The following is a 111,831-nucleotide window of genomic DNA, read 5'->3' on the forward strand; positions in this document are numbered from 1 at the left end:
TTAATACTGTGAATAAAAGTCTTCAGCCATTTGTACTTGCATTTGCCTTCATTGCACATTTATACATCCCATCTATGATGTACATTGTTTTTAATTGTTTCACTTTCTTCTATTTGCACTTCTGGTTGGATACTATCTGCATGTCATTGTACTGTACTTGTTCAATGACTATAAAGGTGAATCTAATCAATATATTCCCTGTATACATGTATTCTCTCCAATGCCATTGGGGGTGGAGTCACTGGCTCACTCTTGTTCTCTGTTGTGGCCCTCATGCGATGGGAATGAACCCTGTGGGCGATACACTGTCCTCTTTCAGGTTGGTGTCCCCTTGGTTGATGCTTGGCAATGTGGATGGATTGACTTCATATCTGTTTGGCCCTGTCTGGGGCCTCCCTCAGATAATACATACCTACACGTAACCTACGATCGCAAGATGCAGGCCTTTTAATTGTACCTAGAATTTCTAAACAAAAAGCTGGCGGAAGGGCCTTTTCTCATAGAGCTCCACTCCTGTGGAATGATCTGCCAATTAAGGTTAGAAATGCAAACTCAGTGCAAACTTTCAAGTGTCTACTAAAAACTAATCTCTACAGCACGGTTTATAATTAGGTGTAGCCTGGCCCGGGGGCGTGAAGGTGACCGGTAGGCTTGATACTGTCCTCTCTTGCTGTCTTGCCAGGTGGGCTCTCGTCACCACTGGGATGCCCTCCCTCCAATGCCTTTCGGGGGAAGAGTCACTGGCTTGTTGTTGTCTCTCTGTTGCGCACTTGTGCAATTGGGCTGTACGCTGCTGGCAATACTTGGCCCTCATTCAGGGGGTTTGCGGTTAGTGGGTGTCCCTTTGGTTGATGCCTGGCAATGTGGGTGGATTGATTTCCTACCTGTTGGGCCCTGTCCTGGGCCTCCCCCTGGTAGGGCCACAGTGTCGCCGGACCCCCCTGTCTCAGTTCCAAGGTGTTACACTGCTATATTATTGTGCTGGGGGATATGAGGAATGCACTTCTAACTTTTCTCAGTCTCCTCCAGTTTTACATTTTAGGAGGAGATGAGGTCCTGGTCCACACCTGCGGAGTACCTGGTTTGGGGGGCCTGTTGCTGTCCCTGTCCTTGTCCATCTGGTCATACAGAGTCTATTTAAAATCAAATAGACTCTGGATTTAGCCCAGAGAAAAAAAAAATTATTCCAATTGGACTCTTAATATCTCACCCGGCACAGCCAGAAGAGGACTGGTCACCCCTCTGAGCCTGGGTCCTCTCTAGGTTTCTTCCTAAAATTCGGCCTTCTTAGGGAGTTTTTCCTAGCCACTGAAATCCAACACTACTGTTGTTTGCTCCTTGGGGTTTAAGGCCGGGTGTCTCTGTAAAGCACTTTGTGACAACTGCTGTTGTAAAAAGGGCTTTATAAATAAATTTGATTGATTTGATTGATAAAGCCACGGTGTCACTGGATCATTCCCCCCTCGATTGTCTTTGTCCATCTAGTCATGCTGCTGACCTGGATTGTTTTATAGAGTCTGGACACAGCCCAAATGCATTTATTATTTATTATAATCTGTACTCTTAAAATGTTCACCTGGCACAGCCAGAAGAGGACTGGCCACATCTCAGGTCCTTACTGGGGAGTTTTTCCAAGCCACTGTGCATCAACACTGTTGTTGCTTGCTCCTTGGGGTTTCAGGCTGGGTGTTTTGTAAAGCACTTTGTGACAACTGCTGATGTTAAAAGGTCTTTAATATACATTTTATTAGATTCATGAGTTCATCATATAAGGCTGAATTTTCACCTGATTAGATAATGTATATGTCCTCCATCCTATGAGGCTGAATGTTCGCCTGATTAGATAATGTACACTCACCTAAAGGATTATTAGGAACACCATACGCCTTCAGAACTGCCTTAATTCTACATGGCATTAATTCAACAAGGTGCTGAAAGCATTGTTTAGAAATGTTGGCCCATATTGATAGGATAGCATCTTGCAGTTGATGGGAGATTTGTGGGATGCACATCCAGGGCACGAAGCTCCCGTTCCACCACATCCCAAAGATGCTCAATTGGGTTGAGATCTGGTGACTGTGGGGGCCATTTCAGTACAGTGAACTCATTGTCATGTTCAAGAAACCAATTTGAAATGATTCGAGCTTTGTGACATGGTGCATTATCCTGCTGGAAGTAGCCATCAGAGGATGGGTACATGGTGGTCATAAAGGGATGGACATGGTCAGAAACAATGCTCAGGTAGGCCGCGGCATTTAAACGATGCCCAATTGGCACTAAGGGGCCTAAAGTGTGCCAAGAAAATATCCCCCACACCATTACACCACCACCACCAGCCTGCACAGTGGTAACAAGGCATGATGGATCCATGTTCTCATTATGTTTATGCCAAATTCTAACTCTACCATCTGAATGTCTCAACAGAAATCGAGACTCGTCAGACCAGGCAACATTCTTCCAGTCTTCAACTATCCAATTTTGGTGAGCTTGTGCAAATTGTAGCCTCTTTTTCCTATTTGTAGGTGAGTGGTACCCGGTGGGGTCTTCTGCTGTTGTAGCCCATCCACCTCAAGGTTGTGCGTGTTGTGGCTTCACAAATGCTTTGCTGCATACCTCGGTTGTAACGAGTGGTTATTTCAGTCAAAGTTGCTCTTCTATCAGCTTGAATCAGTCGGCCCATTCTCCTCTGACCTCTAGCATCAACAAGGCATTTTCGCCCACAGGACTGCCGCATACTGGATGTTTTTCCCTTTTCACACCCATTTCTAGGGTTTACAAAGAATGTTGTGCATGAAAATCCCAGTAACTGAGCAGATTGTGAAATACTCAGACCGGCCCGTCTGGCACAACAACCATGCAACAACCATGCCACGCTCAAAATTGCTTAAATCACCTTTCTTTCCCATTCTGACATTCAGTTTGGAGTTCAGGAGATTGTCTTGACCAGGACCACACCCCTAAATGCATTGAAGCAACTGCCATGTGATAGGTTGATTAGATAATTGCATTCATGAGAAATTGAACAGATGTTCCTAATAATCCTTTAGGTGAGTGTATATGTCCTCCATCCTGCCAGAAACTCAATAATTATTCCACAGGTAAAGAATATAAGCATTTTTTTTATTTAAAAAAAACAGCAACAATAAAACATTTGAAGTGCATTAAATACCTACATATTAACACTTGATCTGTATGTTGTATAAATGTCATGTGAGCTGTATTCAATATACTCAATGTAAATGTCTTTGCCAGGTACTGTGTTGATATGTACATGAGGTAGTCAGTCAGGTTCTGATCAGGTGTTGATATGTACATGAGGTAGTCAGTCGTGGTTCTGATCAGGTGTTGATATGTACATGAGGTAGTCAGTCAGGTTCTGATCAGGTGTTGATATGTACGTGAGGTAGTCAGTCCGGGTTCTGATCAGGTGTTGATATGTACGTGAGGTAGTCAGTCCGGGTTCTGATCAGGTGTTGATATGTACGTGAGGTAGTCAGTCCGGGTTCTGATCAGGTGTTGATATGTACATGAGGTAGTTTGGACGGTTCTGATCAGACCTATATCAGTCCACAACAATATTAGTTCTCTGAGTTCTCTACACAGCACAGCTTCCTGCTACACCCCCTGTCTTCTCTGTGGTCAGTCAGTCTTCTCTGTGGTCAGTCGGTCTTCTCTGTGGTGTCTGGTCCAGTTCCAGGGTGGGGGGAGTGAGGAGGGGAACAATAACTGGCTGATGTCACAAAGACACTCCTGTCCTTTCATTCTCTCCATTTTCCTGTTCTGTAACTCCTGGAAGAGAATATTGGTCAATCAGAAACATGGTAGCAGTGTGTTTTAGAGGGCAGTGATCCTCTGCAGCTTGAAACACTCACGCATCCTTAAACACACACCACAGCCTTCTCCCCATCGTTAGTAAGATTTATGTTTGAGGGAGCTCGTTATTTTCTACAGAACATTGGGAACACACTCCTCTGACCCTGATCACACAGACACCCCCACAGCAAATTTGATTCATGAGGGACCGTGCGCCCTTTGAACCCTGACCTCCCTTGACACGCTTACACAGATTCACACAGGAGGTGCAGGTGATTATACACGCGTGTGATGGTTGTTGTGTGTTACCTCAGGGAAATGGGACTCTGGAGTGCAGCGGCATACAGCGTCGGTGGGGGCAGTGATGTCGGTGGTATTTCCTCCTCATATTCAGGAAGTCTGGAGAAAAGAGAGAAAGATTTGAAGAGTTTGTTAATGGACCAATTTAATTTGGCAGTAAGGGTCAATCTGTAATGGTTTATAAACAGCGTAGGCCGAACTAACTGGTCTCTACTCAGCACAACAAGAACAGGAGCCAATTTCTCTCAGCGAAAGAAACGTGATGAAGGCAACTTGCTCACAGCCAGCTCTAGAGATATTGTCCAGGTTTTATGTTAAGTTTACCTTCCTGACTGCTATTTCAGTTCATCTTCATGGCTGCTTGTTTCAGTTTATCTTCCAGGCTGCTGTTTTTAACAGCTTGTTGGTATTTTTTAAGCTACTAACACCATAGCTAACCTGGTTGTAAACCTCACGGCTTTAGGCTAGAACAGTCCCAGAGGACCACCTGTATTCCAGTATATAGCTACAGTAGTGGATGCTATAAGCTCATTGGGTTGTGAAGATAACCAGCGCTTTCCTCTAATAAACTTCCCTTTTAATGATGACTTTAAACCTCGCGCTGCCATAAAGCACCGTTCCCACGAACGCAGGCCGGCAGGAAGAGATAAAACCTCCAGGATCACTTTATGACCAGGAGAACCCCCCCTCCCCGTGCGCGGACACACACACCCCTGACCCCTCTACCCTCCGGGCGCTCCATGTTAATCAGGCTCATGCATTACCATTCCGTTAAACACCTTGATTAACAATAGCGCAGCGCACGGGACCACAACCGCCCGGACAATAGACCGGTGGTCCTGCTGCTGGGCCCCGGTCTTTCTCATACACGCGCAGAGTGTCTGTGAAGTATGGGACTACGGTGTTCTGGTCAATGTTTGAACGACAGCATAACTCGACTCATTACTGCAATGACTGCGTGCACAAATCACCCGAGATCGTAAAAACCATCCGGTAGAACACGCGGCAGCGAAGTTTCCATCCTATTTCTACAGTCTGAAATTCTTGTTTTGCCTTATGCTTCGAATGGAAATGTAGCCAGACCACAATCGGATTTTGCCGAACTACAGTATTGATCCACACAAGTGGACAAAATCCACATGCTCTTAATCACGGATTCATATGCGGGCTAGCTAGCCCTCCCGCTACGTTAAGGCTGCCGGGCAGTTTACAATTAAAATCAGAACAAGGAGCTTACGTTATAACCGTATTTGTTCTGACAATGGAAATATGAATCAGTATATTTAATACATCTGAGATAGTTAGTCTGGATCAACAGCAATACGGTTAGAAGGCTATTACAGCTTTAGTTTAATACCAGAGCACAGTTTTGTAGTCACAGGGACGTTTGTTTCTGTAGCCTAGAAATCGCTGATTTAGTGTCGCCCTCCTTTCTAACTTTCTGGACTAGTGCCGTAAGATTTTTTTTCCCTGTCATGTCGTGTTGATTCAGTGTGTGTTCCTACCTGGTCGGGCAGCACTAACTGATCCCAGAGCAGCCACTAGCAGAAGCATCAGATACATCAGGCTCAAGATCCTCATGGCTGCAGTGTAAGGTCTGACTCTGGGTCTGCAGTCAGGAAGAGATGGGAGCTCCTCTCTCTACCCAGGAACCAGTCTCTCTGTCTGGGTAGGATGCTGTGGCGCAGGGTTTTCTTTCTGGATGCCTCACTTCAGTTAATGCTCAGACCAACCAGCATCCAGGTTTTCTCTCAGTCCGAAGGAGAGACAAACAAATAGTCCAGTCTTCTTTTCTCTCTGTTGTAGACAAACACTCTGCTGGTGGAATGTGTCCTTGGTCTGTGTGCCTCTCTGTTGTAAGTTATTGTCTCACTGACTGGAAGATTGAAGTCACAAAGCTGCCTCCACCCCTCTTCTCTCTTATACAGCCATCAACCCCCAACACACACATTACCGACCCAACCCCCAACACACACACACACAAACTACCGTTCTGCATGGCACATATTGACCCCACATGTAGAGGAAGGTGATGTTAACAGGATGCCGCTTCATGATACCTAAGTCCCATTCCATAGATACACTTCACAACACAGCATCTAGATAGAAGCAGATAGTATTCAGCTGGAGCTGTTTGTGTAGAAATGTGGATATGTTAATGTATAAGATACACTCTTGCTCATATTCCTTTACTCAATATACACACAACATAGCTTATTATACTGTGTTTATTTATTGTCTGATACTAGCAGTATCTTTACACCAAGTGGAAATGTGGATATGTTGGATATGTTAATGATCATGGCAAATTAAGTTTCTTCTGATGCTTTGGACGGGATCCCACCAGTCACATCTGCTCTGACTCTAACAATTTTATGTTTTGAATTTTTTTATTTTGCTGCCTTTTTATCCTTCTCTTAATTAATTATGTTTAATTGTTTTAAATAAAAGGACTTTATTAGCATTGGAATATCTTTTCTTTCTCTCACCCATCCCCCCACCTGCACCCCTCCCCCAGACAACTAATTGACAGGCGGACTGACTGACTGACAGATGGAAGCAAGGTGAAAATGTGCTGTTCTGTCCCTGAACAAGTTAGTTTACTCCAGTGACACCAGGACCTCATTGGGGACTCTCTTCATGCACCCTCCAATTCAGGACCTCATCAGGGACACTCTCCACACTCACTCCAATTCAGGACCTCATTGGGGACACTTTCCACGCTCCCTCCAATTCAGGAACTCATTGGGGACACTCTCCACACTCCCTCCAATTCAGAGTAGTTGGGTAAATTGCAGAATCCTAATTTCAATATCTTGTTTCCTGTTCATTCGCTTACTGACTGACATATGTAGGCTTTGTCAGAGGATCTCATAGGATCTATCTATCTTGCAACCCATCCAGCTGCTGAAGCCTTGGCACCTGGTATGAGCATGACCATTTAGTAGTAAGACCATGCAAGTAAGAAAGTTGTGGTCTGGTTTACTATATTTATCCTGTACATATCTTGTAACTAATAACATATTGACTAGCTATATGGCTGTTTAAGCCTGTAGCTGTATTTGCCTGGCTGGCTGAATAATTTGCTGTGTTGAAAGTGGATGGCCAGCTAGCCTTTAATTCTGTTTTAAAATATTTCTGGATATCTATCCTTTATCAGTGTTGATGGCTAGCTAGCATTTAGCTGCTTTGAATGTTTATATGGCTAGCTAGCATTTAGCTGTGTTGAATGTTTGGAGGGCTAGCTAGCATTTAACTGTGTTGAATGTTTGGATGGCTAGCTAGCATTTAGCTGTGTTGAATGTTTGGATGGCTAGCTAGCATTTAGCTGTGTTGAATGTTTGGATGGCTAGCTAGCATTTAGCTGTGTTGAATGTTTGGATGGCTAGCTAGCCTTCACCATCTTAATGCCTATGCAAAGTGAGAGCTCATTACCGTGTGTGCTAACGGCCAGTTTTGCAGTCTGGGGCAGTCTATTCAGATGCTATCTGTTCCATTACATGTGAATGAGGATTAGAGAAACCCCAGGACATTAATGGATCTCAGACACAAGATGGCTGACAAGACTTTGAACAAACACCAGGCCCTATCAGACCACCTACATCAGCAATACACCTCCCTTAACAATCAATACACCTTTCTACCTTTACAACTGAAACTGAAACATCAGTTGGATTTTGCATCATATAGCAGACTCTCTTACCCAGAGCCACTTACAGTAGTGAGTTAATTTGTTTTCATGCTTCATGCTGGTGACCTGTGGGTATCAATTCATGTTGATCCAACCTCAATGATCTACCAACTGAGCTACTCTGGATTTGGCAATAATTATACCAACTTGGGTTGTGGTTAGGGTCAGGGTTGGAGCTGTACCACTTAGAACAAGAGGCAAAAAACAGACAGATGCCTAATCATATTTAAAATTACTTAATGTCTTTCAAATGTGAGTGTGTAAAATGATTTTTATTTTTGGTTTATGTTTCCAAAGCCTATAAGTCAATAAAGCCCATTAGAATAGACTTCTGAAACAAAAAAATAACAGTTTGCACCTTTCCCTTAACAGATGAATGGCAGAATGACCTAACAGTGACTGACCCAAAAATGTCAGACTCACTTAGCATTGCTATTGAGAGAGGCTACCATAGGCAACCCTTTCTCTTGGGAGACCAGCTTTGTGCATGCACACTGCCCAAAAAGTAGGTGGAAATAGAGCTCCACTTTCTAATATCCTGCCCAATGAGTAAAGAGCAGCAATAGAGCACAAACCACATTGTATATATAACTGTTGAATGTAGCATGTTGTTTAAATGCTGCACACAGCTAAAATATAGCATCTACATTTTTATTCCATTATTCCTTTGCCTTTAAACATTTGTGTTAACGTTATTGTTTATTTCACTTTGTCTATTATGACTTAAATAAAATTTGCTTCTATTATTCTACTGGCAATTTAAACACATCATGCTCATTCAAATTTAAGAGAAAAAGAGAAGAGAGGAAATGAAAGTGAGTGCAAGAGAGAGAGAGAGAGAGAGAGACAGAGACAGAGAGATTACCAGTGAAGTTGTCATAGATACCAGGTGGTTTTGAATAACAAAGATTTCTCATTAACATATGCAAATAAGGAACATACAATTTTTAAAGTCACAAGCTGTCCTACAACATAGCCTCTGTGTGCGTGTTGTGTTTGTGTGTAGCAGTTCCATAAGGAATGTGTTGCATTCCATCAAACATTTTTGCAAACATCATAAAGTAATAAAAATAGCATCTCCATGGGCATAGTCAAAATGGCAGGGTATGAATAATAAAGACAAATGGCAAATAGGTCTAAGGTTGTCATGTTTTTTTGTTTTTTTTTGCTTATGGGACTCTCTTTGTAGGGTTGTGATGATTTTAAGATTATGTTTTTCAGGGTTGTTTGTTTATAGATGGTTAAGAAATGTCATGCTTTAAACAGAATAATGATGGTATTATGCTCTACATATTATAATTATTTTATACAGTATGCTGTAATATATTTAGTTTATCCTGTTGAGTACATGTATTATTTCAGAGTGGATCTCATATGCCTGTCTGCCATATTGAAAATAAGAAATTGGTTGATTGAAAAATGTTCAGCCAGATCCTAATTGTAATTTTGATTTGAATATTCCAGGTAATAGAATGGTCTTCTTACTTTGTCTCTCAGCTAGTTGGGTGGCTGCTGTGTCTGTGTCATTGTCTGTTTCTGTCTGTGTGTCTGTTGTGTGTCTTTTTTGGTGTTTTTGTGTGTGTCTGTTGTGTGTCTTTTTTGGTGTCTTTGTGTGTGTCTGTTGTGTGTATCTATTGTGGTGTCTTTTTGTGTGTCAGTTGTGTGTGTCTTTTGTTGTGTCTGTGTTTGACTGTTGTATATGTCTTTTATGGTGTCTTTCTGTGTGGTGTGTGTGTTTATGTGTGTCATTAATGTTTGCTGTCCCAAGGGATTAAATGTCTTACTGGGATTATGTTTTACAGGGATTTTATATGTTACTGGGATTATGTTTTACAGGGATTATATGTTTTACAGGGATTATATGTTTTACAGGGATTATATGTTTTACAGGGATTATATGTTTTACAGGGATTATGTTGCTTTCTCAAACATCCATCACCTGTGCAGGAAACACAGACAGGACAGATCTGTTAAACTTTTACTGTCTGTCAGCTAAATCCTGTTTGTGTGTATGTGTCTGTTGATTGTGGTCAGATGGCCCGGTCTGATTCCCTGTTGTTAGGCTCGGAGTTGGGCTGTTGTCATACCAGCGAGTAGGGTAGGCGTTAAGGGGTGTGATCAAGCTAATGATCCTTAAGACTCTTCATCTCCGATTGGGCAATACAGACAGAAGTAGACGCACATTCAATACACACCTACACGTGCACACACACAGAAATATACCAGTGTTACATAATTTAAACCTGAATCCTATTTAGGTTAATATTAACTCATATCAGACTCTTTGTCTGATTATATTATGATTGTTGTTATTATAATTATGTTTTATAATGGTCATTGTTAACTTTAGTCATTCTTAAAATATAAGTGAAAAAACTACTTAGACCACCTGGTGGCCGTTAACATTATTACACCACCTAGTGGCTTTCAACAGTGTTACACCACTACCTGGTGGCTGTTAACATTATTACACCACCTAGTGGCTTTCAACAGTGTTACACCACTACCTGGTGGCTGTTAACATTATTACACCACCTAGTGGCTTTCAACAGTGTTACACCACTACCTGGTGGCCGTTAACATTATTACACCACCTAGTGGCTTTCAACAGTGTTACACCACTACCTGGTGGCTGTTAACATTATTACACCACCTAGTGGCTTTCAACAGTGTTCCACCACTACCTGGTGGCTGTTAACATTATTACACCACCTAGTGGCTTTCAACAGTGTTCCACCACTACCTGGTGGCTGTTAACATTATTACACCACCTAGTGGCTTTCAACAGTGTTACACCACTACCTGGTGGCTGTTAACATTATTACACCACCTAGTGGCTTTCAACAGTGTTCCACCACTACCTGGTGGCCGTTAACATTATTACACCACCTAGTGGCTGTCAACAGTGTTACACCACTACCTGGTGGCTGTTAACATTATTACACCACCTAGTGGCTTTCAACAGTGTTACACCACTACCTGGTGGCTGTTAACATTATTACACCACCTAGTGGCTTTCAACAGTGTTACACCACTACCTGGTGGCTGTTAACATTATTACACCACCTAGTGGCTTTCAACAGTGTTACACCACTACCTGGTGGCCGTTAACATTATTACACCACCTAGTGGCTTTCAACAGTGTTACACCACTACCTGGTGGCTGTTAACATTATTACACCACCTAGTGGCTTTCAACAGTGTTACACCACTACCTGGTGGCTGTTAACATTATTACACCACCTAGTGGCTTTCAACAGTGTTACACCACTACCTGGTGGCTGTTAACATTATTACACCACCTAGTGGCTGTCAACAGTGTTACACCACTACCTGGTGGCCGTTAACATTATTACACCACCTAGTGGCTTTCAACAGTGTTACACCACTACCTGGTGGCTGTTAACATTATTACACCACCTAGTGGCTGTCAACAGTGTTACACCACTACCTGGTGGCTGTTAACATTATTACACCACCTAGTGGCTTTCAACAGTGTTACACCACTACCTGGTGGCTGTTAACATTATTACACCACCTAGTGGCTTTCAACAGTGTTACACCACTACCTGGTGGCTGTTAACATTATTACACCACCTAGTGGCTTTCAACAGTGTTACACCACTACCTGGTGGCTGTTAACATTATTACACCACCTAGTGGCTGTCAACAGTGTTCCACCACTACCTGGTGGCTGTTAACATTATTACACCACCTAGTGGCTTTCAACAGTGTTACACCACTACCTGGTGGCCGTTAACATTATTACACCACCTAGTGGCTTTCAACAGTGTTACACCACTACCTGGTGGCTGTTAACATTATTACACCACCTAGTGGCTTTCAACAGTGTTACACCACTACCTGGTGGCAGTTAACATTATTACACCACCTAGTGGCTTTCAACAGTGTTACACCACTACCTGGTGGCTGTTAACATTATTACACCACCTAGTGGCTTTCAACAGTGTTACACCACTACCTGGTGGCTGTTAACATTATTACACCACCTAGTGGCTTTCAACAGTGTTACACCACTACCTGGTGGCCGTTAACATTATTACACCACCTAGTGGCTGTCAACAGTGTTACATCACTACCTAGTGGCCATTAACCCTTAATAATGTACACTAAGTCAAAGAAGAACATAATAAAAAAGAACAGTTTATTAGACTTTATATATATATATATATATAATAGTAAATTAAAATGAATTGATCCAGTAGTGTTCTATGCAGGAATTCAGGTATGTGTTGTCACGCTGTCAGGGTTTCTTCTGAGAGGCTAGTTTTTCGATGACTCTATGTTTCCGTTCTGATCTCCATCCAACCTTCTTTTCTTTGCACACACCTTGCTCTGTTAAACAAAAAAACACATACAAGGTTTAATGTAAATAGTAAAGAGGAAATTACATAGTTTCTACAATGTGGAAAATAGTAAATAAAAATAAATATCCTTGAATGAGTAGCTGTGATTGACTGGTACTATATATACACTGAACAAAATTAGAAAAGCAACACCCCCATTTATCATGAGCTGAACTCAAAGATCTAAGACTTTGTCTCTCTATGTACACAAAAGACCAAATCCTCTAAAATATTGTTTACAAATCTGTCTAAATCTGTATTAGTGAGCACTTCTCCTTTGCCGAGATAATCCATCCACCTCACAGATGTGGCATATCAAGATGCTGTTTAGACAGCATGATTATTGCATAGGTCTGCCTTAGGCTGGCCACAATAAAAGGCCACTCTAAAATGTGCAGTTTCACAGAATTGGGGGGGGTCTGGGGGGGGTCCAGGGGGTCCAAAATATTGAGTACCGATCCTTGCAACATGGGGCCGTGCATTATCATGCTGCAACATGAGATGATGATCCTGGATGAATGGTACAACAATGGGCCTCAGGATCTTGTGCATTCAAAATGCCATCAATAAAATTGTCCATAACACATGCCTGCCCATACCATAACCCCACCGCCACCATGGGCCAATCGATCCACAATGTTGACATCAGAAAACCGCTCACCCACACAACGCTATACATGCTGTCTGCCATCTGCCCTGTACAGTGAAAACCGGGATTCATCCATGAAGAGAACACCTCTCCAAAGTGCCAGACACCATCGAATGTGAGCATTTGCCCACTCAAGTGCTGTTCTGTCCCTGAACAAGTTAGTTTACTCCAGTGACAAACTGCAGTCAGGTTGAGACCCCAATCAGGATGACAAGCATGCAGATGAGCTTCCCTGAGACGGTTTCTGACAGTTTGTGCAGAAATTCTTTGGTTCTGCAAACCAATTGTTGCAGCAGCTGTCCGGGTGGCTGGTCTCAGACGATCTTGGAGGTGAAGATGCTGGATGTGGAGGTCCTGGGCTGGTGTGGTTACATGTGTTCTGCGGTTGTGAGGCTGGTTGAATGTACTGCCAAATTCTCTGAAACACCTTTGGAGACGGCTAATGGTAGAGAAATGAACATTTAATTCATGGGCAATAGCTCTGGTGGACATTCCTGCAATCAGCATGCCAATTGCACGCTCCCTCAAAACTTTGTGCTGTGTGATGGAACTGCACATTTTAGAGTGGCCTTTTATTGTGGCCAGCCTAAGGCACACCTGTGCAATAATCATGCTGTCTAATCAGCATCTTGATATGCCACACCTGTGAGGTGGATGGATTATCTCGGCAAAGAAGTGCTCACTAACACATTTAGACAGATTTGTGAACAATATTTGAGAGAAATAGGCCTTTTGTGTACATAGTCTTAGATCTTTGAGTTCAGCTCATGAAAAATGGGGGCAAAAACAAAAGTGTTGCGTTTATAATTTTGTTCACTGTATATAGAGTATCTCACAAGAGTACACACTTCACATTTTTGCAAATATTTTATTATATTTTTCATGTGACAACACTGAAGAAATTACAGTTTGTTACAATGTAAAGTAGTGAGTGTACAGCTTGTATAACAGTGTTCATTTGCTGTCCCCTAAATGAAAAAGTAAAAGCAGACTAAGTAAAATGTTCCCTCCCCGGTGTCATGTGACTCGTTAGTGTTACAAGGTCTCAGGTGTGAATGGGGAGCAGGTGTGTTAAATTTGGTGTCATCGCTCTCACACTCCCTCATACTGGTCACTGGAAGTTCAACATGGCACCTCATGGCAAATAACTCTCTGAGGATCTGAAAAAAAGAATTTTTGCTCTACATAAAGATGGTCTAGGCTATAAGAAGATTACCATGCCCCTGAAACTGGGCTGCAGCACGGTGGCCAAGACCATATAACAGTTTAACAGGACAGGTTGCACTCAGAATAGGCCTCGCCATGGTCGACCAAAGAAGTTGAGTGCACATGCTCAGCGTCATATCCAGAGGTTGTCCTTGGGGAATAGACGTATGAGTGCTGCCAGCATTGCTGCAGAGGTTGAAGGGGTGGGGGGTCAGCCTGTCAGTGCTCAGACCATACGCTGCACACTGCATCAGATTGGTCTGCATGGCTGTCGTCCCAGAAGGAAGCCTCTTGTAAAGATGATGCACATGAAAGCCCACAAACAGTCAGCAGACTAAGGACATGGATTACTGGAACCATGTCCTGTGGTCTGATGAGACCAAGATAAACTTATTTGGTTCGGATGGTGTAAAACGTGTGTGGCGGCAACCAGGTGAGGAGTACCAAGACAAGTGTATCTTGCCTACAGTCAAGCATGGTGGTGGGAATGTCCAATTTGGACATTTTCACTTAGGGGTGTACTCACTTTTGTTGGCAGCGGTTTAGACATTAATGGCTGTGTGTTGTGTATTATGGAGAGCAAATGTACACTGTTATACTAGTTGTAGACTCACTACTTTACACTTTAGAAAAGTGTCATTTCTTCAGTGTTGTCACATGAAAAGATATAATCAAATATTCACAAAAATGTGAGGGATGTACTCACTTTTGTGAGATACTGTATATAAATGGAAAATCAAGATTTTTGTTGGTGTACTTGTGTATATGTGTGTACTTGGGTCTGGTTGAGTGCAGACTGAGGCAAGGCTAAAGAGAGAGAAGATGATGAAGGCGATGATGATGAAGGTCATCTCCAGACCAGAGAATGGTAGCTCCATCTACACACAGACACATATACACATCTGCGTTTCTATACTTGTGGGGACCGAAAAAAGTTCTCTATCCCCTTTACTTAACCTCAATAAAATAACATCCATGCTTAAGCTTATCCTAACCCTAATGCTTAAACGTAACCTTTACTGCATAAACACTAACCCTAACCCTAACCTTTACTGCATAAACACTAACCCTAACCTTTACTGCATAAACACTAACCCTAACCTTTACTGCATAAACACTAACCCTAACCTTTACTGCATAAACACTAACCCTAACCTTTACTGCATAAACACTAACCCTAACCTTTACTGCATAAACACTAACCCTAACCTTTACTGCATAAACACTAACCCTAACCTTTACTGCATAAACACTAACCCTAACCTTTACTGCATAAACACTAACCCTAACCTTTACTGCATAAACACTAACCCTAACCTTTACTGCATAAACACTAACCCTAACCATAACCTTTACTGCATAAACACTAACCCTAACCATAACCTTTACTGCATAAACACTAACCCTAACCCTAACCTTTACTGCATTAACCCTAACCTTTACTGCATAAACCCTAACCCTTTCAGACCCTATGTCTAATAACACAGTCAAAGTTTGCACTGGCCTAATGTTTCCATGATGACCCCTACAATATTATCCAGAAGAGGACTGGTCACCCCTCTGAGCCTGGGTCCTCTCTAGGTTTCTTCCTAAAATTCTACCTTCTTAGGGAGTTTTTCTTAGCCACTGAAATTCAACACTACTGTTGTTTGCTCTTTGGGGTTTAAGGTCGGGTGTCTCTGTAAGGCACTTTGTGACAACTGCTGTTGGAAAAAGGGCTTTATAAATACATTTGATTGATTGATTGATATCCAGGTTCTTATTACAGTTTTTACCAGTTACTTGAACACTACAGACCCATGCTTAGACTAGAATAACACAACTTGAAGCTTTTGTTACCATACCTCAAACACATGTACCCATACCTCAAACACATGTACCCATACCTCCAACACATGTACCCATACCTCCAACACATGTACCCATACCTCCAACACATGTACCCATACCTCAAACACATGTATCCATACCTCAAACACATGTACCCATACCTCAAACACATGTACCCATACCTTAAACACATGTACCCATACCTTAAACACATGTACCCATACCTCAAACACATGTACCCATACCTCAAACACATGTACCCATACCTTAAACACATGTACCCATACCTCAAACCCATGTACCCATACCTCAAACACATGTACCCATACCTTAAACACATGTACCCATACCTCAAACACATGTACCCATACCTCCAACACATGTACCCATACCTCCAACACATGTACCCATACCTCCAACACATGTACCCATACCTCAAACACATGTACCCATACCTTAAACACATGTACCCATACCTCAAACACATGTACCCATACCTCCAACACATGTACCCATACCTTAAACACATGTACCCATACCTCCAACACATGTACCCATACCTCCAACACATGTACCCATACCTCCAACACATGTACCCATACCTCCAACACATGTACCCATACCTTAAACACATGTACCCATACCTCCAACACATGTACCCATACCTCAAACACATGTACCCATACCTCCAACACATGTACCCATACCTCCAACACATGTACCCATACCTTAAACACATGTACCCATACCTCAAACACATGTACCCATACCTCAAACACATGTACCCATACCTCCAACACATGTACCCATACCTCCAACACATGTACCCATACCTCCAACACATGTACCCATACCTCCAACACATGTACCCATACCTCCAACACATGTACCCATACCTCCAACACATGTACCCATACCTCCAACACATGTACCCATACCTTAAACACATGTACCCATACCTCCAACACATGTACCCATACCTCCAACACATGTACCCATACCTCAAACACATGTACCCATACCTTAAACACATGTACCCATACCTCCAACACATGTACCCATACCTCCAACACATGTACCCATACCTTAAACACATGTACCCATACCTCCAACACATGTACCCATACCTCCAACACATGTACCCATACCTCCAACACATGTACCCATACCTCCAACACATGTACCCATACCTCAAACACATGTACCCATACCTCCAACACATGTACCCATACCTCAAACACATGTACCCATACCTCCAACACATGTACCCATACCTCCAACACATGTACCCATACCTTAAACACATGTACCCATACCTCAAACACATGTACCCATACCTCAAACACATGTACCCATACCTCCAACACATGTACCCATACCTCAAACACATGTACCCATACCTCCAACACATGTACCCATACCTCCAACACATGTACCCATACCTCCAACACATGTACCCATACCTCCAACACATGTACCCATACCTCCAACACATGTACCCATACCTCCAACACATGTACCCATACCTCCAACACATGTACCCATACCTCCAACACATGTACCCATACCTCCAACACATGTACCCATACCTCCAACACATGTACCCATACCTCCAACACATGTACCCATACCTCCAACACATGTACCCATACCTCCAACACATGTACCCATACCTTAAACACATGTACCCATACCTCAAACACATGTACCCATACCTCAAACACATGTACCCATACCTCCAACACATGTACCCATACCTCCAACACATGTACCCATACCTCCAACACATGTACCCATACCTCCAACACATGTACCCATACCTCCAACACATGTACCCATACCTCCAACACATGTACCCATACCTTAAAAGCGCTGATTTGCACTCTTGTTGCAATTCTGCAACACATTTACTCCTTTATGCAACACACTTGGTCCTGCATACTACCCTCTATTTCATACATAAGACACTTCGTTCAAAAATGAAGTCTCAGGGTGCCATTTGGAAAACAACATGTATCCAAAATACAAAACACATTGCGTAATTGCAACCACTCAAATATACACCTGAAGGCACTTACTTGCAAAACTAAACACCGATCAGCCAGTTACAAAAAGCCCTCAGTTTAGCCATTTCAAGAACTTTGCTAGCATGGATGGAGGTAGAGCAAGAGGCAGAGGCAGAGGAGGAGGACAAGGTCGAAGAGGCCATGCACAGACCCCTATTTCTGATGATATAAGAGCAACTTTGGTGGACCATGTGATCAACCATGGCCTGACTATGAGGGAAGCTGGGCAGAGAGTCCACCCACATCTAAGCCGCTTCACAGTGGCATCCATAATAAGGACATTCCGACTGGAAAACAGGTATGTCTTCACCTCTCTACCTTCTACTCTGCTCAGATGGTAGTACAGTACTATGTGTGATGGGTCAGGGTTCTGTATGTGTAGCACTGTAGTACAGTCCTGTGTGATGGGTCAGGGTTCTGTATGTGTAGCACTGTAGTACAGTACTATGTGTGATGGGGTCAGGGTTCTGTATGTGTAGCACTGTAGTACAGTCCTGTATGATGGGTCAGGGTTCTGTATGTGTAGCACTGTAGTACAGTACTATGTGTGATGGGGTCAGGGTTCTGTATGTGTAGCACTGTAGTACAGTCCTGTGTGATGGGGTCAGGGTTCTGTATGTGTAGCACTGTAGTACAGTCCTGTGTGATGGGTCAGGGTTCTGTATGTGTAGCACTGTAGTACAGTCCTGTATGATGGGGTCAGGGTTCTGTATGTGTAGCACTGTAGTACAGTACTATGTGTGATGGGGTCAGGGTTCTGTATGTGTAGCACTGTAGTACAGTACTATGTGTGATGGGGTCAGGGTTCTGTATGTGTAGCACTGTAGTACAGTACTATGTTTTAGTTTTTGTTAGAGACTCTTGGCCATGGATGGAGCTGCACAGCCTCATGGATTCATTCACATTGATGAAGCTGGATTCAACCTGAGCAAAACAAGACGACAGGGTCGTAGTGTAATTGGCCACAGGGCAAATGTGTACCGGGGCAGCGCGGGGGTAATATCACTGTGTGTACCGGGGCAGCGCGGGGGTAATATCACTGTGTGTACTGGGGCAGCGCGGGGGTAATATCACTGTGTGTACCGGGGCAGCGCGGGGGTAATATCACTGTGTGTACCGCCATAAGCCTTCGAGGGCTTCTGCATCATCATGCAAAACTAGGTCCATACAATAGCCAACATATACTCACATGTCTAGATGCTCTCCATAATATAGTATACTTGCCCCCTTACTTACCATTTTTAAACCCTATAGAGGAATTATTTTCGGCTTGGAGATGGCGTGTATATGACCGCCAACCACCAATGGAACAGGCCTGCAGCGACATTCAGGTGACAGCAATCCATGGATGGTTTCGACATGCAAGGGGATATTTTCCCCGGTGCCTAGCGGGAGGAGACATTGCTTGCCTGTGGCCAGACCCCAACAGATGGCGGGATCCATGAGCCCACATATGCACAATTACCATGATTTTCTGTGTTTACAGTATAGTGTTTTTTCTATTATCATTATAACTTTTTTTGCTTTATCTGAATTCATGTTACTGCAATGTACAGTGCTGCAATGTACAATATTGAGTAGGCCTATTTGCTTTTTTGGTTGTTTGAAAATGTGCCTCCTGAAAATATGCCTTCTGAATAAACACTGAAAATCAAAGACTGCAGTGTTTTATATAAAGTAGACTAGTATGTTCCCCCTGATCTGAATGTGTATGCATATGATCCAAGTATGTGTCATTTTGTCATCAGACTAAGGAATGTTAGGTTTTGATAGCAGAGTATAGGTTTTGATAGTAGAGTTTCAATTTGACACAGATGTGAATGGTATATTTCCCAGTGTTGTGTCATGTTTACTTGTGTGTAGGGTTTTGGCACAATGAGCGAAGTTTTGCTAAATGTGTTCAAGCAACGGGCAAAAACTGTAACACAAAGCAGGAACACTGATTCTGGTTGTTGCTCTTGTGGTTTTTAGGCTGGGTATCTCTATAAGCACTTTGACTACTGCCAATGTAAAATCCATCTGAGTGATCTAAACTGTCATGCTGTAATATCATTACCCGCCACAAGGAGGTGGCGATACTGCTGCTTGTTGCTTTTTGCCTCTGGCAGACAGACTATGAACTGATGGACGGAACGTAGATCTGTCATTTCATCAACAGGACGAGTGAGATAGTAAGCAGCATATTTAGCATATTGCCTTTTCTAACATCTCCTCAGATGGGTCATAGACTGGTCATGGATTTACTGCAAATGCAAACGACCCTCTTTGGAGGAGATGTTAGAAAAGGTGAAACTTAAAACCCTGGAAAGACATTCATCACATATAATGTATATGGTATGTACCAAAATCAATTGAGATTTCCCAATGTCTTTTTAATTTTTTGCCTTGACAGAATATCTATTTTTCACATAGATAATTGTTAATTTTTAAAGTAGCTCTCATGCTAACGCCCAAACATGTTGGAGGCACTGTACCATACTAAAGAATCACTGTAACAAACTAATCACATCACAGGGCAGCTTAACTCAACATCTGTGTGTTAGCAGTGTGTGTGTGTGTGTGTGTGTGTGTTGATAAGTGTGTGTTTGTGAGAGTGAGAGGATTGTAGTAACCCTACCTGTAGTCTAAAGTAGATCCATGCGAGTTTTAGTCAGAGATCTGTTGAAACATTTTATTGATAGCAGCTGTGTGTGCAAGCATTTGTGTGTGTGTGTGTGTGTGTGTGTGTTTGTGTGTGTGTGAGTGTGTGTGAAAGAAAGGCCACTCCTCAAGGTCTTATCCGGGAGGCATCCTGAGGCAAAGTACACAGACATCACCTCCCCCACACCACAGCTCCTCCTCTTCCCCATACAGCTCCCTGAGGTCCTGTGTTAAGGTTAGAGTTCAGTACACAGCCATTTAGTTTCATAAGACCTGGTATTATACAGCCATTTTGTTTCATAATACCTGGTATTTTACAGCCATTCAATTACACCTGACATTATACCGTCATTCAGTTACACCTGGTATTATACAGACATTTAGTTTCATAAGACCTGGTATTATACAGCCATTCAGTTACACCTGATAGTGTACAGCCATTTAGTTTCATAGGACCTGGCATTATACAGCCATTCAGTTACACTTGGTATTAAACAGCCATTCAGTTCAATCTAATAGCGTATCGTCATTCAGTTAAACCTGATAATATACAGCCATTCATTTAAACCCGATATTATGCACCCATTCAGTTAAACCTGATAGTGTACAGTCATTCAGTTAAACCTGATAGTGTACAGCCATTCAGTTAAGCCTGATAGTATACAACCATTCACCTAAACCTGATAATATACAGCCATTCATTTAAACCCGATATTATGCACCCATTCAGTTAAACCTGATAGTATACAGCCATTCAGTTACACCTGATATTATACAGCCATTTAATTAAACCTGACATTATACAGTCATTCAGTTAAACCTGATAGTGTACAGCCATTCAGTTAAGCCTGATAGTATACAACCATTCACTTAAACCTGATAATATACAGCCATTCAGTAAAACCTGATATTATACAGCCATACAGTTAAACCTGATAGTGTACAGCCAAGCAGTTAAACCTGATATTATACAGCCATTCAGTTAAACCTGATAATATACAGCCAAGCAGTTAAACCTGATAATATACAGCCATTCAGTTAAACCTGATAATATACAGCCATTCAGTTAAACCTGATAGTGTACAGTCATTCAGTTAAACCTGATAGTGTACAGCCATTCAGTTAAACCTGATAGTGTACAGCCATTCAGTTAAACCTGATAATATACAGCCATTCAGTTAAACCTGATATTATACAGCCATACAGTTAAACCTGATAGTGTACAGCCATTCAGTTAAACCTGATAGTGGACAGCCATTCAGTTAAACCTGATAGTGTACAGCCATTCAGTTAAACCTGATAGTGTACAGCCATTCAGTTAAACCTGATAGTGTACAGCCATTCAGTTAAACCTGATAATATACAGCCATTCAGTGAAACCTGATAGTGTACAGCCGTTCAGTTAAACCTGATAGTGTACAGCCGTTCAGTTAAACCTGATAGTGTACAGCCGTTCAGTTAAACCTGATAGTGTACAGCCATTCAGTTAGGGTTAGTGAGTAGAAAGAAATGAGAGAGGAGAAATAGAAGATAAAGTAGTGATTTAGAAGTAGATATGGTTAGGGGTTTGGGTTGTTTTAATGGTTATCCAGTGTGTGTCTCAGGTACATACAGTATCTCACAGAAGTGAGTACACGCCTCACATTTTTGTAAATATTTGATTATACCTGTTCATGTGACAACACTGAAGACACTTTGCTACAATGTAAAGTAGTGAGTCTACAGCTTGTATAACAGTGTAAATTGGCTGTCCCCTCAAAATAACACAACACACAGCCATTAATGTGTTTGGGGTCGTTATCATATTGGAATACTGCCCTGCGGCCCAGTCTCCGAAGGGAGGAGATCATGCTCTGCTTCAATATGTCACAGTACATGTTGGCATTCATGGTTCCCTCAATGAACTGTAGCTCCCCAGTGCCGGCAGCACTCATGCAGCCCCAGACCATGACACTCCCACCACCATGCTTGACTGTAGGCAAGACACACTTGTCTTTGTACTCCTCACCTGGTTGCCGCCACACACGCTAGACACCATCTGAACAAAATAAGTTAATCTAAGTCTCATCAGACCACAGGACATGGTTCCAGTAATCCATGTCCTTAGTCTGCTTGTCTTCAGCAAACTGTTTGTGGGCTTTCTTGTTCATCATCTTTAGAAGAGGCTTCCTTCTGGAATGACAGCAATGTCTGCAATTTGATGCAGTGTGTGGCGTATGGTCTGAGCACTGACAAGCTGACCCCCCAACCCTTCAACCTCTGCAGCAATGCTGGCAGCACTCATATGACTATTTCCCAAAGACAACCTCTGGATATGACGCTGAGCATGTGCACTCAACGTCTTTGGTCGACCATGGCGAGGCCTGTTATGAGTGGAACCTATCCTGTTAAACCGCTCTATGGGCTTGGCCAACGTGCTGCAGCTCAGTTTCAGGGTCTTGGCAATCTTCTTACAGCCTAGGCCATCTTTATGTAGAGCAACAATTTTTATTTTCAGATTCTCAGAGAATTCTTTGCCATGAGGTGCCATTTTGAACTTCCAGTATCCAGTATGAGGGAGTGTGAGAGTGATGACACCAAATTTAATAAACCTGCTCCCCATTCACACCTGAGACACCGGGGAGGGAAAATGGCTAATTGAGCCCAGTTTGGACATTTACACATAGGGGTGTACTCACTTTTGATGCCAGCGGTTTAGACATTAATGGCTGTGTGTTAAGTTATTTTGAGGGGACAGCAAATCTACACAGTTATACAAGCTGTACACTCACTACTTTACACTGTAGTAAAGTGTCATTTCTTCAGTGTTGTCACTCACAAATATTGACAAAAATGTGAGGGGTGTACTCACTTTTGTGAGATGCTGTATGTGTCTTAGCCTGTGTGTGTTTTTACGTGTGTAAGCTGATTATGAGTAGAGAGGCTTATTTGAGCGTTAAGCTCGATCAGCCATATGCTGAATGATGCCCTGGCTCCTCCCCCAAGCCATAATAATACTCACCTGAATGCTGCAGGTAGCGTCACGGCTGACCTCTTACACATCCATCTGTCTTCCACTCATCTACCTCAGGTAGCATCACAGCTGACCTCTTACACATCCATCTGTCTTCCACTCATCCACCTCCTTCTTTCTCTCACTCCCTCCTCCCTCACACACTTCAGTGGGGTGTTGTTGAGTCCAGCGTTGGCCTGATAATCTGACACCCTGCTGTTTCTAGAGCCTTCTGTCCATTTCCATGGTGACCTGATCAAACTAGCACATGGTTGGTAGAAGACAGATGGAATGTGTAAATAATCTGGGAACGCTCTCAGGATAATATCAACAGGGAAAGCCATCAGGATAATATCAACAGGAAACAGCTTGAGGATAATATCAACAGGGAACGCCGTAAGGATAATATTAACAGGAAACACCTTGAGGATAAAATCAACAGGGAACACTGTCAAGATAATATAATCTGGGAACACCGTGAGGATAATATAATCTGGGAACACCGTGAGGATAATATAATCGGGGAACACCGTGAGGATAATATAATCGGGGAACACCGTGAGGATAATATAATCTGGGAACACTGTAAGGATAATATAATCTGGAAATGCCTGTGCATCAGATTTCAGTGGTCCCGGCCCAGGAGTCTGCGGGAGATGGACGCAGCATTGCTCGCACCAAAGACAAGACCGAGGTTAGGTCTTAATGATACCTTCTTTACACAAGACCTGTCTCAATCAACTGGGCATTGTTTCAGTCTTTCAGTGTTTAACAAAATGTTGATCTTTCACCAGTCTGAGGAAAGGGAGGAATAGAGTGGAGAAAAGATGGGGAGGGAGGAGAAGAGAGAAGAAGGGGGAGGGAGGAGAAGAGATTGGGAAGAAGGAGTATGGAGGAGAGAGGACAGGGAGAGGACGGGGAGAGGACGGGGAGAGGACGGGGAGAGGAGACGAAGTTTCAAGGGTGTTTTTACGGTTTATCTAAGCCCAGGATGAGTTAGACTGTCTGCCTGTCTGTCTCGCTGTCTGTCTCTCTGTCTGTCTGTCTGATACACATTGGTAAGATGTCCTTACTGGTCCCTGTCTGTCTGCCAGCCTGTCTTTCTGAGATATCATTTTTAGTCCCTGTCTGTCTGTCTGCATGTCTCTCTGAAATATAATTGCTGGTCCCTATTTGCTTGTCTGTCTGCCTGTCTGTCTGAGATATCATTGCTGTTCCCTGTCTCTCTGTCTGACTGTCTGTCTGTCTGAAATATCATTGCTGGTCCCTGTTTGTCTGTCTGAGATATCGTCTGTCTGTCTGTCTGCCTGACAGTCTGTCTGAGATTTCATTGCTGGTCCCTGTCTGTCGTTCTGTCTGTCTGAGATATCATTGCTGTTCCCTGTCTCTCTGTCTGTCTGTCTCTCTGTCTGTCTGAAATATTGTTGCTGGTCCCTGTTTGCCAGTCTGTCTGAGATATCGTCTGTCTGTCTGTCTATCTGTCTATCTGCCTGACAGTCTGTCTGAGATATAATTTCTGGTCCCCGTCTGTCTGTCTGTCTGAGATATCATTGCTGATCCCTGTCTGTCTGTCTGTCTGTCTGTCTGAGATATCATTGCTGTTCCCTGTCTCTCTGTCTGTCTGTCTCTCTGTCTGTCTGAAATATTGTTGCTGGTCCCTGTCTGTCAGTCTGTCTGAGATATCGTCTGTCTGTCTGTCTGTCTGCCTGACAGTCTGTCTGAGATATCATTTCTGGTCCCCGTCTGTCTGTCTGTCTGTCTGAGATATCATTTCTGGTCCCTGTCGGTCTGTCTGTCTGAGATATTGTCTGTCTGTCTGTCTGACAGTCTGTCTGATATATCGTTGCTGGTCCGTGTCTGTCTGTCTGTCTGAAAATCTGACTGAGATATCGTGGCTGGTCCCTGTCTGTCTGATGGGACTAAGATGAGACCATGGATTACTGTATGTTTCTCACAACAGCAGCCACAGCCATTACACACTGACAAATTGCTGAGTTGAAATATCAAGCTACATTCTGGGATTATTTTTTGCAGCCTTGTTTTGGTAAACAGGTTTGAAATGGGGTAGGAAGAGAAATACAATTTCAAACAGGGAATTTAAGACTGACATTCATGGAATATTGCAGATTTATATTGGATAATCTACCCGTACACTTCTGGGCCTCCTGTCACCCCCTGACCTGGTTAAGACTCCTGTCACCATCTGACCTGGTTAAGACTCCTGTCACCATCTGACCTGGTTAAGACTCCTGTCAGCATCTGACCTGGTTAAGACTCCTGTCACCATCTGACCTGGTTAATACTCCTGTCACCATCTGACCTGATTAAGACTCCTGTCACCCTCTGACCTGGTTAAGACTCCTGTCACCATCTGACCTGGTTAAGACTCCTGTCACCATCTGACCTGGTTAAGACTCCTGTCACCATCTGACCTGGTTAAGACTCCTGTCACCATCTGACGTGGTTAAGACTCCTGTCACCCTCTGACCTGGTTAAGACTCCTGTCACCCTCTGACCTGGTTAAGACTCCTGTCACCATCTGACCTGGTTAAGACTCCTGTCACCATCTGACCTGGTTAAGATTCCTGTCACCATCTGACCTGGTTAAGACTCCTGTCACCATCTGACCCTGTTAAGACTTGATCACAAAAAAACCTGTGCTTTACACCTAAACAGTAGGACTAGTACAACATAAAAAATGACCATGTAGCAGAGATCATGACTCTCAATGTCTTGTTATTGAGGACAAAGTGCTTGTTGTCAAGTTTGCCAAAACACTTTTCCCCCCACCCCCCGACCCCCTTCTCTCCACAGAGTAATAAAGGACAGGCAGGAATTCGATCCAGAAACATCTCAAAGGTATTATTTAATTGGTTTTTAACTGAAAAAACAGCCACTGTTTCTGATTCAAGTCACGCTCAGGTGGAACTGTGTGCTGTAATTGTTTTTTTTGAAGTGAAGTTGTGAGCTGTGATTGGTTGTTGAAGTGAAGTTGTGTGCTGTGATTGGTTGTTGAAGTGAAGTTGTGTGCTGTGATTGGTTGTTGAAATGAAGTTGTGTGCTGTGACTGGTTGTTGCAGGCTAGTTTTTCTACAACAGGGTTGGCTCCTAGCAGCGTTTCCAAGATAACCTCCAACCCTCCCTCCTCTCAGGGCATCAGGTGAGACTGTTACCTGGAGTAATATTACACAGAGAAACTGTTACCTGGAATAATATTACCCAGAGATACTGTTACCTGGAATAGTATTACCCAGAGATACTTTTACCTGGAGTAATATCACACAGAGAAACTGTTACCTGGAATAATATTACCCAGAGATACTGTTACCTGGAATAGTATTACCCAGAGATACTGTTACCTGGAATAGTATTACCCAGAGATACTGTTACCTTGGATACAATACTCAGAGATATTGTTACCCTGGATACATTACAGGGGATCTGTAGGTGAGACTGTTTCATGGAATAGTGTTACTTACAGATAGTGTTACATGGAATAGTGTTACATGGAATAGTGTTACTAACAGATAGTGTTACAGGGAATAGTGTTACTAACAGATAGTGTTACATGGAATAGTGTTACTAACAGATAGTGTTACATGGAATACTGTGACTTTGGATCTATTATCCAGAGATATTTGTTTTCATCATCTGTCTGCGTCTGTCACACTGTATTTTCACACATTTCTTGTATGCATGCCTGTCTGGCTGCCTGTCTGGCTGTACAGCCCAGTACCTCTGTGTCGTGTTAAGGAGGGTTGTGACACAGTGATGGCTGTCTGCAGTGCAGCATTAGGCTCCTCCAAAAAAAAGAAAAAACAGAAGAGGAAGAGAGACTCCGCCCCCGAGGGTCCAGCACAGGAGGACCCAATCCAACACAGCGACCACAGCAGTGATCATGTCAGGGGAAAAGGGGAGACAAAGGAGAGGAAGAGGGAGAGGAGGAGGGAACACCCTCGACACCGTAGCTCCGCCCACCCAGAGTCTGATTCCTCGTCGTCTGATGGGGAGGCGTGGAGGGAGGCTAGGAGCTGGAGCAGAGAGAAGGCCAAGAGAGGGCGTCGACGCAGTGCAAGTCACCGAGACAAGGAGGCCTGGGGGAGGCAGGACGGAGGAAGAGGAGGAGGAAGAGGAGGAGGAAGGGACAAGATTGAGCTGCAGTCTGTAGGTTCTGGTGATGGGAAGGAGAACCAAGAAAAAGTGGTGTCACTGGAGAATGGCTCTGGAGTGAAGAACAGGTGGTCAGAAAGGGGAGGAGCAAGGAAGGAGAGGAGGAGCTCCCCGCATCAGCAGGGCACAGGCTCAAAGTCCTGTAGCCCTGCTGGCAGCACATCGTTGGCTGAGGAAGCAGAGAGGGAGGGGCAAATCACTAAGCGTTACCAGGAGAGAGGAACTGGGGGCGGAGACATGTCTGCTCCATCACCACGGAGATATGGGGGCTGCAATGCACCAGATGTCTGTTCAGATGATGAGTTGGAGGTCTGCAGGTAGGAGGCATGTGTGTCTGTGTGTGTGTTTACCTCTCTCTGTGTGTGTGTGTGTGTGTGTGTGTTTCTTCCTCCCTCTGTGTGTGTGTCTTCCTCTCTCTGACAGATACACTTTGATATCTGTGTGTACTCATCTGTGTATGTGTGTGTCTTCCTCTCTGTGTGTGTATTCCTGTGTGTGTGTGTGTGTGTGTGTGTTTAGGATCTGCCACTGTGAAGGTGATGAAGGGTGTCCACTGATAACTCCCTGTCACTGTACAGGCAGCCTGGGGTTCGTCCACCAGGGCTGTCTGAACCAGTGGATCAAGTCCTCTGACACACGATGCTGTGAACTCTGTCAATACGACTTTGTTATGGAGACACATCTTAAACCACTACGCAAGGTACACACACACACACACATACATACTCCCACAAACACACATACACAAACACAGATGTATATATACTCACACACAAACACTCACACACACAATCTTTCTCCCACACTCATAACACCCCCTCCCATTCCAGTGGGAGAAGCTTCAGATGTCCACCAATGAGAGAAGGAAGATCTTGTGTTCAGTGATGTTCCACCTGGTGTCCATTGGCTGTGTTCTCTGGTCCCTCTACGTTCTGATCAACAGAACCCTCCATGAGATCAACCTGGGACGCAACACTGGTCAGGAATACCCTGAACCCAATCCCTGGGTTCTAGTCAATGCTTTAAAATAAGCATTTTAGCATAATTAGTAGCAAAAGTAAATTTGAAGTCATCAAATTGATTTTAGTTGCAGTATATAGATATCTCACAAAATTGTAGATAGTTATTATATTGCTAAATATTAGCCTATATTTCGTCACATTTCCAAGCCCCAATACTGCAATTTGTATTATATGGTAATCAGCCCCTGTTAAAAGTAATTGGCCAGTTTCCAGTCATTAAAATGGCTGTGGTATCTATAGAATGACTGTGGTGTCTATAGAATGACTGTGGTGTCTATAGAATGTCTGTGGTGTCTATAGAATGCTAGTGACCATGGAAACAACATGAATGAGTGGTGAATGTGTAATAAATGAATAACCTTAAAAATCTGTCTATAAACCTAACCTTAACCTGAAGGCTATAAATCCAAACCTAAAGTCTGTACACATTGGAAGGGTTCCTCTTCAGTCTTTCCAGAGCATTTGGACAGCCCTTTCTGATTCAAACTGTAGGTTTTCAAAGGGATTTAAGTCCAAAGACGTTCTGTATTTATTTATTGCTGTATTCTCTTATTTCGGTATTTCCATATTATTTTATTTATTTATTTCCATATTCTTTTATTTCTGTATTAATTTAATTCTGTATTTATTTATTTCCATATTCTTTTATTTCTGTATTTATTTATTTCTGTATTTATACATTTCCATATTTATTTATTTCTGTATTCCCCTGACTAACAGTCAGGCGTCGCACTCAAACCCAGAGCAGACAATACAAAATTAAAAGAATATGGAAATAAATGATTACAGAAATAAATATACAGTGGGGAGAACAAGCATTTGATACACTGCCGATTTTGCAGGTTTTCCCACTTACAAAGCATGTAGAAGTCTGTCATTTTTATCATATCTACTCTTCAACTGTGAGTGACGGAATCTAAAACAAAAATCCAGAAAATCACTTTGTATGATTTTTAAGTAAATAATTTGCATTTTATTGCATGACATAAGTATTTGATAAATCAGAAAAGCAGAACTTAATATTTGGTACATAAACCTTTGTTTGCAATTACAGATATCATACGTTTCCTGTAGTTCTTGACCTGGTTTGCACACACTGCAGCAGGGATTTTGGCCCACTCCTCCATACAGACCTTCTCCAGATCCTTCAGGTTTCGGGGCTTTCGCTGGGCAATATGGACTTTCAGCTCCCTCCAAAGATTTTCTTTTGGGTTCAGGTCTGGAGACTGGCTAGATCCCTCCAGGACCTTGAGATGCTTCTTACGGAGCCACTCCATAGTTGCCCTGTCTGTGTGTTTCGGGTCGTTGTCATGCTGAAAGACCCAGCCACGACCCATCTTCAATGCTCTTACTGAGGGAAGGAGGTTGTTGGCCAAGATCTCGCGATACATGGCCCCATCCATCCTCCCTCAATACGGTGCAGTCGTCCTGTCCCCTTTGCAGAAAAGCATCCCCAAAGAATGATATTTCCACCTCCATGCTTCACGGTTGGGATGGTGTTCTTGGGGTTGTACTCATCCTTCTTCTTCCTCCAAACACGGTGAGTGGAGTTTAGACCAAAAAGCGCTATTTTTGTCTCATCAGACCACATGACCTTCTCCCATTCCTCCTCTGGATCATCCAGATGGTCATTGGCAAACCTCAGACGGGCCTGGACATACGCTGGCTTGATCAGGGGGACCTTGTGTGCGCTGCAGGATTTTAATCCATGACGGCGTAGTGTGTTACTAATGGTTTTCTTTGAGACTGTGATCCCAGCTCTCTTCAGGTCATTGACCAGGTCCTGCCGTGTAGTTCTGGGCTGATCCCTCACCTTCCTCATGATCATTGATGCCCCACGAGGTGAGATCTTGCATGGAGCCCCAGACCGAGGGTGATTGACCATCATCTTGAACTTCTTCCATTTTCTAATAATTGCGCCAACAGTTGTTGCCTTCTCACAAAGCTGCTTGCCTATTGTCCTGTAGCCCATCCCAGCCTTGTGCAGGTCTACAGTTTTATCCCTGATGTCCTTACACAGCTCTCTGGTCTTGGCCATTGTGGAGAAGTTGGAGTCTGTTTGATTGAGTGTGTGGACAGGTGTCTTTTATACAGGTAACGAGTTATAACAGGTGCAGTTAATACAGGTAATGAGTGGAGAACAGGAGGGCTTCTTAAAGAAAAACTAAGAGGTCTGTGAGAGCTTGAATTCTTACTGGTTGGTAGGTGATCAAATACTTATGTCATGCAATAAAATGCAATGGGATTTTCTGGATTTTCTCTCACATTTGAAGTGTACTTATGATAGAAATTACAGACCTCTACATTCATAAGTAGGAAAACCTGCAAAATGGCAAGTGTATCAAATACTTGTTCTCCTCACTACATACAGAAATATGAGACTATGGAAATAAATATAAAAATAAATAAATACAGAAATGAATGATCAAGGAATTAAATAAATAGGGAAATAATATTAATACATTAATAATTATATTTTTCTGTATAAATATATTTATTTATATATTTATAGATTGATTAATTTCAAATTTTGGCAGGTTTGGTCCTCCATAGTCTAGGGGGTAGGGGAATATATAGATCTGTACAATCAGGGTGTATATATAGATAATATATATGCAGCCTGATTTTACAGATGATATTGTATTACATTACTAATTAACTGAGGTGATTTTGTTTTTTCAGATGACATGTGGAGAATATCAGTTGTTAAGTACTACACTGCTGAGGGTAAGCAGAATTCTGCTACATTTCATTTTAAATTTAAGTTATTTAGCCATAAAGGATTCCTGGCCTGTCTACAGAGGATACATAGCCTATCCACAGAGGATACATAGCCTATCCACAGAAGGTACTTAGCCTATCCACAGAGGATACATAGCCTATCCACAGAGGGTACTTAGCCTATCCACAGAGGATACATAGCCTATCCACAGAGGATACATAGCCAATCCACAGAGGATACATAGCCTATCCACAGAGGGTACTTAGCCTATCCACAGAGGATACATAGCCTATCCACAGAGGATACATAGCCTATCCACAGAGGGTACTTAGCCTATCCACAGAGGATACATAGCCTATCCACAGAGGATACATAGCCAATCCACAGAGGATACATAGCCTATCCACAGAGGGTAGATTGCTAATCCACAGAGGATACATAGCCTATGTACAGAGAATACATAGCCTATCCATAGAGGATACATAGCCTATCCATAGAGCCTATCCATAAAGGATATTTATTGTATCCACAGAGGTGACTGAAGTTAAAATCCAGACACTGAGATGGCCATAGTAGAGTGTAAATGATATGGTCAAACAACCATTCCAATGTGTGCTTGAAGTCAATGACTTGGTCTGTCAGCAGCGGCAACCAGCTTCATCAAAGGTGTCAGTCATTCTGGAGAATTTGGAAAGTATTCAGACCCTTTGGTTATTATGGGGTGTTGAGTTCACATTGATAAGGAAATCTATTTCATCCATTTTATAAAGATGTAAATCTAAGGGGTCAGAATACCTTCCGGATGTACTGTATGTGTATGTGTGTGTGAGTCAGTGTTTATGTGTAGTAATAATATGTAATATATGTGTTAATATGTGTATGTGTGTGTGAGTCAGTGTTTATGTGTAGTAATAATATGTAATATATGTGTTAATATGTGTATGTGTGTGTGAGTCAGTGTTTATGTGTAGTAATAATATGTAATATATGTGTTAATATGTGTATGTGTGTGTGAGTCAGCGTTTATGTGTAGTAATAATATGTAATATATGTGTTAATATGTGTATGTGTGTGTGTGTCAGCGTTTATGTGTAGTAATAATATATAATATATGTGTTAATATGTGTATGTGTGTGTGAGTCAGTGTTTATGTGTAGTAATAATATGTAATATATGTGTTAATATGTGTATGTGTGTGTGAGTCAGCGTTTATGTGTAGTAATAATATGTAATATATGTGTTAATATGTGTATGTGTGTGTGAGTCAGCGTTTATGTGTAGTAATAATATGTAATATATGTGTTAATATGAGTATGTGTGTGTGAGTCAGCGTTTATGTGTAGTAATAATATGTAATATATGTGTTAATATGTGTATGTGTGTGTGAGTCAGTGTTTATGTGTAGTAATAATATATAATATATGTGTTAATATGTGTATGTGTGTGTGAGTCAGTGTTTATGTGTAGTAATAATATGTAATATATGTGTTAATATGTGTATGTGTGTGTGAGTCAGCGTTTATGTGTAGTAATAATATGTAATATATGTGTTAATATGTGTATGTGTGTGTGAGTCAGCGTTTATGTGTAGTAATAATATATAATATATGTGTTAATATGTGTATGTGTGTGTGAGTCAGTGTTTATGTGTAGTAATAATATGTAATATATGTGTCAATATGTGTATGTGTGTGTGAGTCAGCGTTTATGTGTAGTAATAATATGTAATATATGTGTTAATATGTGTATGTGTGTGTGAGTCAGTGTTTATGTGTAGTAATAATATGTAATATATGTGTTAATATGTGTATGTGTGTGTGAGTCAGCGTTTATGTGTAGAAATAATATGTAATATATGTGTTAATATGTGTATGTGTGTGTGAGTCAGCGTTTATGTGTAGTAATAATATATAATATATGTGTTAATATGTGTATGTGTGTGTGAGTCAGTGTTTATGTGTAGTAATAATATATAATATATGTGTTAATATGTGTATGTGTGTGTGAGTCAGCGTTTATGTGTAGTAATAATATGTAATATATGTGTTAATATGTGTATGTGTGTGTGAGTCAGCGTTTATGTGTAGTAATAATATGTAATATATGTGTTAATATGTGTATGTGTGTGTGAGTCAGCGTTTATGTGTAGTAATAATATATAATATATGTGTTAATATGTGTATGTGTGTGTGAGTCAGTGTTTATGTGTAGTAATAATATGTAATATATGTGTCAATATGTGTATGTGTGTGTGAGTCAGCGTTTATGTGTAGTAATAATATGTAATATATGTGTTAATATGTGTATGTGTGTGTGAGTCAGTGTTTATGTGTAGTAATAATATGTAATATATGTGTTAATATGTGTATGTGTGTGTGAGTCAGCGTTTATGTGTAGAAATAATATGTAATATATGTGTTAATATGTGTATGTGTGTGTGAGTCAGCGTTTATGTGTAGTAATAATATATAATATATGTGTTAATATGTGTATGTGTGTGTGAGTCAGTGTTTATGTGTAGTAATAATATATAATATATGTGTTAATATGTGTATGTGTGTGTGAGTCAGCGTTTATGTGTAGTAATAATATGTAATATATGTGTTAATATGTGTATGTGTGTGTGAGTCAGCGTTTATGTGTAGTAATAATATGTAATATATGTGTTAATATGTGTATGTGTGTGTGAGTCAGCGTTTATGTGTAGTAATAATATGTAATATATGTGTTAATATGTGTATGTGTGTGTGAGTCAGCGTTTATGTGTAGTAATAATATGTAATATATGTGTTAATATGTGTATGTGTGTGTGAGTCAGTGTTTATGTGTAGTAATAATATGTAATATGTGTTTGTGTGTGTGAGTCAGTGTTTATGTGTAGTAATAATATGTAATATATGTGTTAATATGTGTATGTGTGTGTGAGTCAGCGTTTATGTGTAGTAATAATATGTAATATATGTGTTAATATGTGTATGTGTGTGTGAGTCAGCGTTTATGTGTAGTAATAATATGTAATACATGTGTTAATATGTGTGTGTGTGTGTCCTTCTGTTTCTGCAGGTGTGCTGGAATGGCCGTTCTGGATGAAGTTGGTTGTCGTGGCGATTGGCGTGACTGGCGGGCTGGTATTCATGTACATCCAGTGTAAGGTGTACTGGTCGTTATGGAAACGCCTCAAAGCCTTCAACCGCGTGATCACCGTGCAGAACTGCCCTGAGAAGTCACCACCCACCAATGCTGCGCTGGCCAATGGGAAGCACCCTGAGACTGTGGAGGTCCCCATAGGCCCCGCCCCTGAAGTCATTCAGACGGATTCTGATCCTGCAGAGGAAAACCCTGTCTGACACACACACGCTAATACACACACTGCACACACACCATACACACTCACACACACACACACACATGCTAATACACACACTGCACACACACCATACACCCTCACACACACACACAAACACACACACGCTAATACACACACTGCACACACACCATACACACTCACACACACACACACACATGCTAATACACACACTGCACACACACCATACACACACACACATGCTAATACACACACTGCACACACACACACATGCTAATACACACACTGCACACACACCATACACACTCACACACACGTACACACACACACTAATACACATACTGCACACACACCATACACCCTCACACACATGTACACACACACGCTAATACACATACTAATACACACACTGCACACACACCATACACACACACACACACATGCTAATACACACACTGCACACACACCATGCACACATGCTAATACACACACTGCACACACACCATACACACTCACACACACGTACACACACACACTAATACACATACTGCACACACACCATACACCCTCACACACATGTACACACACACGCTAATACACATACTAATACACACACTGCACACACACCATACACACACACACACACACACACATGCTAATACACACACTGCACACACACCATGCACACATGCTAATACACACACTGCACACACACCATACACACACACACACACATGCTGATACACATACTGCACACACACACATGCTAATACACACACTGACAAGATGACACGCCATACACAAAGTTGATAACCAATGGAGAGGGGGTAAATACCAGTTGGATGTTTTTGAACTGTTTTCAAAAGGCTGAGTGGCAAACAGCTAACATACTATCTCAATAAACTTAAACACAACTATCATATTGGTAAACCAAGAATATATTTTAAAATGTTTTGTAGTTTCCCCTGAAAAGTATGTCAAACGCTCCTTAACAACTGTGGTAAGTTAAGAGGTCAGGGGTTAAGAGGTGAAGGATTAGAGGTCAGCATCATTATGCTAGTCTTTGACTAGCTCTTCCCCACATCCTATCAGGGCCAAACATACCAGAGTTAGAATGTCATGTATCCAATCAGAGCAATCGGCTTTTGAGAAAGCTATAGCATATATCTCAGTATTAAATATGAACAACCAGTACCAGGTGTGCTAAAATTACAGCATATATCTCAGTATTAAATATGAACAACCAGTACCAGGTGTGCTAAAATTACAGCATATATCTCAGTATTAAATATGAACAACCAGTACCAGGTGTGCTAAAATTACAACATATATCTCAGAATTAAATATGAACAACCAGTACCAGGTGTGCTAAAATTACAGCATATATCTCAGTATTAAATATGAACAACCAGTACCAGGTGTGCTAAAATTACAGCATACATCTCAGTATTAAATATGAACAACCAGTACCAGGTGTGCTAAAGCAGATCTGGAACCAAACCCTGCAGCCCAAGCAGCACTTGGTATCCTCAACCTGTAGATCAGGTATTACTGCACTCATTTATTATTTATTTATGTAACATTTACTTCAGGTTTATGTATTGTTCTTATGTTATTATTTACAACACAGTTTTCAAAACAGTTGGGACACTTCATAAAACGCAAATAAAAAAAGAATGTGATGATGTGCAAATCATTTATATTTAATTGAAAATAGTACACAGACAACATATCAAATGTTAAAACTGAGAAATGTTATTGTTTTTGTATTTGCCCATTTTGAATTTGATGCAAACACATATAATAAAATGTTGGGACAGGGGCATGTTTACCACTGTGTTGCATCACCTCTTCTTTTAACAATACTCTGTAAGCATCTGAGAACTGAGGACACCAATTGCAGTAGTTTTAAAAGTGAAAATTCCAATTCTTGCTTGATACAGGATTTCAGCTGTTTAACAGTCCGGGGTCTCCTTTGTCATATTCTGCATTTCATAATGCGCCAAATGTTTACAATGGATGACAGGTCTGGACTGCAGGCGGGCCAGTTTAGCACCCAGACTCTTACTATGGAGCCATGCTGTTGTGATACGTGCAGAATCTGGCTTGGCATTGTCTTGCTGAAATAAGCAAGGCCTTCCCTGAAAAAGACATCTGGATGGCAGCATGTGTTTCTCCTAAACCTGCATATATGGTTCAGCATTAATGGTGCCTTCACAGATGTGCAAGTCACTGGCTTTTGAACTGTGCGCTGATAAGAAGCCAGATGGTCTCTTTCCTCTTTAGTCCAGAGGACGGGGTGTCCATGATTCCCAAAAATAATTTCACATATTGATTTGACCACAGGACAGTTTTCCATTTCGCCTCAGTCCATCTTAAATCAGTTTGGGCCAAGAGAAGGTGGCAGTGTTTCTGGATCTTGTTTATACATGGTTTCTTCTTTGTATTGTAGAGTTTTAACTTGTATTTGTGGATGCAGTGATGTACAGTGGTTTTCAGAAGTGTTCCTGAGCCCATGCAGTGATGCCCACTACAGAATCGTGTCTGTTTTTAATGCAGTGATTTCCACTACAGAATCCTGTCTGTTTTTAATGCAGTGATTCCCACTACAGAATCCTGTCTGTTTTTAATGCAGTGATTCCCACTACAGAATCGTGTCTGTTTATAATGCAGTGATTCCCACTACAGAATCGTGTCTGTTTATAATGCAGTGATTCCCACTACAGAATCCTGTCTGTTTTTAATGCAGTGATTCCCACTACAGAATCGTGTCTGTTTTTAATGCAGTGATTCCCACTACAGAATCCTGTCTGTTTTTAATGCAGTGATTCCCACTACAGAATCCTGTCTGTTTTTAATGCAGTGATTCCCACTACAGAATCGTGTCTGTTTTTAATGCAGTGATTCCCACTACAGAATCCTGTCTGTTTATAATGCAGTGATTCCCACTACAGAATCGTGTCTGTTTTTAATGCAGTGATTCCCACTACAGAATCGTGTCTGTTTATAATGCAGTGATTCCCACTACAGAATCGTGTCTGTTTATAATGCAGTGATTCCCACTACAGAATCCTGTCTGTTTTTAATGCAGTGATTCCCACTACAGAATCGTGTCTGTTTTTAATGCAGTGATTCCCACTACAGAATCGTGTCTGTTTTTAATGCAGTGATTCCCACTACAGAATCGTGTCTGTTTATAATGCAGTGATTCCCACTACAGAATCGTGTCTGTTTTTAATGCAGTGATTCCCACTACAGAATCGTGTCTGTTTATAATGCAGTGATTCCCACTACAGAATCGTGTCTGTTTTTAATGCAGTGATTCCCACTACAGAATCGTGTCTGTTTTTAATGCAGTGTTGCCTGAGGGCTTGATGATCACGGCCATCCAATATTGGTTTTCGGCCTTGTCCCTTGCGTACCGAGATTTCTTTGAATCTATTAATGATGTTATGTACCACAGATGATGAGGTCCTCAAACTCTTTGCAATTTTATGTTGAGAAAGATCATTCTTAAATTATTTGCATGTGCAGTCTTTCACAGAGTGGTGAACCCCTCCTGATCCTCACTTCTGGCACACCCATCCTCTCTGGAATGATCTTTTAATACCCAATCATGTTACTGACCTGTTGCCAATTGACCTAATTGGTTGTGTGATATTCCAACAGATGTAGGTTTTTAGCATTACACAACATTTCCAGTCCTTTGTGGCCCCTCTCCTGACTTTTTGAAATGTGTTGCTAGCAACAAATTCAAAGTGTGCATATATTTTTCAAGAAACAATAAAATGTCTCAGTTTCAACATTTGATTTGTACATCATTGCATTCTGTTTATATGGAACGGGGTTGAAGAATGCATCAGTTGGTTGTTGTGTAATTGACTGTAACCTGGTGTTCGGGTTGCCGTCAGTGATGTGGTCAGCTGATGGGTAAAGATATGCCAGGTCTGATAAGCTTAGTGATCCAATTAATGTATTTAAATGATTACATCACAGTTCTAGGCAGTTGTCCTATTCTATTAGTAACTTGTAGTTTTGTGAAACGCTAACAAAAGCGTTTCACAAAACTACAAGACCCATAATGCCCTGGTTGAAATCTGAACTCCCTTTCTGATTGGGTTAAAACTTGTAATTACTGAATTATGCAACCTGTAAATATATATGCATGTATATTATCTTGTGGCTACGGCATCAGACACACAACTCTTTTTTTAGATATCATAGCAACATCACCCCATAAAGCAGATCTGGCTGGTTTAAAAATCAGTTGCTTTTCTTTTGAAGCAAGAAAATGTCTTTATTCTTATATTTGATGATGTTGATACCTGGTAAATTCATGTCCCTATGTCCTCATTGAAGAGCTGGGCTCTCTGCACCATGTGGTGCTGAGGTTCATTACTCCAAATCTCCCCCACCACTTGTACCCGTTATATGACGCTGGGCTGGCCTCCACCTCTACAGAGATGAAGTAACTGGTACATTTACATCAATAGCCAAACTAAGGCAGCTCCCATTTCACCAACATTCATACATGTTCTGCAGATTAATGATACAGTAGGAGAACAAGTATTTGATACACTGCCGATTTTGCAGGTTTTCCTACTTACAAAGTATGTGGAGTTCTGTAATTTTTACACTTCAACTGAGATAGAATGAATCTTAAACAATAATCCTGAAAATCACATTGTATGATTTTTAAATAATTAATTTGCATTTTATTGCATGACATAAGTATTTGATTACATACCAACCAGTAAGAATTCCAGTTCTCACAGACCTGTTAGTTTTTACTTTAAGAAGCCCTCCTGTTCTCCACTCATTACCTGTATTAACTGCACCTGTTATAACTCGTTACCTGTATAAAAGACACCTGTCCACACACTCAATCAAACAGACTCCAACTTCTCCACAATGGCCAAGACCAGAGAGCTGTGTCAGGACATCAGGGATAAAATTGTAGACCTGCACAAGGCTGGGATGGGCTACAGGACAATAGGCAAGCAGCTTGGTGAGAAGGCAACAACTGTTGGCGCAATTATTAGAAAATGGAAGAAATTCAAGATGACAATCAATCTCCCTGGGTCTGGGGCTCCATGCAACATCTCACCTTGTGGGGCATCAATGATCATGAGGAAGGTGAGGGATCAGCCCAGAACTACATGGCAGGACCTGGTCAATGCCCTGAAGAGAGCTGGGACCACAGTCTCAAAGAAAACCATTAGTAACACACTATGCCGTCATGGATTAAAATCCTGCAGCACACGCAATGTCCCCCTGCTCAAGCCAGCGTATGTCCAGGCCCGTCTGAAGTTTGCCAGAGGAGGAATGTGGTCTAATGAGAAAGAAATAGAGCTTTTTGGTCTAATTACACTTGCTGTGGTTGGAGGAAGAAGAAGGATGAGTACAACCCCAAGAACACCATCCCAAGCGTGAGGCATGGAGGTGGAAACATCATTCTTTGGGGATGCTTTTCTGCAAAGGGGACAGGACGACTGCACCGTATTGAGGGGAGGATGGATGGGGCCATGTATCACGAGATCTTGGCCAACAACCTCCTTCCCTCAGTAAGAGCATTGAAAATGGGTCGTGGGTGGGTCTTCCAGCATGAAAATGACCTGAAACAACCAGCCAGGGCAACTAAGGAGTGGCTCCGTAAGAAGCATCTCAAGGTCCTGGAGTGGCCTAGCCAGTCTCCAGACCTGAACCCAATAGAAAATCTTTGGAGGGAGCTGAAAGTCCTATTGCCCAGCAACAGCCCCAAAACCTGAAGGATCTGTATGCAGTGTGCAAACCTGGTCAAGAACTAGGAAACATATGAAATAAAGGTTTCTGTACCAAATATTAAGTTCTGCTTTTCTGATTTATCAAATACTTATGTCATGCAATAAAATGCTAATTAATTACTTAAAAATCATACAATGTGATTTTCAGAATTTTTGTTTTAGATTCCATCACTCACAGTTGAAGAGTACCTATGATACAAATTACAGACTTCCTTATTGACTTCAATGCTTTGTAAGTGGGAAAACCTGCAAAATCGGCAGTGTATCAAATACTTGTTCTGCCTACTGTATATACTGTCTGCACCTCCAGAATTGTTTCTGGCTTGTATTGAACATAGTTAAAAAGCATTCCAGTTCTCTGTTTAATCTGGAATGAGCTACAAATATATTTGAAATACAGCATCTAGTCACATAGAATGACCTACCATGTAACAAAATCTATGATAGACAATGAATTGGTGAGTGTTGATCTGTAGGTTCTACACTACCTCCCTCATCTGTTCTATATAGAATTGTAGTTTTGGGTTTTGTTATCATTCTAACTTTCATGTGCTGCTCTTGGAAAATGGATGAGTGAGATTAGAACAGCTTAAAAACACAACATTTACACAGGTTAGCGTTGGGTTAGCGTTAGGGTTTGAATGAAAATGCCAGACTAAGGATTTTATTCCTATGAGGTGAAGATTTGACCTCACTACTCCAACTCATCTGAAACTCTCTAAAAGTGATCTAAAGAAGATTGTTTGCTTAATAATGTAAATGAAAACCACAGCAGGAGCCAAAATGTTTATTACACACACGCACACCTTTTCAATATCATCTCTTTTTTTCAAACTCAACCAAACCCATTCTTCAGAAAAAGAAATGTCTCAACATGTTCACGTTTTACTGTTTTTCCGAGACTTTTGGGCCTCACAAGTACAGCAAATAAAGAACAAAAAAAACACAAACTGGTGTTTAACAATGCCAGTCAGCTGAAATCCCCAGAATTCTAACACACAATGCATTATGTGTCATCTTCCTTGGTCTCTGAATCTGAGTCTTCCACCAAGCCATCATCATCTTCCTCCTTTCCACTTTTTTCATCTTTTCCTCCCGTTCGGTCCAATCCTTTAGATGAGATCTTTCTCAGCTTAATGTTTGGTAGCTTCTTCAGATCACCACTCCACTCCCTGCAACAAACCAACCAATCACAGCTCATAGACTTGAAGTCAATAGGGTGAGTCAAGAGCAAGCAGAAATGCATCACACCAATCAGCTCACAACACTTCTAACAGCCTAAAGACATTTCTGCTCCCTGAAATGGATCAATCAGATCACAGCCTCCCCTGGCAGAGACACATCATTCCTGCTGAAGACACAGGTGGTCTAACCTGAAGGTGTTAAGATGTTTGGAGTTGATGATGTCTGGAATCTCTGAGGAGAGGAGAACAGACAGTCAGTGTTGCGTGGGATATTAAAGGTTTTATTTTGCTGATGGATCCCCATGAAATGTGTGTTTGAATTTATTATATGACCACCACACCTTGTTTATCAAGTAAAATACACAGATGTTGACTTCTGTCCCTATGTGACATCCACTTACAGCCCCTACCACCAAGTACTCTTCTGGCGATGGTTTAAATAAAATATTTAGTTATGTTATTCTACTTCTGCTATAAAGAAAGAAAGAAAGAAAGAAAAAGGTTTACAAAAAATGTACAATAAGATTAGGGTCAATGTGTGTGTGACTGACCGAAGCCATTGCCGTGGTATAGAGCGGTCTCCCTCTCCAGTGTCTGTTTGATGACGGCCTCCCTGCTGCCATGGAGACGACCCTGACGACCTTTGATCCCATTCACAAGCTCTATCTGCTCCAGTTCACTGTCAAACCTGTGTAGGTACCTACACACACACACACACACACACACACACACACACACACACACACACACACACACACACACACACACACACACACACACACACACACACACACACACACACACACACACACACACACACACACACACACACACACACACACACACACACACACACACACACACACACACACACACACACACACACACACACACACACACACACACACACACACACACACACACACACACACACACACACATCTGAGGATGTTTTGGGACCAACATTTATTCCTATTCAATATGACTTTTTCCCTAACCCTAAACTAACCCTGAAAACCTAACCTAAACCACTAATTCCTAGCCTAATTCCTAGCCTAAACCTCAATATAACCACCTCCCTAACCTCAACCCTCGATATAGGTTAACCCTAACCTTAACCCTTGATATAGGTTAACCGTAACCCTGGAATATAGGTAAACCCTAACCCTGGTATATAGGTAAACCCTAACCCTGGAATATAGGTAAACCCTAACCTTAACCCTGGAATATAGGTAAACCTTAACCCTCGATATAGGTTAACCCTAACCTTAACCATCGATATAGGTTAACCCTAACCTTAACCCTCAATATAGGTTAACCCTAACCTTAACCTTCGATATAGGTTAACCCCTCGAAATTTCCTGACCTTTACTTAGCCTCAGCTGAGTAAGGATAAGGATGCAGTGTCATAACTTCAGCACCCCTGATGAGATTACGAAATTACATTTTACAGTTTGACCACGATTGGTCTGAGTGTGTAGTTCATCTGTCGGGGGAACACAACACATATCCGACCCGTTTACCCTGGTTCACCCACTGACCTCTCTATAAACTGACAGGCATCCTCTTTGGTGAACTCTGTCCTGTCCGGATCCAGCTGACTCTGAAACCACAGGAGCTTCTCACCTGGTAACCATGGTATCACACGTAAATATAATTAGATAGAAAGAAACGTTAAAAATAAACAATCTTAAGCCTGACATTATATTACCTGTCGTTATATTACCTGCAGTTATTAAGTCTTTATACTACCCTTTAAGACCTGTCGTTATATCACCTGTCATTATATCACCTGTCATTATATCACCTGTCATTATATCACCTGTCATTATACTACCCTTTAAGACCTGTCGTTATATCACCTGTCATTATATTACTTGTCTTTATACTACCCTTTAAGACCGGTCATTGTATTACTTTTTCAGATCTGTCGTTATATTACCTGTAGTTGTATCACCTGTCGTTATAATACCTGTAGTTATTACCTGTCTTTATACTACCCTTTAAGACCCGTCGTTATATTACCTTTTCAGACCTGTCGTAATATATTACCTGTAGTTACACCGATCAGCCATAACATTATGACCACCTGCCTAATATTGGGTTGGCACACCCTACTGCGGCTAAAACAGGACTGACCCATCGAGGCATGGACTCCACTAGACCACTGAAGGTGTGCTGTGGTATCTGGCATTCAGATCTGGGGAATTTGGAGGTCAAGCCAACACCATGAACTCATTGTTGTGTTCCTCAAATCATTCCTGAACCATTTTTGCTTTGTGGCAGGGCACATTATCCTGCTAAAAGAGGCCAATGCCATCAGGGAATACCGTTGTCATGAATGGGTCTGCAACAATGCTCAGGTAGGTGTTACATGTTAAAGTAACATCCACATGAGTGGCAGGACCCAAGGTTTCCCAGCAGAACATTGCCCAAAGCATCACACTGCCTCTGCCGTCTTGCCTCCTTCCCATAGTGCATCCTGGTGCCAGATGTTCTCCAGGTAAGCAACGCGCACGCACCCGACCATCCACGTGATTTAAAAGAAAACATGATTCATCAGACCAGGCCACCTTCTTCCATTGCTCCGTGGTCCAGTTCTGATGCTCACGCCCCAATTGAAGGCACTTTATGAAGTGGACAGGGGTCAGCATGGGCACATACACAACAAACTGTGATGAGCTACAGTCTGTTGGATCAGCCTTCACTCCCCGCGTGCATCAATGAGCCTTGACCCAGTCACCGGTTCACTGCTTTTCCTTCCTTGGACCACTTTTCATAGGTACTGACCACGGCAGACTGGGAACACCCCACAAGGGCTGCAGAGATGCTCTGACCCAGTCGTCTAGCCATCAGAATTTGGCCCTTGTCAAAGTCGCTCAGATCCTTACCCATGCCCATTTGAGGACAGAATGTTCACTTGCAGCCTAATATATCCCACCCACTGAAAGGTGCCATGATTATGAGATTATCAGTGTTATTCACTTCACCTGTCAGTGGTCAGACTTGTCGTTATATTACCTGTCATTATATTACATGTAGTTATATTACATTTTTGGACCTGTCGTTATATTACCTGTAGTTCAATAACATTTTTACACCTGTCATTATATTACTATTTCAGACCTGTTGTAATACTCCCCTTTACAACACACTGTTGTGTCTACCTACTAGCTTGTCAACTTCTTTATTGAAGTTCTACAATGACTCTCACTTCTTATAGAAGCATGTACTTACTGTTTTACCTATCTACAGTGGATATAAAAAGTCTACACATCCCTGTTAAAATGCCAGGTGTTAAAATGTGAACTATTCAAATGAAAAACAAACTAATCTACGTGGGAGGGAAATGAAAACCTTACTATAACCTGGTTGCATAAGTGCACACCCTCTTATAACTGGGGATGTGGCTGTGTTCAGAATTAACCAATCACATTCAAACTCATGTTAAATAGAAGTCATTACACACCTGCCATAATTTAAAGTGACTGATTAATTACAATTAAAGTTCAGCTGTTCTAGTAGGATTTTCCTGACATTTTCTTCTTTGCATCTCAGAGCAAAAGCCATGGTCCGCAGGTGAGCTTCCAAAGCATCAGAGGGGTCTCATTGTTGAAAGATATCAGTCAGGGGAAGGGTACAAAATAATTTCCAAAGCATTAGATATACCATGGAACATAGTGAAGACAGTCATCATCAAGTGAAGAAAATATGGCACAACAGAGACATTACCAAGAACTGGATGTCCCTCCAAAATCGACAACAATCTTGCGTATTCTTCATATTAATGGGCTGTGGGGTAGGGTGGCAAGACAGAAGTATTTTCTTACAAAGAAAAACATCCAAACCCAGCTGATGTTTGCAAAAACAAACAACAAGTCTCCCAAAAGCACGTGGGAAAATGTGTTATGGTCTGATGAAACAAAGGTTGAACCTTTTGGCCATAATTCCAAAAGTTATGTTTGGCGCAAAAAGAACACTGCACATCACCCAAAGAACACTATACCCACAGTGAAGCATGGTGGTGGCAGCATCATGCTTTGGGGCTGATTTTCTTCAGCTGGAACCAGGGTCTTAGTCAAGGTGGAGGAAATAATGAACAGTTCCAAGTACCAGGCCATTTTGGCACAAAACCTTCAGGCATCCGTTAGAAAGCTGAAGAGGAAGTTCAACTTTCGGCATTACAACGACCCAAAGAACACATCCAAATCCACAAAAGGTGGATTCAAATGTGCTTCAACAAAGTATTAGTGTAAGGGTGTGCACACTTATGCAACCAGGTTATTGAGTTTTTATTTTTCCTCCTCAAAGATTTCAGTTAGTTTTTCAATTTAATTGTTCATGTTATGGGTCATATTAAGGGTAGAAAAAGTTGTGACATGATTTCTTTGTCTCATTCTTTTACATCACAATAACCTAGAATTTTAACAGGGGTGTGTAGACTTTTTATATCCACTGTATCGTATAGATGAATGTACTAACTGGTCTCATCTATCAGTGTTATAGATGAACGTACTAACTGGTCTCACGCATCTAAGTTAAAGATGAATGTACTAACTGGTCTCACATATCTATCTTATAGATGAATTTACTAACTTATCAGACTTACCCATGTTGTTGAGACGAGCGGCCTTCTCACTTTTCTGTCTGGAGGGGAGAGACTCATAGTTTTAGAAATACCCCGAATTGTCTCTTTCAGTTAAGTGTTGCATTTCAAAGCTCTTGCATTCTGAAAACACAGGCATATAACCCTAACCCTGACCTTCAGTTTCAAATGACATTGCTGTTAAAATCGTCCAAACCTTAGCTACATGCACACTCTTCCCTCCCTTTCTGTGCAGTGCTGCGGGTGAAGCTGAATAACATTTTCGTTCTAGGTTACTTGTCCATGTAGTTAGTTAACATTGTGTTTCTTTAATCCCACTCCTCCCTCCCAAGACAGTACCTTTTTTTAGTCCATTACCCAACAGTACCTAGCATGATATGTGAAACCTATGTTGTCATTTAGTCACTAGATGGGTTAAGAAAATAACACTTGGAAGCGTAAACATCTAAACACAACTCTGAAACCAAAAAAATCACTTTTTGAAAACATGGGCAGACTCATTAGGAACATGCTAAACCATATAATTCTAGCTCTTGTGACAACAAATTAATTTCAATAAATGAAGAAATACTTAGTTTGATTATATGTTACAGACACTTGTGTATCGAATTCTAACCAAGTAAGCAGTTGGATGCACGGTGCTATTACAAACTTTCTTTAGCTCTCTCCATCCCCCTTTCTCTCAACCCTCTCTCCCTCATCCCTCCTTACCGGTCCTTCTTGCCCAGGCGTATCTCCTGGCTGGCCAGATAAGCAGCCTTCCTGCTGAACGGATGACACACCTTCTCCTTCTGAGACGGTTTCCCTTTCCCTGCCTTCGGCTACGCACATGCACAAACATCAATTAAAGACACAAAGTCTGTATTCAATGAGTCTACGTTAACCTGCTTCTAGGAACAGTGCAGTATAACTTTAGATAGCAAAACACGGTTAAAAACAAAACAAAACAAGAATTATTTACCATGTTTTGGCTGGACAAATGCGGTAACACAGACCATCGGCAGGACACGCGTGTCTATTTACATCTCCGGCGCATATTATTGGTCCAACACAAAACATTATCCGTAGGTTCTCCGGGCTGCAGGAAAAAGGTTCCGCTACCCGGAAGACAACACAACCACGTTCTTTCTGAAACAAAACGTGTAGCCAACAGAACAGTAGAGGAGACTGACGAAAACAGCGGTGTAGTTTCAGCCGGTTTCAACTACCAACGTAAGTACATTTAACATGTCTCTAATATTTGTGTCATTATATTACGGATATAATACAGACTGGGTACAAGAATACTTAAAACAAAAATTGTTCTTTAAAAAAAACTAACTAGGTAGCCAGCAAGCAAGCGACTTTAGAATCAGAATTGACTTGGTTTTTTAAGAGTATATTTATAAATATATTTTACCAGGTAGAATGGTGCTACTAGTGGTACAGTGGGCAAACACCAAATATGCACAAAGTGTACATCGCTATATTGTGTAAACGGGTGGTGATATTACAAGTCAAACAAATGAAATTAATACCAACGAGGACTATTTACCAATCTACAGTTTATCGTTAACATTGTAGACAAGCAAGCGAAATGCGTTAAGCTCCCGGAAATATTTACGTTTATGTTTGGATGTTCATGGATTTTATGCAACGTTCATGGGACAGTAACGTTTTGGTATAAAAAACTATGAACCGTTTCCATCACCAGGAAAATGACCGTCGTAGCTAGAAATGTTTTTGAGTGGGCAGTTGTGTCCCTTGTTGTCAGACGAGTCTATAAATATCCAGTTGGTTACAGTATGTAATGTTGGTAGTTACTGTATGTAATGTTGGTAGCTCTAGTAGTTACTGTATGTAATGTTGGTAGCTCTATTAGTTACTGTATGTAATGATGGTAGCTCTGGTAGTTACTGAATGTAATGTTGGTAGCTCTATTAGTTACTGAATGTAATGTTGGTAGCTCTATTAGTTACTGTATGTAATGATGGTAGCTCTAGTAGTTACTGAATGTAATGTTGGTAGCTCTATTAGTTACTGTATGTAATGATGGTAGCTCTAGTAGTTACTGAATGTAATGTTGGTAGTTGCTGTATGTAATGTTGGTAGTTGCTGTATGTAATGATGGTAGCTCTAGTAGTTACTGAATGTAATGTTGGTAGTTGCTGTATGTAATGTTGGTAGTTGCTGTATGTAATGTTGGTAGTTGCTGTATGTAATGTTGGTAGTTGCTGTATGTAATGATGGTAGCTCTAGTAGTTACTGAATGTAATGTTGGTAGTTGCTGTATGTAATGTTGGTAGTTGCTGTATGTAATGTTGGTAGTTGCTGTATGTAATGTTGGTAGTTGCTGTATGTAATGTTGGTAGTTGCTGTATGTAATGTTGGTAGTTGCTGTATGTAATGTTGGTAGTAGTTACTGTATGTTGTATAAAGTCCATATTTAGTGATTAGAACCCATATGATTGTATTTGTGTATTTGTCTTAAGGTGTGATATAGTCTCTACCCGCTGAAGGGACTGTTATGGAGACCCAACTGAAGGAGGCGCCCGTGGTACCGGAGGTTGTGCCGGAGGTGGCGCCCGTGGTGCCGGAGGTGGCGCCCGTGGTGCTGGAGGTGGCGCCGGTGGCGCCCGTGGTGCCGGAGGTGGCGCCCGTGGTGCCGGAGGTGGCGCCGGAGGTGGTGCCCGTGGTGCCGGAGGAGGCGCCCGTGGTGCCGGAGGTGGTGCCGGAGGAGGCGCCCGTGGTGCCGGAGGAGACATTTGTTTTTCCCACAGCTCTTCAGGATTCCACGGAGACACATGCTGACAGGGTTAGATCTCTGAATGGAACCAGCCCAGAGCTCTGGGAGGACGCAAACTCCACTGAAGCTGAATCTCAGGAACCGGCATCTGGGACCCAAGACAGACGCTTACAAGGACAGTTACCTGAAAGAGCAGAGGACATGGAAGTGATAGAGAATGTCACACCCCTTGACCCCCCCGAGGTACTCCTGCCCTTAAGGGATCGAGTGTCTGTTGGGCATCAGAGTGACGAGAGCAGCTCCTCCTCAGACAGGTACACACACCACCATCCAATCACAATATGTTATTTATGTGTAATCAGGTACACACAACTCCATCCAATCACAAGCTGTTATTATGGTAGGCTTTTTGGGGAATTTATCTATTCAATACAGAATCACTTATCTCCGCTCTCCTCAGTGATTCTTCCTCATCTTCCTGTGTGACGCTGGCTGCTGTATTGGGAGATGTGGATGATGATGATGATGAAGAAGAAGGCTTTAGGAGAGAAAAGAAACCCATTCCCATTAAAACAGTGGATGAGATCCTACCCGAGGTAAGGTCTGACCCTTGACCTTTGAGACCTTTACGCTGGAAAAAATTCGGCCCAGTATTCACACATACACATTCCTTGAACGTGTCTGTCTGTGTGTTTAGGAGTTGCCAGAAGTAGAGGAGTTGTTAGTGGTTCTGCCAGAGGAGGCGGAGCTCCTGCCGATGGGAACAGTCACCAGCATAATTGAACAGCTGGGTTAGTCTCTAAAAAACATTCAAAACAGACATGATTCTGTAGTGGAAATCACTGTATGGGCTCAGGAACCCCTGCACCATAACCCCAACACCATAACCCCAACACAATAACCCCAACACAATAACCCCAACACAATAACCCCTGCACCATAACCCCAACACCATAACCCCAACACAATAACCTCTGCACCATAACTCCTGCACCATAACCCCAACACAATAACCCCTGCACCATAACCCCAACACCATAACTCCTGCACCATAACCCCAACACCATAACCCCTGCACCATAACCCCAACACAATAGCCACCTGCACCATAACCCCTGCACCATAACTCCTGCACCATAACCCCAACACAATAGCCCCTGCACCATAACCCCTGCACAATAACCCCTGCACCATAACCCCTGCACCATAACCCCTGCACCATAACCCCAACACCCTAACCCCAACACCCTAACCCCAATACTAAACCCTTGCACCATAACCCCAACACAATAACCCCAACACAATAACCCCTGCACCCTAACCTGTCTTGTGGTTTTTCCTCTAGTGGTCGTACAGTCGTTAAAGGACACCCCGCCCCTAAAGGACGACAGTGTTATCTTTAACTCTGAGAGGCTGGCAGTGGGCAAGGTAGGCAGTGCTTAAAGACTGTTTAACCTGTGTGTATAATGTATTTAACCTGTGTATATAGAGTCAGTTTAACCTGTGTATATAATGAATCTATTCCAGAGTCAGTTTAACCTGTGTATATAATGAATCTATTTATCTCCCAGGTATTTGAGGTTTTTGGTCCAGTCTCCAGTCCTTTCTATGTGTTGAGGTTTAACTCAGATCGTGACATCATCAACAAGGGTGTGAAGCTGAGAGACTGCCTGTTCTACGCCCCGTCTCTCACAGACTACACCCTCTACATTCTCACAGAGCAGCTACGCATGTCAGTACACACGTCTCTCACAGACTACACCCTCTACATTCTCACAGAGCAGCTACGCATGTCAGTACACACGTCTCTCACAGACTACACCCTCTACATTCTCACAGAGCAGCTACGCATGTCAGTACACACGTCTCTCACAGACTACACCCTCTACATTCTCACAGAGCAGCTACGCATGTCAGTACACACGTCTCTCACAGACTACACCCTCTACATTCTCACAGAGCAGCTACGCATGTCAGTACACACGTCTCTCACAGACTACACCCTCTACATTCTCACAGAGCAGCTACGCATGTCAGTACACACGTCTCTCACAGACTACACCCTCTACATTCTCACAGAGCAGCTACGCATGTCAGTACACACGTCTCTCACAGACTACACCCTCTACATTGCATAGAGAAGCTATGCATGTCAGTACACACATCTCTCACAGACTACACCCTCTACATTGCATAGAGAAGCTATGCATGTCAGTACACACATCTCTCACAGACTACACCCTCTACATTGCATAGAGAAGCTATGCATGTCAGTACACACATCTCTCACAGACTACACCCTCTAAATCTCATAGAGCAGCAATGCATGTCAGTACACACAAACACACATTCATCTTTGTATCTGAACTGAAGCTAAACACACACACACAGACTCACACACATTTAATCTTTGTACTGAAGCTTAAGTTTGTGTGTTTTTAGGTTGAAAGGCTCTGATGCATCCTGGAAGAATGACCAGGAGCCCCCCCCAGAGGTCAGCCAACCACCACAAATCATAAATCCCATGACATCTGACCCACCCTTTCCCTACAGCATGACTGTCCATACCAGCTGAAACAGAACAGTACCTAGCTAGACTGTCCATACCAGCTGAAACAGAACCGTACCTAGCTAGACTGTCCATACAAACTGAAACAGAACCGTACCTAGCTAGACTGTCCATACAAACTGAAACAGAACCGTACCTAGCTAGACTCTCTGGGCAATGCAGAGAAATTCTAAATCCCCTGTTTTAGTTTCTAGCTGTTTCTTAGCTGGTCTGGTCTTGGCTGTGGGGACTCAAACTAACACCAAGCGTGTGTTCCAGCACATCAAGAACATTCTTGATTAGAAACTATATGATGTCCTCGCTGTTAACATCCCAACATTTCTATATGACAGCAACATCCCTTTAAGACTTTCTTTTCCCTAATCTTTTCTCTTCTTTCATTCTCTGGCCCTACTTGTTCTGTTCCTCCCTCTTCCTCCCTCTCTGTCTTCTCCAGGCATTGGACTTCAGTGATGATGAGGCAGAGCAGATGATGAAGAGGAAGAAGAAGGGGAACATCCAGAAGAGAGAGAGAGAAAGAGGACAGAGGACTGAACAACCAGGTCAGCAACACAGTTTACAGTCCGTTTCACAAATGTCTGTGTGTGTCTGTGTGTGTCTGTGTGTGTCTGTGTGTGTCTGTGTGTGTCTGTGTGCCTCTGTGTGTCTCTGTGTCTATGTGTGTCTGTGTGTCTATGTGTGTCTGTCTGTGGGCCTATGTGTGTCTGTGTGTCTATGTGTGTCTGTCTGTGGGCCTATGTGTGTCTGTGTGTCTATGTGTGTCTGTCTGTGGGCCTATGTGTGTCTGTCTGTGTGCCTATGTGTCTGTGTGCCTATGTGTCTGTGTGCCTGTGTGTCTGTGTCTATGTGTGTCTGTGTCTATGTGTGTCTGTGCCTATGTGTGTCTGTGTGCCTATGTGTGTCTGTGTGTGCCTATGTGTGTGTGTGTCTGTGTGTGTGTCTGTGTGTCTGTGTGCCTGTCTGTGTGCCTGTCTGTGTGCCTCTGTGTGTCTGTGTGCCTCTGTGTGTCTGTGTGCCTCTGTGTGTCTGTCTGTGTGCCTATGTGTGTCTGTGTGCCTATGTGTGTCTGTGTGTCTGTTGCCTATGCGTGTCTGTTGCCTATGTGTGTCTGTGTGCCTATGTGTGTCTGTGTGCCTATGTGTGTGTGTCTGTGTGCCTATGTGTGTGTGTCTGTGTGCCTATGTGTGTCTGTGTGCCTCTGTGTGTCGGTGTGCCTATGTGTGTCTGTGTGTCTGTTGCCTATGTGTGTCTGTGTGCCTATGTGTGTGTGTGTGTGTGTGTCTGTGTGCCTAAGTGTGTCTTTGTGCCTATGTGTGTCTGTTTGTCTGTGTGTCTGTTGCCTATGTGCCTATGTGTGTCTGTGTGCCTATGTGTGCCTATGTGTGTCTGTTGCCTATGTGTGTCTGTTGCCTATGTGTGTCTGTTGCCTATGTGTGTCTGTTGCCTATGTGTGTCTGTGTGTCTGTTGCCTATGTGTGTCTGTTGCCTATGTGTGTCTGTGTGCCTATGTGTGTCTGTGTGCCTATGTGTGTGTGTCTGTGTGCCTCTGTGTGTCTGTGTGCCTCTGTGTGTCGGTGTGCCTATGTGTGTCTATGTGTGCCTATGTGTGTCTGTGTGCCTATGTGTGTGTGTCTGTGTGCCTCTGTGTGTCTGTGTGCCTCTGTGTGTCGGTGTGCCTATGTGTGTCTATGTGTGCCTATGTGTGCCTATGTGTGTCTGTGTGCCTAAGTGTGTCTGTGTGCCTATGTGTGTCTGTTTGTCTGTGTGTCTGTTGCCTATGTGCCTATGTGTGTCTGTGTGCCTATGTGTGCCTATGTGTGTCTGTTGCCTATGTGTGTCTGTTGCCTATGTGTGTCTGTGTGTCTGTTGCCTATGTGTGTCTGTTGCCTATGTGTGTCTGTTGCCTATGTGTGTCTGTCTGTGTGCCTATGTGTGATTGTGTGTGCCTGTGTGTGTCTGTGTGCCTGTGTGTGTCTGTTGCCTATGTGTGTCTGTTGCCTATGTGTGTCTGTCTGTGTGCCTATGTGTGACTGTGTGTGCCTGTGTGTGTCTGTGTGCCTGTGTGTGTCTGTGTGCCTATGTGTGTCTGTGTGTCTGTTGCCTATGTGTGTCTGTTGCCTATGTGTGTCTGTTGCCTATGTGTGTCTGTTGCCTATGTGTGTGTGTCTGTGTGCCTATGTGTGTCTGTGTGCCTATGTGTGTCTGTGTGCCTATGTGCCTATGTGTGTCTGTGCGTCTGTGTGCCTATGTGCGTCTGTTGCCTATGTGTGTCTGTCTGTGTGCCTATGTGTGTCTGTGTGCCTATGTGTGTCCGTGTGTCTGTTGCCTATGTGTGTCTGTTGCCTATGTCTGTCTGTGTGCCTGTGTGTCTGTGTCTATGTGTGTCTGTGTGTCTGCTGCCTATGTGTGTGTGTCTGTGTGCCTATGTGTGTGTGTCTGTGTGCCTATGTGTGTCTGTGTGTCTGTTGCCTGTGTGCCTATGTGTGTCTGTTGCCTGTGTGCCTATGTGTGTCTGTTGCCTGTGTGTGTCTGTGTGCGTATGTGTGTCTGTGTGCCTATGTGTGTCTGTTGCCTGTGTGTCTATGTGTGTCTGTTGCCTGTGTGTCTATGTGTGTCTGTTGCCTGTGTGCCTATGTGTGTCTGTGTGCCTATGTGTGTCTGTGTGTCTGTTGCCTGTGTGCCTATGTGTGTCTGTTGCCTGTGTGCCTATGTGTGTCTGTGTGCCTATGTGTGTCTGTGCGTCTGTGTGCCTATGTGTGTCTGTTGCCTATGTGTGTCTGTGTGCCTATGTGTGTCTGTGTGCGTATGTGTGTCTGTGTGCCTATGTGTGTGTGTCTGTGTGTCTATGTGTGTCTGTGTGCCTGTGTGTGTGTCTGTGTGTCTGTGTGTCTCAGTGTCTATGTCTGTGTCTTTATGTCTATGTGTCTCAGTGTCTATGTCTGTGTTTTTAAGTCTATGTGTCTCAGTGTCTATGTCTGTGTCTTTATGTCTATGTGTCTCAGTGTCTATGTCTGTGTCTTTATGTCTATGTGTCTCAGTGTCTATGTGTCTCAGTGTCTATGTGTCTCAGTGTCTATGTGTCTCAGTGTCTGTGTCTTTATGTCTATGTGTCTCAGTGTCTATGGCTATGCATTTCTGTGTGTGTCTGAGGATTTTCATTGGGAATATGTGGTGCTGGACATTCGACTGGTAGCATTTAAAAACCTCATGGCCCCTGAATGGACTACAGTTGGCACCATCTGGGTTTGGGATTATCCTATCATTCCCTTGTCTCGTCACACTACAGCGACACCTTGTGGTTCTCCTGGTGTCTGTGCCCAGAGAATGCCAGACATTGCATTCTGTTCTGCGCGTAAGGATTCTGGTTAGACAAAAAGCAGACCCATCGGAAACATCTCATCCTCCACCTTTCCACGTCTGCACGAAGTTGCTGCAATGACACAGGACCCTAACGCAATGACACAGGACCCTAACGCAATGACACAGGACCCTAACGCAATGACACAGGACCCTAACGCAATGACACAGGACCCTAATGCAATGACACAGGACCCTAATGCAAAGGAAATCCTAGATTGGGGATAAAATGTGGTGAAAACAAATCTCAGTTGAGTTAATCCTGAAGTCCTCCCTAATTTCAATTCACTGCCTCCAATGAAGAACAAACTGCAAAGATCATCACACAAACATGCTGCTATCCAGTTAATGCCCAGTTGAGGAAAATGGGATTTTAAGGTGTTCCTTGAACTCCTGAAACCCTGTGTGTGTGTGTATGTGTGTGCCTATGTGTGTGTGTGTGTGTGTGTGTGTGTGTGTGTGTGCGCCTATGTGTGTGTCTGTGTGTGCGCGCCTATGTGTGTGTCTGTGTGTGTGCGCCTATGTGTGTGTCTGTGTTAACCCTCAGTGTCTCTCTCTCTCTCACCAGATGGAGTTTCTGTCACAAGATCACAGATGTCCCAGAGGCCTTTGCACAAGAGTCGTCCCCCTCACCGTGACAACTGGGGTCCTCCCCCTCGATATGAAGGGGCATCTTTCTACCCCCCGCCCCAACACTCACACCCCCAGTCCCACTATTCCTACCCACCCCCTTATCAGCCACAGTCCTTCCCTCTGTACCCTCCTCCTCCACCACACCTGTCCTTCCCATGGCCCCCTCCACACTCTCAACCATACCACTCTCTCCCCTTCTCTCACCTCCCCCCTCCCCCCCCCTCCTCCCCCACCACACTCGGGTCTGTAGCCCTTTAGTACAGACACACACAGCCGAACACTGCTGTACATCTACAATATCATCTACAGAATTAATGTTTGAAAACCTATGTTAGACAGTGTTCAAAAATGTTATACAGGAAAAAATACTTTCTTATTTAGTCAAATCTGTGACATAATGTAATTAATATGAAAGCAAACTTGTTTTGTCTACAGCTTTACAAATAAATGTTCTACAGAATGTGGTAATGCTAAAAACCAGATCAAATATTTTTTTAACAGCAGCATTATGGTGATTAAGGATTTCACCGTCTGTTAGCTTAAGGGATGCTTATTCATGGATTGTTTTCCGTATTCATGTCATGAATAAACATGACTGTGACGTCCGCTCTAGAATAATGTCTTCTGTACCAGAGGTGTCAAACCATTTCCACAGAGGGCTGAAAAACTAGATTTATTTTTCTTTCTATGTAGTAGTTAATTGCGCTCACCTGGTGTCTTAAGTGTTGTCAGTCTCTGGTTGGAAGGACGGGATGAATACCGGAAGTCGTTCAGCCTTCCACGAGTGGGATTACTTCCCCTGCTCTAACCCATACCAGGGGAGGTTGTAGTGTGCTGCATATTAACGCTGTACAACAGGGAAATTCACGTCAAACCAGGGGAGGTTGTAGTGTGCTGCATATTAACGCTGTACAACAGGGAAATTCACGTCATACCCGGGGAGGTTGTAGTGTGCTGCATATTAACGCTGTACAACAGGGAAATTCACGTCATACCAGGGGAGGTTGTAGTGTGCTGCATATTAACGCTGTACAACAGGGAAATTCACGTCATACCAGGGGAGGTTGTAGTGTGCTGCATATTAACTTTTAGGAGGAGATGAGGTCCTTGTCCACACCTGCGGATTACCTGGTTTGGGGGGCCCGTTGCTGACCCTGTCCTAGTCCACCTGGTCATACTTCTGACCTAGTCTAAAATCAAATAGCCTCTGGATTTAGCCCAGAGAAATGTATTAATTATTCCAATTGGACTCTTAATATCTCACCCGGCACAGCCTGAATAGGACTGGTCTCTCCTCTGAGCCTGGGTCCTCTCTAGGTTCCTAAAATTCTGCCTTCTTAGGGAGTTTTTCCTAGCCACTGAAATTCAACACTACTGTTGTTTGCTCCTTGGGGTTTAAGGCCAGGTGTCTCTGTAAAGCACTTTGTGACAACTGCTGTTGTAAAAAGGGCTTTATAAATAAATTTGATTGATTTGATTGAACAAATTAAGAGACCACTGCACCTTTTTCTTACCTTTCCAAAAAAGTTGAAAAGGAAAGTTATGAGTGAGGAACAGAAGCGTTCAATTTGCAGTGGTCTCTTAATTTTAACCCTTCTGTTCCTCACTCAAAACTTTGCTTTTCAACTTTTTTGGAAAGGAAAGAAAAAGGTGCAGTGGTCTCTTATTTTGTTCTGGAGCTGTATATCTAATAGACCTTCATATTCTATCGGTCAATAGACAGAAAAAAAACAAATAGGCCGTACATAAGTGTAATTGTGTTTGGGTAATTTTATCAACATATCAACTTCACTGCGAAGTGCTGCTTGTTTTGTCTGGCTGTGGAAATGTGTTTTCTGTCAGGGGGGCTGTTTAGCAGTAGACTCTTTACATTGATATACTCTGCTCTGTTAAATTTAGCTGAAAAGGGTGTTCACAAATTTAAAAAAAACACAGTCAACCACTGTTGAGGAGAGTGAGATTTATTCATGGTCTTAGGAAAAAACGACACAGTTTGTTCTGTCCTTAATAATTTTCACTCTGAACTCCCCAAAGAAATGCAGATACATGTTGTTTGCACAGAGACACAACATCATTTCTTTAGATAAGGGACTCTTCACCAAAAGTGCCACACATCTCCCTATCAATTCTCACAATTTATTATGCCCTGATAATACCACACTGCTCAAAAAACGGATAATGTAATCATCACAGTATAACACCAAGTTAATTAAACTTCAGGGATATCAATCTGTCCAGTTAGAAAATATAAGCGATTGTGAATCAATGTCAACTGTTTTGGTGCAAATGAAAGAGACAACAGGTGCATTGGAGAGGCAACAGCAAGACAACCCCTAATAAGGGAATGGTTTTGCAGGTGGTGGCCACAGGCTCTCTCCATATCCTTCCTGAAGGATTCTTCTCTAGTTTTGTGTTTTGTTAGTGTCCTTGTCACTACTGGTACCATGAGGCGGTACCTGCAGCCCATTAAGGTTGAACAGGTAGTCCAGCTCCTCCAGGATGGCACATCCATATGTGCTGCCGCAAGAAGGTTTGCTGTGTCTCCCAGTACAGTCTCAAGAGCATGGAGGAGATACTAGGAGATGGGCCTTTACACAAGGAGAGCTGGACAGGGTCGTAGAAGGGCATCAACCCAGCAACATGACCAGTATCTGCTCCTTTGTACAAGTAGGAACAGGAGGAGCACTGCCAGAGCCCTACAAAATGATGTAGGGCTCTGTATGCATGTTTCAGACCAAACTGTCAGAAACAGACTCCATGAGGGTGGCATTAGGGAACACTCCTGATGAGAACACCATCCACCGTCTCATCAGCAGCATGCCTAGATGTTGTTGGGAGTGAATACAGGCACATGGGGGCCATGAGTTGCTGTGATGACATTTGTTCAGGTTGGAACAGCCTGTGATTTCAATTGTTTTCTTTGATTTTCAGTGTGAATTTGAATCCAGCCCTCAATCGGTTGGTGATTTTGGTTTCCACTGACCATTGTCATGTCATTTTGTTCTCAACGAATTACACAATGTACAGTAAAGATTTTGATATTTAATATTTATTTCCCTCTATACAGCTGATTTCAGGTGATTTTGAGATTCTATTTTCGTAATTCTTTCGCTCATTCCTCAATTACTGCAATGGATTCATAGTGTCACACCACATAATCATTTAATCCTTTTTAGACAATGTTATTTTCCGTATGGTTAAATCCTTGTAATTTAAACTTCTATTACGCAGCAATAAATATTCTGAAATTTCGTGACACGGAAGTGTTTTTAATGTTGCTCACAAGACACTGATCCGGTAGAGCGGCAGGTCAATGGTAAATCTATTACAATAAAATAAATTGTCAGAATTGTGCTTTCAGATGTTGATGGGCGTATCGTTTTATTACAGGTATGTACTAACTTGATGTGTTATTTTTAAAAGTTGCTAATATGAAAAGAACATAGTACATGCTAGATGACAAATTCGTGGAGGTATTATAATGTTATGATTGGGAACGGTTTTAGCCAAATGTGTTATTATTTGGTCCAACCCAGGACGGAACTTGAAAAATCTCAGAAAACCTACAATGGTTGGTTTTCGAGCATAGAAATTATGACTCCATTTATTTAAGAATAATTTAGCATGTAATTTGTTTGGTTTTGTTCACGAGCTGTTCAAACTGTGGGGTCCATTATTCGCACTAGTAACAGTGCAGCAGTGCGGGAAACATTTCACGGTTGCACGAATGTTTCATAACTGAATTTAGCTGTTTCTCAAATCGTATACTTGCATGCTACATAGTATGCTAGATTAGTATGCGAGAACATTAGTACGACTCAAACCACAGTACGCTGAATGGCAAAGGTTTACCTCTATAGATGGTCTAGCTACCACTATTTTCAAAGTATGCTTTTGAGAGTAATATATACCACAAACCCTTGCGCATAGTAAAAGAGGAGTGGGTTTCACGATTCTCTCGTCTTTTCACTTGACGAAGAAGTCTATCGTCACCTATATTGGTAGTTATTGTATCAATGTCATTCACGAATGAAAGAAAAACAAACGTTGTTGTGCCATGAAATTAAATAGTTTTGGCATTGTAAATCTTCCGTCTTCCGTCTCGCTAGCAGTTGCTCAATTCTTATGACTATTCCAATTAGTAGGATAGGCCAATTACAGGCTATTAAGCTGTTAAAACGGCCAGTGGCAAAAGCCATACTGCTCATATATGCTATTTGTGGTGGAAGTAAACTTAATAATAAACGTTAGTCAGTTTAACACATTGATTAATGGTGTCTAGCTAAATATTCAAATTTCGTGTGATATTAATGCGCCACAAAATCATCTAATGTTGAGACCCTATTTTATGAGGTAGTCCCAAACGTTCCAATACTGGCGTACTACCTTACTATATACTAAACAGTAAGTACTTCACCATCATCTGCGAAGTACGTACTACGTACTATGCGATTTGAGATGTTGACAATAATGTTAAGTGGTCTTCTGCATTTGTAACAATTTTTCCACGCACACCTTTGTCAACTACTGGTTGATACTGTATGAATGGGAGACACTACATTGTTTTTTAGAGAATTAATACGTTGACTGTTACGTTAGGAGGAAATCTAATTAAACTCAAAGGATTACAAGTTGGGCGTTGTATGCGGAGCTAAAGCACCACGTCTCATACATACATTTATATCTTAACCGTGAAGATTAACACCCAAATGATTTGCATTTCAGATATTAATGTCAAAATGTAGGCAATTAATCAAAGCTGTAGTATTTTGTAAAAATACCAGTTTCAATCCATCACCAGTTTAGTTGAAGGGGCTGAGGACATATTTCATAGTGCTGCGTAAAACAAACGGCAACATTGTGCAACATTTTTTTTGTTGTTATTTAGGAAATCTCTTTTGAGGGAGTATACAGTACATTTATCACGTACAGTGAGCACATGCTTGAACAAGAAAAAACAATAAACACTAAGAAAGCATCAGAACTATCTGGACCATGCCTTCTCTGTCTTTTTCTCATCAACATTTAGGTCAGAAAACCATCCTGTTAAGTTTCTTCCATACTGACTACAAGTCCACTGGATTCTGGTTGGAACAGTGGAGTCCAGTTTGTACCACAGGATCCAGAGATGACAGTGAAGATGGAAGACTGTAGTCAGACACTGGAGCTGAATGTCATTGTTAAAGATGAAGAAAAGGAAGAGAAGATTGGGACATCTGTTTATCACGGTAAGACCAGGTTATCTGTAAAAGTTAGACCTCCATAGGTTGTAAGCCAATCTATTGCAAGGTTGAATTCTATAGTTCTGACATCACACATACCCAAGGAACCCTAGCCTCCAAAACAGAGATTATATTGTTATTTTTATCTTAACACTGTGCCAGTAAAGTTGCTGTGGAACGGTTTGATGTTGAACTGTTGTAAAGTCAAGGTAGAAGATATTTCATGCTATTGAGACTTGGTTTGACAGCAGGGAGCCTGTCGGGGTATTTCAGACTAGCACTGATTTTATCTTTGGTCTTCTGTGGGGTTATTGCAAATAAAATATGAAATAATTTAATGTGATTATTTCACAATTAAAGAGAGAATAACAAAGATATACCACTGATGTTTTATATTAGAGTAAATTCACACAATGTTTAAACTGAGCAACCTCAAATACAGATTATCCAAATTAAAAACCATCTGCAGTATAACCCTGTTATACTAAACCTAAAACCCCCATGTTTGACCATGCTGTGAGTTATTTGACCGATATCTAAAACCCCCATATTTGACCATGCTATGAGTTATTTGACCTATAAAAAGTATACACACCCCTGTTAAAAGGCCAGGTTTTTGTGACGTAAAAGAATGAGATAAAGATAAATCATATCAGAACTTTTTCCACTTTTAATGTGACATATAACGTGAACAATTCAGTTGAAAAACAAACTGAAATCTTTGAGGGGGAAAAATAAAAAACCCACGACAACCTGGTTGCATAAGTGTGCACACCCTTAAACTAATACTTTGTTGAAGCACCATTTGATTCTATTACAGCACTCAGTCTTTTTGGGTAGAAGTCTATTAGCATGGCACATCATGATGTGGCAATATTTGCACACTCTTCTTTGCAAAAGCGCTCCAAATCTGTCAGATCTCCTGTGCACAGCCCTCTTCAGATAACCCCACAGATGTTCAATTGGATTCAGGTCTGGGCTCTGGATGGGCCATTCCAAAACGTTAATCTTCTTTTGGTGAAGCCTTGCTTTTATGGATTTTGATGTGTGCTTTGGGTCGTTGTCGTGCTGAAAAGTGAACTTCCTCTTCAGCTTTTTAACGGACGCATGAAGATTTTGTGCCAAAATGGCCTGGTATTTGGAACTGTTCATAATTCCCTCCACCCTGACTAAGGCCCCGGTTCCAGCTGAAGAAAAACAGCCCCAAAGCATGATGCTGCCACCACCATGCTTCACTGTGGGTATGGTGTTCTTTAGGTGATGTGCAGTGTTGTTTTTGCGCCAAACTTCAGCCGGGCTTGGATGTTTTTCTTTGTAATAAAAGGCTTCCGTCTTGCCACCCTACCCCATAGCCCATTCATATGAAGAATACGGGAGGTTGTTGTCACATGTAGCACACAGCCAGAAATTCCTGCAGTTCCTTTAATGTTGCTGTAGGCCTCTTGGAAGCCTCCCTGACCAGTTTTCTTCTCGTCTTTTCATAAATCTTGGAGGGAAGTCCAGTTCTTGGTAATGTCTCTGTTGTGCCATATTTTCTCCACCTGATGATGACTGTCTTCACTGTGTTCCATGGTATATTTAATGCTTTGGAAATTATTTTGTACCCTTCTCCTGACTGATATCTTTCAACAATGAGATCCCTCTGATGCTTTGGAAGCTCTCTGCGGACCATGGCTTTTTCTCTGAGATGCAACTAAGAAAATGTCAGGAAAATCTTACTAGAACAGCTGAACTTTATTTGTAATTAATCAGTCACTTTAAATGACGGCAGGTGTGTAATGACTTCTATTTAACATGAGTTTTAATGGGATTGGTTCATTCTGAACACAGCCACATCCCCAGTTATAAGAGGGTGTGCACAGTGCAACCAGGTTATTGTAAGGTTTTTATTTTTCATTTTCCCCCCACAAAGATTAGTTTGTTTTTCAATTGAATTTTTCACATTATAGGTCACATTAAAAGTGGAAAAAGTTCTGAAATTATTTATCTTTGTCTCATTCTTTTACATCACAAAAACCTGGCATTTTAACAGGGGTGTGGAGACTTTTTATATGCACTGTATATCTAAAACCCATGTTTGACCCTACTCCTCCCAGGACTAATCACTGACACAGGTGCTTCAACATGGTACTGAGTGAAGGGGTCTGACTTGTGTGAAGACTAGGGACTAATCACTGACACGTGCTGAGTGAAGGTGTCTGACTTATGTGAAGACTAGGGACTAATCACTGACACAGGTGCTTCAACATTGTACTGGGTGAAGGGGTCTGACTTATGTGAAGACTAGGGGACTATAATCACTGAGATTAAAAACAACTTATTTTAATAAGGATGTAATGTAACAAGATGTGGGAAAAGTGAATGCACTGTACATAAGGTCATAGTAATCACACTGTCTGTTTCTTTTGATTTTCTTTCCAAAGGAGACAATGTTGAGGCACTCTCTTCATCCAAAGAGCAAAAGCAAGAAGATCTTAAAGCTGAGATGCCTCACCATTGCCCACATTGTGAGGAGATTTTCCCAAAAATATCCAACCTACAAATACACCTAAGAATCCACATTGGAGAGAAGCCATACTGCTGTTCTGACTGTGGGAAATGCTTCAGAACATCAACTGAGCTTAAAGTTCACCATAGAGTTCACACAGGAGAGAAGCCTTTCTCCTGCTCTTATTGTGGAGAGAGTTTCTCTCAACAGGGCCACGTAAAAAGGCACCAACGTGTACACACAGGGGAGAAGCCTTACTCCTGCTCTGAATGTGGAGCGAGTTTCTCTAAACAGGAGAACTTAAAAAGACATATTCTTATACACACTGGAGAGAAGCCCTACTTCTGTTCTTACTGTGGGAAGAGTTTCTCTAAACAAGAGAACTTAAAAAGACACCAACGTGCACACACAGGAGAGAAGCCTTTTTCCTGCTCTGATTGTGGGAAGAGTTTTACAACATCAACTTCTCTGACCTTTCATCACAGATTTCACACAGGAGAAAAGCCTTACTCCTGCTCTTACTGTGAGAAGGGTTTTGCAAAACAGGAGAATTTAAAAAGACACACACGTATACACACTGGAGTGAAGCCTTACTCCTGCTCTGACTGTTGTAAAAGCTTCACAACATCAGATGAGCTAAAAGTTCACCAGAGAGCACACTCAGGAGAGAAACCTTACTCCTGTTCTTATTGTGGAGAAAGTTTCTCCCAACAAGGTCACTTAAAATTACACAAACATACACACACAGGAGAAAAGCCTTACTCCTGTTCTGTTTGTGGGGTGAGTTTCTCTAAACAGGAAAACCTAAAAAGACACAATCGTATTCACACAGGAGAAAAGCCTTACTCCTGCTCCTACTGTGGAAAGAGTTTCACAACATCAAGTACTCTGACAGTCCATCAGAGAGTTCACACTGGAGAGAAGCCTTACTCCTGCTCATACTGTGGGAAGAGCTTTACGACATCAAGTTCTGTAAAAGTTCATCAGAGAGTTCACACAGGAGAGAAGTTTTATTAGTTATTACTGTTGTATGCACAGAGCACAGATGGCATGTATCTTATAATAAAATGGACAATAACAGCAGAATGGTCAATAGTAATCATAAAGCATTGACAGATTGTTTGAATGGGTTTTGTACGGATTAGTTCATGTGCCCAGCTGAGCAAAGTCACTGTAAAGTGTGTTATGTATGTTTCTTTTTCCATATATTGTTCTAAATATTTTGATGCACTTCAGTGTTGTTGAAATGAATTAATGCTTTTTTGTCAGTGATCTACATCAAATATTCTATAATGTCAAATAAAATATATTTTTTAATAATTTCGTACAATTGTATAACTAAAATATTACAAAACTAAAACATGACTTGTTCAGCTAAAGTGTGGGGGAAAAAGTAATCTCCTTAAACCTAAAACAAGTTAACCGGGACTTTGTTATGGACCAACAGTTGCTTGCTTTTTACTCAGCAGCCTCTAGCCCCCCCCCCCCCATTAGAGTACACTGTATATGAAATACATTTCTGTAATCTATAATAATTGTATGCTTCTTGTCATGTCAAATAAAACATTTATTTTTATGTTTCAAACATTGTTATTTAATGTAAATTAATTTTATTTTGGATGTTAATTTTCACACGCCTAGACCTGAATTGCTTTCTTGTTATGTGGCAAATTTAATTATGAAATTTTGTAACCTGAAAGTTATTTTATGTTAGGGTTAGCAACAAATTATTGTTGATTTGGTAGCAACAATAAGACTTCTGGTTTTCTGATTTTTTAAAGATTTTGATTCTGAACTGAATTTCCTACAATTCATTCACTACAGAGTACAGAATAGTTTTTTCTGTATGAGGCAATATGTATCCCATGTACAGTCTGTTATAGTGTTTTGCATTGGAGGCTAAAATATTGTGTTGCTAGATGTAGCACCCCATTCCCCATGATTAGTCAGGTGTGTCTTACTCTACACACTCCTCAACATTTCTTACAATACTTTCACTGTGGCACATACAGTACTATATCTTTTGAGCTTAGAGGCAATATGTATTCCATATTCAGTCATTCGGATTGTCTGAATTTTGACCTTGGAACGTGTTCTAATACCCACTTTTTGGGGGAAAGAGATGGTGGACTTAGCTGAGGGTTTTGGTAGTCGGTTGTGTGAGGTCTACTGCGATTATCTGGACATTTACACTGATGGGTCTAAGGATCCTCAGACTGGAAAAACTGGGTCAGCATTTGGAGTGCCAAAGATGGGGGTCAAGTTACAGAAGAGTCAGATAATTTATCTGTATGGTATAATAAATATGTAGGTAATAGATTTGTCCATTGAGGGTTGTGTGTGTATGTTTGGCTATAGTCATTTTGGCTCCAGGGGCATGTTTGTGAGGCCTACTGCTATAGGAAAGAAACAGTTCTCCTGGCGGGAGGTTTTGGTACTGATAAACCTCAGCCTTCCGCCATAGGGGAGAGCACTGAATAGTCCATTTCCAGAGTGAGAGGAATCTTTGCCGCTGACCTCCAAGTCCTGGAGGTGTGTAGGTTGTGTAGAAACGGCAGATTATAGCCAATCACTCTCTCAGGATGCGTTGCAGCCTGCCCTTGTCCTTGGCAGTGGTATCTGCAGCGTACCAGATGGTGATGGAGGAGGTCAGGATGGACTCTATGATGGCAGCGTACCAGACGGTGAAGGAGGAGGTCAGGATGGACTCTATGATGGCAGCGTACCAGACGGTGAAGGAGGAGGTCAGGATGGACTCTATGATGGCAGCGTACCAGACGGTGAAAGAGGAGGTCAGGATGGACTCTATGATGGCAGCGTACCAGACGGTGAAGGAGGAGGTCAGGATGGACTCTATGATGGCAGCGTACCAGACGGTGATGGAGGAGGTCAGGATGGACTCTATGATGGCAGCGTACCAGACGGTGAAGGAGGAGGTCAGGATGGACTCTATGATGGCAGCGTACCAGACGGTGAAAGAGGAGGTCAGGATGGACTCTATGATGGCAGCGTACCAGACGGTGAAGGAGGAGGTCAGGATGGACTCTATGATGGCTGCATAAAAATGCACCATCATAGTCTTTGGCAGATTGAACTTTTTCAACTGCCACAGGAAGTACATTCTCTGCTGAGTTTTCTTTATAAGAGAGGTGATGTTCAGCTCCCACTTGAGGTCCCGGGCGATGGTGGTGCCCAGAAAGTGAAAGGACTCCACAGAGTTGACTGGGGAGCCATGTATGGCGATGGAGGGAGGGCAGCTGGGCTTCTCCTGAAGTCCACTATCATCTCCAGTCTTTAGGGTGTTGAGCTCCAAGTAGTTGGGCACTGTGGTTTGAATAAGTATTTACATATTATGGGTAAGTACACTCACCTAAAGGATTATTAGGAACACCATACTAATACTGTGTTTGACCCCCTTTCGCCTTCAGAACTGCCTTAATTCTATGTGGCATTGATTCAACAACTCATATTGATAGGATAGCATCTTGCAGTTGATGGAGATATGTGGGATGCACATCCAGGGCACGAAGCTCCCGTTCCACCACATCCCAAAGATGCTCTATGGGGTTAAGATCTGGTGACTGTGGGGGCCGTTTCAGTACAGTGAACTCATTGTCATGTTCAAGAAACCAATTTGAAATGATTCGAGCTTTGTGACATGGTGCATTATCCTGCTGGTAGTAGCCATCAGAGGATGGATACATGGTGGTCATAAAGGGATGGACATGGTCAGAAACAATGCTCAGGTAGGCCGTGGCATTAAAACGATGCCCAATTGGCACTAAGGGGCCTAACATGTGCCAAGAAAACATCCCCCACACCATTACACCACCACCAGCCTGCACAGTGGTAACAAGGCATGATGGATCCATGTTCTCATTCTGTTTACGCCAAATTCTGACTCTACCATCTGAATGTCTCAAAAGAAATCAAGACTCATCAGACCAGGCAACATTCTTCCAGTCTTCAACTGTCCAATTTTGGTGAGCTCGTGCAAATTGTAGCCTCCTATTTGTAGTGGAGATGAGTGGTACCCAGTGGGGTCTTCTGCTGTTGTAGCCCATCCACCTCAAGGTTGTGCGTGTTGTGGCTTCACAAATGCTTTGCTGCATACCTCGGTTGTAACGAGTGGTTATTTCAGTCACAGTTGCTCTTCTATCCGCTTGAATCAGTCGGCCCATTCTCCTCTGACCTCTAGCATCAACAAGGCATTTTCGCCCACAGGACTGCCGCATACTGGATGTTTTTCCCTTTTCACACCATTCTTTGTAAACCCTAGACATGGTTGTGCATGAAAATCCCAGTAACTGAGCAGATTGTGAAATACTCAGACCGGCCCGTCTGGCACCAACAACCATGCCATGCTCAAAATTGTTTAAATCACCTTTCTTTCCCATTCTGACATTCAGTTTGGAGTTCAGGAGATTGTCTTGACCAGGACCACACCCCTAAATGAATTGAAGCAACTGCCATGTGATTGGTTGATTAGATAATTGCATTAATGAGAAATTGAACAGGTGTTCCTAATAATCCTTTAGGTGAGTGTATGTGTCAGGAAGATGTGACTTTTGTAATAATATTGAGTCTGTGGAACACAGGGTGTTTGAGTGTCAGTCTTAAGATGAGAGAGAGCTTAAAGTTAGGGGTTAAAGGAAATTCATTTAGGGACTTACTTGGACAATCATCAAAATGAAATTAGTGCACTTTTATTTTGCTTCTTAAAAGCCAACGGACTTGCAAATAGGATATAGTTTCTCTGGCCCACACTCCAGTACCGTAGGTGGCGGTAATGCACCATCGAAATTGGATGCCAACCGCCCTTAAAAATTGAAGAAGTAGAAGTCCTCCAACCTGGTTAGGCTTTTTGTTGGTGTCCGTTTCTTTTTATTGCAGGTATGTAGTCGCTTAATGTGTTGAAGATGAATACATACATTCATGGATTTGTTGACTAGAATGTATTAGCTATTATGACTGTGAACTGTTTCAGCTTGTGTGTTGTTTGGTTGAAACGATTGAACGTCGTGAAAAATCACATGAGAACGTTACATGACAACAAATTTGGGTTGTGTTCCATCATTTCGACCAATACATGTATTGGAGATTTCTGGATTAGTTTAACATGTAATTGTTTTTAATGTAGGCCTACGAGATTGTTTGCGAGCTGGTCAAAATGCGGGACCCCACGATGTTCCTTTGGTGCAGCGTAGGACATATTCAGTGATTGCACTACTATTTTATAGCTGAATAATGTTAGTCAATCAACTGGTTACGTTGCAATTTTTGTTTGATTGGTTGAAGCCACGAAATGTCCCAGATTTGTTTAGGGTCCTTCCTCCAACCCAGATTTTTGAAAACATCGTTCCGGTACCGCAAGCTAGTTAGCTTTACATTACAACACATTGGCTTGTCAGGATTTTAATTATACACTTTTATACACATGGTGATGTTGACCCTTACGTGTTTGGACTGTAGTTATGGCTACTGTATAACGGATTTGACTGACAGTAGCTGGATATTGTAATATTCTGGTCAACTTCTTTCTCCTGTCAATATTATGGTGAAAGAAAATAAACGATTAATTCCAGAAGTCCCAACCTGCTTCGTTAAGTAGGTGAGTTAAAAGCAAATTCCGCTGCCAAAATGAACAGGTGCTTAATTTGTCTTCATCAGATGATTTCTGGTGACGTCCAATTTGTCATGACAACTATGGGAACCTCCTGTCTGGCAGCTATACCCATTTGATTGAATGTAAGATGTTTGTTAATTGTGTATGTCAATATTATTATTTTATTGATAGTAATTTTATGAATGTAATTAAATCATTAAACTAAATTATAATAAACAATGTCAATATAATTGTTATATTATATATTGTTATATTATAATACTTTTTGGGTTATTTTAATGATAATAATAATTGTATTAATATTGCCTGTCATGGAATAGTTATTCAAGTAAAACATAATTCTAAATCCTCATGTAAAGTTTGTTTCTGTCTCTGGAATTTGATATATTTTCTGTCTGTGTTTCAGAGGACAGAAACATCAACACTGTGAGGGCAAACCCATCCTGTTATGTTTTATCCATTTTGACTACAAGTCCACAGAGTCACTGGATTCTGGTTGTGACAGTGGAGTCCAGTTTGTACCACAGGATCCAGAGATGACAGTGAAGATGGAAGACTGCTGTCAGACACTGGAGCTGAATGTCATCATTAAAGATGAAGAAGAGGAGGAGGAGATTGGGACGTCTGTTTATCATGGTGAGAGCAGGTGTCATCTGTGTTTTAATTTGATCATTTTCTCCATGTCAGTACTTATCTCTCTACTGGGAAACAGGGTGGTCTTCATGTCAGTACTTCCCTCTCTACTGGGAAACAGGGTAGTCTTCATCATGTCAGTACTTATCTCTCTACAGGGAAACAGGGTAGTCTTCATCATGTCAGTACTTATCTCTCTACAGGGAAACAGGGTAGTCTTCATCATGTCAGTACTTCCCTCTCTACTGGGAAACAGGGTAGTCTTCATCATGTCAGTACTTCTCTCTCTACTGGGAAACAGGGTGGTCTTCATCATGTCAGTACTTCTCTCTCTACTGGGAAACAGGGTGGTCTTCATCATGTCAGTACTTCTCTCTCTACTGGGAAACAGGGTGGTCTTCATCATGTCAGTACTTCTCTCTCTCTCCTGGGAAACAGGTTTAGGGTTATAGATCATGACCAGATTGACAGTCCTCTCTTGATGATCAGCATACATGATTTTATTAAGGTATTGCTATCATTAGCCAAGCGGGGCTAGAAGTATGGGCATATATATCATGATTGTAGCCTAATTGAACCTAATAACATAATATATGACTTGCATGATTTCAGATGCCATTTAAAAACATGTTACAGAACATTGTTGTCAATCCATTCTAAATTCATTTTCAAACAAAGAATCTGGAGCTTATATACACTGTTCCCAAAAAGTTGGTAAGCTGTGAGAAATGGAAATAGAAACAGAATGCAAATATGTGCAAATGATTTAAACCCTATATTAAATAGGAAATAGTACAAAGACGACATAAAATGTTGAAACTGACATTTTTTATTGTTCCTTAAAAAAAAGATATGCCTCTTTGAATTTGATGCCAGCAACATGTTTCAAGAAAATCTGGGACTGGGGCACCAAAAGACTGGGAAAGTATTTTGGTGCCCCAGTCTGTGTAATACAAAAAAGAGCATGGTGGAATAGCACAGCTAATTAGGTTAATTGGCAAAAGGTCAGTAACATATAAAAAGTGCATTCCAGAGAGGATGTCTAGCAGAAGTAAAGATGGGGAAGTGTTCACCATTCTGTGAAATCCTGTGCAGGGAAATAGTGCAACAATTTGGGAATAACATTTTTTAACACAAAATTGCAAAGACTTTGGAGATCTCATCATCTACGGTACATAATATAATTAAATGATTCAGAGAGTCCAGAGGGACAAGGCCAAAAACAATGGCTGTGATCTTCAGGCAGTCAGGCGACACTGAATTAACAACAGACATGATTCTGTAGTGGAAATCACTGCATGGGCTCAGGAACACTTGTGACATCCACTGTCTGTGAACACAGTATTTCGGTGCATCCACAAATGCAAGTTAAAAATCTACCATGCGAAGAAGAAACCATGTATAAACCAGATCCAGAAACACTGCCACCTTCTCTGGGCCCAAGCTCATTCAAGGACAACTGAGGCGAAGTGGAAAACTGTCCTGTGGTCTGACAAATTAAAATTTTGAGATTCTTTTTGGGAACGCCGCGTCCTCCAGACTAAAGAGGAGAGGACCCTTTTTTCTTATCAGTGGGAAGTGCAAAACCAAAAATCTGTGATGGTATGGGGGTGCATTAGTGCACATGGCATGGGTGACACCATAAACAATACAGATTCTGGAGCAACATATGCTGCCATCCAGACAATGTCTTTTCCAGACAACGTCTTGCTTATTTCAGCAAGACAATGCCAAACCACATTCTGCACAAATTACAACAGCATGGCTCTGCTCTGTAGTAAACTGGCTTGCCTGCAGACCCATCACCCATTCAAAATATTTGGCACAGTGTGAAATGGAAAATACGATAGAGGAGACCCTGAACTGTCGATCATCTGAAATTCTATGTCAAGCAAGAATGTGAAAACATTTAACTTTCACAGTTACAGCAATTAGTCTCCACAGTTCCCAAACACAGAGTATAGTTAGAGGTGATGCAACACAGTGGTAAACATGCCCGTCCCAATATTTTTGAAATGTGTTGCTGGCATCAAATTCAAAATGAGCATACATTTCCAAAAACAATAACATTTCTCAGTTTCAACATATGATTGTCTTTGTACTATTGTCTATTCAATATAGGTATTAAATGATTTGCACATCATTGCATTCTGTTTATATTTACATTTTACGCAGCGTCCCAACTTTTTTGGAAATGGGGTAGTATGTATATATAGATATCTGGAGCTCTATATTATAGAAAAAAAGATTCTGATATTATTACTCTGAAGACTGTCAAAATCCAGTAAATGAACCTTCTCATCCTGTCAATCTTTAAATAAAAACAGAGTTATGAGGTATCACACCCACTGACTGTGTCTTTATATGTTGATCCAGCCTCATTATATGACATAGTAATATCACACCCACTGACTGGGTCTTTATATGTTGATCCAGCCTCATTATATGACATAGCAATATCACACCCACTGACTGGGTCTTTATATGTTGATCCAGCCTCATTATATGACATAGTAATATCACACCCACTGACTGGGTCTTTATATGTTGATCCAGCCTCATTATATGAGTTCATTATGTCACACCCACTGACTGGGTCTTTATATGATGATCCAGCCTCATTATATGAAGTCATTAGGTCACAACAACTGACTGGTTCTGCATATGATGATCCAGCCTCATTATATGAGGTCATTATGTCACACCAATTGACTGGTTCTGCATATGATGATCCAGCCTCATTATATGAAGTCATTAGGTCACAACAACTGACTGGTTCTGCATATGATGATCCAGCCTCATTATATGAGGTCATTATGTCACACCAACTGACTGGTTCTGCATATGATGGTCCAGCCTCATTATATGAGGTCATTATGTCACACCCACTGACTGGGTCTTTATATGTTGATCCAGCCTCATTATATGAGGTCATTATAATGTCACACCAACTGACTGGTTCTGCATGTAATGTTTTCACAGGAGACCATGTTGAGGCACTCCCTTCATCCAAAGATCCAAAGCAAGAAGATCATGCAGCTGAGATTTCTCACCACTGTCCACATTGTGAGGAGATTTTTCCAAATATCTCCAGCCTAAACGTACACCTAAAAATACACATAGGAGAGAAGCCATACTCCTGCTCTGACTGTGGAAAAAGTTTCTCCCAACAGGGCCACTTAAAATCACACAAAAGCATACACACAGGAGAGAAGCCTTACTCCTGCTCTGACTGTGGGAAGAGCTTTAGAATATCACAGTCTCTGAAGGTTCATCAGAGAGTTCATACAGGAGAGATGCCTTACTCTTGCTCTGACTGTGGAAAGCGCTTCAGAATGTCAAGTGCTTTGACAGTTCATTTGAGAGTTCACACAGGAGAGAAGCCGTACTCCTGCTCTGACTGTGGAAAGAGCTTCAGAACAACAAGCGCTCTGATAGTTCATCAGAGAGTTCACACAGGAGAGAAGCCTTACTTCTGCTCTGACTGTGGAGAGAGTTTCTTTCAACAGGGCCACTTAAAATCACACCAACGTGTACACACTGGAGAGAAGCCCTACTCCTGCTCTGACTGTGGAAAGAGTTTCTTTCAACAGGGCCACTTACAAAGACATAAACGTAAACACACAGGACAGTAGCCTTGTAGGACAGTAATCATTTTCATATTAGTGTGTTAGAAACCCTCTAATATGAAATACAGCAATATTTTACATCTACATATTTGTCATTTGGTGGACACTCTCATACAGCCTATTAAACTGTATTTAACTCTAACAGACAAAAAAGGAGAGATGCCGCCAAAGAACATTAATCATTCAGAAAAGACTAAGAGAATGGTCTTAGACAGCAAATGTTTTTACTTTGTCAGAAAATCACAATAAACAAAGCAATATGGCGCCCATAGAACAGGATAGTGCTACCATGAACAAAATATTATTCTAAAATTGATGGTGGCATACAAAGAACGAAATCCCTAGTGACCCTTTTCCCCAAAACCTGGACAGGGGGATATAGACACAGTGAAACAGTGACTTTTATAAACATCTGAGAGCAGTTTGAATTAAAATGCCCACTAATGATCAATCAAATTAGCTTTCAGACAGATATTTTAACTGGTTGTGATCTTTTACATCGCTGCTTCACAGAGATGACAGAATGGGGGATGGCAAGACTTCCTGAGCCAAATGCGTACGAATCTTGGACACAGTGACATCAGAGTCAGGGGTTTTATCGTCCCTCTAAAACACACAGTAGGACCTTGGACACAGTGACATCAGAGTCAGGGGTTTTATCGTCCCTCTAAAACACACAGTAGGACCTTGGACACAGTGACATCAGAGTCAGGGGTTTTATCGTCCCTCTAAAACACACAGTAGGACCTTGGACACAGTGACATCAGAGTCAGGGGTTTTATCGTCCCTCTAAAACACACAGTAGGACCTTGGACACAGTGACATCAGAGTCAGGGGTTTTATCGTCCCTCTAAAACCCATAGAAGCGTTAACTGTGTCATTATTGCACACAATTTTAAACTTGGGAATTCCCATCAGGCCTGCAACATTGGTCTTTGTTTACCAACCTGTAACTAGTTTGCATACTATCTTTCAATCTGCATATATCTGTTAGTCAGCTAGCTGTCTAGCTTTATTCTGATATATTTGAAAGTCAGCTTGAATGACCCACATTTGTTGACTATTATTTTGATTTGTCTGTTCTCTCTCATTCCCTCTCATCTATGCCATTTGCATGTCATGTGCTTAAGCCTAGGAGTAACTCATCCCTGTTGCCATGGTAGCCTACCGATTCAATAGATGAGACGTATTCCTCCTATTTCCACGTACTGGTAGAGGTCCTGGTGGTTATCCACATGGATATCCGGAAAACATTCCATGAAGATTATGAAGAACTAAATCTTCACTGCAAGAATAGTAGAAATGTGAGAGATGTAAAATATTGTTCTTATGTATGATCTAAAATAAATAATCTTTAAGGTTTTCAAAAAAACCTGGCATATTAACTTTTTTTTAATAAAATACATAATTTGAAAGAAAATTGTTGTGATTCATTCCGGAGATTGACACTATCCCTATCCATGAAATAAGTCTATTTCATCTGTAAAGCAAATTTCATGAACTGAATTTTTGAGTGGCTAGTGTAACAGTCACAAGTATGACTTTGCTCAGAAATTCTAAAATTACTGCAGTTTCTGGTGATTGTTTTCAAATTGTTTCTGTAATGGTTGTATGCTGCTTCTTATGTCAAATAAAAAACCTATTTATGTTTCAAATATTGTTTTTTATTGTCAGTCAGTATGTTTACTGATTCCAGGGCTCAATCGTTTTCTGCGGAAAAGTGGCCGCTTTTATTCTGAAATATTGTAACCCGGAATTCCTTTTGCTGCTCATCTGAGATCTAACAATTACCATCATGCTGGCAACATTAGAGATTCGGTAGCAATTTGCTTTGCTAAGTGTTTATTGTAAAGCTATAGATAATCAAAGGAGTATCTACATACACTGATTGCCTTTTACAATTGTGTTCATTGTATACAAAAATACCACCCCCTCCATGAACTGCCACCTTAATGCAGTGGAGGGGTTTGAGTACCCGAGTGACCCTAGGAGCTATGTTGTCTGGGGCTATATGCCCCTGGTAGGGTCTCCCAAGGCAAACAGGTCTTAGGCGACGGGTCAGACTAAGAGCGGTTCAAAACCCCCTTAATGATGCGTAAGATTTTGAGGGTCACCTGGCAACACAGCAAGGGTGGACAGTATCAAGCCTTTCTGGTCTCCTTCACACCTGGGCCAGGCTACACCTAATCATAGACCATGCTGTAGAGATGAATCCTGATGATGTAATTCTTGTTAGTTATATGGGCTTGTTGAGCTAAATCCACCAACACTATACTTTCCACCTCCTCCTCCATTGCAGCACATTATAGTATACTGTACATGGGATACATATTGCATCATAGAGCAAAAACTACTCTGAAATGAATGTATAGTAGGAAATGTTCAGAAGAGTGTCTACTAACCAAATTATTTTTGGATGGGCACCCCCCATACCATTGGCCACATCCATCCATCCATCATCTTCCGCTTATCCGGGGCCGGGTCGCGGGGGCAGCAGTCTAAGCAGGGATGCCCAGACTTCCCTCTCCCCAGACACTTCCTCTAGCTCTTCCGGGGGGACACCGAGGCGTTCCCAGGCCAGCCGGGAGACATAGTCCCTCCAGCGTGTCCTAGGTCTTCCCCGGGGTCTCCTCCCGGTGGGACGGGACCGGAACACCTTCCCAGGAAGGCGTTCCGGAGGTATCCGAAACAGATGCCCAAGCCACCTCAGCTGACCCCTCTCGATGTGGAGGAGCAGCGGCTCTACTCTGAGCTCCTCCCGGGTGACCGAGCTTCTCACCCTATCTCTAAGGGATCGCCCAGCCACCCTGCGGAGAAAGCTCATTTTGGCCGCCTGTATCCGGGACCCAAAGCTCATGACCATAGGTGAGAGTAGGAACGTAGATTGACTGGTAAATCGAGAGCTTCGCCTTGCGGCTCAGCTCTTTCTTCTCCATGACAGACCGATACATCGACCGCATTACTGCAGAAGCTGCACCGATCCGTCTGTCAATCTCCCGTTCCATCCTTCCCTCACTCGTGAACAAGACCCCTAGATACTTAAACTCCTCCACTTGAGGCAGGCACTCTCCACCAATCTGAAGTGGGCAAGCCACCCTTTTCCGACTGAGGACCATGGCCTCGGATTTGGAGGTGGCCGGGCAGGGTGGCCGGTCGAATGCCTTCTCCAAATCCACAAAACACATGTGGATTGGTTGGGCAAACTCCCATGAACCCTCCAATACCCCGTAGAGGGTATAGAGCTGGTCCAGTGTTCCACGGCCCGGACGAAAACCACACTGTTCCTCCTGAATCCGAGGTTCTACTGGCCATTGGCCATAATGTAACTAAATGGATATGAAATATATATTGACTTATACAGAAAAAAAATATTCTGTCTAACATTTCTTACAATACATTCACTGCAGGCATATATAACATTTCTTTTGTATGAGGCAATATGTATTTCATGTACAGTCTATTATAGTGTTTTGCTTTGGGGGCTAAAGAGAGTGTGAAAAATATTGTGTTGCTAGATGTAGCATACCATTCCCCATGATTAGTCAGGTTTGTGTACACACACTCCTGAACATTTCCGACAATACTTTCATTGTGGTGCATAGAAAATATTTTGAGCTATGAGATCATGTATTCCATATTCAGTCTTTCGCATGGTCTGAATTTTTACCTTCTTTTTATGTAAATTTGTAGTTGCTTAATTTGTTATAATTCAATCGCTGTAATTGGAGAATAGCATAATTAGCATAAATGGATTCTAATTAACAAATATGTCAATGTATTAGCTATGAAGTTTGAGAACTGTTTCAGCCTATTTGTTATTTGATTGAAAAATGACAGGATACTTCGATACTTGTATTGGAGATTTCTGATGATCTTTTACATGCAAATGTTTCAAAATGATTTCAAAGTGCCTTAAGTGCACTGTGGGACGTTTAAGGCTGTAATTGTATTTATAGCTAGAAAATGTTTGTCTAGCAACATATGTGGCAATGTTTATGTACAGGTGCTGGTCATAAAATTTGAATATCATCAAAAGGTTGATTTATTTCAGTAATTCCATTCAAAAAGTGAAACTTGTATAATGTATACATTCATTCCACACAGACTGATATATTTTGAGTGTTTATTTCTTTTAATTTTGATGATTATAACTGACAACTAATGAAAACCCCAAATTCAGTATCTCAGAAAATTAGAATTTTCATTAAGTTCTGCAAATCGTTTCAATCAAATAACAAATAGGCTGAAACAGTTCTCAAACTTCATAGCTAATACATTGATATATTTGTTAATTAGAATGCATTTATGCTAATTATGCTATTCTAGTGAATTCCTTGCGCTTCATTGTTTCGCTTTCAAAATAAAAGTAAAATGTAAAGCAATGAAAATAGATGAAATACTTTTGAAACATTACACATTTTGTATAAATAATGCTAAGCAATGTTGTTTTATAATAATACAGTATAATAATGTATTATCAAAACATCAAATTACACTCTGGGTGTATCCAAATGCATAATTGCATTGAAAATATCTTATCCAGAATATATAGTGTGAATTATACAGTGACAATCGGGGGTCAACTTTTTCTCCAGGGCATGCAGTGCAGGCACGCGTTTCAGTGAACTGAGGTCTTACAATTCTTACAGTATCTTGCTTATTGTATAGAACTACTTACATTTCCCTCGTCTGCAGGTATTCCACGCAAAGTTGGAATTGCGCACTCTTTTAGCAAAAGTTTCTTGGCTAATCCTGCCTTGTACTGACCGAAGTTGGAGACACAGCCCGTCTCAAAGTGGTTAGAACAAACCGACAATTTTTTGCCAACTGTAGCGGGGACATTGCCTTCAAAAATGAATTCAAGCCATGCTGCTCTTCTGTCCTCTGTGGCTGGGACGCGATGGAGTGTTTTGTGCTCCTCTTTACAGCCAACAACAGCACAGTTTAAGTGGTGCTTCGACATGGTGCTTCTGAATCAGTAACAACATGGAGGATATCAGAGAAGAAGTTACTGCTGTACCTGGTGGGTGGAGATTATAGACGGTAGAGACATTAGGTATGCTCTGTTGGGAGGGTAGGAATATTCAAATATACAACATTGTTATATATTGCGGGGCGACATGGCGGCTCCAGGGCAGGAGAGGGCGGCATGGGATGAGGCAGCAGTCAGTCCACGGCGGGCTCGGGCGGCGGGGGTGCTGGCTGCAGCCCCTGGGCAGCGCTGGCTGCGGCTCCTGGGCAGCGGGGGGTGCTGGAAACACCCGGCGCCTTGGGGCTGGCACCGGACATAAGCCAGACGTTGGCCGCACCAAGCTGGCCGGGGACTCTTCCCCTGGCGGCGAGAACCGTTACGGCGGGTCCCTGAAGCCCCACCAGTCCTCACTCCGCCCAACCTCCGGGAAGGCCTCCGGGGATGGCAGCCACGCCTCAGGGTCCTCCGTCCGCCCCCACAACAACCCCCCCAAAACATTATTGAGGCTGTCTCCTCCGGGGTCTGCGCTGAGCTGGCCAGGTGTGCAGCGGGGGACGGTAGGAGTTCTCCTCCTCTGTGTTGCTGTCAGGCCAACAGAGGAGTTCCCCTACCGTCCATCTCTGCCGTGTCTCTTGGTGGTGGTTCATTCTGTTATGGTTGAGGTTGTGGTAGGACACAGGCGAAGAGTCGAATAAATGCAGATAATCCATGTTTAATTTAAAAAATGCAGCAACCAGTGACATGGGCTATCCAATACACAGACAAAAACCAAAATGAACCACACAGGTGTGCCTAAACAAGGATCATAAATAGGGTCCCCAATTGGAGAATTTTATTTCACAATAAATCCTGACTATTATTATTATTTTTGTAATTTAGGGAGGTTTAGACAACTTCAGCCAATTATAAGTTTCAGCCAATTAAAATGGTTGAGTGTCAAGATATAGAATACTATATTGTAGCCAGTCTCATCATAAAATCTTTTAACCCTATGCTAGCACACCATATGGCAATGATTGCTTCCTGTAAAATATTCCTTATTAGCCTCAGAGTAATAATGTCCTCTTTCCAAATCAATGACATTTCGCAAAATCTGAGAATGACATTTCGTTTTTACACTGAATATTTCCATGTGGCTCTTTGCTGACTTAGTTGTCCTATTTTAGGAAATGCGATTTGTTTTGTGGAGGAACTGTTGCAGTGTTAATTGCCTCAGCTTTAGTCTTACTTTTTTATTCTGCACATGATGGGAGGTAAGAGGTAGCCTAAATGTGTATTATTTAATTTTAGACAATAAATTACTAAAATGTGACTAAAAGTCTGTGTAATTGTTTTTTCACTATGAAATTATTAATATTTAGGCTACTAAATCCCATCACATGCACAATCAACTAGCCTTGACCAAATACATTAGACCTGTTGTCCAATATACGCTGGTTCTTTTAAAATGGATAATCCACCCCTAACAACGTTGTATATTGTTACATAATGTCAATGTGACTTTTATTTGTATTTTTACATATTGTAGATATGTTTGCAGGTAACATAATACAATATATTTTACATAAAAATCTGTTCAGACCCAAGTCAATCACAAAACCCACAACACAATGATCTCTAGTCTGGATGACTAGGTATATATATTTACACACAACACAAAAGTCCGCAAGTAAAGTAATTTGTTGTCAAATCAATTTAAACAAACTGCACCATCAATATAAGAGTGACAATCTTTCTCTCCTGTATGTCTTTGTTGGTGGGATTTGAAGTTGCCCAGTTGATAAAAACCCTTCCCACAGTCAGAGCAGTTGTAAGGCTTCACTCCTGTATGTATTCTTTGGTGTGATTTGAGGTTGCCCAATTGATAAAAACCCTTCCCACAGTCAGAGCAGTTGTAAGGCTTCACCCCTGTATGTATTTGTTGGTGTCTTTTTAGGTTTCCCAATTCTGAGAAACTCTCCCTACAGTCAGAGCAGGAGAATGGCTTCTCTCCTGTATGTATTCTTTGGTGTGATCTTAAGTGATCCTGTTTAGAGAAACTCTTCCCACAGCAAGAGCAGGAGTAAGGCTTCTCTCCTGTGTGTATTCGCTGGTGTGTTTTCAAGTTGCCCTGTTTAGAGAAACTCTTCCCACAGTCAGAGCAGGAGTAAGGCTTCTCTCCTGTGTGAACTCTCTGATGAACTAATAGATAGCTTGATGTTGTGAAACTCTTTCCACATTGAGAGCAATAGTATGGTTTTTCTCCTGTGTGAACTCTCTGATGGACTGTCAGAACATGTGATGTTTTGAAGCGCTTTCCACAGTCAGAGCAAGAGTACGGCTTCTCTCCTGTGTGTATTCGTTGGTGTGATTTTAATGTGCTCTGCTGAGAGAAACACTTTCCACAGTCAAAGCAGGCATAAGGCCTTTCTCCTGTATGCATTCGTTGGTGAGATATTAAGCTGCCCTGTTGAGCAAAACGCTCCCCACAGTCAGAGCAAGAGTAAGGCTTCTCTCCAGTGTGTATTCGTTGGTGCGTTTTTAAAGTACTTTGTTGAGAGAAACTTTCTCCACAGTCAGAGCATGAGTATGGCTTCTCTCCTGTATGCACTCTATGATGAACTGTCAGATTCCTTGATGTCGTGAAACTCTTCCCACAGTCAGAGCAGTAATAAGACTTATCTCCTGTGTGTACTTTTAGATGTACTTGTAAGGTTGATATATTTGTGAAGTTTTCCTCACAATGTGGACATTGGTGAGACATCTCTGCTTCGTGATCTTCCTGCTTTTGGTCTCTGGATGAAGAGACTGTTTTAACATGGTCTCCTGTGGGAACAAAATACAATTAACCAGTTAGTGTGTTATCGCTATGACCTCATATATGGTAGTTAGAACAACATCTTCAGAAAGTAGTTTTTCAGTTAGGTCATGTGGTGAGTTTAATTTCTGTCCACCGTGGCTTCTCTCCAGAGAAATGTTTTGTTTACACCACCTATGAATGTTACTTTATGTTTTGTTTACACCACCTCTGAATGGTTCTTTATGTTTTGTTTACACCACCTCTGAATGGTTCTTTATGTTTTGTTTACACCACCTCTGAATGGTTCTTTATGTTTTGTTTACACCACCTCTGAATGGTTCTTTATGTTTTGTTTACACCACCTCTGAATGGTTCTTTATGTTTTGTTTACACCACCTCTGAATGGTTCTTTATGTTTTGTTTACACCACCTCTGAATGGTTCTTTATGTTTTGTTTACACCACCTCTGAATGGTTCTTTATAAGTTTTGTTTACACCACCTCCGAATAGTTCTTTATATGTTGTTCCAGCCTAATGATAGCACCTTTGGAGGACTACATTAATTTTTTTTTTTACTTAAGACAATACTTAGATATTATACTTATCATGTCCTACTAATCACAAATAGCTAAGAGAAATAGAAAATGCATACATTATCAAAGCATAGGAGGTTAATGTTTTTTTGTCATCAATCTACACACAATACCTCATGACAAAGCAAACAAAGTTGCCAATTCATTAAATTGAACCTATAACAAGAACATTACCTACTTCACACTGTTTACTACAAAAATTATATATATAATTCTATGAATTGAGAGCCCCGCCATTTAATGAACACTTGAACTAGTGATTCTTTAACAGGCTCTGTCTGAAGCTGTATTTGGTTGGGCTGTGTGTCCACCCACAGAATGCGAATTATACAATGACAATCGGGGAGACAAATTCTTCTCCGGGCATGTTTTGACCCCCTCCAATTCTTAATAAAGGGGGGTCAAACTCCCCCATAATTCGAACCCTGTCCACCCACCCACTCACACACTGAGTGTTATATTCTGTTGTTTGCTTGTCGTTGATTGTTAATTTATGCAACCAAGGCATTTACAGTTTTGGCATTATTTCGTTTTTCACATCTAAAGATACCAGGTCCCCTGGGAGATACTGTGGGAGTATGGGGTGAGGAGGTCCTTTCTGAGGGCAATCCAATCTCTGTACGTCCAAAGTGAGAGCTGTGTTCGGGTTCTCTGTAGTTGGATTCGTTCCAGGTGGAGGTTGGCCTCCGCCAGGGCTGCACTTTGTCACCAATCCTGTTTGTAATGTTCATGGACAGGATATCGAGGCGTTGTCAGGGTAGGGAGGGGTTGCAGTTCGGTGGGCTGGGGATCTCATCGCTGCTTTTTGCGGATGATGTGGTCCTGATGGCATCATCGGTCTGTGACCTTAAGCACTCACTGGACCGGTTCGCAGCCGAGTACGAAGCGGTCAGGATGAGGATTAGCACCTCTAAATCTGAGGCCATGGTTCTCAGCAGGAAACCGATGGAGTGCCTCCTCCGGGTAGGGAATGAGGCGTTCCTACCCTCACCTATGGTCATGAAGGTTGGGACACCGAAAGAACTAGATCGCGAGTACAAGCGGCTGAAATGGGTTTTCTCAGAAGGGTGGCTGGCTTCTCCCTTAGGGATAGGGTGAGAAACTTGGCCATCTGTGAAGAACTCGGAGTAGAGCCGCTGCTCCTTTGCATCGAAAGGAGCCAGTTGAGGTGGTTTGGGCATCTGGTAAGGATGCCCCCAGGACTTCTCCCTAGGGAGGTGTTCCAGGCACGTCCAGCTGGGAGGAGACCTTGGGGTAGGCCCAGGACTAGGTGGAGAGATTATATTTCGACACTGGCCTGGGAATGCCTCGAATCCCCCAGTCAGAGCTGGCAAATGTGGCTCGGGAAAGGGACGTTTGGGGTCCCCTGCTGGAGCTACTGTCCCCGCGACCCGATACCGGATAAGCGGATGAAGATGAGAGATGAGACATCTAAAGACTCAGAGTCAGTTGGAGTGATATTACTTCATATGCATTAATTATGCAAAAAATGTAAATGCAACATTCAACGATTCAAAGACTTTAATGAGTTACAGTTCACATGACTGATTGATTTGCATCTGTAGGTCACAGATACATTCTTGGTAGGGATGTGTATCAGAAAACCAGTCAGTATCTAGTATGACCATCATCTTCCTCATGCAACACAACATGGCTAAAAAGAGTTGATCTGGCTGTTGAGTGTGGAATGTTTTCCAAGTCCTCTACAATGGCTGTGGAAAATTGCCCCATTCCAATGGCTGTGGAAAGTTGATGGAATATGAACGGCACGGCAACAGGCCTCAGGATCTCAGTTGCAAGAAAAGGTTTATGACCTTGCATACTGGGCTCCTAATATAGTCTAGTCTAATATAGTCTAATATAGTCTAGTCTAATATAGTCCAATATAGTCTAGTCCAATATAGTCTAGTCTGATATAGTCTAGTCTGATATAGTCCAATATAGTCTAGTCTAATCTAATATAGTCTTATATAGTCTAGTCTAATATAGTACAATATAGTCTAGTCTATTATAGTCTTATATAGTCTAGTCTAATATAGTCCAATATAGTCTAGTCTAATATAGTCCAATATAGTCTAGTCCAATATAGTCCAAAATAGTCTAGTCTACTATAGTCTAACCAAATAAAACCGCCAAGGATCTGGAGTCTCTCTTGCACTGTAACATCTGTGTCCATGTGTTCAGAATAATAGACATTGAACCAAAGTGATATTCATGGGAGGGATTGAGGAAGACATTGTTCTACAGATAAAACATTGCTACATGTCTCAGGTTTCCCAAAACCCATCTAGATGTTCCACAACACCACTGGAAGATGTGGTAACAGGAGCACTTCAGGTAAATTATCACAGCTGCTCCTGGAAGACCCACGATCAAGGTAATGCCAGGTGTACCCTATCCAACTGGGCCTGAATCAGAACCCCTGCCAGGTGTACCCTATCCAACTGGGCCTGAATCAGAACCCCTGCCAAGTGCACCCTATCCAAATGGGCCTGAATCAAGACCCCTGCCAGGTGTACCCTATCCAAATGGGCCTGAATCAAGACCCCTGCCAGGTGTACCCTATCCAAATGGGCCTGAATCAGAACCCCTGCCAGGTGTACCCTATCCAAATGGGCCTGAATCAAGACCCCTGCCAGGTGTACCCTATCCAAATGGGCCTGAATCAGAACCCCTGCCAGGTGTACCCTATCCAACTGGGCCTGAATCAGAACCCCCGCCAAGTGTACCCTATCCAAATGGGCCTGAATCAAGACCCCTGCCAGGTGTACCCTATCCAAATGGGCCTGAATCAGAACCCCTGCCAGGTGTACCCTATCCAAATGGGCCTGAATCAAGACCCCTGCCAGGTGTACCCTATCCAAATGGGCCTGAATCAGAACCCCTGCCAGGTGTACCCTATCCAAATGGGCCTGAATCAAGACCCCTGCCAGGTGTACCCTATCCAACTGGGCCTGAATCAAGACCCCTGCCAGGTGTACCCTATCCAAATGGGCCTGAATCAGAACCCCTGCCAGGTGTACCCTATCCAACTGGGCCTGAATCAGAACCCCTGCCAGGTGTACCCTATCCAATTGGGCCTGAATCAAGACTCTGCTAAACCCCCATTGATCTGAGATCCAAGGAGTAAGGGCATCCATTCTGAGGAACCAGGAGCCCCACAGGAGAGGAGATCAGCACCTGGATTGAAAACCTGGTAAGGAATGGCAGGTGCCCGGAGATGCACATCTGGTTCCACTGCCGTCCTATTTTAGGTATTTACTGGAACATGCTGGTCAGCTGGAATACATTGGTTGAAAATGGCTAAGTGATATAAAAATGTCAATATCTAATATGGGTTCCTCCCAAGGCCAATATCTAATATGGGTTCCTCCCAAGGCCAATATCTAATATGGGTTCCTCCCAAGGCCAATATCTAATATGGGTTCCTCCCAAGGCCAATATCTAATATGGGTTCCTCCCAAGGCCAATATCTAATATGGGTTCCTCCCAAGGCCAATATCTAATATGGGTTCCTCACAAGGCCAATATCTAATATGGGTTCCTACCAAGGCCAATATCTAATATGGGTTCCTCACAAGGTCAGTAGCTGAAGCACAACCAGGAAACATGCAGCCTACAATAAAGGTGGCAAAATGGTAGATAGATCATAGATCTAACCTGCTCTTACCATGATAAACAGACGTCCCAATCTCCTCCTCCTCATCTTCATCTTTAATGTTGACATTCAGCTCCAGTGTCTGACAGCAGTCTTCCATCTTCATTGATGTCATCTCTGGATCCTGTGGTACAAACTGGACTCCACTGTCACAACCAGAATCCAGGGACTCTGTGGACTTGTAGTCAGCATGGAAGAAACTTAGCAGGATGGGTTTGTCCTCACTGTTGATGTGAGAAACTTCAGACATAATCTAAGTTGAACCAAGACCCAGGGTTAGAGTGAGGGTCTCCAGAGACCGTAGGTTTCGAACTTGGCTAGTCTTCACCGTTGATGTTACTGACCTCCGAGTCCCCTTGTGGTGATGAAGAGAAACAGACACAAGTTATTATTAAATGTAAATCATAGCACAGTTATCACCAATCTACTATTAACAGGTCCAGATCAACAAAACACATACCTAAAGCAACATATCTGCATTGTTAGTAGGAAAAATCAATGCTTCATGTTTTAGCAGCTACTTTATTAGCTGGAGATCAAAGCAGAAGCAGCATAGCAGCTGGGTGCAGGGAAAGGAGAGAGCAATGAAATCACGCAATCAGTTATTCATCATGTCCACAATTACTTACCAGCTGTCTTGACTGTATCAAACATAGATATGCTCACTGAGAGCAGATAGCGACATGATAATTCATAGATTGGCCTACGGTTGAGTAGTGTTGGCCTAGACTGGCTGACACGACCTCATGGTGAAGACTATGTGCGGTGAAGACTACTGTTTGTTTACATGACGGCAGTATCAAAAGCATTTACCTAAGCTACATAATACTTGAATGTTTACAGTGAATGTATTACTGTAAATATCCTGAAACACGACCAGTCCTGATTTGATAACCATGACGAGGCTCTCCCTCACAAACTTTTGCACCATCAACACAATAACATCAACTAGCCAGTAAGACCTCAAGCTTTTCAATGTGTCAGACTTTCACTCATACTTCTGCAGGCTGTCTGCTAACATGTTTCTGCTCCCACCTGCTCTCAATCCATATAAGAATAACCTGTCTACCTGTGTCACCCATTAATTAATACAAATTAATGTAATTTTAAATACTAAAACACTACAGAATATGTAGAACATTTCTCCCAAGATAGCAAGCCATATGGCATCTGCATAAAAAAAAAAATTTCTGAGCAATCTGAACGTAGAGAGTCACCAAAAAACGACAAGTTGTTAAACTATATAATGTTTAAGTGACATGCAGCTAGTGATTTATTTATTCATTAACTCTTGACATTGAATATGTTGTCGTTTTTTGGGTAAAAGAAAATATCATCAACTGAAACACTGAATGTGGAGCCAGCAAACGATCTGGTTCTGCTCATTCAGTCTTTAATTTAGTTTTTGATGTATTTTCCATATATTATGTTTGCTTCATATTTGAATATTTAAATAATGTCAGGTCCACAAAAAAGTCTGATAACATTAATGAAGAGCAAGATGGATTCACTTCAAGTGGACCTGACACTATTTTAAATACTTAGCAAATCACAAGTTTGGTAGTGGTTAATACATCTGATATACTGAATGATCACTGCACTTAATGACAGTAACCAAGTCATTAGACTTGGCATAAGATCATGGCACATCATGTAAAACATGCAAATTATAAGTCCAAAACATTATATCAATAATATCAAAACATTATAACAATAATATAAAGAAAACATTATAATATTAACCTCGTATTTGTAACAGTTTAATAGAATTATTTCTCATTGGCAGGTAATTTTATCCAGAGGTCTGGGTGACATTATTAAACAGTTGATGGTAAGCATGTTTACAGTGCAAGTAGGAACGCCAATTTAAACTGGTTACCTTCTAGTGGACATTTAACCAGTAACCTTCCAGCCACACCTCCATTTTATAATCATCACTTGACTTCCTTTTTTCTCTTAAAGATGGATCCATAGTGAGGCACCGCTATATCTGAACTCCAACCCACCTCTAAAAGGAATACCAGGGCCACCAAGAAGCACGAGCAGCAAATGGAGATGTTAGAAAAGGTTAAGTATACCCACTAGTCACTTGTTTGTCAGCTCTTTGACATTAAACCGCCTGCATGTCCGTTGCGCTTTTGAGAAAGTATTTACCAAAACAATAACTCTTGGATCAGTAAAATGCGTTGTTTACAAATAATTTATCATCGACTGCACATCACTACCCCACTGAAGGCCAGTGGCGCAGATAGTGGACTGCATTTTGACCAACTTGTACACAAAACCAAGTACGTCAAAAACGTACTCAGAAATGTCTAATTAATGTAATCTTTATAAAACTATAGTGAACAATTCGATGTATGTTCCTATGTAACTCTTTTTTTGTTATTTGTTTTTTGCTTTAAATCATAACCCACAGACCAAATCCGTTCCCATGCACAACAATACATTTATGAATGTGTTACTCAGCAAGAAGCATATCATTATATGTTCCTCCCATTATAATGTGGAAACTATAAAATATACTATAAGGAGAGATTCAGGGACGATAACATTATACTATAATAACTATTCTATTTTGCCCTCTACTGTAGATTCTGTTGTCTAATTGGAGTTAATAAGCTATTCACAGTATTATTGATGCCCTAATAATGACTAGAACTACATGTAATAAAGACAAGCAACTACATGTAATAAAGTAAAACGGACACAAAGGCAGTGATAAGTAATTTCTTACGATTTCTTCCATTTCCTTGATAGCGTCTCACCAGTGACATAAAAAAAAGTACTTCCGGATCACGATATTTTGGGATATTTCAAAATAAACGTAGCCGTCGTAGTTATAGAAAAGTATTTTTATATATATATATATATATTTATTCACGATTTATTAAAAACCCTCTCTAAACAACAAAACAAAAAACATTACTGATTAATGTTTGTTAATATGTCCGAGACATTTCCATAACGTGTGTTTTAAAAAATATTAAAATATAGTGTTAAATACATGCAGCAAATGCTAATTAAAGTGTATGAAATACACATTCCCCCATAATACACATTCCGTAATAAAATATTCTACATGCCAGTGTGAAAACATCCTAGAAAATGCACGGGAGTGTGCTACATCCAACAAAAAAACTATATATTCCACCCCATCCCTAGCCCTCAATTCAATACACATGTGTGATATATATAGCCTCAAACAACAAAAACTGTTCTACGCGCCGCAGTGAATGTGTTGTAGGAAATACAAGAGTGTTTAGAGTCAAAATATGCTGTAAAATCAAGGGGCACTGTTTTCAATTGGACTGTGATGACAAAAAATATGAAATTAACAATTCCGTTATCTTTTGATAATTTGCAGTATTTTTAATTATCTTATATTTAATTATTATCACAAAATATGTTCGTCTTCCCCGAATTACCAAAAAAAAAAAGCCACTACTAAAACGGGCTGTAATCGGGCATGTGATTGAAGAAAGGAATTGTACTTCCGTATACACAAACCACAGATGACGTTGCAGTTCATCCACTTGTCTCTTCCGCCTTCATCTTACTATGTTCATGGCAATTGTTTGTCCATTGTGTCCCGCTCAACGACTCACTAATCGCCATAAATAATTGACCGTTTGTTCGTTAACAAAACATTTACTACAAACAATATGAATGCGGCTGTCGACAACACCACACTCTGTCTTTTCGATGTGGACGGAACGCTAACTGCCGCGCGACAGGTAAATGGACCAACGAAGTTTCCAATACAGTAAAGTTTACTTCAAACATAACGGTTAAAATACTTCAGTGGTGTCTACGGGACCAGCGTAGCATACTGATCATTCGTTTCTAAAAAGAGGTAGTGGTTTGTCGTTCACCAGAGTTGAATGGGTAATAGTGTCTCTCTGTTCCAGAAAGTTACTCCAGGAATAGAGGAGTTCCTGCAGCGTTTGCGGGGACGTGTCCGGGTCGGCGTAGTGGGGGGGTCTGACTTCACGAAGATCAGAGAACAACTTGGAGATGATGGTGGGTGCGCGCTTGAAAAATACTAAAAGCAAGTTTGAGGTTGTCTGTATCTATATTAGGATTAATATTATAACTGTGAACCCGCGCGTGTGTTGTAGTTTTACAGAAGGTGGACTATGTGTTTGCTGAGAACGGATTGGTAGCCTATAAGAATGGAGAGCTTTTGGCAGTACAGGTAAGACCAGAGATACTGGATACACGTTGGGATACTCATGTCTCCGCCCTTAACAACAGTATTTGTAGTCCACAGTGGGTAATGGTCTAAACATCTTATTATTTAAAACAGTGTTTCTCAACCCAGCTCCGGGATGCCCCCATGCCCTGTACGTTCTAGATGTCTTTCTGCTCTGTCACACCTGATTCAAAAGGTCAGCTCATTATCAAGTCCTTCATGAACTAGATCAGATATTTTAGAGCAGGGAGAGATCTAAAACATGCAGGGCAGGGTGTCGTCCTGGAGCAGGGTTGGAAAAACACTGATTTAAAATCTTGAAAGAATATTATAGCCTTAACCCAGAATTGAAACATTTAACTTATTTTACAGAGAGAGAACAATCATAATATACCACCCTGTTTACGAAAAAGTTTGGACGCTGTGTAAAATGCTAATAAAAACAGAATGCAATGACGTGTAAATCATTTCTCTGTTTAATTGAAAAGACAACATATCAAATGTTGATACTCAGAAATGTAATTGTTTTTGGAAACATACATGTACATATATATATTCTTGCCTGATATAGGATTTAAGCTACTTAACTGTTCAGAGTCTCCTTTGTTGTATTTTTCATTTCATAATTTGCCAAATATTTTGAATGGGTGACTGGTCTGGACTGCAGGCATGCCAGTTTAGCATGTGGACTCTTACTGCGGAGCCATGCTGTTGTAATACATGCAGAATGTGGTTTGGTACGGAGTTAGATATCTGCCAAAAACTTAAGTGTAAATATTGTTGGGATCGTACGATAATCCATACGTAAATTGACATGATCGTAAAAAGTCATACGTAAAACATGAAACATAAGAGTAAAATGACTTCTGTGAACGTGTTACGATGACAGACTAATCTTTTTTGCTTGTACTAATTTTGTCTTACAACATCATGAACTGGAGTTTTGGCAGTTTCCTCTCATCCTCCCAAAAAACTTAACCGAAACTTTACGTGTAATAAAAAAATTACTTCAACGTATAGAAAGTGTATTATTGTGTAGGCTTAAAATGATGTAACAACTGTTACAACTGTTAATGGAAACCAAAATCACCAAACGATTGGGGTCTGGATTCAAATTCACACCGAAAATCATAGTAAACAATTCAAATTACAGGCTGTTCCAACCTGGGTAAGGGTTAACTCTAACCCACCCTCATGGAGTCTGCTTCAGAAACATGCACATCAGTAGCCCGCTGTAGGTCATTTTGTAGGGCTCTGGCAGTGCTCCTCCTGTTCCACCTTGCACAAAGGAGCATATACCGGCCCTGCACAATCAATCACTCAATCAAATGTATTTATAAAGCCCTATTTACATCAGCAGTTCTCACAAAGTGCTTATACAAAACACCCAGCCTGAAACCCCAAGGAGCAAGCAACAACAATGTTGAAGCACAGTGGCTAGGTTAAAAACTCCCTAAGAGGAGCTGAAATTTAGGAAGAAACCTAGAGAGGAACCAGACTTGGAGGGATGACCAGTCCTCTTCTGGCTGTGCCGGGTGAACATTTTAAGAGTACATCCATCCATCCATCTTCTTCCGCTTATCCGGGGCCAGGTCGCGGGGGCAGCAGTCTAAGCAGGGAGTACAAGTTTTTTAAGAGTACAAGTTGTAATAATTAGTAAATGCATTTGGGTTGTGTCCAGAGTCTATAAAACCTAATCCAGCAGCGTGACCAGATGGACAAAGACAGGGACAACCGGGTGGTGGTGGGCTGCTATCAGACTGGCAGCTGGAAGGGGGGGCTGCTATCAGACTGGCAGCTGGGATCGTCAGGTATTGTCTTGATCTGCAACACAACCGGGAGGAATTTGGACCGTGGCACCAACAAGTCTTTTGAGACTGGTACTCGGGAGGTGTGGGCCAAGACCTCATGTCCTCCTAAGTTAGAACGGAGCAGGAGACGAGAGAATTTTGAGAGTGCATTCCTAGCAAAACACTAGAAAAATGCAAAACTAAAGAAGAATCAGTCAGGAAGGATAAGTAGAGAACAATTGTCTTTGGCCACCAGCTGCAAAACCATTTTTGAGCAGTGTATTTTCTTATGATCCTACAAATACGTACACCTAACCTTTTGGCAGATATCAAACTACATAGTTTGTCATTGTCTTGCTGAAAAGAGCAAGGCCTTCCATGAAAAATACATTGTCTGGATGACAGCATATGTATATTTTGTTCAGGATTAATAGTACCTTCACAGATGTGCAAGTCATCCATGCCATGTGCACAAATGCACCCCCATACCATACCATTGGCTTTTGAACTGTGTGCTGATAACAAGCCGGATGGTCCCTCTCCTCTTTAGCCCGGAGGATGCGGCATCCATGATTCCCAAAAAATTATAATTTCTTATTTTGATGTGTCAGACCACAGGACAGTTTTCCACTTTGCCTTAGTCCATCTTAAATTAGCCCGGGCTCTAACCCTATTTAATTATTTAATGTATCAAGGACTGATTGGTTGTATCAATATCCAGGGCTGTGATTGATTGTGTGAAATATTAATGACTGTGTTTGGTTGTTTCAGAGTATTCAGGCATACATGGGAGAGGATCTTCTCCAAGACTTCATCAACTTTTGCCTTAACTACTTGGCCAAAATAAAACTACCAAGGAAGAGGTAAACAAACACCTACAGTGGCTCTCAAAAAATAATTTACCTCCTTGGACTTCCATACTTTGTTACAACAATGAATCAAAATTAATTTAATCAGGAGTTTTGCCACTGATCAACACAAAGTCCTTATTGTAAAAGTGAAAAATGGGTTTAATTCATTACAAATATATTTAAAATAAAAAAAAATGTTTACTTAAGTATTCACCCTCTCTGCTATGATACACCTCAATGAGTTGCATTGAAAACAATTCTCTTTGGAAGTCACAATTGAGTCCACTTGTTTGCATTTAAATGGGCAATATGTATGATGCATACATGCAAGCAAAAATGACCAGTACACATTTCCAGATAATGTTTAAAAAATATATTTTTCTACTAAATGTATAAAGGTGCCTGAGTGGATTCCATTTAAACTTTAAACTGTCACCGTCTGTCAGTTGCATTGACTTAATCTCCTCAGTATTGTCCATCCCACCCTAAACCACCCTGGACTAACTAGCACTATACTGGTCAGTACTATCCATCCTACCCTGGACTAGCTAGTACTACACTGGTCAGTACTATCCTTCAACCCTAAACCACCCTGGACTAACTAGTACTATACTGGTCAGTACTATCCATTCTACCCTGAACTAGTTAGTACTATACTGGTCAGTACTATCCATTCTACCCTGAACTAGTTAGTACTATACTGGTCAGTACTATCCATTCGACCCTAAACCACCCTGGACTAACTAGTATTATACTGGTCAGTACTATCCATCCTACCCTGGACTAGCTGTACTATACTGGTCAGTACTATCCTTCAACCCTAAACCACCCTGGACTAACTAGTACTATACTGGTCAGTACTATCCATTCTACCCTAAAACACCCTGGACTAGCTAGTACTATACTGGTCAGTACTATCCATTCGACCCTAAACCACCCTTGACTAGCTAGTACTATACACACTACTTAGAAATCCTGGTTGAAAACCTGGTGATGTCTGCAAGAGACCGGGGAGAAAATTCCTCAGTGACCCAAAACAAACAGAAAGTCAGTCCACTCTGGGGTGGTTATAAAACAGAAAGGTCAACATCCTGGAGTGGCTCAGTCAAATCCCTGACCTCTGGTGTAGTTATAAAACAGAAAGGACCTAAATTCAATTGGGAATATGTAGGAAAAGTTGTAAATTGCTGTATCCCAATATGCAAAGGTAGTAGAGACTTTTTCAAATATACTCATGGCTGTAATTGCTACCAAAGGTGCCTCTACCCAAATATTTACTAAAAAGGGTAAATACTCATGCAGTCAATTATTTTGTATTTGTAATTACTTTCTAATTTCTTTGCAGAATTGTTTTCATTTTATGGTTGTTTATCGTAGAAAAAAGAATGACAAACGTTCATGCTGTAACACAATATAATGTGACTAACTAATAATACTATACAAACGTGCTATTTATTTAAGCTAAACATACTATTTCAACAGTTAGGTCCGGAAATATTTGGACACTATATCTAATGAACATAAGTATTTAGTTTCTTTGCCATGACACATGACACTCTAGCTCAGAAGCATCCTCTGTCCGTTGACCGTCCTTGATCTCATCCTGATAAGACCAAAATTGAATGATTAGGCCTGAATGTCAAGTACAACATCTGATGAAAAGATAACTCTCATCACCTGGATAATCCCTATGGTAAATCATGCTATGGGGATGCTTCACGATGAGGGACTTGGAGACTGGTCAGTTCTTGGTAACTTCCCTGATGAAGGCCCTTCCCGTTTGGTTACTTATGTTTGGCCAGTCAGTCAGCTCTTACAAGAGTCTTGGTGGTTCCAAACATAGTGTTTCACAATGATGGAGCCCTGTGCTTCAAGAACCATGTTTTTTCGCAATTTGATTTGTTTAAATTTGAATGGTTATTAATATTTTCAGAGGGCATGGTGTATTTCACTTGCTAAAGCTATATGTTTATATGTCACTTCTGTTTTCGCATACACTGAAATACTACTGTTAGGAAACAAATGAATTTGGACAGTCTCAACCCTAACCCTTAACTTCTGTCTCTTGGTGTTTAGGGGGACATTTATAGAGTTCCGCAATGGAATGATGAACGTGTCTCCTGTGGGCCGAAGCTGTAGTCAGGAGGAGAGAATAGAGTTCTACGAGCTGGATAAAGTATGGTTCTACTGTGATCTAATTAATCTAATATCAGACTCTGGAACAGTGGTTGGGTGATCCATGTGATTGACAGCTTTCTGTCAACAGAAAGAACGAATCAGAGAGAAGTTTGTAGCTGTTCTTCAGGAGGAGTTTAAAGGCAAAGGACTGACTTTCTCTATAGGTAAGTCTGATCGCTAAACCAAGGCCTTCTCTAGAATAGGAATCAAATATGAAAAACCACACACTCTTTTCCCTCCATCTCATTGTACCTCCTCCTCCAGGCGGTCAGATCAGTTTTGATGTGTTCCCAGACGGCTGGGACAAGCGTTACTGTCTGGGTCTACTAGAGAAAGACTCATATAAAACCATTCACTTCTTTGGAGATAAAACTACACCTGTAAGTACCTTTATAATGATTATATGTTATGATGTCTGTCATTTGTTGTTGGGTTTGGTATATAGTAATGTGTTGTAGGTTTAGGTATATTATAATGTAATACTATAATGTATTGATCAATTGAGCACTTATTTTATGAAGCCTTTTTTACATCAGTGGTAAATAGTTTATGTTCATCCAAAGAGAGATCATGGGCCAGGGTAACGACAAGGCCCCTCTGTTTTTGGGGAAATTACTGTACAACCGTCAAGGTTCATTGTGAGATCTGACAGCAATTCTCTTTTGTGCTGCAGGGGGGAAACGACTATGAGATCTTCGCTGACCCCAGAACAATAGGACATCAGGTCACCTGCCCTGAGGAGACACAGCACATCTGTCAAGAACTATTTTTCAACTGACGCGCATACAGGGACATGATAGTGAGCCCAGTGCTGTGTCAGATGACCAGAGAATGACACAATGCTGTGCCAGATGACAAGAGAATGACACAATGCTTATGTGGTTCTGTGTTTAGGTAATGGTTATTGTCCATACTTGTTGGTTATAAGATTTACTTTGTTTTAACCATCCTTGTGACTGTGGAAGACAGAACATTTTCGCAGTAAAAACCTCTTCAATCATTGGCATAACAGTTAATTATTTCAGGTTTAATCGTATATATGGGAACAAGCATCATGACAAAAAGAGTACAAGTGCAGAGACCAACACAGTGTCATGTGATTGTGATTTTACATTGTCGAGGTTCAAACATATATTCCTCCCCAACTGTACAGATGATGACATCAGCACTTGTTAAATGCACATACAAGGAATTGCTGTTGCTATGATGTAGCCTAGAGAATGCAAGGATGCATACAGACATAGATCCAAGAGACATAGGTATTCATAGAATGTCAGTTTCTCAGACAACTTGGTGAAAGCTCACACACGACAGTTGGGACATGTTACTACTGGTGATTTTACTAACTCAGCTCTCCCTATAAGGAATAGAGTCCTGTTCACCTCTATAATACAAGGATCAGGAGCCCCATGGCTGTTTACTGCCCCTGAACACAGACCGAGACATCTAGAGTTGCTGACAAGGAAGGACAAGTCTTTTAGTATACCTAATGTTTCAAGCATACAGAGTACAAAGACCTTCTAACAGAATAAGGAAATAAATACATTTTCCACATGACCATCTTATAAGCCATAGATTAAATATAAATACCAGCTGAACTCCTGTTGCTCATTTCCTGGTTGAAACATGTTGACACTACACTGGCACATCCACCTTCTACGGTTGTGGCCACTACACTGCCACGTCTATGGTTGTGGCCACTACACTGCCACGTCTACAGATGTGGCCACTACACTGCCACGTCTACAGATGTGGCCACTACACTGCCACGTCCACCGGCTACAGATGTGGCCACTACACTGCCACGTCCACCGGCTACAGATGTGGCCACTACACTGCCACTGCCACTTGTGATGGCAATTTCTAAAGTCCAAATAGTTCTATGAAAATGGTAGGTAAGACAGGAGAAATCAATTTTAATTTACTTGCAAGGAGAGAATACGCAGGTTACAAAGTAACAGTGAATAGTCTCTAAATAAAACATCATTTCGACAGTATTTATTACATAGAAAAAGGGGTGTGGTAAGATGCTGCCATCTGTCTCATGTCAATCAAACACACTCCCTTTGTTCTATCTTCCCCCACCTTATCCTTCCTGCCATAATGTTTACTGTTGTGTTTACCCAAAGGGGCCAACTGACCTTACTCCCCCTGTTGTGTATCTTCTATCCTGTCCTAAAACCCATTGATCTGCATCTGGACAGACAATAGATGCCCCCTATGCAAATACCAGATCTCACACATTCCTCTACCTATCTAAACAGTGGGACTCAGTCCTTTACTTAGTAAGAATGCATCAGGCTTCAGAAACTTCTCCAACACACTACACTGCCACGTCCACCGGCTATAGATGTAGGTAATACACTGCCACGTCCACTGTATATAGATGTGGCCACTACACTGCCACGTCCACCTATAGATGTGGCCACTACACTGCCACGTCAACCTATAGATGTGGCCACTACACTGCCACGTCCACCTATAAATGTGGCCACTACACTGCCACGTCCACCTATAAATGTGGCCACTACACTGCCACATCCACCGTCTACAGATGTGGCCACTACACAGCCACGTCCACCGGCTACAGATGTGTCCACTACACTGCCACTGCCACTTGTGATGGCAATTTCTAAAGTCCAAATAGTTCTATGAAAATGGTAGGTAAGACAGGAGAAATCAATTTTAATTTACTTGCAAGGAGAGAATACGCAGGTTACAAAGTAACAGTGAATAGTCTCTAAATAAAACATCATTTCGACAGTATTTATTACATAGAAAAAGGGGTGTGGTAAGATGCTGCCATCTGTCTCATGTCAATCAAACACACTCCCTTTGTTCTATCACACAAGTCAAATGCTATCTTCCCCCACCTTATCCTTCCTGCCATAATGTTTACTGTTGTGTTTATCCAAAGGGGCCAACTGACCTTACTCCCCCTGTTGTGTATCTTCTATCCTGTCCTAAAACCCATTGATCTGCATCTGGACAGACAATAGATGCCCCCTATGCAAATACCAGATCTCACACATTCCTCTACCTATCTAAACAGTGGGACTCAGTCCTTTACTTAGTAAGAATGCATCAGGCTTCAGAAACTTCTCCAACACACTACACTGCCACGTCCACCGGCTATAGATGTAGGTAATACACTGCCACGTCCACTGTATATAGATGTGGCCACTACACTGCCACGTCCACCTATAGATGTGGCCACTACACTGCCACGTCAACCTATAGATGTGGCCACTACACTGCCACGTCCACCTATAAATGTGGCCACTACACTGCCACGTCCACCTATAAATGTGGCCACTACACTGCCACATCCACCGTCTACAGATGTGGCCACTACACTGCCACGTCCACCATATATAGATGTGGGCACTACACTGCCACATCCACCATCTACAGATGTGGACACTACACTGCCACGTCCACCATATATAGATGTGGGCACTACACTGCCACGTCCACCTGCTACGGATGTGGCCACTACACTGCCACATCCACCGTCTACAGATGTGGCCACTACACTGCCACGTCCACCATATATAGATGTGGGCACTACACTGCCACGTCCACCTGCTACGGATGTGGACACTACACTGCCACGTCCACCATATATAGATGTGGGCATTACACTGCCACGTCCACCTGCTACGGATGTGGACACTACACTGCCACGTCCACCATATATAGATGTGGGCACTACACTGCCACGTCCACCATATATAGATGTGGGCACTACACTGCCACGTCCACCTGCTACGGATGTGGACACTACACTGCCACGTCCACCATATATAGATGTGGGCACTACACTGCCACGTCCACCTGCTACGGATGTGGCCACTACACTGCCACATCCACCGTCTACAGATGTGGCCACTACACTGCCACGTCCACCATATATAGATGTGGGCACTACACTGCCACGTCCTGCCACGTCCACCATATATAGATGTGGGCACTACACTGCCACGTCCACCTGCTACGGATGTGGACACTACACTGCCACGTCCACCATATATAGATGTGGGCACTACACTGCCACGTCCACCTATAGATGTGGCCACTACACTGCCACGTCCACCTATAAATGTGGCCACTACACTGCCACGTCCACCTATAAATGTGGCCACTACACTGCCACGTCCACCATATATAGATGTGGGCACTACACTGCCACGTCCACCTGCCACGGATGTGGACACTACACTGCCACGTCCACCATATATAGATGTGGACACTACACTGCCACGTCCACCATCTACAGATGTGGACACTACACTGCCACGTCCACCATATATAGATGTGGGCACTACACTGCCACGTCCACCTGCTACGGATGTGGACACTACACTGCCACGTCCACCATATATAGATGTGGGCACTACACTGCCACGTCCACCTATAGATGTGGCCACTACACTGCCACGTCCACCTATAAATGTGGCCACTACACTGCCACGTCCACCTATAAATGTGGCCACTACACTGCCACGTCCACCATATATAGATGTGGGCACTACACTGCCACGTCCACCTGCCACGGATGTGGACACTACACTGCCACGTCCACCATATATAGATGTGGACACTACACTGCCACGTCCACCATCTACAGATGTGGACACTACACTGCCACGTCCACCATCTATAGATGTGGACACTACACTGCCACGTCCCCTGTCTATAAAACCAATCAATTTCTTTCTGCCCACAGAATGTTTGAGTAAGTAAAACTGGTATGTGCGTCCAGTACACCTCTATTATCCTCCACCTGTTGTCCCCCCTTGTCCCCTTTTGGCCTTTAAAAAAATATTTATTGCTCAAATAGAGACCTGGTCAATGATCTAACTGCTCATGCACTGAATTGTCAAAACCATAATCAACAGCTGGATGCAGAAACACCTGCATTGTATAAAAAGCTATTACATTTTCCAGCACAATGTGGTGAAAGCCTAAATGTAGCCTCTTTTCCCCATTAATAGAAAATGTTGCATAATATATAACACTTCATTATATTATTTTTATTATTTATTATACTGCATTTGACATGTTGTTACATCACATTCCAGAACTCCATAGTGTTCTGTTACAGCTCATCTTATTATACAGTGTAATACATACTATATAAAAACAAGGAGAGAATCCCTTTGAGTCCAACATTATTTCTTCAATACACCCCAAATAATGATGAAATATTAAAAGATTATACTGAAACACATTAAAGACTAGCTAACTAAAGATGTTTTCAATAGAAATTGGTGATGAAAGTGCTTCAGTTAACAGGTAAGAACGTTCCTTATTGGAGTAAGGAAAGGTTCCTTATCACCCTCAAAATCATCCTGGTCAATCCTCATCCAGGTTCCTTATCACCCTCAAAATCATCCTGGTCAATCCTCATCCAGGTTCCTTATCAGAGTATCGTAAACAAATCTTCATCACCCTCATCAACATGGGTCCCTGAGTTGTCAACTGATGGAATGAAGTCAGCACACTTTAGTGTGTGTGTGTTTTAAACCTTAGACCACGCAGTTAGCATGGCTCCAGCCAGGACCAGTGAGAAGGCTACAGCCAAGATAAGGAAGTTTAGCCATCCCTGAATACAGAGGAGAGGAAGGTTATTATTTAGTCTAATTTCTGTAATCGTTGGTTTTGTTATTGGTAATGGTCATGGCAGTTGTGCCTTTGAAACAAAACGGACACCTACTTTAACCTCCTTAAAGACGACCACACCCCACAGAGCTGCAATTACACCAGGACCCTACATACACAAACGGACACCTACTTCAACCTCATTAAAGACACACAAATGGACACCTACTAAAGACACAAAACCCTTAAAGACACAGACACCTACTTTAACCTCCTTAAAGACAAAATGGACCTGAGCAGTCAGGTAGGCAGGGTTTTGTACAGACATTGGCAAATCAAATTCAAACACTTTCAAAGACTTAATGATTAACTAAATTGCAATTCTCAAAGACCTCATTTTGATAACTTTTGCTTATTAGCGCCCCCCCCCCAACCACCCACCCAAAAAAAGGTAGGAAGTCTCCAAAAGGCTGCATTAAAGATTAATGGTGTTTATAGGCCTTCACAACAGTCACATGACTATGATTCTGACATTGTAAACTAGTTAGTGAGAGAGATGTTGCTCAGTAGGCAGTGTAGTATTATCCTCACCGTGGTTATAATGGGGAAACTAACCACAGCACTCAGGAAGGTGTTGGCAAGAAACCAGCAGCACGTAGCAACACCCCACATCACTCCTGACACGAAGCCTGGAAATGCAGACACACACACACACACAGATGCATGCGATCACCATATCACCATCAGCAGGTTCCCATTACATAAGACAGCATGGAGCTAAATAGGCTTTCATCACCATGGCATCTTTAATTCCCTGTTGGCCATCCCCCACCAGCCTAGACCAACAGGGGTTCAGTTTATCACACTGTAGGTTGACCAACAGGGGTTCAGTTTATCACACTGTAGGTTGACCAACAGGGGTTCAGTTCATCATACTGTCTGGCTCCTAGGTAGGTAAGTAGGGGTTGGTGTGTGTGTGTGTGTGTGTACCAGGTAATATTGCTCGAGGATACACTCTAGGGGAGTTCTTCATTGCTGAACAATAGATCAGGAAGTAGACAGTACTGGTCAAGAAGATCCCACTGAACTGAGCAAACACATAGTCCAAATCTAAGCACAAAAGAGAGGGGAAAAAATAACACCAGATGAAATCCTGCAGCTATCCTGCCAACAAGGACAGATGGGTAATGTAGTTTTAGTCTACACCCCGAGATACTAATTAAACACGTTTCAATCTACACCCCTGAGATATTAAGTAAATCATGTTGTAATCTACACCCCAGAGTTACTAAGTAAAATATGTTGTAATCTACACCCCTGAGATACTAAGTAAAACATGTAGTCTACACCCCAGAGATACTACACTGAACAAAATTACAAATGCAACACTTTTGTTTTTGCCCCCATTTATCATGAGCTGAACTCAAAGATCTAAGACTCTCTATGGACACAAAAGGCCTATTTCTCTCAAATAATGTTCACAAATCTGTCTAAATCTGTGTTAGTGAGCACTTCTCCTTTGCTGAGATAATCCATCCACCTCACAGGTGTGGCTTATCAAGATGCTGATTAGACAGCATGATTATTGCACAGATGTGCCTTAGACTGGCCACAATAAAAGGCCACTCTAAAATGTGCAGTTCCATCACATAGCACAATACCACAGATGTCGTAAGTTTTGAGGGAGCGTGCAATTGGCATACTGACTTAGGAATGTCCACCAGAGCTGTTGCCCATGAATTGAATGTTAATTTCTCTTACATACGCCGTCTCCAAAGGCGTTTCAGAGAATTTGGCAGTACATTCAACCGGCCTCACAACCGCAGACCACGTGTAACCACACCAGCACACACACATGAAAGAGATACTAAACGAAACAGAGGTTGTGATCTACATCTAGAGATACTAGATAAAACAGATTGTACACTACATCTACAGAGTGTTGAGAATGACCAATGTGCAGCCATTGCCTTTATTTTGGTATTTGAAAACATTTGTTTAATCGTTCTTTCACTATGAGCATGCAGATTAGGTTGTGTCAAATTATCAAGAGTGGGCAAGGATGTTTACCAAACTGGCTGGCCCCAGAAAAGGGACTGTCACGATGTGCTGCATGGTTCTTGATGTAGAGAACTGGAACAAAGGAGGAACCATACAACAAACCAGCAAACACTGCTAATAGAGAACCACTGAAGAGAGGGATAGGGGGAGAGAGGGAGGGAGAGAGGGAGGGACAGGGGGAGAGAGGCAGGGAGTGACGGGGGCAGGGAGAGGGACAGGGAGGGAGGGACAGGGGGAGTGAGGGGGACAGGGGCAGGGAGAGGGACAGGGAGGGAGGGACAGGGGGAGTGAGGGGGACGGGGGCAGGGAGAGGGATGGGGGAGTGAGGGGGACGGGGGCAGGGAGAGGGATGGGGGAGGGAGGGGGACGGGGGCAGGGAGAGGGATGGGGAGGGACAGGGGGAGTGAGGGGGACGGGGACAGGGAGAGGGATGGGGAGGGAGGGACAGGGGGAGTGAGGGGGACGGGGGCAGGGAGAGGGATGGGGAGGGACAGGGGGAGTGAGGGGGACGGGGACAGGGAGAGGGATGGGGAGGGAGGGACAGGGGGAGTGAGGGGGATGGGGGCAGGGAGAGGGGAGAGAGAAGTAGAATTAATAAAAAAAAATAAAAAATAAAGCTAATAGCAATAAAGTCAGATGTTAAGTGGAGATACTTACACCACTCGTTTGGTCTTTGGTCTTAGAGTGTCCACCCAGGAGTCATCTGACCAGTTCACACCATCTGCATTAACACTCTATACACACACACACACACACACACACACACACACACATGATTAGTGTGTGGTAGATGTGGGTGGTGTGTGTGTAATGTGCTGTGCTGGGTGTAGTGGTGTGGGTAAGTATGTCTCACACGGTCTATGAGTAATGGCTGCTGTTCTTCTGTACTGGGGGACTGACTGTGAACATCACTCTTCACGAAGAAGAAGATTACAGCACTGCGGGAGAACAAACACAGACACACCCACACATGTTAATGAAAGTCAGACAACAGGTGACATCATCCAACAAATTATATAAAGCTCTGGAAAAAATTAAGAGACCACTGCAAAATTATCAGTTTCTCTGGTTTTACTATTCATAGGTATGAGTTTGAGTAAAATTAACATTTTTGTTTTATTCTATAAACAAATTGCAAATATAAATTGGAATTGAGTATTTATTTGTAGAAAACAACAACTAGTCAAAATAACCAAAAAGAGATGCATTGTTTCAGACCTAAAAAAATACAAAGAAAACAAATTCATATTCATTTTTCAACAACAAAATACTTATGTTTTAACTTAGGAAGAGTTCAGAAATCAATATTTGGTGGAATAACCCTGATTTATAATCACAGCTTTCATGTGTCTTGGCATGCTCTCCACCAGTCTGTCACACTGCTGTTGGGTGACTTCATGCCACTCCTGGCACAAAAATAAAATTAGCTCAGCTTTGTTTGATGGCTTTCAATGGGGTTTTCAATGGGGTTCAGGTCTGGAGATTGGGCTGGCCATGACAGTCTTGATCTGGTGGTCCTCCATCCACACCTTGATTGACCTGGCTGAGTAGCATGGAGCATTGTCTTGCTGGAAAAACCAATTGGGGAATATTGTCAGAGCAGAAGGTGTTCTTCCAGGATATCTTTGTACTTGGCTTAATTCATCCGTCCTTCACAAAGACAAATCTGCCCGATTCCAGCCATGCTGAACCATCCCCAGATGCTTCGTAGTGGTCTCTTAACTTTTTCTAGAGATGTATTTACATAGTTCCTGGTTTTTGATAGCTAATAACCACTACGATCAATGCAGATATAACAGCTATAAAAATAGTTTGTTGTTTACTGATGACATTTTGTGGGTCGTACCACTAGAAGTCGCTTTTTCTTCCAATTCTGTTTCTGTAACTTGAACCGGTTCCAACCCCTGGTACTCAAACTATTTTGTCAATTCTTACAGAACAACTACACAGCCAAACTCATCCAATGTACTAGTGCATAATAAGCCAGGGACAACATCAAGAAATACCTTCAGACCAATGGAAACTACTCAGATAAACTGTAGCTATCCAATGTGTATTAGCTGCCTAGGTAATGTGGAGCCCAGCTGCACAAGTAAAGCCTTGTTCACACCAGGCATGGCATAAAATTACCATACAGTACCTTAACGCAAACATCACAATCAATCTATAAAAACATCACAATCAATCTATAAAAACATCACAATCAATCCTCCGCATCTTCATAACCAGTATCGCAAAGATGGAGGGCCTCGTTTTGTTAGTGTCTAGCAAGCTGACGAGCAGGAGCTTCTAAATGTAGGTTTCATTGTAGTAGATGAATGAAAACATCCAAGTCACACAACCTATATACAGTGGGGTGAACAAGTATTTGATACACTGCTGATTTTGCAGGTTTTCCCACTTACAAAGTATGTAGAAGTCAATTTTTTATCATAGGTACTCTTCAACTGTGAGTGACGGAATATAAAACAATTGTATGACTTAAGTAATTTGCATTTTATTGCATGACATAAGTATTTGATGCATCAGAAAAGCAGAACTTAATATTTGGTATCGAAACCTTTGTTTGCAATTAGAGAGATCAAATGTTTCCTGTAGTTCTTGACCAGGTTTGCACACACTGCAGCAGGGATTTTGGCCCACTCCTCCATACACCTATACCTTCTCCAGATCCTTCAGGTTTCGGGGCTGTCGCTGGGCAATACAGACTTTCAGCTCCCTCCAAAATGTATTGAGTTCAGGTCTGGAGATTGGCTAGGCCACTCCAGGACCTTGAGATGCTTCTTACGGAGCTACTCCTTAGTTGCCCTGGCTGTGTGTTTCGGGTCGTTTCCATGCTGGAAGACCCAGCCACAACCCATCTTCAATGCTCTTACTGAGGGAAGGAGGTTGTTGGCCAAGATCTCGTGATACATGGCCTCATCCTCATCCATCCTCCCCTCAATACGGTGCAGTCGTCCTGTCTCCTTTGCAGAAAAGCATCCCCAAAGAATCATGTTTCCAACTCCATGCCTCACGGTTGGGATGGTGTTCTTGGGGTTGTACTCATCCTTCTTCTTCCTCCAAACACGGCGAGTGGAGTTTAGACCAAAAAGCTCTATTTTTGTCTCATCAGATCATATGACCTTCTCCCATTCCTCAACTTGATCATCCAGATGGTCATTGGCAAACTTCAGATGGGCCTGGACATGCATTGGCTTGAGCAGGGTGCTCTGCAGGATTTTAATCCATGACGGCGTAGTGTGTTACTAATGTATTTTTTTTTAGACTGTGGTCCCAGCTCTCTTCAGGTCATTGTCCAGGTCCTGCCCTGTAGTTCTGGGCTGATCCCTTACCTTCCTCATGATCCTTGATGCCCCACAAGGTGAGATCTTGCATGGAGCCCCAGACCAAGGGAGATTGACCGTCATCTTGAACTTCTTCCATTTTCTAATAATTGCGCCAACAGTTGTTGCCTTCTCACCAAGCTGCTTGCCTATTGTCCTGTAGCCCATCCCAGCCTTGTGCAGGTCTACAGTTTTATCCCTGATGTCGTTACACAGCTCTCTGGTCTTGGCCATTGTGGAGAGGTTGGAGTCTGTTGGATTGAGTGTGTGGACAGGTGTCTTTTATACAGATAACGGGTTCGAACAGGTGTAGTTAATACAGGTAAGGAGTAGAGAACAGGAGGGCTTCTTAAGTGCATCCTGGTGCCATGTGACACTGTGGCCTCCCCCAGGTAGGGCCACAGTGTCACCGGACCCCCCCGTCTCAGTTTCCAAGGTGTTACGCTGCTATATTATTGTGCTGGGGGACATGAGGGATGTACTACTAACTTTTCTCAGTTTCCTCCAATTTTAAATTTTAGAAGGAGATGAGGTCCTGGTCCACACCTGCGGATTACCTGGTTTGGGGGGACCGTTGCTGTTCCTGTCCTTGTCCACCTGGTCATACTTCTGACCTAGTCTAAAATCAAATATACTCTGGATTTAGCCCAGAGAAATGTATTTATTATTCCAATTGGACTCTTAATATCTCACCCGGCACAGCCAGAAGAGGACTGGTCACCCCTCTGAGCCTGGGTCCTCTCTAGGTTTCTTTCTAAAAGTTTTTCCTAGCCACTGAAATTCAACACTACTGTTGTTTGCTCCTTGGGGTTTAAGGCCGGGTGTCTCTGTAAAGCACTTTGTGGCAACTGCTGTTGTAAAAAGCGCTTTATAAATACATTTTGATTGATTGATTGATTTTGATGTGTTCTCTAGGTAAGCAACACGCATGCACCCGACCATCCACGTGATTTAAAAGAAAACATGATTCATCAGACCAGGCCACCTTCTTCCATTGCTCCATGGTCTGGTTCTGATGCTCACGTGCCCATTGTAGGCCCTTTCGGCAGTGGACAGGGGTCAGCATGGGCACCCTGACTGGTCTGTGGCTATGCAGCCCCATAAGCAACAAACTGCAATGCACTGTGTGTTCTGACACATTTCTATAAGTACCAGCATTAACTTGTTTGCAATTTGAGCTACAGTAGCTCGTCTGTTGGATCAGACCACACGGGCCAGCCTTCGATCCCCAGATGCATCAATAAGCCTTGGCCGCCCATGACCCTGTCGCCGGTTCACCGCTTTTCCTTCCTTGGACCACTTTTCATAGGTACTGTCTCATATTCAGTCATCCTTTTACGGTTATTCTGCTACATGTCAAGGCAGAGAAAATATCACCAAACAACTGCATCCTGCCACAAGCCACAAATGAGTAAACTGGTCCTGAAATAGGTGCTGACGCAAAGGTTAGAAACTACTGAAAGAAAAAACATGTTAATTACCTGAGCAGACAAAGTCCAGCTCCACAGTAATTGAGTGTTGGGTTAGAAACTTCTTCTGCATCAATCCCAAACCATCCAAACCTATAGACAAACAAACACATGAGGAGGGGTGTGACATCAGTCATTCAAATGCCTTTTAAAAAGCACTTTTTACATCAGTCGTTGGCACAATGAAGTCATGTATGATAAACAAAAGAGTAGCTTTTGGATTTCAGGAAGGATCATGCCACCTAACCCTCAAAACAATCAGCAACTTCTACAGAATAAACATATCATAACGATCTAGATCCTCAGAAACATCCACAGAATAAACATATCATAACGATCTAGACCCTCAGAAACATCCACAGAATAAACATGTCACTACTCTCCTTGTACTATTGGACTCTGTAAGGAAGACTTTTTCAGTTGCTACATGTACACATCTACCTCTGGAACCTCACTGCTGCTATCCCTGCAATCCAGTTGCACATGCTACATTCAATTTGCCTTCATGCACATTTAGAATTGCCATTTGTTCTTGCATTTGTCTTCATTGCACATCCATCACTGCTTTAGTCTGATAAGGACGTTTTAAAATGTTATGCCATTTTCTATTTGCCCTTCTGTTTAGATGCTAACTGCAATTGGTTGTACTGTTCAATGATAATAAAGTTATCTAATAAACTTCTAGACCATAGGTCTTCAACCCCACAGCCATTCCATCGATTAGCTGTATCCCAGAGCTACCACACCTGAATCAACTTTTTAACTATTAAACAAGCCCTTACCTGTTTAATCTGGTGAGCTAGTTCAGGGCAAAAAGTAAACTGTGAGATGGCTTGGGGGTCCCCAGGAGAGGGTTGAAGACCTATGAGAGGTTTTCAGAAGTTGGCATGGTAAGCCCTACAAACCTTTGGGCTATGTCAATTGTCATACCAAACCATATCAAAGAAATAACATACCATCTGAGACATTGTAAGAGTGGTTTCAGCACTGGTATATCAGTGTGGTGAAGAGACAAAAAATATTTTGTCAGACCATTAGGGTGCTCAATATCCAAGTATACTAGCCCTGTTTGCTGATGGTCTGGCCCTGCAACTTCCTGTTTGCTGATGGTCTGGCCCTGCAACTTCCAGTAGCATGATGCTCCGGCCCTGTAACTTCCTGTTAACTGATGGTCAGGACCTGTAACGTCCTCTTTGCTGATGGTCTGGCCCTGTAACTTCCTGTTTGCTGATGGTCTGGCCCTGTAATTTGCAGTTGCATGATGGTCTGGCCCTGTAACTTCCTGTTTGCTGATGGTCTGGCCCTGTAACTTCCTGTTTGCTGATGGTCTGGCCCTGCAACTTCCTGTTTGCTGATGGTCCGACCCTGTAACTTCCTGTTAGCTGATGCTCCAGCCCTGTAACTTCCTGTTAGCTGATGCTCCGGCCCTGTAACTTTAAAGTCATAACCTGTCAATCATGGTTTTTATTTTATAGTATTAACTCCATCTATATCCAATCTAATGTTTTCTGTATACAACACAACATACCCCATCTAATACACTGCAGCTGTATTTTCATATTGCTGTGCGTATACCTGGAGCTAGCCCAGCCCATTAGAAGGTTAAAGGAGGCCCAGATGAGGAGGCCCAAGCCCAGACCGATGGTTTTCACAATGGGGACCACCGTGATGTTACCTAGAAAAAGATATCCACACACACTGAAAACCAGGTAGGTTAAGATGTTGGTGTGTGTGTGTGTGTGTGTGTGTGGAGGGGGGGGGTCAACTCACACCACTAAACCTTTATTAAATTGTGACAATAAAACATCAATTTTGTAACTTTCAGATAAATGTGGGCCAGGTGTACCTTATGGGCTACTATTCTAGTTCTGCAGGGACAGAATGTTGGTCCCATCTATGTCAATGTGTGTGTTGACCTGTAGCCCAGATGCCCCCACCAGCATGTCAGTGTGTGTGTTGACCTGTAGCCCAGATGGCACCCCCAAGCATGGCGAGAGGCCAAAAGGTTGGTGAGCCCAGAATAATGTTCACCACCAGAGAAACACTCCATACAGCAGCGCACAACACCCACTGGAAGAACAGCCCTGTTGAAGAAACACACATCATGTTACACTGCAATACACAACACCCACTGAAGAACAGCCCTGTAAATAAAATAAATAAAATGAGCCTATAACCAACTGAACACCTTTTGCGGGATCAATCAATGTTAGAGTTTACATAGCTGGCCAAAACCGGAATTTGCATTTTACCTTATGGGTTGTGTAGGCTACAGTGCCTTTGGAAATGGGTTTCTAAACCATTGCTTTTTACTTCAATATGATTGGGCTACACCTCTACATTAAGGGCTAAAGGTCTGTTAGATATTCAGTCATTCCAATTAATCCAATAAACTTCGATCTTCCAGAATCTGACTTTTTATTTGAACATTACCCAAAATCGAATAATGCTTAAGCCTGTTCTGTTGTTTGTGTTTTATTCAAGTTTTTAATTGCTTCAAAACATTGTTGAAAAATAAATGGCAATTACTCGAAAAGGGTATTGACATTGTTGGAAATAAAAATTAAGTTATCCGTAGCTATTCGCGCATAAACAAAATTTGCAGTAGTCTGATAATTTGTTTCACAACCAACATTGGCAAAATGCTGCAGAAACCCCCGGCATGCCAATGCACGTTTGCAATCGTGAACACCCGCATAGAAATAAGATTTACCCACACGAACATCACCAGCGATTATTATGGCCACCAGTGATATTCAAAACGCAAATGAAATAAATAAAGTGATTACAAACATGCACTCTTAGTTTAAAGTAAATAACGTCAGCAGCCAATGATAACCAATTAACACAATTTTCCGAGATGCAAAGCATCAGATTCACATGGCCTGCCTGTATGGACGGAGTTGATGTTGCCGCGTCAAATGCAAATAATCATCCTTTGGCAGAATGCTTCCCAACACACCTTTTCTCCTCAAATGTCGTGGTAAATTCCATATAATGTTTTATCTTGAAGGCAGCGCCAGCTATCTAACAAACAGTTGCCTAATCTATTAAACAATTCCTGGCTTTGTTGTTCAGTGCATTTGACAAATAAACCTTGAAACTTGAAAAAGATATAACACCAGGTACGCCTATATTGCCTATCATTGTTCTGAGAATTATTCGTCGAGTAGATAACAAAAAAACATTTTATATGAATCGGCTAATATTATCGAAAATATATACTCCAACAAACACCGGAGAAATTTTAACTAGCGCTTCCCTCGGTCACTAAACTGGTTATGCGCGTCCACCTTTGCGTACATGATGATCACACACACAACTGAGGCGCGCTATTCGTATTTTGGTTCAAATAACGATGTTTTAATAAAATACAATAAACTCAAACATACAACATGTCATAATTATAATAATTATTATAATTTTTCAATTGAAGTAATCCAAAAGTAAAAATTTTTTTTCTAAATTATCTGTAATTCGATTACAATTATTTTATTGGTAACGTAACCGATTACAGTTACTATTTTTTACTTGTAATCCGTTACTCCCCTACTCTGAATACACAACACCCACTGGAAGAACAACCCTGTTGAAGAAACACACACCTGTGAAGCCAAAGATCTAAGTACTTCGGCACCCTAAAATGGTGCTGAAATAGACCCAAAAACCAGTACGCGTCACTGTCGAAATACCTTGATTTTAGATAATATGAACCGTTCAATTTGTTTAAATAACAAAATTACGTTATGGATTTTAAAGAGGCTGTCTAGTCCTAGCGGAAGGCTGCAGTAATGCTCGTTGTCTGGGACAGATCTTACCGTCTCCGGTGGATATTTTCTTTACCGGGACGAAGTTAGAACCATAGAACAGAACCGCCACTCCACAGGAGACAAAACCATATGTCAACTCTGTGCCGTTGGATGAGGTATTAGCCACAAGTTGGAACGAAAACCGTCCAAGTCGTCTAATGTCTTCACCTGCAAAAACACACGGCCAAACTCGTCTCAGACACGGTAGCACACATCTCAGACCGACGTATGGATCTGTTGATACCTACCTGGTAAGTTCATATTCATGTTGACCTCCCCATCGCATTGTACCACCTCTGCATATAGCGTTGCAAGAAGCACACACAAGATCCCCACAAACATGACTGAAGAACAATCGGTACATTAACTACACGACCGTACTTCTCAGCCCGGCTCTAAAACATCAGCGTCTTGTGAGCAACATTAAAGAAACACTTCCAGTTCACGAAAATCTGGAATTTTTCAAAATAAAAGAGACCAAAACTGAGATAAATTGAGTTTATTAATTGTTTGAGAACATATACCTCTCAAAACATTGACAACAATTCAAATATTATCATATTTAATAGTAATTTCGATAAAAAGTGGGTGTTAAAACACGTTGCAAGGGTAATATGGAATTCATATCCATTGAGTTACATTGTGGCCAATATGATCTAGGATGGGTGGAGAAAAACACCAGCAACAATTGCAAATACACAGTGCCCCTTGATTTCTTTGCATATAATTATTCTACCCACTCTCCTGAACATTTCCTACAATACATTTTTACAGTATACACTAAGCAAAGTGTCAAAATCGATATATTTAATATTATTAAAATCGCGTTTTACCGCGGACTTCTATTTTGAAGGCAAAATCCGAAAACCGGAAGTCTTATTGTTGCTACGGAATCTCTGATGTTGCCAGAATGACGCCAGCTAACTGCAGACAAATTTGATAAGGATACACTTCCGTCTGCATCACCTGACTGTAAACATAGCTTGAATCACGTGACAACGGTGAATCACATGTCACCGTCATTTTTCAAAAAGTGTTTGAAGTTGCACTAGGTAGGATGTTTTCAGGAAAAAAAGTTTTGTCCCCTGCACTTCTGGTTATACATAAAAACTGAATTTCGTTGTACTGTACTTGCACGGTTCAATGAAAATTAAGTTGAATCTAATCTAATTTATAATTTTTGGAGTGTGCCCCTACTTTCCAGATAATTCTGTTCCAGCAATCCCGTTCCAGGCTGTGGATGATGCTTCTCCATTGGTTCGAAATTTTTTGAGTGCTGGATTGACTACAATTTATAC

At 41.9% G+C, this 111,831-nt stretch overlaps 8 protein-coding genes across 15 annotated transcripts; 4 read left to right on the forward strand and 4 right to left on the reverse strand.

The window, feature by feature from the left end:
* Window positions 1-3,143: 3,143 nt before the first annotated feature.
* On the reverse strand, window positions 3,144-6,021 carry apela (apelin receptor early endogenous ligand). The gene is made up of 3 exons (XM_029118248.2): window positions 5,619-6,021; window positions 4,123-4,212; window positions 3,144-3,789 (listed from the first exon to the last, which is right to left on the reverse strand). Exons 1-2 carry the CDS (start codon window positions 5,692-5,694, stop codon window positions 4,124-4,126), a joined length of 165 nt encoding a protein of 54 aa, XP_028974081.1. The 5' UTR covers window positions 5,695-6,021; the 3' UTR covers window positions 3,144-3,789; window position 4,123.
* Window positions 6,022-23,635: 17,614 nt separating this feature from the next.
* march1 (membrane-associated ring finger (C3HC4) 1) lies at window positions 23,636-34,903 on the forward strand. 2 transcript variants are annotated; one of them, XM_029118228.2, is made up of 8 exons: window positions 23,636-24,248; window positions 26,369-26,413; window positions 26,635-26,714; window positions 27,283-28,041; window positions 28,244-28,424; window positions 28,555-28,702; window positions 31,429-31,473; window positions 34,532-34,903. In XM_029118228.2, the coding sequence occupies exons 1-8, from the start codon at window positions 24,162-24,164 to the stop codon at window positions 34,813-34,815; spliced, it is 1,629 nt and encodes a 542-aa protein (XP_028974061.1). In that variant the 5' UTR covers window positions 23,636-24,161; the 3' UTR covers window positions 34,816-34,903. The 2 variants fall into 2 exon arrangements, with proteins under 2 accessions (XP_028974061.1, XP_034146909.1); XM_034291018.1 differs by lacking the exon at window positions 23,636-24,248 and adding an exon at window positions 24,465-24,612.
* Window positions 34,904-41,348: 6,445 nt separating this feature from the next.
* tma16 (translation machinery associated 16 homolog) lies at window positions 41,349-47,398 on the reverse strand. Its single transcript, NM_001304223.1, has 7 exons — window positions 47,328-47,398; window positions 47,078-47,187; window positions 46,370-46,407; window positions 43,302-43,386; window positions 42,312-42,460; window positions 41,950-41,992; window positions 41,349-41,748 (listed from the first exon to the last, which is right to left on the reverse strand). Exons 1-7 carry the CDS (start codon window positions 47,328-47,330, stop codon window positions 41,583-41,585), a joined length of 594 nt encoding a protein of 197 aa, NP_001291152.1. The 5' UTR covers window positions 47,331-47,398; the 3' UTR covers window positions 41,349-41,582.
* A 74-nt stretch (window positions 47,399-47,472) lies between these two features.
* Window positions 47,473-56,255, forward strand: naf1 (nuclear assembly factor 1 homolog (S. cerevisiae)). Its single transcript, XM_034291023.1, has 9 exons — window positions 47,473-47,578; window positions 48,838-49,405; window positions 49,552-49,687; window positions 49,789-49,882; window positions 50,437-50,519; window positions 50,663-50,823; window positions 51,534-51,585; window positions 52,097-52,202; window positions 55,586-56,255. The coding sequence occupies exons 2-9, from the start codon at window positions 48,873-48,875 to the stop codon at window positions 55,906-55,908; spliced, it is 1,488 nt and encodes a 495-aa protein (XP_034146914.1). The 5' UTR covers window positions 47,473-47,578; window positions 48,838-48,872; the 3' UTR covers window positions 55,909-56,255.
* Window positions 56,256-58,781: 2,526 nt separating this feature from the next.
* Window positions 58,782-74,903, forward strand: LOC105007603 (gastrula zinc finger protein XlCGF67.1-like). Of its 4 annotated transcripts, XM_034291029.1 has the most exons (4): window positions 67,963-68,253; window positions 69,031-69,108; window positions 69,393-69,622; window positions 72,602-74,903. In XM_034291029.1, exons 3-4 carry the CDS (start codon window positions 69,523-69,525, stop codon window positions 73,252-73,254), a joined length of 753 nt encoding a protein of 250 aa, XP_034146920.1. In that variant the 5' UTR covers window positions 67,963-68,253; window positions 69,031-69,108; window positions 69,393-69,522; the 3' UTR covers window positions 73,255-74,903. The 4 variants fall into 4 exon arrangements, with proteins under 4 accessions (XP_034146917.1, XP_034146918.1, XP_034146919.1 ...); XM_034291026.1 differs by lacking the exons at window positions 67,963-68,253; window positions 69,031-69,108; window positions 69,393-69,622; window positions 72,602-74,903 and adding exons at window positions 58,782-59,040; window positions 60,748-60,878; window positions 63,296-64,852; XM_034291027.1 differs by lacking the exons at window positions 67,963-68,253; window positions 69,031-69,108; window positions 69,393-69,622; window positions 72,602-74,903 and adding exons at window positions 58,784-59,040; window positions 60,680-60,878; window positions 63,296-64,852.
* A 4,033-nt stretch (window positions 74,904-78,936) lies between these two features.
* LOC105007601 (zinc finger protein 501-like) lies at window positions 78,937-88,054 on the reverse strand. Of its 2 annotated transcripts, none has more exons than XM_020043817.3 (3): window positions 87,988-88,054; window positions 85,263-85,605; window positions 78,937-81,025 (listed from the first exon to the last, which is right to left on the reverse strand). In XM_020043817.3, exons 2-3 carry the CDS (start codon window positions 85,498-85,500, stop codon window positions 79,911-79,913), a joined length of 1,353 nt encoding a protein of 450 aa, XP_019899376.1. In that variant the 5' UTR covers window positions 85,501-85,605; window positions 87,988-88,054; the 3' UTR covers window positions 78,937-79,910. The 2 variants fall into 2 exon arrangements, with proteins under 2 accessions (XP_019899376.1, XP_019899375.1); XM_020043816.3 differs by lacking the exon at window positions 87,988-88,054 and adding an exon at window positions 87,130-87,217.
* Window positions 87,228-95,265, forward strand: pmm2 (phosphomannomutase 2). Of its 2 annotated transcripts, none has more exons than XM_020043605.3 (8): window positions 87,228-87,317; window positions 89,162-89,273; window positions 89,372-89,448; window positions 92,007-92,098; window positions 94,163-94,262; window positions 94,353-94,428; window positions 94,529-94,644; window positions 94,938-95,265. In XM_020043605.3, the coding sequence occupies exons 1-8, from the start codon at window positions 87,300-87,302 to the stop codon at window positions 95,040-95,042; spliced, it is 696 nt and encodes a 231-aa protein (XP_019899164.1). In that variant the 5' UTR covers window positions 87,228-87,299; the 3' UTR covers window positions 95,043-95,265.
* A 2,698-nt stretch (window positions 95,266-97,963) lies between these two features.
* Window positions 97,964-110,942, reverse strand: tmem144a (transmembrane protein 144a). Of its 2 annotated transcripts, XR_004575514.1 has the most exons (13): window positions 110,782-110,942; window positions 110,543-110,701; window positions 108,686-108,808; window positions 108,300-108,399; window positions 106,737-106,817; window positions 102,783-102,867; window positions 102,587-102,663; window positions 101,939-102,057; window positions 100,859-100,978; window positions 100,460-100,557; window positions 99,984-100,037; window positions 98,256-99,872; window positions 97,964-98,101 (listed from the first exon to the last, which is right to left on the reverse strand). XR_004575514.1 is itself a non-coding variant. In XM_010866591.5 (12 exons), the coding sequence occupies exons 1-12, from the start codon at window positions 110,873-110,875 to the stop codon at window positions 99,789-99,791; spliced, it is 1,194 nt and encodes a 397-aa protein (XP_010864893.2). In that variant the 5' UTR covers window positions 110,876-110,942; the 3' UTR covers window positions 98,214-99,788. The 2 variants fall into 2 exon arrangements, 1 of the variants encoding a protein (XP_010864893.2); XM_010866591.5 differs by lacking the exon at window positions 97,964-98,101 and having other exon boundaries at window positions 98,214-99,872.
* Between the last annotated feature and the right edge of the window lie 889 nt (window positions 110,943-111,831).

This window comes from Esox lucius, chromosome 25 (assembly GCF_011004845.1).
Source record: "Esox lucius isolate fEsoLuc1 chromosome 25, fEsoLuc1.pri, whole genome shotgun sequence".
Taxonomy (NCBI): domain Eukaryota; kingdom Metazoa; phylum Chordata; class Actinopteri; order Esociformes; family Esocidae; genus Esox; species Esox lucius.

What these genes read in the sequence shown, in the direction of transcription:
- march1 (XM_029118228.2), top strand. Translation starts at nt 24,162, where the DNA reads ATGCCTGTGCATCAGATTTCAGTGGTCCCGGCCCAGGAGTCTGCGGGA. An exon ending in CCCTCCTCTCAGGGCATCAG is followed by an intron (nt 26,715 to 27,282) that starts GTGAGACTGTTA and finishes CTGGCTGTACAG; the next exon opens with CCCAGTACCTCTGTGTCGTG. An exon ending in GATGAGTTGGAGGTCTGCAG is followed by an intron (nt 28,042 to 28,243) that starts GTAGGAGGCATG and finishes GTGTGTGTTTAG; the next exon opens with GATCTGCCACTGTGAAGGTG.
- pmm2 (XM_020043605.3), top strand. An exon ending in AGAACAACTTGGAGATGATG is followed by an intron (nt 89,274 to 89,371) that starts GTGGGTGCGCGC and finishes CGTGTGTTGTAG; the next exon opens with TTTTACAGAAGGTGGACTAT. An exon ending in ATAAAACTACCAAGGAAGAG is followed by an intron (nt 92,099 to 94,162) that starts GTAAACAAACAC and finishes CTTGGTGTTTAG; the next exon opens with GGGGACATTTATAGAGTTCC.
- LOC105007603 (XM_034291026.1), top strand. Translation starts at nt 59,012, where the DNA reads ATGTTGATGGGCGTATCGTTTTATTACAG. An exon ending in GGCGTATCGTTTTATTACAG is followed by an intron (nt 59,041 to 60,747) that starts GTATGTACTAAC and finishes TGGTTGGAACAG; the next exon opens with TGGAGTCCAGTTTGTACCAC. An exon ending in TGGGACATCTGTTTATCACG is followed by an intron (nt 60,879 to 63,295) that starts GTAAGACCAGGT and finishes TTCTTTCCAAAG; the next exon opens with GAGACAATGTTGAGGCACTC.
- tmem144a (XM_010866591.5), bottom strand. Translation starts at nt 110,875, where the DNA reads ATGTTTGTGGGGATCTTGTGTGTGCTTCTTGCAACGCTATATGCAGAG. An exon ending in ATGGGCTGGGCTAGCTCCAG is followed by an intron (nt 106,818 to 108,299) that starts GTATACGCACAG and finishes GTTTGTCTATAG; the next exon opens with GTTTGGATGGTTTGGGATTG. An exon ending in GCTGGACTTTGTCTGCTCAG is followed by an intron (nt 102,868 to 106,736) that starts GTAATTAACATG and finishes GTTCTCCCGCAG; the next exon opens with TGCTGTAATCTTCTTCTTCG.
- LOC105007601 (XM_020043817.3), bottom strand. Translation starts at nt 85,500, where the DNA reads ATGTCTGAAGTTTCTCACATCAACAGTGAGGACAAACCCATCCTGCTA. An exon ending in TGGGACGTCTGTTTATCATG is followed by an intron (nt 81,026 to 85,262) that starts GTAAGAGCAGGT and finishes TTGTTCCCACAG; the next exon opens with GAGACCATGTTAAAACAGTC.
- naf1 (XM_034291023.1), top strand. Translation starts at nt 48,873, where the DNA reads ATGGAGACCCAACTGAAGGAGGCGCCCGTGGTACCGGAGGTTGTGCCG. An exon ending in CTCACAGAGCAGCTACGCAT is followed by an intron (nt 50,824 to 51,533) that starts GTCAGTACACAC and finishes GTGTGTTTTTAG; the next exon opens with GTTGAAAGGCTCTGATGCAT. An exon ending in ACCAGGAGCCCCCCCCAGAG is followed by an intron (nt 51,586 to 52,096) that starts GTCAGCCAACCA and finishes TGTCTTCTCCAG; the next exon opens with GCATTGGACTTCAGTGATGA.
- tma16 (NM_001304223.1), bottom strand. An exon ending in CGCCTGGGCAAGAAGGACCG is followed by an intron (nt 46,408 to 47,077) that starts GTAAGGAGGGAT and finishes TCTCCCCTCCAG; the next exon opens with ACAGAAAAGTGAGAAGGCCG. An exon ending in AAACATCTTAACACCTTCAG is followed by an intron (nt 41,749 to 41,949) that starts GTTAGACCACCT and finishes GGTTTGTTGCAG; the next exon opens with GGAGTGGAGTGGTGATCTGA.
- apela (XM_029118248.2), bottom strand. Translation starts at nt 5,694, where the DNA reads ATGAGGATCTTGAGCCTGATGTATCTGATGCTTCTGCTAGTGGCTGCT. An exon ending in AGTTAGTGCTGCCCGACCAG is followed by an intron (nt 4,213 to 5,618) that starts GTAGGAACACAC and finishes TCTTTTCTCCAG; the next exon opens with ACTTCCTGAATATGAGGAGG.